Source organism: Pelodiscus sinensis, chromosome 4 (genome assembly GCF_052426305.1).
Source record: "Pelodiscus sinensis isolate ZL-2025 chromosome 4, ASM5242630v1, whole genome shotgun sequence".
In the NCBI taxonomy this organism is placed as follows: domain Eukaryota; kingdom Metazoa; phylum Chordata; order Testudines; family Trionychidae; genus Pelodiscus; species Pelodiscus sinensis.
The window spans coordinates 50,997,558-51,141,736 of record NC_143055.1 but is presented as its reverse complement, the minus strand read 5'-3'; the positions used below and the strand labels follow the sequence as shown (position 1 = coordinate 51,141,736).

At 42.4% G+C, this 144,179-nt stretch overlaps 1 protein-coding gene across 1 annotated transcript; it reads right to left on the bottom strand.

The window, feature by feature from the left end:
- Nucleotides 1–47,599: 47,599 nt before the first annotated feature.
- KIT (KIT proto-oncogene, receptor tyrosine kinase) lies at nt 47,600–123,582 on the bottom strand. The gene is made up of 21 exons (XM_075930410.2): nt 123,341–123,582; nt 98,456–98,704; nt 93,398–93,682; nt 89,344–89,480; nt 86,443–86,602; nt 79,681–79,870; nt 77,417–77,532; nt 69,499–69,613; nt 66,931–67,124; nt 65,585–65,691; nt 65,374–65,500; nt 64,946–65,050; nt 64,747–64,857; nt 62,460–62,610; nt 60,469–60,557; nt 57,218–57,345; nt 55,179–55,301; nt 51,070–51,181; nt 50,873–50,972; nt 50,028–50,133; nt 47,600–48,203 (listed from the first exon to the last, which is right to left on the bottom strand). The coding sequence occupies exons 1-21, from the start codon at nt 123,411–123,413 to the stop codon at nt 48,087–48,089; spliced, it is 2,895 nt and encodes a 964-aa protein (XP_075786525.2). The 5' UTR covers nt 123,414–123,582; the 3' UTR covers nt 47,600–48,086.
- Nucleotides 123,583–144,179: the final 20,597 nt, after the last annotated feature.

The following is a 144,179-nucleotide window of genomic DNA, read 5'->3' as shown; positions in this document are numbered from 1 at the left end:
AAACGGTAGGACATTGATTGGTGGAACTGTGTTTGTCCATGTATCTGTGAGAGAAATTGCAGAAAGACCAGAGAGGCTGAGGGAAAAGGTAGCAAGCAAATACCAGCAGTGCTTAATTTATACAGAAAGAGGCACCAGAGCTCACGCAATTTAGTGCTGGGGCTTAAGCCATTTTTTTAACATTTATACCTGATGCAGCAAGCCCAGAGATAGCGGGGCTATGAACTGCCAAGCCTGCTCAGCCAGGACCCAAATTAAGTGCTGAGCATCAGATACAGTGACAGAAGCACTGGTGGTCTCACCTTGAGGAAAAGCTAAGGTCATGTCCACATTTGAGCTGGGAGGCGTGACATTAGCTCAAGCACAGCCAGCATGGCTACATTTATCTGAGTTGGGACTCACCATTTGCATGGAGAAAGAGTTTTGGGTTGGACAGAGGCTTGGAACCATGAGCAGAGAAAGTATCTTTTGCAGTTTAATTCCCACTGGCTGTGTCGAGACTTGCAAGTTTTTCCGCAAAAGCAGCTGCTTTTGAGGAAAAACTTGCCAGCTGTCTACACTGGCTGCTTGAATTTCCGCAAAAACACTGACGATATCATGTAAGAAATCAGTGCTTCTTGCGGAAATACTATGCTGCTCCCATTCGGGCAAAAGTCCTTCTGTGCAAAAGGGCCAGTGTAGACAGCTCGATTTGTTTTGTGCAAAAGCGCGTCTAGATTGGCCACGGATGCTTTTCCGCAAAAAGTGCTTTTGCGGAAAAGCATCCATGCCAATCTACATAAGAACATAAGAACATAAGAACGGCCGTACTGGGTCAGACCAAAGGTCCATCTAGCCCAGTATTCTGTCTACCAACAGTAGCCAGAACCAGGTGCCCCAGAGAGGGTGGACCGAAGACAATTATCAAGCGATTTGTCTCCTGCCATTCCTCTCCAGCCTCTGACAAACAGAGGACAGGACACCATTTTATCCCCTGGCTAATAGCCTTTTATGGACCCAACCTCCATGAAATTATCTAGCTTCTCTTTAAACTCTATTATAGTCCTAGGCTTCACAGACTCCTCTGGCAAGGAGTTCCACAGGTTGACTACACGCTGTGTGAAGAAGAACTTTCTTTTATTAGTTTTAAACCCGCTACCCATTAATTTAATTTGGTGTCCTCTAGTTCTTCTGTTTAGGGAACTAATAAATAACTTTTCTTTATCGGCCCTCTCCACACCACTCATGATTTTATAGATCTCTATCATATCCCCCCCAGTCTCCTCTTTTCTAAACTGAAAAGTTCCAGTCGCTTTAACCTCTCCTCATATGGGACCCGTTCCAAACCCCTAATCATTTTAATTGCCCTTTTCTGAACCCTTTCCAAGGCCAAAATATCTTTTTTGAGGTGAGACCACATCTGTACACAGTATTCAAGATGTGGGCGTACCATAGTTTTGTACAGGGGCAGTAAGATATTCTGGGTCTTATTTTCTATCCCTTTCTTAATAATTCCTAGCATCCTATTTGCCTTTTTGACTGCCGCTGCACACTGTGTGGAAGTTTTTAGAGAACTGTCCACGATAACTCCAAGATCTCTTTCCTGATTTGTCATAGCCAAATTAGCCCCCATCATACTGTATGTATAGTTGGGGTTATTTTTCCCGATGTGCATTACTTTACACTTATCCACATTACATTTCATTTGCCATTTTGTTGCCCAATCACTCAGTTTGGTGAGATCTTCTTGGAGTCCCTCAGTCTGCTTCTGTCTTGACTATCCTAAAGAGTTTTGTACCATCTGCAAACTTTACTACCTCACTGCTTACCACTTTCTCCAGATCATTTATGAATAAGTTGAAAAGGATTGGTCCCAGGACTGACCCTTGGGGTACACCACTAGTTACCCCTCTCCAATCTGAAAATTTACCATTTATTCCTACCCTTTGTTTTCTGTCTTTTAACCAGTTCTCAATCCAAGAAAGGACCTTCCCTCTTATCCCATGGCCATGTAATTTACACAAGAGCCTTTGGTGAGGGACCTTGTCAAAAGCTTTCTGAAAATCCAAGTATACTATATCTACTGGATCCCCCTTGTCCGCATGTTTGTTAACCCCTTCAAAGAACTCTAACAGATTAGTAAAACAGAATTTCCCTTTACAGAAACTATGTTGACTTTTGTCCAATAAATTATGTTCTTCTACATGCTTCACAATTTTATTCTTTACTATTGTTTCGACTAATTTGCCCGGTACTGAAGTTAGACTTACTGGTCTGTAATTGCCAGGATCGCCTCCAGAGCCCTTTTTAAATATTGGTGTCACGTTGGCTACCTTCCAGTCATTAGGTACGGAAGCCAATTTAAAGGGTAGGTTACAAACCACAGATAATAGCTCAGCAATTTCCCATTTTAGTTCTTTTAGAACCCTTGGATGAATGCCATCCGGTCCTGGAGATTTGTTAACATTAAGTTTTTCTATTTGTTCCAAAACCTCCTCTAATGACACTTCAATCCGGGACAGTTCCTCAGATTCATCACCCACAAAGGACGGTGCAGATTCAGGAATCTCCCCAACGTCCTCAGCCGTGAAGACTGAAGCAAAGAAATCATTTAGTTTCTCCGCAATGGCTTTATCGTCCTTGATTGCTCCTTTTATAGCTCGATCATCTAGGGGACCCACAGGTTTTTTTTTAGTAGGCTTCCTGCTTCTAATGTACTTAAAAAACATTTTGTTATTTCTTTTTGAGTTTTTGGCTAGCTGTTCTTCAAAATCTTTTTTTGCTTTTCTTATTACATTTTTACACTTGATTTGACAGTGTTTAAGTTCCTTTCTATTTATCTCACTAGGATTGGACTTCCACTTCTTAAAAGATACCTTTTTGTCCCTCACTGCTTCTTTTACATGGTGGTTAAGCCACGGTGACTCTTTTTTAGGTCTCTTGCTATGTTTTTTAATTTGGGGTATACATTTAAGTTGGGCCTCTGTTATGGTGTCTTTAAAAAGTTTCCATGCAGCGTTCAGGGATTTGGCTCTAGTCACTGTGCCTTTCAATTTCTGTTTAACTAACCTCCTTATTTTTGTATAATTCCCCTTTTTGAAATTAAATGCCAGGGTGCTGGACTGCTGAGGTGTTCTTCCCACCACAGGAATGTTGAATGTTATTATATTATGGTCACTATTCCCAAGCGGTCCTGTAACGGTTATATCATGGACCTGATCCTGCACTCCACTCAGGACTAAATTGAGAATTGCCTCTCCCCTTGTGGGTTCCTGCACCAGCTGCTCCAAGAAGCAGTCATTTAAGCCATTGAGAAATTTTATCTCCGCTTCTCTTCCTGACGTAACATGTATCCAGTCAATATGGGGGTAATTAAAATCCCCCATTATTATAGAGTTCTTTATTTTGGTAGCCTCTCTAATCTCCCTCAGCATTTCAATGTCAGTATCGCTGTCCTGGTCAGGTGGTCGGTAATATATCCCTACTGCTAATTTCTTATTATTGGAGCATGGCATTACTATCCATAGTGATTCTATTGAACATGTTGATTCACTTACTATTTTTATTTCATTTGATTCTACATTATCTTTCACGTACAGTGCCACTCCGCCACCCACCCGGCCTGCTCTAACCTTTCTATATATTTTATATCCCGGTATGATTATGTCCCACAGATTTTCCTCATTCCACCAGGTTTCAGTGATGCCTATTATGTCAATCTCCTCATTTAATACGAGGTACTCTAGTTCACCCATCTTATTAGTCAGACTCCTAGCATTTGTGTACAAACACTTTAGAAATTTGCCACTGCTTATTTGTCTGCCCTTCCCTGATGCGCGTGGAACTGGAAGCATTTCCGAGAATGCCACCATAGAGGTCCTGGATTTCAGTCTCTTTCCTAGCAGCCTAAATTTGGCCTCCAGGACATCTCTCCTACCCTTCCCTAGACGCTCTTTTCCGCAAATGCTTTTAACGGAAAACTTTTCCATTAAAAGCATTTGCGGAAAATCTTGCCAGTCTAGATGTAGCCACTGTGTTCAGAGAAATAGAACTTTGTGTATATTCTTTAAAAACAAACAGGACTGCATAAAAGAAATACTTGACTGTCACCAATTTCCCCAGGAACAATGGAAACAACTGACAGGGGTGCAAACTTTGTCTAACTACCTAGGTTGAAGGGGTAATGTTATACAACACTAAGATTTCATTTTTGCAGCTGTTTGGTAGCAGGGATTAGTCTTATCTGCATACATTTTATTTCAAAGATTAGCCACTAATTTTTCAGAGACCCTCATGGAAATTGGATACTGGGAATTCATTGCTGCCACACAGATACAAGCATAGCAATACAGAACTGATACCCCTTACTAGATCTTAAGAAATATATGGGTGGGACAGAACTCTTGAACTTCAGTCAGGTTGACGATTGCTTTGCATCCCTGGACCACTGCAATGCAGCCAGTGCATCAGGGAATATGACCCTATATATTCTGAGGGGTAGTTTTAATATATCCAAACTAAAACAAAAATTCCTCTGGATAGGTATCAATTAAATAGCAGGGTATAATTATGAAGCCTGACTAAAACTGACTTGCAGCTAGAGTGAATTGGAAAAATAAGAATGAGAGGTAGTCTTTAAATATCACCTACAAACTAACCCCTCTCTACCTGAGACATCAAAATCAGATGTCACTCACAGCAGATTGAGCAGAATATCACAATACCTTTGCCCCGGACTGATTTACATACTTTTAATTCCCAAGAAAATATTGAAAAATGTCAGCATTTCAGTTAGGATCACTTGATTTTTGAGTTGTTAGCCATGGAAATGAAGAAGGGAGTTCTCATCTTCTGTGGTTTTTTTTTTCACATTATGAAAACATTTATTAATGTCAGAAAGGCTAATATCTTATTCAAAAAACAAAATCTGATTTTTGAGCCACTATAATCCAATCAATCCGATTTGAGACTTACTTGCTCTAATATCATAGGCCATGTCTATACTAGGAATGTATTTTGAAATTACTAAATTTGACTTAACTCCTGGTTTAACAAATTCGAACTAGCGTGTCCACTCTATGGGGAAGCCTAGAAATTAGTCCAATGTGGACTCGCTATGTCGGACTCAGAGCCCTGGGAAGCACTGGGGAGAAATTAGTTCGAATTACTCTGGTGAGCAGTTATTTTGAAATAGAGGCACTGGAACCTCCACACTACCACTATTTCAAAATAACTGTTTCAGAATTAGCATTACTCTGATGAAAAGTGCAGATTTCTAATTCCATGGCTTGTTACTTCAAAATAATGGGCCTGGTAGTGTGGATGCTTCACGTATAAATTCGACCGAGGGAGGGAGTTATTTCAAAATAAAGTCCTAGACCAGGGCATATAATTAAGCTCTACATGCAAAAACATAAAACATGCACCAGAGATAAAAATATACCAAGAAAGTCTCTTGATAAGATCTCAACCTCTTTTTTTCTATAAACTGGGATGAAATTGAGACAACAGTCAGCAATAGGCTCTGCAAGTACTTTTCATTTTGTCCCGTAGGCTCCTGGAGAATTTAAGGTTTCATTTTTAAAAGTTATTTGCCTTTACACTCTAGTTATTTAAGACTCCCACCTTAGTATCTGAGCACCTCACAATCATTAGTATGTTTATCCTCAGAGCATCGAAGGGAAGGAGGGAAGTATTAGTCCCATTTTACAGATGGGGAGCTAAGGCACAGGTTTTAAAATAAATGTAAGTGTTGCTCTGCTCAGCATTGCAAGGAATGCATGACTGAGATACTATATCCTATTTTCAAAGGTGACTTTGGCATGGAGAAGCCAGATTTTTAAAGGGATTGGCTGAGTGGAATAACACCTAACCTGTAGGCAACCCACTACCTTGGTCAAATTTTCAGGTTTGGATTAGGCAGCCCCATGTTGCGTAAGCTACCCATAGCTAGTTAAGAGCCTAAAAAAGGGATTTTTTTGAAGGCAGCCAGCTGAATAGGCAGCCACTTAAACTAGCCCAGTGAAAAGCCAAAGCAAGGACAGGGGCTTAGGCACCTAAGCAGATGACTCAGTGTCCATGAATGGGACAGAGACTGGACTCTCCCTCCTTTTGGGATCCTCAGTCCTCAACCCTCTCCTGGAGGTGGATACTTAAACCAGAGCAGCAGCTTGGCTAGGCCATGTCCTAGCAGCCAAAACCAGTGACCTCTTTTTGGTACCTGCTCACATCCCTACCTCTCTCATGGTCCCCCCTCCCCCCCCCGTTATTTTTCCCTGTGACTCTGCTGTCTTTTGTACCCATCCTGTGGTGCCTTCCACATATCAATGGGCTGCTTCCAGCTCTCCTGCTGCAGGGTCTGACAGAGGCACACTCGGTGCACTCCTGTGAGGTCAGGCTCCACTGGCCTGGTATGCTTTCCCTCACCTAATCTGAAAATCTTGCTTTAGGGCTTCTGGGACTTCTCCAAGCTGCTTTTTAGCTATGGCATGGCAGTGAGGCTTAGGCTGCTTTGAAAATGTAAACTGGTGGGGGGTCATGCGGTGCCAAAAATGGGCTTAGGCGACCAGCTGCTTGTTTAAAAGCCTGTGTTCCTTTCAACATCTGGCTCTTAGAAGACATTTCCCATTCACTTTCAGTCATTTGGGAAATGGGCTTGACCATGCTGAACAAAGCAAGCCCTAAGCATTCAGGCCTCAGTAACACAGGAAGCCTGCAGCAGAGCACAGAACTAACCCCCTTCCCCCCAATCTCTCAATCCCCAGGTCTTACCCCTAACTACTGACCCACCATCCACATATTCATATTTTACTGCATGTAGACTAGAACGATGCAAATCACCAATACGTCTATTTAATGAAAAAATGGTTCTGGTCAAATGAAACATTTCAGTCAGCTTCGGTCATGGCTTAGCCATGAAAAACAGCTACACTGCTATTTATATGCATGCTAGCAGAATAGAGCTAACCCAGGTACGTATATATGAGCAGGGAACTGATACTCCTAGCTCAAAGTGTAGACATTGCCTCAGAGGGAGTTGTGGATTTGCATGCTGTACCTAATTCCTGTATGTTTTCACTCATTTTCATACATATGAATGTATACTATTCCACACAGGAATGGGGGCAAGCTGATGGTGGAGAAGGGGAGAGCCAGAGCGGGGAAGAAATAGTGGGCAACTCAAGGAAAGGAATTAAAGGAAGGCTAACTAGAGAGAAAGGGAGGAAGTCTTTGGAAGAAGGAGAATCCATACAATGGGTCAGATCCTTATCCAATATGCAAATTATACCATAAGAATATATTTGTAAACTCTTCAGATTTGGGGACCAACAACTTTAATGCCATGAATCACATTTTGCCACCCAGGCATATACGCAAAAGCACATCATGAAGCCCGTTCATGACTTATTTCCAAATGCCCCTTGTGAGGCAGCACCCTAGAATTGAAACTGGTTATACAAATCGTTAAAAGGGATTGCTGAGTATTGTGACATATTAGTTTCACGACAGGCATGTTATGTCCTGGTGATTTGACTGAGAATGCTATCTAGTGCTGCGACAGCACCTAACGTGTGACATGCCTTTCGGTTAATTGGTATGCCTGCCATATGCTAGGAAATCTGGTGCTTAGGGACGAACAGTACTACAACTGAAAATGATTTGGCACTTAGTGATTACTTCCCTGACTACAGCATTTGTCACAGTAGCGAGTACATCCGCAGTAAAGATGTCTTTATTTGGTGACAAACCCAAGGTTCATACTTGTAAATGATTAATAGAACCAGAAAAGTTCACAGAAACTTAAGTTGCCACAAAATTAAAAGAATGCAAAGTGAGGAAAATGACGGGGTGAACTATTCATTGGAATAACCAAGCAATTTTCTCTTTGGGTCAGGGAATTATTAGGGGGTACAGGATTTTGTGCTCTGAGGGCATGTCTGTGCCACATCTGGAGCAAGCCTCCCAGCCTGGATCCATAGTGGGCATTACATTATCAGCCCACTAAAAAACACCTGTGTAGAAATTGTAGCATACCCTGCAGCTAGGATCAGGAGCAAACTTCAGAACTCAAGCTCCAGCCCACACAGCAATGTCTAAATGACACTTTTGTGTGTCATGTTTGCACAAGTGTTTACACCATATCTGGGACTGAACCTTCTGTTCTGGGTCCAGCATACGTGGAGTGACATCTCACATCATGCCTTATTCTAAAGTAGAAAAGGGCCATAACAAAAATATCAAATTGATAGACATACACTTACTAATACTGAGAAGCTTAGATAGAAATTCCCAAATGCAAATCTGCCTCCATCACTCTTTTTGCAATTCAGATCTAGAACTGGAACCTGCCTATTTTGTGAATTCCATTTTGGCTACATCTTGTGACAACAGCCGATCTTTCAAGAATCCATCATTCAGGACAGCAGCAACCCGATAAAATTGACTGACCTTGCAAAGTATTTGCCATGTGGAGCTGCGATCTAGGGAAAACAGCTCACAAGATTCCAGCCCTGTCCACATTCTACCTCTGGTTTGCCTTCACACCTAAGTGTGAATCCAAGCCCCCTCAGTAGAATTCATCTTGCAATGTTGTAGTATTTATTTTCAAAAGGTTGCATTGAGATTAACTGGGTGAACAGACACTTCCTGTCTGCATGGCATCTATTTCTCTGTGCAAGCTGCGAGGAAAACACTTTAAGCACAAAGGATTAATCATATTTAAAATAGTGAATCAACGGAACACAGTGGCTTGTACTGATAAACTGTCTTATTAAAGGAAATGTTAAATCTGAGAGTGAAGGGAGGGAAAGGGTCATAATGAACCATAACACTAAGGAGACATTATGATTCTTTAAGAATCTGCCCATATCTTTAAATACATGGGGACTGTGTACTGCGGAAAGGAAGTGTTTTGAAGCCGTTCGAGGCAGAGGATCACAATACTTTATCATGGAGATATTAGTTCTTTCTTTGTTAGGAGTTTCCCGTGGCCTAAAATAAAAGTACAGGCAGTCCTCGGTTTATGTACAAGATAGGGACTGTAGGTTTGTTCTTAAGTTAAATCTGTATGTAAGTCAGAACTGGTGTCCAGATTCACCCGCTGCTGAAACTGACCAGCGGTTGACTACAGGAAGCCCGAGGCAGAGTTGCTCTGCCCCGGGCTTCCAAGAACCAGCCGCTGATCAGTTTCAACAGGCTGAATCTGGATGCCAGTTCAGACTTACATACAGATTCAACTTAAGAACCCCAGGCGTCCCCAAGTCAGCTGCTGCTGAAACTGATCAGCGGCTGATTCCAGGAAGCCCGGGGCAGAGTAACTCTGCCTCCGGCTTCCTGTAGTCAGCCGCTGGTCAGTTTCAGCAGCGGTTGACTTTGGGGACGCCTGGGGCAGAGCAGCTGGGGTGCTGCGGGGTAGCTCCAGTAGCGCCGCTCCTCGGCGCTACTGGACCAACCCAGTGTCGCGAGAATCACAGGTCTGATAATGAATACCCAAGCGGGGAAGGACAGAGCCAGGTGGACAGTTTTATCAAATAAAAAATATTTATTTATGACACAGGTGAATTTATAGTATTTATTCTAAGATTTTTAATAGACCGTGTTAATAATGAATTTACAGTATTTATTATATTTATTCTATGGCTTCTAGTAAAACGTGTCAGAGATATAGGGATGGGAATGGCAAGGGGAATAGTCTCTAATCTTAAAATATCCAGCTACAGTAATTAAATAACAGTGATAACTACAAACTCTTATGTACTACCCAAAAACAACAACAACACTAAGCTTATACAACAGGAAAAAATCAAATCATACATACCAACTTACACAGCACACGGAACATTTCACAGATATCGGTTCGGTTGTGAAGGCCTTGGTTACGCCCGAGAGTCAGGGGAGGTGGCTGGTCAGTTGATCAGGCCGGCAGCGCTTTGAAGTATACGAGAAGGCACACGCACGGTGGTACGTGTGTTGCAAAGACCTCCTAGAGCAAACTGTGCCATGGGTATTTATCCCCAAATCTGCACATCGCTTTCCCACGCTTGCATATTACCATATATGGCCCAATGGTCACCAAGTGGGGGGTCTGTGTCCCAGGGGTTGGGCCGAAACTGTGCAGGTTTCATGCGACCAGGTAAGCCCCGCAGTTCTCACGCCAAGGTGACGGGTGGGAGAGTCTGAGGCTATTTTCCCCTTTTCACACCTTTCCTTTTTCTAAAGGCAATGGTATGCAGGAAGGGTGCGGCCAGTTTCTCTCAAGGAGTACTGCAGAACAAGAGCGGCCTGGCCAAACTTTTTTACTGGGGGGGGGGGCAGTTTCTTTTCTCTGACACCCAGCAGCACCCCAGCTGCTCTGCCCCAGGTGTCCTGATTCAGCCGCCGCTGAAACTGACCAGAGCGGCGCTGTGGGACCAACCGGCAGCACCCCAGCTGCTGTGCCCCAGGCGTCCTGATTCAGCCGCTGCTGAAACTGACCAGAGCGGCGCTGCGGGACCAACCGGCAGCGCCCCAGCTGCTCTACCACAGGCGTCCGGAGAAAAGCCTGGTCTGCTGGGGGGGGGGGGGGAGGAAGGGGAGGGAGACCAGGGAGATAGGGAGCAGCTTTTCTCGCCCCGGAGGACGCGGGCGGTGGGGACCACGGCGCATCTGGGCGTCCCGCCGCTCCCATCCTCCGGGGCGAGAAAAGCCCCGTTTCGTAACTGCGTATCCGACATAAGTCGGATCCACGTAACTCGGGGACTGCCTATATTCTAAACTGAAGGCCTAGTGCTTGTATACTGTAAGGCCTCTTTACACCCCTCTAACCATATAAAGAGGTAGAAAACTGGACATAAATGTAATTCATACACATTTTCCCTTTCCATTACCAGAGCAGTCGAAAAGGGCCAGAAAGTTTCTATGCATGTGGAGTTTTTGGATTTTGCAAAGTGAATGCAAAGTGGTAGCTGAACACCAGGAAACCAGAATGTAACATATTATATCCTCAAGGTGCAGTGAATCAGGTCCTCAGTGTACAGAACATCTAACAAGGGCCACCCCTCCTGGAAGCTGCTGCAAGACCAAATGCCCATCAGGAGAGGTCTTTTCAGAGAAAAAGATTCTTTGTTTTATACATCTGTATATTTGGTTAGTGCTCACATACTGGGATAATGAGGGAGAAGACCATATATTTGGCTAACATTCACATACTGTTACAATGGGGTAGGCGACCATATAAATATCAAAATAGATTTGTTGTTTTATTTTTCAGAACTGCAAAAAAGCTTTCCAATGATCTGTCTTCTTCCTATGGTTGATAGGATGTCCTAATGTGCACTCAGTTTCTGGGGTTAGTAATCCATGACTGGAGCAGGGCATCTCCCCATACAGAGATAAGGTTCAAGTATCAGAGGGGTAGTCGTGTTAGTCTGAATCTGGAAAAGTGACAAGGAGTCCTGTGGCATCTTATAGACTAACAGATTTATTGGAGCATAAGCTTTCATGGGCAAAGACCCACTTTGTCAGAGATAAGGTTTTCATTTACTCTCCTGTTGCAGTTTTTTAAAAAGAAACATTCTTGCACGTGATCTAGGTTTATATACTGGTTACTAAAGGCATCAGAACATGGTTGTGTAGTGAATATAGTATACCTTTCCCACATAAGAAAACTCACTGCTCCATTGCTCTCTTTTACACCTTCTTATATTTTGCAAAAGGGAAGATTTCTATATTTCTTTATTAAACAGATTATTCTATATGACTCTGAAATCTTACACATAAAATATAGTAATTGAAATCTTACAAAAACAGGGTAGATGAACCAAAATAAGGATAAGACTAACATAAACACTTGCTAGTTCAAAAGTACTAGTAATATATGTGAGCAAGGTGTTTCTCTGTTACTTTTCCCTTTATCTTGAGACTTTCACTTGTACAAATTGGATGTAAAATTCGCTTTTTTTCCATTCACTTACATAGGTGACATTAGAGTAAATGTGGAACTGAGCTAAATTGAGCCAAATAAAGTCAGCTCAGTGACAACAGGAGGAATTCCTGATTTTTGTACTGTGCTCAGAGAAGTGGATGTTTAGCTCTCTATAAATCTCTTTACCAAAAAGTCTGCTAACTAGAAAAATTGTGCCTTGAGGCATCAGACATGACATGTCAATTAACAGTAGATATTAGCAATACATAGAAACCTCATATTTTTAAAAACAAATTGTTTTTGACATTGAGCCATGGTTGTGTGTTGGCTTCTAGGGCCTCTAGTGTGTGTCATGCATCTTGTGTGTGCTTGATTTTTAATGATATTCTGAATAATTCATTAGAAAAACCTCGTTATTTTCTCTTCTATAGTTTAATTACCAATAACCTCTTGGTGTTGTTGGTATCTCCCAAGACCCTTCCATAAAAGCTTAATGTACTGTACATTTGCATGCAGCATTCCCTGGAAGATTCTTGTGTCCAGGCACTAAGAAGTTAGTAGCTGTGCTCTGACTTATTGCTATCTATGAAGGAAACCAATAGTAATTGATCAGTCCCTTCCTATAATAGTAAATTACCTTATAGCATTGAGAACTGCCAGCATGCAGTAGTGCACTGCCTTATCACCTGAAAGCAGGGGTAGTGGCATTAGAGCCCATTATGCCAGTGCTACATCAACTGGGGAGTTCCTCACCCTGAGGAGATCTCCAGCTGGACTGATTTCGTTGTTTACTGATGCATATTGCCTTGAGGATCCCAGGAGAACAGCAGCAATATAACCTTGCTCCAGAAACACTTCACTACAATTTGAGGCAATATAATATGATACTTAGTTTAAAATGTCAGACAACAACATTATGCAGAGCAGATGCAATTCCAATATTATTAAGAACCCTATGGGAAAACAAGGAACCAGAAGGCTAGAGCACACAAAGAAGCAAATTTATGACAGAAAAAACACAGATCTGAGCAAAATACAAGCCTTCCTCCTCCCCATTTTACTTGAATTACACATACTTCTGACATGCTGCATTTCTTCATACCTTAAACCAGGGGCGGGGATACTCAAGCCTGGGGGTTGGATGTGACCCCTGGCTTGACTGGATGCCAGTATTAGGAAGCCTGCTCTGGTGCTCCAGCCCCCTGTTCCCCCTGCAAGGCTGGAGCATAGAGAATTTATTAGCATGCCCACCCACCCCCAGGCTCTGATGTGCAAGGGAATATGGGGAATATCATTCTCCTTCTCAATTAGGGGCCATATCAGTGAGGGGTTTTTGGGTTTTGTTGTTGTTTTGTTTTGTTTTGTTTTGTTTCTCACTTGTATGTGGCCCCCGACTGATTTTTCTGTGGGTCAGCAGCCCCTGACCCAAAAAAATGTTTCCCACCCCTGCCTTACACCAGACCTTGTTCATGTTCAACCATGCACCCATGCACTGTGTTATTTCCACTTTGATGCTGACCTTGTGATGGGAGATGCTATGCTTGGCAAGAGAGTTCATTTTGTGAAAATAAAAGCCATGAAGTGTCAAAAATAAAAGGCCCTAAGTGGCCAAAATATGTCCATGGCTGTATATAACTGGATGACCTTTGTGTTTTGTTGCCTAGGCAGCTACAGCTCAGAAAAGTTTGATGGGGTGCATTTTTGACATTCTTAACAAGGGTTCCATCACTGAATTCACTGAAGGGTATAGCGGTGACACATTTGGGACCCAATCCTGCAGTCAGATCTGCGTGGTGGAACCCCTGCACGTACATTGATCTGGTTACATGACCCAAATTCTTAGTGCATACATGCTCAGACCTGACTGTGGCCCTGTCATAACTCCATGCCACCTGGACTATTCCTGTTAGGATCTGGAATAATCTGCAATGCAGAGATGAAATTGTGCATCCATTACACGGGTGCAATATTAACATTGCTTTTCTGTACCTGGTTGTATGTGGGTCAGCAAATGGGGTGAAGGGCTTAAGTCACCTTTTCTTCCACCTCCTCACAGGTGGTAGGCAGAGCCTCAGGCCTTGTGTTTTCTGAGCAAAACCGAGGGTTCTAGTACTGCTGGTGACATTGGAACTCTTTCAAGGAGCACGAGAGAAGTACTTTCAAAGGGTATTGTAGGAATTAGGTGCCAAACAGCTTTGTACCTGTCTGGAACATAGTGCCTGGCCCAAAGTTCCACTTGTGGTTTCCCATCCTTTTGCTTCAGTGCATCTGGAAAAATGGAAATCAGCACAGTGAACAGTTTACTGCCAGAGTTCTTGGCACTGTAATACATATATACAAAATATGAGATTCTTAGCCTAGTTAGTGTTTTCACAGGTGTTTTCCATGTACTGGTTTGGCCTAGCCTGCTATCAACTCTTTGGGTATGTCTACACTACCCCCCTAGTTCGAACTGGGGGGGGGGGGAATGTAGTCATACGGAGTTGCAAATGAAGCCCGGGATTTGAATTTCCCGGGCTTCATTTACATGAAGCCGGCCGGCACCATTTTTAAATGCCGGCTAGTTCGGACTCCGTGCCGTGCTGATAGATATGTCACAGGTTAGGCCAACTGTGCCTGTATTTCCCCTCTGTGGTTTGGCAAGGTCTCCCAGCTTCCAGCTTCCCAGTTTCACTCCCAAAGTGGAGTTCACGAGCAGTTTTTGAGGTAGCCTGGAATTTTTTATTTGAATTATCATTTTTGGATTACAGAATGCAGCAGTGGCCTCTTATCCTGTTTCCCTTACTCTTATGAAACATTTCTCTTCAAGGTAGCATGACTAGGCGTAATATGAATGATATGACTGATTGCCTGACCCATGAAAATAGCGATGGCATTTACAATATTTGTATATTTTCCCCGCTTGTGTGAATTCTTCTTAACCTCTGCCCATCAATTATTTTAGACCATATTGGTCCTCCTCTTTCTCAGAGATTGAGGCACCATCCCATCAGGTGGGTACAGCAGTAGCAGGTTACCATCATCTGCTAAGAATCGCTACTTTTTGGCAATTGAACATGAACAAGGTGCTCCAGAAAACTGGACATGCACTATAGTTACCAGTTTTCTGAACTTGTACATCTCCTATCCTCTGTTTTGAGAATTCTACCAAACACTGGAGAATTCAAACCTTAGCCATAACATTCTCTGCTCTGTGACCAGATTGCCACTGTGAAAATTCCCTGTATAGTCATTGTCTGGCAGGAACCATTCAAACTTTTCATTGACATGCCACAAAAACCTATAAGGCTGCTCTTTCTAATATTTCATCTGATCCCACAACATTTACGATAGACAATGGCTTCTGAGAGAGAGACAAAGAGACAGACAGACAGGCAGAGAGGTGAGAGGTTCAGACAATAACGGCTGTTATTTCAAATTATATTTGATGGGTAGACATACCCTAAGGTACTGCAATAGTAGTATCTTGAGACAGAGGTTAAGAAACTTGCCTACAATTAGTCATATCTGTTGTCAGACAGCTGAAAATAGAACCTGGGTTTCCCTCTCGTGTGCACTCACTGTAAGATAATCTTCCTCATGGAAAAGTGCCCTAGGTTGAGAAATTCTCTTGGCTGCTTGAATGGACAGTATTGCACATTACAAGTGTCTAACCTATTTGAAAGGTAAAAGATCCAATGATCTTCTTCCAAAAGATGACATGATTATCCCATTATCTTTACTAACTTCCTTCTCTCTAATTTGGTACCAAATCAGACATAACTGATCTATTAGATACATTTGGCAGTGGGACACGGGCTGCTCCTAATTGCAATCTGGAACAGTTTGCTGGCCTAGCATCATTCTGCTTCTGCTGTGTAATTATTTTGCCAAAGCACCAAAGGATCCGGAGTGTCATAACCATAAAATACAAGTGAAAATATAAAGCAAGATAAGAATTTACAACATAAGTAGCCATATATTTTATTAGTTCACTGCCAGCCTTCAGAAAATACCATATTATATGTATCAGAGGAGTAGCCGTGTTAGTCTGAATCTGCATAAATAACGAGAAGTCCCGTGGCACCTTATAGACTAACAGACTTATTGGAGCATAAGCTTTCATGGGCAAAGACCTACATGCATCTGATGAAGTGGGTCTTTGCCCACGAAAGCTTATGCTCCAATAAATCTGTTAGTCTATAAGGTGCCACAGGACTTCTCGTTGTTTATGCATCTTTTATGTGTGCAGGAGAAGGGGGAGAGATACTAGTTAGACTGAACACAGATAAATGAATAGGCTTTATCTAGTTTTATTTGGGATAAGTAAGGCCTATTTTTGTTTATGGCAACATTAAAGAGAATTTATGTCAGTCATGCACCATTTAAGGGAACTAATTCTCTCTTGTAGTTTTCCTCTCCTAACTGCAGACAAGGATCAGACTTCTCAAAATGTGCCTCGGGATGAAGCATACAGTGGCAGTTATTCACTGTTAATTATTTTATCCTTTCTTAAGATCCTCTTATGTAACTGTTTTGTTATGCAATTAAACAGATGCAAGTTGCCACATGTCACACAGGGTGCAAGGAAGCTTGGTCATACCTTAGATAAGCTGTGGAATTTCTCTGGGTTGCAGTCGTGGTCAGTTGTACCAGTTAATGGTTATGAGTGAACTGGGACTCAGAGTTGAGGTGCAAGATTTTAGTTCAGAAGTTCCGTATAAGTAACCCACACAAGTGCCCCCATTTCCTGAGCATCTGTAGTTCACGAGATCTGCAACCCCTTCAGCTTTCCCTGAAAAGGCCTCTTGCTTCCTTTCTGCATAGTCAAAATATAACAAGCTATCTGCATTTTGCAACAGTCTAGAGGTGCTAAACTGAAGCTGTGTGGGGGCTCCAGCTGGGTTCTCTCCCTCTGACACACACACTATGCTGCATGCTATCTTAAACCCCAACACATTATTTTTAAGCAGATATCTTTTAGCTGTTAAATTATTTTACAAGGGATTCTTTATTTCAAAATATTTTGGAACATGCTCTAGAAATTTGAAAAGTGCATGTGTGTGTCTCAGTCCACAGATATTAGCAGGATTTGACAAACGGTGGCAAAACCTATTCACCAGCCCCGCACATGCACAAGACCTGCATTGCGCATGTGCACGCCGCCGGTGAATGGGACGACCAGCTGAAATCTACTTGCCATGGGCGAGTATATTCAGTGATTTGTCGAGCCCTGGATATTAGACATTATTTCTTCTTTAAGTACAAATGAAACACTGACAGGCAGAACTGAACATGGGACCTCTGGAGCTTAGCGCATGAGCTGAAAGCCAGCTAGCTCTCAACTAAGGCTGTAGGGCAAACTCATACTCTCAGTAAGGGGTCTCAGTACCGTTAGACGAGACAGTACACTACATACAGAAGGTGCGTGGGTTACACAAAACTCAGCTCAGCATTAGGTATGGAGCAGCAGCTGATGCCTCCATAACACAGGTAATAGCTATAAAATATATTGGTATACTCACTCTATCAGTGGTTGTGGTGTCTTTGGGGTAACCATCTGTGACGTAGTGGGGGTACTTGCTGGGATGTGGTGACCTCTGCTGTCTGGAGCAAGACCCAGCAGGGAAAACCTCACTAGGCAGAGGTAATGCCAAACTTGTTGAACCAGTGGCCAGACACCCCCCATGGAGAGGAACAAAGGAAGGTGGAATGCTGCCCTGGCTGGGGGGCAGGGCTTGGAGAGGGTTTTTTAGTTCCTGTCTGGAAGGGAGAGAATAAGGAGCTGGGGAGGGGTCTGGGACTCCCCTATCTCAAGGGGGGGCACTGAGGCCTCTTAGTCCCAGTTCCTGTAACCAGATTACATCTGTGCTGCGCTGTGCTGGAGGAGCAATAAACCACCCTCAATTCCACTGGCTGGTGCGTCTGTTTGTGCCATTTCGGGGTACAGGAGACGGGGAACCCCCAACGCGCCGTCACACCATCAGAGGGATGTTTAAATGAGTTGTGTTCTGGTTCCTTCTGGAGATGGATGAAAAATGGATGTATTGGGGGTCTTTGGTATTGTTGACCCCCCAGGGGTTCCTGACATGACTGTGGACCCAGGAAGAGATAGATGGAGTTGCTCAGTTCCTTCATCCTTGAGAGGTCACAGAGGGCATAGAGAGACATTGTTCAGCTGTCTAGGGACATTCTTGTGTGCCTACCCCAGAGCTTTATTTTCCTTTCCCATGTGTTCATACCTATATTTGAAGCCATTAGGAGAGATAATAAAGGGATATTGGCTGTGATAATTCACTATACAGATGACAACAAGTTTTCTATCTGACTGAAATAGTCATTAGGTTGAGCTTTGGGAACTCAAGTTTATCTGATAGGGATCCTTGCCTGCTGCTAAATATCCTGAGTGCAGCAGAAGCCAATGGCCTTTCCTGCCATCTGCAACTGGCCAGAAGATTGCCAGCTTGCAGCTGGACTGTTACAATACTGTACATGGAACAGCACCTGCAGACCACTTAGAAAGCTCCAGATGTACTGAATTCCTTCTGTGAAGTGACATCTCTTGCAGACAGCACATTACTCATGTGGTGTGTGATTTGTACTGGCTTTCAGTTTGGCCCTGGTTGTAATTTAAGGTTTCGGGTTTAAAATAAAACCCTTTTTGGGGCCTGGATGTCTCAGAGACTGTGTCCCCTCATGTGATAGCACAGCAGTTGAGATCAGCTAAGGTACTTGAGCTGGTTGGTGTTCAGGGCTGGGTGCTAGAAGATAGCCTTTACATGGAGCTCTGAGCATACTCTCCCCACTAATGTTCCAAACCTAATTTTCTTGACTTCCAATTCACATTGTAAAACTTATTTGTAAAGCTGTCCTGGCCAAGAACTTCCTGCCAAATATTGTTTTGTCAGGAAATGCCAGTGTATTGAAACAAACTTTCCCCAGAAATGGATTGTCTCAGTAAAACTGTCATTGGGAAGGGTTGGCAGGAATTTCTGCTCAAAACCAGAGACATGTACACCCACCTGCCCAGAAAAGCCAATAAGTCTTAGGTTCCCAGATGCATGACTTAATCATGGAGCCATTGGTGATTGAGGAAGAGGCATAGGAGGCAGGGAGTCCTCTTTCTCTCTGGTTTCGACTAGAAATGGCATCCTGGATCTAATGAACCTTCCTGAAGAAAGTTTCATGAAACCGGATGGAGCACTCTTACTAATTTGGAGCAGGGACTTGAACCTTATCTCCCACATCCCTGATGCGTTCGAGAAATACTGAGCTACAGAATCAGTCTCTTTCTAGCTCGGTGACTATTTAATTAGCTATATAAAGTGAACTAGGCCCAACAGGTGAGAGACCAACTAAACTAGGTCATGGGGCAGAACAGGAACTTCCTGTTATCAGCTTAAACATCCTGCGTGCCCTATCTAATTATTGGCTATGATGGGTGTCTGTTCTATTTCTTCATGAACATTTTCTGAAGGTCTTGGGTTCAATCCACATTGGAGCAGAAACAACTTGTGAAACCTCACTTTTCAATGAAATTGACTCCTTGTTTACCAGACATTGCTACTTTTCTCGTCTTCCAAGCTTTTTCTAAAAGGTCAAAGGTGCAAAAATAGAGTGAACAGAGGGAGCTGGAGTGAAAACCTTAGCTTTATAGCAAGGAGAGATTTAAGTCATGGAAACTGGCCCAGATGTGTAGTGACAGGATTTATTTTAATAGATTATGCATACATACCCAGAGCATTTTTTAAAAAGGTTTATTTTATATAAAACAAATATTTTAAATGGTGTTAGATCCTAAGATGTGCCTATAACCTGATCCTTTGTTAATATATACATACAAATTAAATATGAGAGACAGATAGACAAACAGATGAACACAGATGTCAATGCTGTGACAAGATTTTAAAGAGCGGAACACATGCTATTAAGGATGCTTTATAAATGTCCCTGGGCATGCCTGCCTATTACTTTTTTCTAAGACCTTGTTTGTTATGAAAATAAATATAGGAGGCACAGAAGAAAAATGCAATAGCTGTTATTAGCAAAACTCTTATTCATTAAACCACTGGTATCATGTATACTGGACTTCAAAGTCCATTTGCCTTTGAAGTGTTCCCAGAAGCTGCTCTCAGTAGAGAGAATCTGGTGGTTTTTAAGACATAAAAGTCTAGTTACAGTTAGCCTTAGTCTGTTCCTCAATGCCAGGCTGTGAGTAGACTTAAAGGCTATATATTTTTTTAAGTATTTTCCCCCCACTATAAGAGAAGCTACATCTACTTCTGCATGCAGTTCAAGGCCAATACTAATTGCTAAATACTGATTTCAGCTGGCAGTGGAGAGGTTAGTATCTATCATTTGATGTGATTAAAAATAATCAAATACAATTGTGTGCATACACAAAGGCACCTTTTGGGCAAAGTAATCTTGTATTTAACAGATAAATGACAGTCTATGGTGTAGGTTTTTTCACCCAACTTATAAAACTTTAATATAAATTATAGCTCAGTCCTGATCATGTAAACACACGTGTGCTTAACTTTACACATTGACTGCAGTGGGACTACCCACACAGTATACAGTTAAGCCCATGAGTGACTCTCTGCAAGAATGGAACTAGGATGATTAAAATCCAATATAATGAATATCACTCCCTATTAAATTCCTATAGGCTTTTAGTGTAATTAATATAGAATCCTAGTACAATTATTTACAACCCTATTGATTAAATTCCCATTAAATATTATAGGACGTTTTCCATAAAGATAGTATTTCAGCCATGCAGTTTGTTTTACTCATATAAAACTGTTGCCCTGTGCAAACCACACATTAAAAAGCACATTAACCCTAATGGCAATGTAAGGAGACCACTGAAATTTGTCTGAAACCATTTTAAAAAGATAGGGGCCTTGATTTTCAAGCTCTCGAGGCTACATTTAAACAACTAAATTCATATATAAAGGCTAATCCCACACCCACTGCATTCAATGGGAAAACTATTGATTTCAGTGCAGCAGGATTGGGCTTTAGGTGCCAAAACAAATGCTTTTTTTCAGAGTGGTGGAGCAGCCACAGCTCCCATCCTCTGGAAATGAGGCCGCTTGGGTCTAAGTGCCTAAATATGGATTTAGGTACTAAACTTTAGGCATGCAAGATTGAGAATGTTCAGCCCAAAGATTTTAAAACAAATGTCATGTGTTGTAAAACCAGGTCAACTATAGCATTAGCATATAAAATGTGTTTCTGGCAGTAAGGTCTGGATCAGATTCACTGATATGTGCTGTATACGGAACAAGAAAACCCCTCTGCCTTACAAGAATATTTTTAAGGTTGCAAAATTAAACATTCAAAATTTAGGAAATGCCAGAATTAAGGTTGCTTTTGGAGCCATAATTCAACCCCTTGTCTGTATGCACTTCGACATACTTACTGTTACATACTTCATGATCACTTACTTTTTTTTCTATACAACATTCTAACCTCCTAATTTTATATCAAAAATGGAGTCTGAGTTCCATCTCAATAAGATAATTGTCACCTGGTATTGTTTCAGAGGCCTCCTTCTGAGCCAGGGGAAGTTAGACTGTACCTAGAAGTCAAAAATATTTGCATGAATATTGGAAGAAAACATTTAGGAAAGCTAGACTTTGGGGTTATTGCAGAAGAAATTCCATCTTTATACAATCTCTAAGTGGATCAAGCAATATTTTGGGATTTTTGTATGTCTTAATAATGTTGCAGTGCATCTGAATTGAATGCCTCATTTTGCTAACAATTTTGAACAGTTTAGTGGCTCACATTGTGTTCTACATTTTAAAAACCACCAGGAAGATGATACTGTCAGAGAAGAAATATGGAGGTAGCTTTATTGTTTCTTTATAATCAATAATCACAATTATTTGGGGCCCAACTGAGCCCCCTGAGAGGTTTCTTAATTGTTGTTTGTATAAATAGCAAAAAACACCCAGTGGATTATTCATCAGGAAGTAAGGCTGCGTCTAGACTGGCAAGATTTTCCGCAAAAGTGGCTGCTTTTGAGCAAAATCTTGCCGACTGTCTACGCTGGGGGCGAGTATTTGCGCAAGAGCACTGACTTTGTACTGTACAAAATCAGTGATTCTTGTGCAAATATTCCGACGCTCCCACTCAGGGATAAGCCCTCTTGCGCAAGTATTCTTGCACAAGAGGGCCAGTGTAGAAAGCCAAGTTAATTTCTTGCGCAAGAAAGCCCAATGGCTAAAATGGCCATCTGAGCTTTCTTGCGCAAGAGAGCGTCTACACTGGCACAGATGCTTTTGTGCAAAAGCAAATCTTTTGTGCAAAGGCACATGCCAGTATAGACGCTGTCTTGCGCAAATACTTTTAACGGAAAAACTTTTCCATTAAAAGTATTTGTGCAAAATTATGCCAGCCTAGACTCAGCCTAGAAGTCTTTGAATGTGTTATTTCTGCCATAGTCTATAAAATGTGGGTAATAACACTTATTTCACACAGTTGTATTCAGGTTTAGTTACCCCTTGCTTATGACAACCAAGGCAGAATCTTTCCCATAAAATGTAAATTTTACGACCAGTTGTTGTTATACTTTCCTGCCGATGCATTGGCAACACCCACACATTGCAGGAAGATCTTTCTGATTTGCTTTCTTCCTCTAGTAGAAGTTTTGAGTGCCCCTTCACTAGCTCAGCTCTATTCATCTTCGAGAAGAAGAAAAAAATCTCATCTTGAAATCGGTCTTACTAAGGAATGTATTCTGAGCTATTTATCCTTAAAGAAAATATTTCCTGTTGATGTCATAGGATATTTCTTTAAGATAAGACAGTACAACAGAATGGGGACAGATTCTCCTCTTCAAGATGCACTGCAAATCTTATAACATTTGCTGGCATTAGTGGAAGTTCTGCTTGTGGAATATAAAGTATTGAGTACAAATGAGAGAGGAAAATTTTGCCCTCAGATTAGTTTTAGGATATCATTTTCAGACGTGCCAAAGTACCTTAGGAGGTGATGTCCCATTTTCAAAATAGTTGAGATGTCAAAGCCACTTTTCAAAATGGAACTTCAGTTTCTACATCACTTTGGGTGTGTCTAGACTACATGCCTCCTTCGACGGAGGCATGTAGATTAGCCAGATCGGAAGAGGGAAATGAAGCCGCGATTAAAATAATCGCGGCTTCATTTAAATTTAAATGGCTGCCCCGATCTGCCGATCAGCTGTTTGTCGGCAGATCGGGGGAGTCTGGACGCGATGCCCCAACAAAGAAGCCTTTCTTCATCGACACAGGTAAGCCTGGTTTCACGAGGCTTACCTGTGTCGATGAAGAAAGGCTTCTTTGTCGGGGCATCGCGTCCAGACTCCCCCGATCTGCCGACAAACAGCTGATCGGCAGATCGGGGCAGCCATTTAAATTTAAATGAAGCCGCGATTATTTTAATCGCGGCTTCATTTCCCTCTTCCGATCTGGCTAATCTACATGCCTCCGTCGAAGGAGGCATGTAGTCTAGACACACCCTTAGTTGCTTTTGAAAAATTGTATCCTTTGTCTTCTTCTGCCATACAAAGCTGTTATGCACTCTCAAGAACACTGATGTACATCTGCATTGGTGGGCACAATGATGGGAGTAAAATGTACATGTACTGCAGATGACTGTATGCAAACTCAAGCATACTGTTTGCATTTGCCAGGTCCTCTTCCCATTGAAAACATGGCTCTTCAACTTAACACAAGAAGGACACATAAGTGCAAAATTGCTTGTATAATTTCCATGTCTCCTGTTGTTCCCTCCCCTTCCTTGTTCTTTATCATCCCCAATCAACCAAATCTTAAAATGGAACTTGGCAGTCTATAAAATATTTTTGCTCAGTTAGGTTTACACTTGGGTCCAAGTATCATACATGCCAGGAAAAAAAAAGGTTTTAGTAAATGCAGTCTCTCTGAAAATATATTAATAATGTATGACCATAATTGGAAGAGAACGTAATAATTGCTTGCTAGATTATATAGCCAAAATAATCATTTTTAGACATGCTTGATTTTTGTCTGGTGACTGCATTTTGTATAGATTTCAGGGCAGCAGATGCTCATCTGTTTGTCATGGTCCAGAAAACAGTGCTAACTTGAATCAGAATTACTTTTTAACCTTCCACAGCACCTAATTTCATTTTAAAGAGATCACTGCCTAAATGTTTTTATTTTCAAGGTGGAAAAAATCAACATACAAAATCAATCCGTATATGAAGAATGCAATTTACCTCACTTAGGATCACACATCCATATGTCAAAGTGGATAAATCTTGCATGTACACACTCACAATCTTTGAATGTGGTTCTGAACTTTGTCCTCATAGTAGCAACATTTGTATGTTCATAATATTTGTACATTTCAGGTTGTGAGTTTTCCCAAATAGAAACCTATTAGAAATCTGATCATGTAGTCATTCAAAAATTATAGCCCACCAAGAAACTGAAATTGCAGTTAAAAATCCTAAACAGAGGACCTAGTTTAAACATAGCTCTAGGGGAAAAAAAGACACCTAAAACAGGATAAAATATCATAAATCTGAAGAGAAAATACATTCTCTAAACCTAGGAGGGTAAACAAGACCTCATTAGGCTAGCTTACCTGCTCAGCCAGATGATGAATCACTCTATGAGTAGTGAAAAAGAACACCGCTTTGAGTAGAGCCCTGTAAATCTGTGGATATCCACTTTATATCCATGGGTATCCACATCTGTGGATGTGGGTGTGAATGTGGATATCCACAGCTCATTTTTGCTGATGCAGATACAAATTTTGTATCTGCGTATGCCTCTATAGGCATGTCTACACTAGCCCCCTAGTTTGAACTAGGGAGGCTAATGTAGGCATTCGAAGTTGCAAATGAAGCCCGGGATTTAAATATCCTGGGCTTTATTTGCATCTTCCCATCTGGGCACCATTTTTAAATCCCCCTAGTCCGAACTAACTGCCCGCAGCTACACGCGGCAGTCAAACGTTAATTCGAACTAAGTCCTTAGTTCTAATTAACTGTTACTCCTCATGGAATGTCTGTTGTGGAATTAACTGTTACTCCTTTGGGTATGTCTACACTAGCTCGTTAATTTGAGCTAGGTAGGTAAATCAGGCAACCGGAGTTGCAAATGAAGCCCGAGATTTAAATATCCCAGGTTTTATTTGCATGTTCCCATCCAGCCGCCATTTTTAAATCCCTCTTAGTTCGAATTAACTGCCTGTGGCTACACATGGCAGTTTAAAGTTAATCCGAACGAAGTCCTTAGTTTGGATTAACTGTTACTCCTCATGGAATGAGGTGTAACAGTTAATTCAAACTAAGGATTTAGTTTGGATAACTTTAAACTGCCGCATGTAGCTGCAGGCTGTTCGTATGCTGCGTTGTCTGGGAATGGCAAACTGTGGCCAATGGGAACTGCACACACCCATACTTGTGGAGGGAGGCACAGGTAAATACAGTGGAAACAGCCTGCCAGGGGCTAGCCCTAGCAAACCAGATCTGGCCTACGGGCCGGTATTTGCCCACTGCTGGCCTAAGCCATGTTTGTTCCAGACAAAGGAATGTTGTTCCACCTGTATGAAAGTGTCTCTGTTGTAAATTTGTCAAGGTGTGACTAGAGACACAGAGAAGCACAGGAGAAAGAAGTCTGAGCTGGGCTTTTCAAGAATACATTTAAGATTAACTGGACTATGACAAGAAAAGGGAGAGAATCCCATAATTGTCCATCACTTGTGTGATTCAAGGAGCCAGAGTTTTTGAAATTACAGAATGTTGGGTCTATCAGTCAAACAGGTTAAAGTCTATGGGGACTGAATATAGGTAAGAAGCCTGCTTAGGCAAAGATTATAGCTTGCTAAAATTAAGTACTGTATTAATCTTACAATACTATTTTACTTGTTTGCTTGTCGTCCTTTCTATCTTTATTCCTGATACCTGCTATTATTTATCTTGTGTCCTTTGGTTAAATAAACTTCTTGTACATAAACCAACTAGAAGATTTACCTGGCATTGATTGGGTCCTTAAATCAATTAATTTTTTTAAAATCAAATAAAAATGAACATGTCCCATTTGAATCACTGCTCTGGGGTGAGCCTGGGAATGAGGGTTTCAGTATGCAGGCTGCTCTGGGGAAAGAGGACTAACCCAGCCCTTGCTCACCACAGCACCTTGGGGCCACATGAGAAGCACCTCTCCATGTCCACTGCAGCTCCAGCAGGCACAGATGGGGGAGGGACTGGGGCAGGTCCAGGTTCATCTGCCCTCTGTACTCCCCAGTCAGATGAGGAATGCAGCAAACTGTGCACTTTCCCCTCACTCCCTGAAGGAAATAGTGCCCCTGTATGAAGCAGGAGAGGAGTTTTGGGACTGGGGCAGTTCCAGATGGGGAAGGGCGGCACATCCCTGGCCAATTCCTTTCACCTGCCTGATGATTCAGTCTCTTTTCTGTATGTTTTTTTCTGAGACGCAATCCCATTCCAGGCACACCCCTTTTCCCCAGCACAACCAAACCCTTACCTTGCTTTAAGTTATGATATGAGGAAACTGTATAGTGAATTTTGTGGTCCTAGCTATTACCGTCTAGGAGATGTTCTTGAACAAACATACAGACAAACTCTCTCAAATATATAGTAGATTCAGTGCAGGATTGAAGTAAGAGTGTTGTCAAACTGCAGTGAAATGAATGCACCACACTGTATTCTCTCTTTAAAGGAGCCACAAACTTAATAGCTCCTGGGAATGTTCCACAAGAGAAACAGGCATTGAAGAGATCTCTGGAGAACTTGGGATTCACTGTTTGGTCCCTGCAAAGAGCCAAAGGCCAGATTGGCAGAGCCAGGAAGAATTTGCTGGGAAGACAGACAAACTGGGTGTCAGAGGGTGGTCATGCAGCTTGGCAGAATGAGAGATGTCCCTTTGATGAGGCTGAGAGGGGTAGCACAGTCATGCATAATTCTGGGAACCTCAGCAGATTGTCACCCGGGCAGACAATCTGGGGCAGTTTGGGACTGGGGTATAATGGAGTCATGTTGCAAAGAGTAACAGAACAGTGAAAATCCAGGTATGTGCTGCATGCCGGTAGACTGGTTGTTGGTGTCAGGGCTGTGAGCCACAGCAGCACGTCATTGAAGACACCAGGGTGGCAGGGCAGGTGGTGACAATGCCCTACTGGTCTGGGTTGAACCCAAAGTGTCATAGTATGAATAAAGAAGGGAAATATTTATCAAAACATGTCAGTAAAGTAAAACAAGCTAGTTTTGGGAAAGAAAGTGCAAGGAACAAGAAGAAGTGGCTAATTTGGTTAACATGGGGCTGCTTAAAATCTGAGTGTAAAAAGGAACTTGTGCTAAAAATGGAGAAGGTGGGGAGGGAAACATACAAGACATTATTGTCAGCCAAGGCTTGCAGATTAAAGATAAGAGAAGGAAAAATGAGAAGTTGTGTATGTCAGACAAAGGTGTTGAGGTCAATAGAAAGACATTTATGAACGTAAGATGGAGGGCAAAGGAAGAAATTCCTTTTATTTAGCTCCTGCTCTAGTCAGCTCTCATGCAACATCTCAATTACTTCTTCAGCACTTACACAGCCGTCTCCTGCTTCAATCAATTCTTCCTCAGTTGTTCACACACACCATTTAATATCCCCTGCCTCAGTTTATTTTACTCAGATGCTGATGAATTTCATCAAGCTGCTGCTTGAATGGTAAATCCACCTGGGATCTGACCAGAGATTGCATTTAAAAAGAAAAAGAAAGATAAGTGAAGAAAAAGACGATTTAGAGAATTAGCTAATTAAATTTGGGGATTTAGGAAAAAGCTCTGAAGAAATATGGATTTCCATAGTGTGGCCCTTCCAAATCCATCACTCCTTCACCCCATCTTCCTGTCCAGTGCCTCTAGAGCCCAATGCTTTCCCCTACTTAGGTTCCCACTGAGACACTTTTAGGTAGCTCTGTCTGGGCATGTCTACCCTATGAAATTATCTCAAAATAACTTATTTTGAAATAATAACTTCCAAAATATCTTTTTCAAAATATCATGGCCACACAAAGGGGAAGCCTCAACATTAGTCGAAGGCAGGCTCCATTAATGTGGATGTACTACCTCAATTTAGAGCCCCAAGAAGCACGGAGGAGTGATTAGTTTGAATTATTTCAGGGAGTAGTGATTTTGAAATAGCGGCACCGGAATGTCTACACTACCGCTACTTCAAAATAACTATTTCAAAATTAGCGTTATTCCTTGTGGAAAGCAGGAATTTTTATTTTGAAATAATCAGACCATTATTTCGAAATAACGGGCTTAGTAGGGTGGACACTCCACTTGTTACTTTGAAATAAGGGGAGTTATTTTGAAATACCTCACCAGTGTAGATCAGGGCTCTGTTCTCTCTCTTTTTCTCTGTTCCTTACAGCACCAGTAGCAAGTGGATGTCCCATGGCTTCTGCTGTTGGCAGTGATAGCAAAGAAGTAATTTGGCAGGCCATGAGCCCCCTTTCATTCCTGAAGTGGAGTCAACAGCTGGCAGAAGGGAGTGGGTCTCTGTCACCTGCTGGGAGAGAATGGAAGCCAGTCTCTACTGTCTGACGAGTGACGCAACAGGTCTGCACACTCATCCCCCTCTTCAATCTTCAGACTACAGGTTCAAGAAGTGGGCAGCAGTGGCTACTGGATTTTCATTCAGGGCATCAGCAGACATGATGTTATCTCCTCTCTTCATTTTGTAGCAGCTAGGGATGGGGAGAAGAGGATATGCAAGAACAATGTGCACCTGATCCTAAGGCACCGATGGAGACATGAGAGCTGCTTTTGCAGCAACTGTGGTGGTTATAGCAATAGCTGTTGCACTTAAAGAGGGCCGACAATTTTAACAAACCAAATCCCACCTTAGCATTTTTGGGGAATTTGCAAACTCAAAATGTAACTACATTCTCTCCAAATTCATCACACTGTGACAGAAGGTGTTCAGGTACCATGATAACAGGTGTCATACAACTTATAAAGAAGGCTACACATATCTTTTGAAAACTACTTCTTTTTCTTTGTAGTCCTATGGCAAACCCATAACAATTGCTATGTGGCTGAGCACTTGAGTGCATATACAGTCTCACAGCCTGTATTTACAGTAACAATATTATTACTTCTTTCTGAGTCAGGAGTGGTGAAAACATGACATAGCAGAGCCAGAGAGAGAGAGAGAGAACATATGCACCCTTCAGGAATGCTAGTACTGGGGTGAGTGAACAGCTTTAGAGAAGATTAACAAGAACATAAGAATGGCTATACTGGACCAAACCAAAGGTCCATCTAGCCCAGTATCCTGTCTTCTGACAGTGGCCAATGCCAGGTGCTCCAAAGGGAATGAACAGAAAAGGTAATCATCAAGTTATCCCTCCCCTATCACCCATTTCCAGCTTCTGACAAACAGAGGCTAGGGAAACCATTCCTACCCATCCTGGTTAATAGCCATTAATGGACTTATCCTTTATGACTTTACCTAGCTCTTTTTAAAATCCTATTATAGTCTTGGACTTCATAACATCCTTTGACAAGGAGTTCCACAGCTGATTGCACATTGAAGAAATACTTCCTTTTGTTTGTTTTAAGCTTGCTACCTATTAATTTAATTTGAAGGCCTGATCAATGCCCACAAAACAGATATCAGACAGGATCACAAAGAAAAAACAGTTTCTTGCCACTTCAACCAGAAAGGACATTGTCTCAACGACTTGATTACCTGCATCCTACTTCAAAGACCCTTTAAGACTGCACTTCAAAGAGAATCCTCTGAACTGTCATTCATGCTTAAATTCGACACTCTACATACAAATTTGAATAAAAACACTAATTATCTTACCCATTACAAAGATAGTTTCCCCAATTATCACCTCTAATATCATTAGCTCACAGACATTTACCCCCCTCGCTTACCCCACCCCTCTATCCTCCTTCTGTTCTGAAATTTGATTTGTCCTTTTCATATGTGTTCATTTTTTTTAATTGTATCCTTTGGTATATATGGTTGTGACAATTTTCTTCCACTATTTGATCTGAGGAAGTGGGTCTGGCCCACGAAAGCTCATCACCTATTAAATCATCTTGTTAGTCTTTAAAGTGCTGCACAGTCCTGTTTTTTGTTTCAGCTGCACCAGACTAACACGGCTACATTTCTTCCCCTAGTTCTTGTGTAATGGGAAGGGGTAAATCATTATTTTTTCCACTCTTGTCATGATTTTATAGACTTCTATCATATCCCCCCTTAGTCATCTCTTTTCCATGCTGACATGGCCAACTCTTATAAATCCCTCCTCATATGGCAGCTGTTCCAGATCCCTAATAATTTTTGTTGCCCTTTTCTGACATTTTCCAATGCCAAGATGTCTTTGAGATGAGGTGAAGTGACCATATTTGCATGCAGTATTCAAGATGTGGGTGTACCATGGATTTATATAGAGGTAATATGATATTCTCTGTCCTATTCTCTCCCTTTGTAACAGTTCCTAACATTGTTAGGTTTTTTGACTGCCGCTGCGTACTGAGATGTCTTCAGAAAACTATCCACAATGACTTCAAAATCTGCCTCTTGAGTGGTAACAATAATTTAGTTCCCATCATACTATACAAATAATTGAGATTCTGTTTTCTAACATGCATTGCTTTGCATTTATCAGCATTAAAATTCATCTGCCATTTTGGTGTCCATCCACCCAGTTTTCTGAGAGCCTTTGGAAGCTAGTCACAATCTGTTTTGGTCTTAACTATCCTGAGCAGATTAGTATCACCCGCAAGCTCAGCCATGTCACTGTTTACCCCTTTCTCCAGATGATTTCTGAATATATTGAATGGGCTTGATCCTTATTAAGCTTAATTATTAATTATGTTAGCAGATTACCCAGCACCATGACTGGGTAGGGTAACCTGGGTCCATATACTGCTCCAGGTTGCAGCCCAGGGTCCCTATCCTCAGCAGCCAAGTTGTGCTCAGAGTCAGACCTTGCTGTTATCTCTCTGGGCTCCTTTCTACTTTGCTTTCCACAGATTTTCTCCCCTACAACTCCTCTGGACAAACCCTTCTTTCAGGGACATGATACCAGGACTTTTGCTCCTCCAGGAGTCTTCTTAATCACCTTTCTGGGCTCAGAGCACAACTTCATTTTGTCTTCCTTCAGTCCTTGTCTGCAGGAAGCTTTCTGGCTGTATCACAAGCTTAGCCTGCTCCTGTCCAGCCTGCTCCAGCTTCAATTAGTGCTTCTGAATAAAGGCTGACTTTCCCCCATGGTGTGCCCTAGAAGGTTAATTGGCCCCTTCTGAGCCACCTCATCTCTTTCAGGGCTGGTGAGGGGTGAACAATCACAGTAAGGCTTTTGATACTTTCAATTGACAGTCTCTGAAGCAAACTAGGAAAATATAGTTTAGATGAACCTACAAGAAGATGAATGCACAACTATTTTTAAAACTGTATCCATACAGTAGATATCAGTGACTCATAGTCAAACTGGAAGAGCATAGTCCTAGGTCTGGTTTTATTCAATATGTTCAATAGACTGGAATGGCATAGAGATTACACAAGCAAAATGTGTGGATGATGCCAAGATGGGAGGAACTGAAAGCACTTTGGAGGACAGGATTGGAATTCAAAATTACCTTGACAAACGTCAGAAATGTTCTGAAGTAAATAAGATAAAATTCAATAAGTAGGTGCACAAAGCACTACACTTATGAAGGGATAATCAACTGCACAAATACAAAATGGGGAATAACTGCCTAGGAAGTAGTACTACAGAAAAGGATTTGGGGACAATAAAGGATCACAACAGTCAACAGTGTAATACTGTTACCAAAAAAGCACACGTCATTGTGGGATGTTTATGTACAGTGTTGGAAGCAAGACATGAGAGGTAATTCTTCTTCTCAACTCAGCACAGATTAAGCCTCAGCTGTGAGTTCTGTGTCCAGTTTCAGGCACCACACTCTGGGAAAGATGTGGACAAAGTGGAGAAAATCCAGAGAGCATCACAAATGATTAAAGATCTAGAAAACATGACCCCATGAGAGAAGATTGGGAAAAAAACCTGGGTTTGCTTAGTCTATAGAACAGAAGACTGAGGGGAGACATCATAGTCCACAATTACATACAAAGTTGTTATAAAGAGAAGGGTGATTATTTTTTTTTTCTTATCCACTGAGGACAGAATAAGAACTAATGGGCTTAAACTGCAGCAAGGGAAAGATATGTTAGGCATTAGAAAAAACTTCCTCACTGTAAGGATAGTTAAACACTGGAACATATTACCTAGAAACATTGTGTGATCTCCATCACTGGCTGCTTTTCAGAACAAATTAGACAAAGACCCGCAATGGATTATTGAGGTGATACTTAGTCCTGCCTCAGTGCAGGGGATTGGACTAGATATCCTATTAAGGTCCCTTCCAGTCCTACATTTCTATGCTTCTGTAAGGCCAACTAAAATATCATCTGATTGAAGCTAACTTTTTAGACCTTGCACAGTCTGGATTCACACCAGGACATCAGAACTGAAAACTGTTTTATTGACACATACAGATGGTCTCTTGCTGTCAAAGGATAGCTGACAGATATCCATTCTCATCCCCTTGGACATCTTTGCAGTGTTAAATATTCTTGACAATGAGATACTTCTGTCTCATATGAGAAATTAGCAGGAGTCCAAGGTAACGCAATAAAATGTGTTGAGGCCTTCCCGAAAGGAGACACCCAATGAGCAATGATGGGAAACCAAACCTCTACCATGGGGAGATTTTGCAAGAATCAATTCTCTGTTCAGGCCATTTCAGCATCTATATGAACCAATCTAGGTGAACTGATCAGACAACATGGAGTCAAGTGCCAGCAAGACACAGATGACACACCTAGCTTTTACCACATACAACCACAACACTATTACCATGACTGCTCAGTCCTTGGATGAATTCAGCTTGCAGATGAAAAGCAGTTGGTAGAAGCTGAAACCAGGCCAACTGGTGGTCAACACAAAACATTTTGAGGAGTTTGCAGCCTGTGACAGGGACGCAGCTGCACCCCGCACTTCAGCCATGCAGGACCAGGCATTCTGGGTGAAAAGCTGCTTCAGCTTCTGCCCCTGCTGTGCTGAGTGTGCTCCGTGGCCACCGGCAGCATCGGGCGCCCGAGCGGGCCGCAGGGAAAGGAAAGGGAGAGGCCAGAAGTTGCATCATGGGCTCCCCAGCGGCAGTGATGCCAGTGAGGCGGGATGCTTAAAAGAAGCACCACTGCACCACCAAGGGGGAGAGGTGATGGAGAGGAATTGGCACGCAGGAAGGTAGGAAGTGACCCAGGGCAGGGCACTTAGAGGAGCCCGGGGCATTGGTGCATTAAGGGAGACTCCCCACCAACTGGACAGGGCTTCGCCACCCTGTCCTCGGGGCCCTAGGCCGGGACCTGGAATGAGAGTGGGCCCGGGTCCCCCCCTACTGCACTTCGGTGGCAGCGAGAGCAGCGCAGTCGGTGCTTTGTGAGGTGGAATTGTAGCCTATTCTGGACAGGACCAGCCGGAAGGCAAGACTAAACCATAGGACTTGTAAGGATCATGGGTGAAGGGGATCAGATGCAGGTTGTGGTGTGGGTCTCCCGAGTGGGTTGTGACGCAGAAACAGGCAGCTCGGGGATCCAAGGTGTTGACCCTGGGGGGGCATAAAGGGGCAGGTTTCTTGGTGGCCCCAGGGAAGCAACCCACGGCTGGGCCATTGGTTGTCCCGTGCCGGGCGGGGGCCTCTATCTGAGGGCTAGAGGAATACAGATGCTGACCCCAAGGGTGGGGGCTGCCCCAACATGAGGGGGCCCAAAGGGCGGTGGCCTTACACAACCTCAGACAAGTCTCCTTTGACTGAAGGTTGAAGTTTAGTCCATAGTCTAAGTGTCCTGAATTCCTTGCTGATACCAAGCTCTCAAATAAATTGATCAGCTACAAGTAATGTGTTCTACTGCATGGGTTGTCTGGAAGATTCCTTCCAACTCTATCTCATCCTGGTGGACAAAGACCTGGCCTCAGTTACTCATGCCTTTGTCCCCTTTTGTCAGTGTACCTTAATGCACTATACACGGACATTAAACCTTCAGCACTTAGCTAACTCCAGCTAGGACAATATTCTGCAAAATGTATGTCCTCACAACACAGGCTATGTGGGCCAATCACACCTGTTCCTCCATTTTCTACACTGGCTTCCCATAGAATTTCTAATCAGATTCAAGATCTCAGTCCTTATCATAAAAGCATTTCATGTCCCAGGCTCAGAATATCAAAAAGATCATCTACAACTCCAGGCCAAAACCCCTGGTTGAAAATGTCACTCCTCTGACACAATGGAACTCCCAATACTAAGCGCAAACTAATTTGTGCAGCAAATAGAACCTTCTCTGAGGGTGGTGACAGACTGTGGGATGAACCCCACCCCACCCAGGAATGAAGGACCATCACTGACTTCACCACCTTTCACTCCAAGTCCAAGGCACATTTCTCTGACCTTGTCTCCTTCAATATAAACATATAGCAACAGGTAGATTTAGTTAAAAAATAAAATCCTAACAAAACAGGACACTCCACCCGATATGCTTCTCCCTCTGGGGACAGGATGAGGGAACTCACAACACATGACAGCTGTGTTGTCATCCTGCTTAATGCACAACTGGAGGGCGCTCAGGCACTGTGGTGATGAGATGGTATAAAAACCTGTATGCTCAGAAACCCTAGCATTTATGTATCTGGAGAAAGAGTAATGCCGGCAGATGAGTTCTACATTTCAATGAACGACAATTGTTTTTAGACCATTTTGTGAGAACTCTATGATGAGGCTGGTTTTTGCTGAAAATAAAACTTTTTAGATGTAGAGAAAGCTGCTTTTGTTCAATTTCCCACTAAACTAAGGAGCAGAAACATTTTCTTCCTCTTGCTGCATGTTGCTGGTCAGCTTTAATCATATTTGAAGGTGCCACTGTGATTAGACTTATATATCCCCAGAGTCTATAATTTGCAGTGCCATAAACCACAGGCAGCATTCCATCTCACCATAAGGATCACATTGGTTCAATACAATTGGTGACCATGCTAGTTGGTAATATCTTCATTGCTGTTTCACTAGGAAAATTAAAATGTGTAGTTGTGTAAATTTCTGTTTTTATACACACATTGTAAGCAATACAGGAAGGCAAGGCAAGATGTAGATTCAGATTCGCTTCTGGAATCAGGTATGGTGGAATTGGTGCATCTCAAGAGAGTAAGGAAAAAATAAGGGGTCCACCGTAGCCAGAGTTTGGCTGCAGCAAAAAGACTCTTCAGTTGTAGCTGAGGCTAGGTCTACATTATAGATTTGCATAGCTTTTTTCTGATCGCTTTTCCGGAAGAGGCTTTTCCTCCATTTGGTCCAGTCTAGATGGAGCCAAATGGCGAAAAAGCCTCCTCTTTCGGTGGAACCCTTATTCCTTGTAGAATGAAGTATACAGGGTTCCCCCAAAAGAGCACATTTGCTCTTCCGCAAAAAAAAGCAGAAGAGCAAACACGTTCCTTGGACACGGTGGAGTTTTTCTGGGATACCTCTGGTATCCCAGAAAACCCCACAGTGTAGACGTACCTGGAGAGAAAAAAGATGTAGTAACTCTGTGCATACTTTCTGTGTAAGCTGTATGAGCACTATATCCACAGACAGTATTTACACTTATTCAGGAGGTGAAATATTTTACATGATTCTCAGGTGTTGTATTTAATCTTTGACTGATGAAGATATGTGATGTTAAATGTGGCTTTTGCCACTCAACTTTTCTTTCAGACTAATATGACTTTTTCTTCAGAGTTTATAATTACCTCACTAAGGGCCTACTCATTCAAAGTGCAGTGCGCCCTCATCTCCCATTGGGCCCCTCATCTTCTTTTCACAACCTCAAACTAAACAGTGGTGTAATAAAGCAGGTGTAGTGAGTTTAGTTTTAAATCATGCTTGCAGGGTAAGCTTGCCAAACATAGCTCTCCTTCATGCTCTCTTCTCCCTGCCCCCTCCATCCTTTCAGGAAGTGGCATTTTTAAACACTCATGGCTTTGAATGGATAAGAACAGGTCCAAACCACTATCATATGGCTAGACACACATGTATGGCTTAAGGGGAAAACTGACGCCAGTGGTCTAGTCTTGAGGAGGTAAATTGGATTAGTCTTTTATTTCTAAAAAGAAAAGTGCCAAGTGATCAGTGCACATGACTATCATATGCATATGAAGTGTACGCAATGGCTGCAAAAGTTCATAACATGATTAAAGGAAGATTTGTTTCAAAAGCAATTTAGGGCAACACCACAGGGTGCTTGTGAAAATATGTGGCCTATATCAGCAATGTACTTGCCCTGCAGAAACATGCTTACTGACTCTGTAATACAGGAAAAAAATCAGAGCCCGGGCTTCCCAGCTGCTAGGGCAAGGCACTTGTGGGGCTATTATATTATTTAAATTAAATAGAAAAATAAAAATATAAAACACAACTCAGGACCATAGGCTTGTGAAGCAGCTTTACAGAGCAGCAATTAAAAATTGCAGGGTACCAAGAGCCTCTGCCAAGCAAACCTATATGTTTAACTCGTGCTCTCCTAGCTAAGTCCACACAGAATATACAGGGTTAGTGGCTTTTCCTTCTGTTTCCAAAGAATGGCTCATTCCTGAGCTGTCACTGGCCAGTACAACCACCACAGATAAATTCAGGGCTGTATGTGCCATTTTTAGTACACTATTCCCTCTGCAGTTAAGCTGGCTGCATATCTATACAATATGCAGCAGAGCCTTCTTAGCTTCACACTTTGAGGGTAGAAAAAAGCCCTGGCCAACATGTGCTCCCCATGTGTACTATATTGGGCTAGTTTATCTGCAGAACAGGAGCAGCATGAAGGCAAGGAGAAAAGAAAGGAGGGTTATCAGGGAACCAGTTATCATTCCCTGGATATTGCTGCTGGCTCTAGCCCCAATGCTCTCAAAATGTGGGTTAGGATCCCAAATATGGGTTGGGATCCCAAAGGCCTGGTGGGGTTATTCTATAACCTGGTGGTTGGGTCTCTACCCTAGAATCTGGATAATCCCAGTTCAAGTCTCAGTCAGTAAAATTTTTAATGTGGGATCACTCTGAATCAAGCAGGGTAGAGATTTGAACACAGCACTTCCACCTTCTAAGCCAGCACCTAAAACCATCAGGCTTCAGAGTGACCGCTTCTTGTGTTTCTTTCTCTTCTCCTGTCCTGCAAATGAAAATTTAGTTGAAGCTGATGTCACCACAAAATATTTTGGTTTTGATAGTCACATAAAAAACACATTTGTCTGAGCTGACACTGTGAATAATTTATTTGAGTAAATTGCAGTGTACTCCCATATATTTGAAACCCTATTATGTGGACTTCTGTATTATGCAAACTCCTGATTATCCAGATAAAATCCATACTCTTCTCCCCCTCATATTATTTGGGAGTGTACTGTAGTCTTTTTTTCCCCTGCTTTTGCATTCTTTGTAACTAGATCACTTATCTCCACTGACATATTTGTTATTCATATTTATTTTACAAGCATCTTTGCAAGGTTATGTCTACAATGCAAAAATATCCTGTGGCAGCTAGTCTCAGAGCCTGGGTCAACTGATTCAGGCTTGTGTGTATAACCCTCACACCTAGGCTATGTCTACACTGGGATTGTTGAGCCAGATATATGCAAATGAGGCTAAGCGTGGAATATCGCCGAGTCTCATTTTCATACCTAATAAGCCGCCACTTTTGCTCAGAGGGTAGAGGCTCCTATACTCCACTTCCAATGTCCCAGGTTCAAATCTGCCTGGTGGTGGTTACATGTGCTCACATGATGGGGCTAAAAATAACTCACTCTGAGGGGATGGGTTTTAATGCTGGCCTCCAGCATGAGCCCAGATGCCTACACTGCCATTTTGACTGCAAGACCAAATCAGTTGATCTGGTCTCTGAGACTCACTACTAGCATTTGTTTGCTCTTCCCCCCTCCCCCCATCAAGGGGTAACCTATCCTTGGTCTAATCCCCTTTAATGGCATGACTTGGCATTCTCCTAAGCCCGTTTACAAGACCCCAAAACGGTCTCAGTCTGTACCTCCAACCCCTTACTCAGGGTAGAGTGGCCCAGGGGCCCGAGTCTGCATACAAGTCCCCTCCACTAGGAGTAATACGGCCTAGTGGCTGAAGTCCACACACAAATCCCCTCCACTAGGAGTAATGAGGCCTAAAGGCCAGAGTCCACACCCAAATCCCCTCTACTAGGAGTGATATGGTCCAAAGGCACATAGAAAAACGTCTTCCACACAGCTAGCTACGGATGGGATATGAGGACCCAGACCCTCCCACTCCACTGCATCCCAGACCAGGGTCCCATTGGCAGTGGCACAGTCCACTGCCCGCTCGGCGGGGAATCCTGCTGCAGCATGCTAAGTGGCTGGAGAACAATTCCCTGCCCTGTCACTTCTTTCTCCCCACCCCCACACAGAAGTACTCTGAGGGTACATCTACATGCCAGGGCTAAAGTCGAAATAAACTACGCAACTTGAGCTACATCAGTTGCGTAGCTTAAGTTGAAATAGCTTAACTTGGTTTTTGGCGCTGTTTACACAACAGGAAGTCAAAGGAAGAACACATCTTTCCACTTCCCTTACTCCTCATGAAATGAGGGTTACCAGGAGTCAGAGTACGAAGTCCTCCAGCTTGCCATTATTTCAAAATAATGGCTTGCGGTATAGACACACTTATTGTTATTTTGAAATAATGTCAGCGTTATTTCGAAATAATTCTGCTGTGTAGTAATTTTACTGTATGGATTGATTGTAACTATGCAAAACACGAGCTGTGTTAGATAGCATGATATTTCTATTCCATAACTGGCAGACCTAGCATGAAAATCTACATGTGCAAACTTAAAATGTGACTTCTGCCAAAAGTCGTGCATAGAAATCTGAAATTGGCTTTCCATAAACACTTATTCCACATGTCAGTTAAGAGAACACAAAAGAGGTATAAGCAAGGGAAAAATACATTCATTAAAAACATGACTGAATATTCAAAGAAAGTTGTTTGCTTAGCTCTATTATTTATGAATGGCCTATCAGGTAATTAATGAAGATTAATTGTCATCTAAACTTTCATGTACGTGAACAACAAAAGGAACTAAATTGAAGAAGCAGCCATTAATTCTTGCTAGCTGGCAAGTCCCAGGGTTCTTCTAGTGACTATGAATAGTACCATCTGGGGAATTTCCAGCCCTCAGGCTCTGCAGAGGCAGCAGACAAGAACTGGGGCCTCCCTGATCTGTTGCATCTGGCAGCCCACTGCTCTGAAATCTGTCTTATGAACTAGGAATACAGTAGGCCTGGATACCCTCCCTAAAACTGGAACTAGAGGTGGGAGAAGCTTGTTGGCTCCACAAGAGGTCAGTGGAACAGACTCACTAGAACATGTGGAATAGTCCCTCCTGTGGTTTGCTGAAAGTTGCGAGAAAGCAGTTCAGGAAAGTCCGAGGCTGACAGTAGGACTGAATGATAGTTGCATTCACAGTACTGGCTATGCCTAGACTACAAGCCTTTTTCGAAAGGGAGCGTCTAGACTGCAACCACTTCTTTTGAAAAAGCGAGCTGCTTTTGGAAAGAGAGCACCCAGGTAGTCTGGATGCTTTTTTTCGAAAAAGCCCCATTTGCATTCAAGAAAGCCTTTTTTCAAAAGACTACTTTTGAAAAAAGGCATTCTTCCTCATAAAATGAGGTTTACCATGGTCAAAAAAACCGCCGCGTTCTTTCAATTTAATTTCAAAAGAATGCGACGGCAGTCTAGACATAGGGGAAGTTTTTTCGAAAAAAGGCCACTTTTTTTCAAAAAAACCCTGTAGTCTAGACACAGAGCTGAGTAACTGGTGCCCAGCTGGTGTCATGTGACTATTAGGATTTTTGTGAATAAGGATAGTACTTACACCTGACTTTCTACTCAGAAGCCAATCTAGATCTCTACATTGATTCTGTGGCTTATATGGGCCCTTCAGCAGTTCTTCTTAGAGTATGCACAGTGTGCCTTAGGTGCCTAGTGGCCAGGATTCATCGCCAAATTTGATCTGCAGGTTGAATCAGTTGCTCCGCCAGAGTGGGCCATGTACTGACAGAAAGTGTGACACGAACTTTGATCCATACCCCATCCACCCACTTCGGCAGCTAAGATCTGTGTTAAACGCAGGGTGTAATATTAAAGGCATGGTGTCCAACTAGTTCTGAAGCAGTAGTCACTATAGCAAACTAGCCACATTCAATTGGCCAAATACCCACACTGTTCAAGCCAACTACCACATTCAACCAGCCAAATAGCCACATGTGATTAGTGGCTAGCATTTTGGACACCACAGTATTAGAGACAGCTATGCAGACAACACTAAGCCAAGCCAGAGGAACCCCCAACTGAGGATATGCATTTGGCTTCTAGCCCCTGTATACACTTGGGCAGCACAAAGGAAATGAACAAGCTAGAAAGAGGGTTCGTCTCCTTGGCTACGTCTAGACTGCAGGCTTCTTTCGAAAGAAGCTTCTCCAGCAGAGCTCTTCCAAAAACCCTTCTTCTGAAAGAGAGCGTCCACACTGATTGGACGTTATCTCACATAAAAGGCCGCCTGGAACCACTTCAGGGCAGGTCTTTAGGTCAGCAGTTGCTTCCGAGTGCTGGTGCCAAAGCCTCACTGAGACACGTGCATAAAGGGATCCCCCTGGACAGCTGTTTCTCTGCTTCTGTTGCATACTTGTCTACCTCTTTGAGGGACAGCAAAGCTCTTTCAGTGCCTGCTGTGGTTGCCCAGCTTTTTTGGATGCCACAGCATTTTTGTTAGTGCCATTGAACCGGAGCTTCCCTGGGGCATGCCCCACATGGCCATGCTGCAGTTTCTGCAGCAGTTTGTGCAGGCTGCCTTCCTGGCCCTGCATGAGCTCAACTCCGAGCTCATTCTGAAGACCCTCTCCCCGTGTGTGGGAGCAAGACCCATGCAACCACACACCACAGTCGAGAGGTGTTTTTGGAGGCTGGACACCAGTTCCGACTGGTGGAACCGGCTGGTCATGGAGTGGTGGGATGACCATCAGTGGCCCCAAAACTTCCACATGCAGAAGGCCACTTTTTTGGAGCTGTGTGCCTGGCTTACCCCTGCCCGCCAACGATGCAACACCCACCTGCAGACCACCATCCCCTGTGGAGAAGCAGGTCGCAATTGCCGTCTGGAAGCTCACCACCCCCAACAGTTACCGGTCGGTGGGCAACCAGTTCAGCGTGAGGAAGTCCACCAGCAGGGCCCTCCTCATAGAGGTAAGGCACTCTCAGGCTGCAGTCCCAGCAGGGGCATCACTTGGGGGGGAGTCCTGGCCATCATTTGGAAAGGGGTGGGGCAGCTGGCTCGGGTGGCGTGGCTCGCCCCTCAGTCCCAGCTGGTTCGGCTGAGGAGAATACCACAAGGGAGAGGCAGTCAGTCATCCATGCAGATACTGTCCCTGAGGCCGTGCCCTCCTCTGTAAGCAGTGACCACCAGTCCTTGGGCCAGAGGAGGGGGATGTCCCAGGACCAAGGCCATGTATGACTCCAATCCGGAGTCCACAATGGTGGGTGGGGAAAGGGCTTCCCCATCCCCTAGGATTTGGTGGAGCTCGGTGAAGTAGGGACAGGTGTGGGGTCCTGCCCCGGAGCACGAGCTGTGCTCTCTGGCTCTCTCATATCCCTGGCGAAGCTCCTTCACCTTACTCTGGACCTGTTTTAAGGTCTGGGGTGGGTGTCCCTGCTTTGCCAGGGACTTGGCCATATGGCCACAAATGTCTGCATTGCGGCATTTGAAGCGGAGATCCTGTAGTGTTTCCCCCTCCCCCTACAGCTCAAGGAGGAACAGGATCTCTGCTCCAGACCATGAGGGTGCCTGCCACTTGGTTCCCTTTGGGTGATCCTGGGAGCCCTGGTGCTGCTCCCTGCAATGGCCAGGGAGGTCTCGTTGGGCTTGTGGCTGTGCCATGGGTCAGTAGGCCTGTGGCAGGGAGAGCCGTGCAGTTAGGGTGCTGCTTCAGGGCTGGCTTCCTGCCACAAGGCTTGTCCGGGGTGCAACTTAAAAAGGGCCAGGAGACAGGAACTACAGAGTTCTGATTACTTTGGACGGAGAGGCCACCAGGGCACCCGTGTTATTTTCTAGAGGTCTCTTCTTTCAAAAGAAAACCCTCTTTCCTGTCCACACATGCCTTTTTCTGAAAGAGCTCTTCATAGAAAGAGGTTTACCGCTGCTGGAAAAAACCCTGTTCTTTTGAATTTTTTTTTAAATAACATGATTGCTGTGTGGACGTAACTGAAGTTTTTTTGGAAAAACGGCTGTTTTTCTGAAAAAAACTCTTCAGTGTAGACATACCCCTTCCAATGTGAAACTTTCTTTGAGCACAATAGGAGAGCTCTGCTGCAGACAGATGGTATATAGTTTTTGAGTTGTGTATTATTAGAGGTGTCTCTCCTTCAAAAAAGTTTGACATACTTTCAAAAAGATTTAAAGGACATCTACCAAACAAAAGTATCTGGCCTTTGCTAGTGTCATTGCCGTTCAGTTCCTGAGTAACCAATTCAAATCAGTGGAGGCTGATAGTCTGTTTGCCAGTGGTATTGAAGATATAGGTCTTTTAATGCAGTTAAACCTCTATGAAAGGACAAAGTTATTAGGCAACCTCCTTTCTTAGTAGGCCACCTCAAAATACAGGTTGAACCTCCCAAAACCGGGACTCTTTGGCCCGGCAACTATGTTACTGGACCAGGGTGTCTAAGCTGGGACCCCACTGGCAGCAGGGTTGGCAGCTGGGAGCCCTGCTGAGCTCGGAGCCCACCGGGTCTGGTGGCAGCAGGGTTGGGGCTGGGACCGGGGCTGAAGCACCAGTAGCACAGCCAGGGCTGGGGATGCATCAGCTGCATCAGCTCTAGTAGCAAGGCCAGAGCTGGGGACACGGAAGCCCAGGCTGCCAGGACTGCAGCAACACGGCAGCCTTGCAAGAGAGGTGGGTCATGGCAACCTGGCAAGGGTGGGGGGAGGTGGGCTGGGGGTCCAGTAACAGGGAACCTCCCCTGGTCTGGCAAATTCCCTCCTTTGGGAGTGGTCAGGTCCCCAAGAGTGCTGAATCAGAGCACTCTGTATCACCATACGCATTAATTACAATGATTCTCCTTCAGTGGGAAGCTACAAGCCAGCCGATGGAAGGCAAAAGGTACAATTGCTCAGGGATTATTTAAAAGGGCCCGAGGTCTCATGACTGCTGCCAGCAGTGTAGCTGGGTTAAGGAAGGCTTCCTGTCCACTCTTGCTTTGTGACAGTCCCAGAAGCAGCCAGCATATCCCTGTGGTCTCGTGTCTCTGCACACTGCTTGTGTCCCAAGAGCCAAGGCCACAGCTCCCATTGGCTGGGAACTGCAGCCAATGGGAACTTCAGACCCCCTTGGACTTCCCTGCTCCCAGAGGGCTGTGCCAGTTGCTGTAGGGCGCTGTCTGAGGTAAATGCTGCTCACCTGGCCCTCTCCTGCACCCAACCTGCAGTCCCAGTTCAGAGCCCACAACCCACACCCAAACTCCCTCCCAGCACCTGAACCTCACACCCACTCCTGTGCCCAAACTCCCTCCCAGAGACTGCACCCCAGACTCTCTCCTGCACCCAATCCCCCTACCCTAGCCAAGTGAAAGTGAGTGTAGGTCTGAGAGAGAGAGAAACAGGGCGGGGGATGGAGTGAGGGGTCTTGAACAGGACCATTAGCTGCAAAGGTCTACATTGTCTAAGGCCCCATATTTCATAGAGGTGAGGAAAATGAGACTGTAACTAGAAAGCTTGAAAGAATGTAGCAATCATCAGTACAGAGACAGATTTTTCCCTCCCAGTAGTTTAGCCTGTCCCTAGCTACTAGTCCTTGGCTTTCCTGCCTTCTCTCTCCCATTATAGGCCCTAGCTGGCCTTTACCAGTAGCTTTTTAAGGACAGTCTAATTTATTGATTTTTCTGCTTGCCCTAAAATCTACAGTTGGCTGATAGCTCTTACAAGCAGATTGGTCTGGTTTTGTCTGATTGATATAAAATAGTACTCAGCTAATCATAGAATCATAGAATAATAGGACTGGAAGGGACCTCAAGAGGTCATCGAGTCCAGCCCCCCGCCCTCAAGGCAGGACCAAGCTCCACCTACACCATCCCTGACAGATGTCTATCTAACCTGTTCTTAAATATCTCCAGAGAGGGAGATTCCACCACCTCCCTTGGCAATTTATTCCAATATTTGACCACCCTGACAGTTAGGAATTTTTTCCTAATGTCCAATCTAAACCTCCCCTGCTGCACTTTAAGCCCATTACTCCTTGTCCTGTCCTCAGAAACCAAGAGGAACAAATTTTCTCCTTCCTCCTTGTGACACCCTTTTAGATATTTGAAAACCGCTATCATGTCCCCCCTTAATCTTCTTTTTTCCAAACTAAACAAGCCCAGTTCATGAAGCCTGGCTTCATAGGTCATGTTCTCTAGACCTTTAATCATTCTTGTCGCTCTTCTCTGTACCCTTTCCAATTTCTCCACATCTTTCTTGAAATGTGGCGCCCAGAACTGGACACAGTACTCCAGCTGAGGCCTAACTAGTGCAGAGTAGAGCGGCAGAATGACTTCACGAGTTTTGCTTACAACACACCTGTTGATACAACCTAGAATCATATTTGCTTTTTTGGCAACAGCATCACACTGTTGACTCATATTCAACTTGTGGTCCACTATGACCCCTAGATCCCTTTCTGCCATGCTCCTTCCTAGACAGTCGCTTCCCATCTTGTATGTATGGAACTGATTGTTCCTTCCTAAGTGGAGCACTTTGCATTTGGTGCTAGTTAATTGGTGGTTGTTGATTGCATCAGTAGTTGCTTCCGGATACTGGTGCTAGCCCATTTTGGGCATTCAGGATAAATGGACAAGCTAAGCTGGCTTTTCTCCCTGAATTTTGAATATTTCCCCTCCTATCGAGAGCTCTCTATTCAACTCAGAGGTAGCTTAATTTGAATTAACTATTTTGAATTAAGCTAACTCGAATTAATGCTGTAGTGTAGACGTACCCTTACTGAATTAGAGTCTAAAAGGGAGTATTCAGAACAGCATATTTCTAAACTTATTACAACATTTTGACATTTTAGCTCAATTTTAAATTACTTAGATCAATAAAATGTAGATTATTGACTAACTCTGTAGCAGCAAAATACTTCCACTCATGGATCTGCATGCACAGATTCTTAAAGTTTTGCACTTGCTGATCTAATCTATATAAAGAGGTCTCCAGGGAAGCAACAATAGATTTGTACTTTGACACCAATAATTTTCAAAAATACTTCAGAATTTCAAAATTTGCCTCTGAATACAGGTACTGTGGTTTTACATCCTCCCAAGAGTGTATTAAGATTTATAAGTAAAGAATATATTACATCTTAAGATATTACACATCAGTAGCATAGGAATATGTATTTCCATTTTTATTTGAACTCTTCAGAACTGGAATTCTACATCTGGACAATATATCCAAAAGTGTTTCATAAATTTTCAAACACATTATTTATATATATGGTTTTTCATATCTATCAATATATATATAAAAATATTTTTGAGACTCAAAGACTGAGAAAAGTCAAAATGACATTATTGCTACATTTCCATATTTACAAAAAAATGCATAAAACCATTTAAAACATCAAGCCACTACAAAATAAGGTTCAACCAATCCCAAATTATAAAAATATAAATTTCAATAATATTTGAGACAAAAAACCCTTTCAGCTAAGTGCCTGCAAAGTACCGAGACATCTACAATTATAACAACTAGATTGTCTACAATAGCTCTGAAAGCCAGCACACTAAAAAAGAAGTTTCATAGCATTGAAACAAGAATGCTCAGCAACAGATATCATATGCATAAGAGTGCCCCCAAACAACTGGATAACTTTGGAAAGGTGCAACCGCATAGGTAGGTCCAGTGCAAATGGCTATTTTAAGATTGGTTGACAAATTTCTGTAACTACAAACCAAATACATGGTTGTATAGAATAAAGTATGAAAACATGTGGTATTAAAATTATAAAACCAGTGTGTGCATTTATAGTTATCTTGTTTTGGGCAGTTAGTTGCATATAAAAAAAGTAAATGTAAACTCAAACAACGGGACTGCAATGTTAAGTATAAATTACAGAGTGCTTAAGTGCAGGCGCATTGTAAATAAATAGGTACTTAAATAGTACTGCCCCTACATGTTTCCTTCAATGTTTTTGCTGAATTTTACTTGACAGGAACATAAAAAGAGAAGAACTAGCAGTACATGTGAAGCGTGAGCTGGGAGATAAGGAAGGCTAAGGTTATGTCACTTCCAGAGACCTCCATGACAAAATGGGGTGAGCAGGTTTGGAGCTGTTAGTCAGCGAGGGCTCTGGCACTCCAAAACACAGATCTCACCCCAGTCTACACTTGGGGATAAGTTTGAATTAAGATACGTAGCTTACGCAATTAATGTATCTCAACTTTTGGCGCTGTCCACACTGCAAGAAGTCGAAAGGAGCACACTCTCCCTTCAACTTCCCTTACTCCTCGTGGAAGCAGGATTACCAGTATTGACCAGAATGCCGTCTCAGTTTGAATTAGTGTGTCTTTGTTAGACCCACTAATTCGCACCTAAGAAGATCAACAGCAGCAGCTTCGATCTTATCTGTAGTGTAGACATGATGGACTCAGTTACCACAAGCAGTGAGGGACCCTGCAACTCTCAGCAGTTGCTGGTGCAAGGGGTACCCAGCATTCCAAGTCACTTGCCCTGGAGCTTTAAACTGCTGTGGGAAGCAGGAAGACCATGGAGATCTGAGCCATCAGTCACGCCAGGGGCTGTCAGCCAGAATGGTGGGTGCTGGATCCCCTCCCCTTATCCTACAGCAGGGTTTGGGTTCTCATTCCTTCTAAATCTCATTTTGTCAGCGTTATTTTTAGCAAAGGTCAAGTACAGGTCACGGGCATCCATGAATTTTTCTCTGTCACTGACTTTTACTAAAACTACCGATGAAGACTCTTAACCTTAACAGGGAGAAGTTCTACAATGCTCTCCTTTCCTTGGTGTCTGGAAAGCTTTCCCTAACTGCAGAGTCCTCCAGTAGTCTAGTGGCTGCACAGGGACTTTGAGGGGGGGTGGGGTGAAGGATGTGCCATTCTGATCAATCCCATCCCTTTCATTGTTCACCTCGTGGCATCCAGGTCAGAACACCTGCCTGTGATACTTGTAAGGTTTTAGGCTTGGACACTTGCAAGCAGCTATTTGTATGTGGCTGTGTCTACATTGGCACCCCTTTCCAGAAAAGGGATGCTAATGTAGACTTCGGAATAGCAAAATCCGCGGGGGATTTAAATATCCCCCGCGGCATTTGCATTTACATGGCTGCCGCTTTTTTCCGGCTTCGGGATAAGCCGGAGAAAAGCGCCAGTCTAGACTTGAAAGTAGGAATAAGAGATCCTCCGGAAAAGGGCTTATTTTCTGGAGAATCACGTCTAGACTGGCGCTTTTCTCCGGCTTATCCCCAAGCTGGAAAAAAGCGGCAGCCATGTAAATGCAAATGCCGCGGGGGATATTTAAATCCCCCATGGATTTTGCTATTCCGAAGTCTACATTAGCATCCCTTTTCCAGAAAGGGGTGCCAATGTAGACACAGCCTGTATGTATGTATGTATGTATGTATGTATGTATGTATGTATTTTTCAGTAATGTTTCAAAAAGCCCCCCAACAAACAAGAAATCAGAAAATTACTATTAGCTTTCCAGGCACAGATCTAGAGATGGACTATTTAATAGTTGGTTAGATTTGTATTCATCTAGCTCCACACCCACGCTTAAGATTTAGATTTTGTTTATATGACACCCTACTGCAAATACATACAATATAGCAAAACATATACAGCTGCAGTCAACACTGCAAAAATGGCTGCGGTGGATGAACTAAGTTTATGTGTAACAGTGTGTAGTAAAGGACAGTATTATAGCATATTTAGACTACCCTGCTAGTGAGTAAAGTAAGATAAATCATTAAGGTCTATCCTCCCCTGCCCTCTGCAGAATAAGTATCTAATCCATCTGGGCAGCCTGTTTCCAGATGCCCCTCTCCTCTTTCAAGCATCTTCACGAACCAGAAGGGGCTGAGTAGATGAAGCGCTGCTTCCCACAGAATTAATCCTCACTGAGTGATCTGCAGCATTAACTTGATGGGGTGTAAAGTTAGAGTAAGCCTGGGGAAGACAGAGACCATTGTCAATACCTCACCAAATGCCTCCTCCATTTAAGCAGAACACTCTGTTGCTATTCGTTGCCTTGTTATACAGTAAGCCTTGCTAACATCTATGGAGGAAATTTGTTTCCTTGGTAAACTGTAGTACATCTTGAAGCAGAATTTAGAGTGCCTCAAATTAACTGTTTTCTAAAATGGATCAGAAAACTAATCTCAGTTATTAAAAAAGACAGGAAATTTTGTAAGGTAATTTAAACAGAAATATTAGAAATATTTTAATCCAAATCTTTGAAAATTCCTCCAATAATATCACACTTTTCTTCACATTTTTGCTTTTGTTTCAGTAACCATTGTAGCTTGCCAAAAACATTTTAAAGGAATCAACTGAACCTTAGCAGTTTTCAGTTTCCTCATTTCTCAACTTAACGGGGACCACTAATGTTTGTGTCAAAGCGAAACATCTAGAACTTCTAACGAACCTTTGTTTTTAATCCAGAAGAATCAACCTCATATATGGCCACATAATCTTTAGAAGCAACTCTGTAAATCATTCCCCATAGGACAAAATCTGTGTCTCTAAAATGGCATAATTCCTCCCTTAAGTACTTATGTCCACTTATCCACCCACAAATTGTATTACTAGGATATGGCCCAAAGAAACAGAGCACAGCAAGATGCTAGTTTCCAATACTTACACTGCAAGGTGACGGCACCATGGCCAAGATTTTTAAAGGTTTGTAGGCACTGCTTCACTCAACACTGCAATACAGGTTGCACTGCTAAAATCTGGGATTCTCTGGTCCGGCAACATCCATGGTCCGGCATGGCCATGGAGGTTCCAGGATCAGAGAGTCCTGGCGCGATGCAGGGTGGTAGGGGCCCAGGAGCCTGCACGCAGCTCAGTTGGGCTGCGAAAGGGGCTGAAGCTGCGTTGCTCATCTAGACTACGAGGTGGGGCAGGAAGCCAGCACATGGCTCAGCTGAGTTGCCAGGGGAGCCAGGAGCTGGCACGTGGCTCAGTTGGGCTGCAAGGGGGGGCTGGAGCTATGTGGCTCATCTGGGCTGCAGGGGTAGGGGGTGGCGGGAGCCAGCGCACGGCTCAGTTGGGCTGCGGGAGGGGCTGTGAGCTAGCATGCGGCTCAGCTGGCCTAAAGGGGAGCTAGAAAGCTGGAAGAGGGGTGGAGCTGAAATGACCTCCCCCGGTCCGGAAAAATCCTTTATCCGGGACCAGTCAGGTCCCGAAGGTGCCAGACCAGGGAGGTCCAATCTGTGATTTAGAAACCTACATCTCATTTTCGAAAGTGACATAGGCACTTAGGAGCCTAAGTTTCACTGATAAAATAACAGAACAGACTGATCAAAAAGTAAAGAGAGAGGCCAAATCCAGAAAGTGTATCACTTAGCCTTTCAAACAAAAGAAAAGGTGCATTCCTGACTGATACATCCACAATAATGAGATTCCATGTAAACAGATTAGTCTGTGTTTTAAGAAATCAAGAGCTATGACCATATTTTATGAGAAAATCAACAGTACCTTGGCACATACATTTTCAAAAACATACTCTGTAATTTGTGTTTATTTTATTTTATGCAGATACATAATTTTCAAAAATTAGTGTGAGCATACTATTTGTGAGGGTATGATACAGCTAAGGAGAGCTAGCGGTAAATCTGAAAATCATCCTAACAGGAAAAATGTATAGTACAAAAGTACATAAATAAAAAAAGACTTCTCCTCTCTTTTTAGAGTCTTATTCAAAATCACACAGGTTTTTGGAAAATGTAACGCTGAATATTTAAGATCCATATAGAAACTCTTACTTACATGGTTTCCATTATCTGAAAGCTGCTGCTCAATTAGCTGTACAATTTGCTTAAATGTTGGTCTCTGTACAGGATCAGCATCCCAGCAACTCTTCATTATCTCATACCTGCAAATATGTTAAATGAAATATTATTAGTTGAGAATTTCAACTAGAAATATTTTCTGTATTAAAACTTGATTATTATTTGTATGGGTTAAAATAAATTGAAGTTATATGGTATAACAGTAGCAACTTATTTAAACATTTCAAACAGAACTAAGTTAAACCATTTAAGCAAATTTTGTAAGAGTAGAAATAGTGTCACTATTGTCTATGAATACTATGGACCAATTGACTATGAATACGAAGGACCCACTACTGCTGAGATTCTGGGGGGGAGGGAACTTCCTTTGACAGTAATGAAAGTTCTGCATAAAGAGTTGCTATAGCACGATAGCTACCTATTTCCAGATTATGTGTCTGATATTGACATTTAAAAACACACTAAATTGGGAATCGCTAGTAAACAAGATGCTTGGACTATCTTATTCCAATCAGGAAATGGAACACAACTATAAGAATTGCATAAGAAGGTGCATTTTAAACAGTTTATCTCAACTGAAACTGTTTAACATTCTCTGTGAATTAGCTTTATTTGTGTAACTTAGAATTCATGACAGAGCTATTAGATCACAAAAGGTTCACAATATGTGGGTGTTATACAATTAAAGCTACTTCAGCTGTGGAAAATTTGAAGAAAAAAAAAAAGTCAACATTAGAAGGTTCATTTAGCCCATATCTGGAAGCTTTACTTCCTTTGTTTCAAATACGATTGGCTGATTAGTAGCGAAAGCCTATCTCTTACATTTCAACAGGTGCACATTCTGGACTAAACATTCTGTATCCTTCCTTAATCATTTTATAAAACTTGGAGTCCACAGGCATTCCAGGGTAAGGGCTGCTTCCTGTGGATACAACATTTAATTGATCAATGCCATTTTAAAATCAGAAATAAACTCTAGGTGAAATACGGAATACACATTCAGCCAATAAAAATCTTACCTAAAGAAAACAGTTCCCAAAGTAATATTCCGTAAGACCAGACATCGCTCTCAAAGGTATATACACAGTTGAAAATACTTTCAGGAGCCATCCACTTTACAGGAAGCCGAGCCTTTGCAAAGATTGTGGATGAAAAAGAAAATGAGACAATCAGCTAAGAACGTTTCAAAACATCAAATGTACAATGATATAATGGTTACCTTTTTTGTATATTATGAGTGAAGTGGAATTCTATCTGCAAGTCAGAGTGCTGACATCTCATACAACTACTGATCCATCACTGTACAGGCTTTCTACATTTATACAGTGTCGAGTATCAGAGGGGTGGCCGTGTTAGTCTGAATCTGCAAAAGCGGCAAGGAGTCTTGTGGCACCTTATAGACTAACCGAAGTGTTGGAGCATAAGCTTTCATGGGCAAAGACCCACTTTGTCAGATGCATGTAGTGGAAATTTCCAGAGGCAGGTATAAATATGCAAGCCAGAATCAGGCTAGAGATGATGAGGTGGATCCAATCAGGGAGGATGAGGCCCACTTCTAGTAGCTGATCTGGAGGTATGAATACCAAGAGAGGAGAAGCTGCTTTTGTAGTTTGCTAGTTATTCACAGTCTTTGTTTAATCCTGAGTTGTGCCACTGGACTCCTCCCCGCTTTTGCATTTATACAGTTCCTTGAACTCTGATTAGCTTAAGTATCTGATTTGCATACCTGTTATATAGTTGTTTTTTTAAAATAGTGTGTGACTCCATGTATCTGCTTTAAAAAGGATGATAGCCAATTGGAGTGCAAGGATTTGTATCACCATGGTATAGCTGTTTAAAATAATAAGCCCCTGAATATGCATTTCTCTTTATTGGATAGGCTATTATGCTTACACAGTTCTGACACACCCCAGCTTTTCAAGCACACAACAAAGTAGCTGCTTTAGCTTTTAACACACACATACACTCTGTTCCCCCTCAAAAAATGCAAACTGCTGAAAAGGAAATGGTTAAAAAAAAGTGTTCAAAACCTCTTGATTCATTTCCTTTCTTTCCTCTCATTCCTTTGATCTTTCTGCTGTCCCCAGAATGTTTGTATTGCTATAGGAGAATCTCAGCCCTTTCCTTCTAACTTAATTTTGAAACAATGTATACGAAAATATATTACAGCTTCTCAGTTTAGAAGTCCTTGATGTCTGTAGGGAAGTGAAGCAGGAAGTAGGGAAAGGACTTAAGAGGAAGACAAGAAAATGAGAAGGTAGAGAAAAGGGTAATGGCTTTCTATCAGCTGCCTAGTACTACAGGTGATTCTAACGTGACTGGAGTGGTTGACCATTTGAGTTATTGGTTGTTTACTAAATGAAATATATAGCCGCAATCGTTAGATACTGGAATAATTTTTGGCTGAGTTAAAATGATCAGATATTCTTTTTCACCAATCCTGCAGCAACTTGCAGCAGAAGTGGCTGTCCTCATTGTCCAGGGCATCAATGTTCCCATTAAACCAAGCTGGGTTTAAGATCAGACCAGACACAACTCAAGGAATTCCTCTCCTCCTCCCCCCACACACAGAAGCCCCAGCTTCCTTTCTTTCCTGTCAGCTTCTGCCTATTCTTCTCCAACCTTCTCAGATTACAAAAAATCCTATTGTCAAGCAGCCCACTTCAACCTAAACATAGTCTAGACAAAAGAAATGTAATTAATTACTGCCCCTGCTGGCCAGCACTTAAAATCCTTGATGCATAGGAGATCAAGCAGATCTTGACTCAAGGTTGAAAATAAAACCTGGCTTCTTCCATCAGTTTCTTTCTAAATGCCACTGAGCAATATTCAGCAGATATTTTACTAACCCAACCTTGCTGCTTTACTGAACTCTTTCTCTGACATCAGTTGTATCCTATACTGAATTTTGGGAGCAGCACACATGTCTGGGGCAGATCTCTAACTCAGCTGACAAAGTCAGTCTTCTTCACATTACCCTGAAATGATCGCATTCTGATTACCTCAGAGAATGCCTCTCTCGGCCTCATATCATGTGAGATCATCTGAGGCACCTAAGTTGTCACCCATTGGCTACGTCTACACTGGCATGATTTTCCGGAAATGCTTTTAACGGAAAAGTTTTCAGTTAAAAGCATTTTCGGAAAAGCGCATCTAGATTGGCAGGACGCTTTTCTGGAAAAGCACTTTTTCCGGAAAAGCGTCCGTGGCCAATCTAGACGCGCTTTTCCGCAAAAAAGCCCTGATCGTCATTTTCGCGATTGGTGCTTTTTTGTGGAAAACACTACTGTGCTGTCTACACTGGCCCTTTTCCGGAACAGTTTTCCGGAAAAAGACTTTTGCCAGAACGGAAGCTGCATAGTTTTTCTGGAAAAGCACTGATGATTTTACATTAGATCGTCAGTGCTTTTCCGGAAATTCAAGCGGCCAGTGTAGACAGCTGGCAAGGTTTTCCAGAAAAGCAGCTGATTTTCCGGATAACTTTCCAGTGTAGACACAGCCATTGAGTTTATTCAGGAGGAAAAAGCACTTTTGGAGTAGAGAGGGACTGTGGAATTCTCTATCCTTGACAGCTTTTTTGTATCTTCAGCTATTTGGCAATTAAGACAATTTAGGATGCTTCCTAGGCAAGTACTTTCATTTCCTTTGACGAAATATTTTGAGTCATTCTTGATATCTCTAGCAAGGTCAAAGTCACAATTTTCTGTTATTTTGACCATAAGGGTATATCTACACTGCAGCACTATTTCAGGATACTTCCAGTATCCCAAAAAAGCTTATTCAGCATCTTGACAGTGTGCCTGTTATTTCAAAACATCTTTCAAAATAACAGGCGCACTATTCCGACATCCCGGTAAACCTCGTTTTATGAAGATTAAAGGACTAGTCAGAATAGTGGTCTATTTTGAAATTGGCGCTGTCTATCTTGAAATAAGCTTGAAATAAGTTACGCAATTTGGGTAGCTCAAATTGCGTAGCTTATTTCGAGCTAAAGGTGCCGTATAGAAGTACCCTACGTGAGACGAATGCTGCCAGACCCATTTGTTCTCCTGGGCTTTTCCTTGAGAGGAGCAATGAATTCATAGCTAGTGAATAGTGGTAGATTTCTAGTTGTGGAACAGTCAGGGAGAATTTGAGGATTTCATTTTGTTGAACACAGGTCCTATTTTTTTATAAACTGAACAAATATAAATGGGTGGTCTGGGAGATTTCTGGAAAAGTCACATGTATTTGAAGTGACAAAGATTATCTATCTATCTATCTATCATTATGGCTACAAAACATAATGAAACAGCAATATTTGACTTTCTTTGGAAAGTGGTCTTAGTCTAATTAGGAATAGTCTGGAAATGAGTATTCACACTTTTCTCTGTTGGTCCATAATGTCACATCTCTCTCCAAGCCATAGAGAAACTGGATCTGCAACTCCAAGGGTGTGTCTAGACTACAGGGTTTTGTCGACAAAAGTGGACTTTTGTTGACAAAACTATACTTGCGTCCACACTGTCTTTGAGTTATGTCGACATAACGTCGACAAAACTCAGCAGTTTTGTCGACGTAGGTAAACCTCATTCTACGAGGAATAATGCCTTTTGTCGACAGAGTTCTGTCAATAGAAGGCATTATTGCATCTACACTGTCCTTTGCGTCCACACTCTTATGTCGACAAAGCGGCTTGCTTTGTCGACAGAACTGGATGTAGTCTAGATGCTCTATGTCAACGTCAATTTTGTCAACAGATTCTGTCGACAAAACTTATGTCGACGTAAGCCTGTAGTCTAGACATACCCCAAGTGTCAGGTTATGTCTGTTGCATATATAAAGTAAATCAGTTTATTTGCTAACCTAAGAATATGGAATCAAGGAAAAGCAAGCCTACTTCTGCTTTCCCACTTTGCCCTACTCAATAAAATCTCACATTTAGAACACAACTCCTGTTATCTGCATGATATTTATAACAAAGCAAACACCATAAAACCTGATTTTAGATTTTTTTAAGAATACTTATTTTAATAATTAACCAAATACAGCACCATTAAGTTTAAAGGATTGAAAAATAACTAAATCTTAGAAAAGGATTTATTTGGCAATTCAGACAATTTAGGATGCTTCCTAGTCAAGTACTTACATTTCCTTTGACTACATAATTTGAGTCATTCTTGATATCTCTAGCAAGGCCAAAGTCACAAATTTTTGTTATTCGACCATGAGTGAGAAGAATGTTTCTTGCCGCCAAATCCCTATGAATGCACTAAAGCAATAAAACAAACAAAACACAGGAAATTATTTTTGTGGAACTACAGTACTTTTCACTACTGATGCAGAATTGCTGACTGAGTTTGTGTGTGTTTTCTTCAATACACATGTATTTAACTATACATAATATATAGTACAAACTACTACTCAAAGTGTTTGAGTTTAAAAAGCTTACATGGCTATATGGTTTAAAAAGCTTTATAGCACAATAGTTTTACTGAAACATACTGCTGTCTATAATTAAGGTGGCCTCAGCCATTAGGAAGGGCCATTTTCAGTTCCTTATAACTTTCTTAAGAGTTTTACACTTTCAGTTAAAGTTCAGTATGCTTGCTCTGAGCTAGAAAGATAATTTTCATAAAAATTTCAAAAAAATGATTGGGCTATTTTCAAATACAGTCAGAGTGGGAAAATGCTATTTGTTTTTAAGGAAAAAAATACAATTTTTTGTAAAAAAACAATTTTCATAACTGAGGGGAAGGTGACAAACTAGAAAATAGGCAAGACTATAGGGTCAAAAATTCAAAAGCCTTTATACTACTCAGAAACCTAATTCTTATTTTCAAAACAGACTGAGGTTTTCATTAAGACTTACACTCCTAACTACCTGTGTCAATTTAGAAAATTGGTCTTTAGGCACATCAGAAAAGTTTACATTAGGCCGTAGATATGCTCTTCACTGAACCTGATAAATAAGAGAGGATTTTGCCAAATTAAAATTTTGTTTATAATGTACTCTGCGCATGGGTAATGTCTTATGTTAAATAACTAAACTAATTATCTTCCAGCAACAAGTATCTGTGCATAAGTAATGGGCATATATGGAAGGAGACAGGATCTAAAAGTTGTCTCTTCTCCCATGTAATGAAGAAAGGAACGTGTGGAATGATTCAAAGGCTTCTGTCTCATTGGCTGTATATACCATACTGAACAGGGCTTGTTCGGGATTGGATGGCACCAAAGGCCAAATAGAGCTTTTATTACACTGGCTGTGTACTCCAGGAGAGTAAGCAAATGCTATCGTCAAAATCCTCAACCCAAACTGTAGGATATAGGAAGCAACAACAGAAGAGGACCTGTTGCTCCCGCTTTCTCCATATACACAAAGTTAGTGGACTTTGTGAATATGGTGCACACACCCTTCCAACTATTCATCTCTATTCCTCCCTTCATGCTCTGGCCACGTAGCCATAGCATTGTTCTGTCCCATGGTACACGAAAGGAGTTCGCCAATTCCCAGTGCCCTCAGTAGTGGAAATGCAGCAATTCTGCTGCATTTTGAGCCCTGACACCCAGATGTAGCCTTGAGGTTTTTCTTTATGCAAGTACAGGTTGCACCTCTATAAACTGGAACTTACTGCCACGGATGTTCCAGGATCAGAGAGTACTGACACATTGCGGAAGGTGGAGGACTGGGTTCTCGGCATGCTGCGGGAGGGTGGGTGGAGGGGCAATATTCAGGCCAGTTGGGCTCGGAGGAAGTGTCTGTGTGTGTGGGGGGGATGGGGATGGGAATAAGCTGGAAAGCCTGGTATGCGGCTCAACTGGGCTGGGGAGGCAGGTTAGGGGGTCGGCTGGCAGCAAGGAGACCAGAAATGACTATCCCTAGTCCAGCAAAATCCCTCATCCAAGACCAGTCAGGTCCCCAGAGTTCCAGACCAGAAAGCTCCAACCTGTAAAGTCCAGGGAAAAATAATTCTGAGTAGAGTGCAAACCTCTTGGCTAGTGAAAAGCAAGAGTAGTTTTACGGAATAGTCTAGTGAAGTCTTCATGGTAGAGCAGAAACCCCTTAATTTGAAATGTTTGTTAAAAAGATTACTGAGCAGAAGGAACAGTCATGTTTTAAAATGCCAATATGTGAAGAAAATCAAAGTCTTTGGATATTGCCTGTCACTCAAATTCACAACTTACGTTTTTGGAGGCAAGGAAGCTCATGCCCTTAGCCACCTGATAAGAAAAACTCAGTAGATCTTCAACATCCAGAGCTAATTCATCATCTTCTAATATTGCAATGGTAACGTCTCGATCAATATATGATCCTAAGCAACACAAATGTAAACAATTTTAAATGGACTAGTTTTGATTGCATGAACCATATTTGACTTACATTTTTCAAAATATGATGCTGAATAAATATGCAAACTCAAGCCACACAAACACAGAATTGTAGGACTGGAAGGGACCTTGAGATGTTTTTAGACCAGTACCTTGCACTCATTGCAAAACTAAGTATTATCTAAACCATCCGTTACCAGTGTTTGTCTAATCTGCTTTTAAAAATCTTCAGTGATGGAGATTTCACAACCTCCCTAAGCAATTTATTCCAGTGCTTGACCATCCTAACACTCAGAACCTAAACCACCTTTACTGCAATTTAAGACCATTGCCTCTTGTCCTGTTCTCAGAGGTGCAGGACAATTTTCTTCATCATGTAACATCATCTTGTAACAAACTTCTATGTTCTTGAATACTGTTGTGTCCCCTCTCAGTCTTCTCTTCTCCAAGTAAAATAAACCCATTTTTTCCCAATATTGACTCATAGGTCATGTTTTGTAAAACTTTAAATAATTTTTGCTGCTCTTCTCTGGATTTGTTCACATTCTCCAATTTTCTCCAACTTTCCTGAAATATGGCACCCAGAACTGGAACCAATACTCCAGTTGAGGCCTAATCAGCATGGAGCAGAGCAGGAGAATTACTTCTTCTGTCTTGCTTATAACACTCCTGTTAATACATCCCAGAAGAATATTTGCTCTTTTTGCAATAGTTTTACACCGATGACTTCATCTTTAGCTTGTGAATCACTACGATTCCCACATACCTTTCTGCAGTATTCCTTCCTAGGCAATCGCTTCCCATTTTGTATGCATGCGTCTGATTGTTCCCTCCTAAATGGAGTACTTTGGATTTGTCCTTATTGAATTTCATCCTATTTACTTCAGACCACTTCTCTAATTTGTCCAGATCATTTTGAATTGTAATCCTATCTTCCAAAGTACTTGCAATCCCGCCCAACTTAGTATCTTCTCCAAACTTTATGGCTACATCTACACTGGCCTCTAATTCCGGAAAAGTCATGCTTTGCATGACTTTTCCGGAATTAGGGGCCAGTGTAGACGTAGCCTATAAGTGTACTTTCTTAATGTAAGAGGGGGAATGGTCCCGCTATTGTGGGGAACTTTCCTGGCTTCTATACTACCCTGGTGAAATGGACCAGCGAAAGGATCTGAGTCCCCGCTCACACTTCCTTTACCCAAAGGCCTCCCTGACTCTGAGGGCTCCCCTTCCACTCTCCTGAGTAGCAGCATTCTCGAAATCCCAACAAGGCTGAATCCCCAACCTTGTAGTCACTTGGGGCAGGAGATAGGGAGTCCCCACTCCAGGGTGCTCTCTTCACACTGGATGCTTTCCTGACCCACTGATCATTACATACAGTTCAAAGTGAATACAATTTATTAAACAGCAACTGATTAAAAAGAAAAGAATAAGGAAAAAATGAAAACGGTTAAAAGAGAACACATAGCCCCACTCTGTAGCACGGGGACATCACAAACAGCAGTTTACAGAGTATAAGGACAGTTCACAGTCTGTTCTTTATAGGTCCCAGGGCTCTCTCTCAGGCCTTGGCTGTGCTGCAGGGAGGGGGGCTGCAGGTTGGACACGCTTGCTTTGGCAGTGTCCACACGACTTCAGGCTCTAGGTGGCAGGACCCCTCTCCCAGCTGGCCTGCAGGGCCTCTTGGCTGGTGGTGTCTCCCTGCCCAGAACCTCTTTTCCCCCCTTTGCTGGTCTCAGCTGCTCACCACACCCAGCTCCAGAGTATGCTGTTTTGTCAGCCTCCAGCTCCTTGCTTGCTTCTCTGACCCTTTTGGCTCTGGTCATTGTAGGTCTGCTTCTCACCACAGGGTCTGAGCTCTTTGGGCTGGGTGGGCCTCTGTCTGTCACTGTAGGTCTGCTCCTCAGCACAGCTTAGACCCCTTGCTGCTCTTCTTAGCTCTCTCCCCCTTTGACTCAGAGACTCAGAAAATCCCAGCTCACAGGGAGGATGGGACTTGGCCTCCTAATTCCCTCATTGGTCTGTCCAACCTGTCAATCAGGCTGACCTGGAGTGTTGGCTTCTTCCCATTGTCCCTGGGGACTGTCAAGTCTCAGGGGCCTGATTTCTCATGGACTCTTCCCCTTTGGTGTTGGGAGCTGGCCAACAAAAAACTCCCACTGAGTTTTAGTAAGGAGCTAACAGTCCCCTTACATGCGCCATCATCTAAGTCACTGACGAAGTTATTGAACAGATCTGGACCCAGAACTGATCCCTGTGGGACCCCGCTTGATATGTTCATGGATGTGAACCATTGATAACTACAATTATTCATCTATTTTATAAGAGCTCCATCTATGCTGTATTTCCCAAGTTTGTTTATGAGATAGTTATGTGAGACAGTATCAAAAGCCTTACTGAAGTCAAGATATACCACATCTACCACTAATCCTCCTGCACAAGGCTTGTTACTCTGTCAAAGAAAGCTATTAGGTTGGTTTGACATGATTTGTCTTGACAAATCCATACTGAATATTTCTTATCGTCTTATTATCTTATAGGCATTTGCAAATTGATTGCTTAATTATTAACTCTATTATCTCTCCAAGTACTGAAGATAAACTGACAAGTCTATAGTTCCCTAGGTTGTCCTTATTCTTCTTTTTCATAAATTGGCATAATATTTGCCCTTTTCCCTTTTCTTTCCCTATTTTAGCTTCTGATCCTACCTCATTTTCTCTGGCATTTTCAATATTAGATGTCCAATTTCTATTAAAACTTTTTGGTCAAAACAAAAAAATCATTTAGCACTTCTGCTATTGCCACATTTTCTGTTATTGTTCCCCTCCACGCACACATATTGAGTAATGGAGCCACCCCTGTTCTTGGTCTTCCTCTTGCTTCTAATGATAATATCCATGATCAAAATGAAATCAGAAAAAAATATGAAGCCACCGTTTTCGTTAAACTTATTATTTTTCTTTTTAACTCCTGGTTCATTGAACTTGGGTTTTAATTGGGCATTTCTGTCAGCAAAGATTCTTCAAAATTGGAAACCTTCTCCCTCCCCACCAGAAAGCCCTCTTTGTACTGTAGGATGTGGGGTAGATTTTTGGATAAGTACTTACCTGTCCTCCCTGATCTTCTTTTATCTGCTTTTGGTGGAACAACATAAGAGACTCCTGGTTTCATGTCCATGTATTCATTGATGACATCACTGTGTTGATAATTTAATATAACAACAGTAAGAACAAATCTGAATCTAATTTTTTTTTATAAATTAATTAACATTGGAGAAGCATAGGGTTGTGATTGTTAGTTATTTTTAAAAAGAAAACAAATATGCTATACTGAGAGTAATGAGATTTGACAAAATAGGTTGTAAAGATGTGCATTATGGAATAGTAATGGTCTGATATCAAAGTCTGCAGTTTAGCTCAGGTAGGCACCCAAAAGTTTTGTTTGCATTATTTATAATTAAGGTTGAGTGTGTAAAAGAAATGACTAGATGTTTCAGAATACATTCTAATGTTTTCCTTCTATTCAGGTCAGCTTCTATCACTATAGTATCAGTAATTCACGCATCAGTTGAAATTCAGAAGATAAAACTAGGGAGAAAAGTTAACTTAAAATATCAGAATTTCCAAAAGGGTTTAAGTTTGGTTTCAGGAATCAGCATAACTAGAGAGAATCTGTATTTTTAAAAAATCAGTTTCCCATCCCTACACATGTTCTAGTCTATGGACTCTAATTTTATATAGTTCATAAATATGTACCTATTATTTACAATAATAATGATGAATATTTTGCCATTTAATTTCTTTTTGAACTATATGTAGGGATGTAAAATCCCATTTAATCACTTAACTGATTAAATGTTAGGTTTACATGGTTAACTGATTAAGCAGGATCTCATGGGGCTTATTCCTCCTGGCCCCAGCTCACCCCTCCACTGAATGGCAGAGACCTCTAGGCTGTCACACAGCATCGATTCAACAGCACACAGCATGTGAAAATTTGGTAAAGACTCTACAGTCTGACACTCCCATCCAGCCTTCTTCAAAGGAGTGCTGTATGAAACTCAAAACATTCTCAATTTTACATCATATCTGTAAGATGGCACCTCCAGCAGGAGAATCACAAGCTCATGGTGGCACTGAAATGGGAACACCAGAAGCACTTCTTTAAAGACACAACGTTGTCTTCTATGTACTGATCTAGCATGACTATTCTTCTCTTCAAGATATAAAGCACAATGGTGATGGGGCAGACACATCCTTAAAACCAAAGGGACATAACTTCCTACTTTAGCAAAGTGCTTTGATGCCTGCTAAGAGCTCTAATGGGGTCTTTTTAAGTTCAGTTTGCTAAGTAGAGTATTAGGTCAATGCTGCAAAGTATAGATTCAAATATAGAGAAGGTCTGCTGTACAAATGAAGGTTTGGTAAATGACATCTCCAATACTATAAAGAAATGAAGGAATTAAAATAACCTTTGCATGGGGACACGAGTATGTGAAAATATAAGAAGGAACAATTAGGTTGTGTATTAAATGGAATACTTCAATAATATACAAGTGGATGAAAAATAGAAAAAAAAGTATAAGAGCAATGGTTGGTGAAATCTTAGCAGGGTCTTTTGTCACAAGACCTCGTGGGATTTAATGCACTACTGAAAGGCATCATTTTTATTTTAAAGTAATTGCAAATGCAGGAACTGGTAATACAGAGTGCTATAACCCAACTACATTGGCGTACTGTCATTTACATTGCAAACTGATCGATACCAATCATAAGTAGTAATAACAAATATAAATAAAGATGAAAGTTTTTGATCCAAGGAGTGGCACTGGACACAACCACAGAAAAGCCATTGAAGCAATAAAAATAGAAGTGTATGAAATGATTTGATCTATAATCTTTAAAAATAAGACACAGACAACTTGTAAAATTTAAATAATCTTTTTAAATAAGCTGATTTTTAAAAATAACTTGATGCAATCCTTAGAAAACACTATACAAAAGCCTTCTTGTGATTTCTTTTCACTAGATCTCAGCTTTGATTTACCCTCCCTCTGAACTTTCTGCTACGCCTTTATGTATTGGCAGATCATCCTTACCATGCAGACTCTTTTTGATGCAGAAGGTTCTCATAAGCTGCCGTTTCTGCACATTCGTCATGCTTTGGGCAAATAAATGAATCGCGTTTCCTTCTCAGAAAATTCAAAAGATCACCATAGCAGCAATATTCCGTGATGACCAGAGTGGGACCTACAGATGCAGAGGGAGTTTAATGGGGGAGAGCATAAGCTTTGCTTTCAGAGTCAAAAATCTTATACAAAAATATTATTCAACTAAAAACACAACATGTCCTATTTTAAGTCACACTACACAGCACTGTCAAGACATGAAAAGTCATAGTGAAGTTACAGCAGCAGTTCCCTTATTCATGGACTAGTTGCTATTGTGCAATTAAAGCTATGTCATTCCCAATTAATTTTTCCCCATCAATAGTATCACATTGTATACAAATTAAACAAACAAGTCTTTTTCCCCTCTTCAAGTGATAATGCTTCTGGCCAGACACATCTGTATGATTTTGCTCACTTCCTGAAGGAAGTTATTTGTTCCAAACATTAGAATAAGAAGCTTCAAACATTAATCCTTTTGATTCACTTCTGTTTACAGTACAGCTTCAAGTTCTTTCACCAATTATTTTAAATAATGAAGGGTGTTATGCTCTGCAGTATAATGGGAAAAATCATTCACACAGAACAGCTTGCTGAGACAGAAAACTAAGTGACATTAGATCTTAGAGTATTAAAATAAAATTTAAAAGGGGAATTAAAATTCACCTACAGCATAGATGTTTATAAACCATATATATGTTTTTGAATAAATGACTGCAACGATAGCACTTGAATATGTAATAACTCTGCCTATTATTTTATTTGTAGGGTAGTTTTTCAGTTTTTCTTTAGGTTAATAATTGTGACTTTCATAAGATCTACTATAGTTATTATAATTTAGATTATGTCAGGATTATTATAAACCCGATATTTTCTAAGCTTATGCTTTATAAAAATCTCTTTATTGTATGAAATAGTTCGTGAATTGACTTTGGCCAGAGATTTTGCTTTGTGGCTCATCTGACCCCAATGCTGTCAGTTACTTTTTAATTATGCAAAGGTGAAAATGTGGAATGTTTTGCCTAAATCCAGAACTCTGAATTTTCCCAAGTTTTTCCTTTTAAAAGTAAAATGGGGAAGTTAAAAAATACAAATATTTTCAGTAGCATTACATGCAGGTTCCAAATTTAAGTGCACAAAAGTTAAGAAAGGGGTGGGTGAGATTCTGTGGCCTGCACTATGCAGGGGGTCAGACTAGATGATCATAATGGTCCCTTCTGACCTTTAAGTCTATGAGTAAATGACTGTATGCAAGCTTCAATTATTTGTTGCATTTTATTATGTGTGCATGTTAACATTACTATTTGTGTTCTTTTATATATCTATATCTATATAAAATAAAATACTCAGGATGTGCAATGTAAACAAAGTTACTTACTGTGAGAACATTACATTTTTCATTTTTTGACTGATAAATGTTTAGAATTAGTAGCCCTAAACTTACATTAATGTTTTTCAGTTTAAATAGATTATCTGAGGACTATACAGATAATACATTTATCAGCTATACAGTAGACAGTAATGAATTCATCAGACACTAATAACACATAAAAGCATGGAAATGTAGGGCTGAAAAGGACCTCAGGAGGACCAAGAGAGTCTCTAGACCATCTTTGACAGATGGTTTGTCCTACTTGTTCTTAAAAGCCTCTAATCTCCCTTGGAAGCCTATTTCAGAACTTAGGGGCTCTTATACTCAAAGTTTTTTGGAATAGCTAGCCTAAATCTCCCTTGGTGCACATTAAATCCATTACTTTTTATCTTATCTTCAGTGGACATAGAGAACAATTGATCCTCTTTTAGCAGACCTTAGACTATTTGAAAGCTGTTATCAGGTATATACTACCTTTTCTTTGCTCAAAATTAAATATGCCCTTTCAACATCTATTGTCATTTTTAGAAGCTGACATTGATGAAGACAAACATAAACAGCCCATTTTGTGAAAGAGGAAGCTATTTTATGTGCTAACCCAATAGAGTCGAGAAATGGACCATTTACTGGATCATGTCAACAAAAATCTAATCTTCTGTTCTAGTCCAAATTACAGAGGTCTTGGGGGACATGTTTTTTAATATGGTCTGAGGACCTGAAGATCTCACGTGAGAAAGTTAAACATTTCATCATGATCATGACTAAGCAATTGAAGTCTTTTATAGAATACATTTATTTTTCTGACAATAAGGCATTTACAAAAATCCAATAATCTTGTAACTTTACCTCCAATCGTGCAGGCTCCAAGAAGATTCACAATATTAATATGGTTACCAAGGTAACTTAGAACTTTGAGCTCAGACATTAATGCTTCCCTCTCCGTTAAATGGGCACTTGCTAGAATAAGAAACATATCATTCAGCAAATTTAATACATAGGCGAAGAAAGTTAGGAAAAAAGAATATTGTACATAGTAGAAACTTACGTTTGAGCATTTTTACTGCTACTGTCATTGCAGCATCAGATTTAAACAGACCATATGCAGTAGCCTCCACAACTTTCCCAAAAGCTCCAGCACCAAGAGTTTTACCTAAAAATTGCCAGACACCTTTTAATGGGTATAACACAATTCTACTTATCAGTGGTTCTCTTTGCTTTATAATAAAAAGAGATCAGTAGTAGATTATTGAATCAATTTCAGACTATTTATTCTTCTAAAGGGAAATGGAAGTAGTTTAAGACAGGAAACTTTTTTTCTCAAACTGAATGCAGAAGGAGCAGTTGTCATTATTATATACTAATATATAACATAATATACTAATGAGAACACAAATCATGTTTCCATGACAAGTCTCAGATTATAGGGACTGAAAATTTCACATTGAAGATGAAGTTAAATAAACCTAAACTAACCAAAACTCAATCGATTTCTAGGAAACTCCCATTTTTGATCATAAGGAAGTTGTGTTGGGTCTATGTAAACATAGTTGTTTCCATTTATTTCTTCAACGACTTTCCACTGAACTTCATATTTGGGTTTCTGGAAAAAAAAATGAAAAATGGCCATTTCACTGCTAAAACTTCAACAAGAACAGCTACAATAAATGTGCGCATCTAATTTTACCTGTAAATATTTGTACATGAGAATCATTACTATGATGCACATCAGTCCTGCTGCAACTCCAAACCCTATCAGTAAAGGAGTGAAGAGGGTGTGGGTACTGATATGTTCTACAAAGAGACAGAGAAAACTCTGTTTAAATATTGAACAAGAAACGTAACATTTAAGTGACCATTAAATGTCAAATCTTTATCCCCTTAATTGTTTTTCTTGCCCAGGGACTAGTCTCTTTGTTTCTACTGAAGCCCAGATGATTTTCCCTTTCTTCACCCCTCGCTTGCCCCACGAGGCTGAATAGCAGAACCATTCTAATGGGAAGAACTGTAAGAAGGAAAGAACTCAAGACATCTCTTTACCCGTCTCTTTCTTCAACACCCTGCCCCATCAACCTAGGAAGCATGAAACCAAAACCAATAAAACTCAGGCTTTCAGCATGATAGCACAAAGGCTGCATGATAGCCTGCTCTCTTCAATTATTTCTAGCTTTAAAAACAGGGTTTGTTTCATATTAATTTGTTAACTGAACTTTTCTCAAAGTCCAAATTTCTTATCTTATCCAATGATTAATATACTGGGCATAACATAGTGTTTGGCAGACAGAGCATGGAGAGTAACATGACCTTGTAAAGATCAATATGACTAATATTTGACTCACTTTGTATATTATATATGGCATATAATATAGAAAAAAGAACAGCACAAAAACCTTAGTTTTTTCAAAGAAGAAAGCATCAAAGAACAAAATACAGGTTGTAACCGATAAATGTTTTGGCATTTGCACTTTTACTATTCTGCAATTATTTTTTATGCGGCTATAGAAGTCAAAACTCATTAGTAAATGCTAATTGGTGTGTCTGTAATACGTTCATTATTTTCATTTATGGTGGCACTTACATGCTGCAACTAAGCTTGAGGCCCCATTGTATTTGGCTCCATATAAACATGTAACCTAATTTAAGACAGTCCCTGCCTGACACAGCTTACAGTCTAATAAAAAAGGACAGACAAAGGAGGGAGAGGGCACAGAGAGGGAATGTTATGAATAGGTCAGTGGCAGAAAGTTAGTGGCAGACTGGTACTCTGGACATTGCACACAAGATGGAAGAAAATGGAAGCTAACGGATTTCAGTTTTAAACATTTACTAGGCTGTAACAGTCAAACATTTAAGAAGCATGACAGAAAATGCAGCGGAATATATTACTCAGCTACTGTACCAGAGATACAAATACACAGGCAATGTATTTAAAATATGAGTCTCACTGTAATCATTTGTGATGCACAGAGCTAAAACATCCCATCATCTTAATTACATTTTATACCAGTACTATATGTGATTTGGGTCACTAACCTTTAATTGCAAAATTGAAAAAAGCAGAACTTCTGGCAACATCATTGGAAGCCTCACATGAAATGGTGCCATTGTTTCTGAACGTGCTGGCATCAATGGTACTTTCAACTACTATTCTTCCAAATGATGGAACTGATGAATTTCTATAACTGATCTTCACATCCACTGGAGATATAGCTGGTGAATCAAAACATCTGGGAGAAACACTGTTGATAATTACCCCCTTATAGAGAAACATTTGGAGTAAATTCTCCATTATTTCAATGTTATTTCATTATCTCTATTTTTATTTCAATTTAAGATAAAGTTTGATATTTATAACTAGATCCTTAGCTAGTGCGAACTGACACAGCTCCATTGAAGTACTGAGCTGAAGAACTTGCTTTTTATACTCATGGTATCTGAAATATATTTTTTCCTCTGCATGCAGAAATTATACATGCAAATTCTCCATGACAACTTAACTGATATCTACACAGAGTCGGTCTCTGTTCTGCTCTAGTGGCTACTCCACACATACATATTTATGAGTCTGCTGCACACCTTTGAGCTATGGAACTGGGCTTTTCAGCTCAGGCTTTCAGAACTTTTCAGATCCTGGTGTTAGCTTCCACTTCTTAACAATTTATTCAGAGATGCCCTGTTCTAATAAGACAAAATATATCTGTGGCCAACTTACAATAGCACCACGTGTATGAAAGAACAACATAACATCTTATGAGGCACTGTTGGGTGTTTCTAAGAGTTACCCTATGAGCTGGTTAAGAAAAGTATGTTTATTCTTTTTTAGACTAGTCAATTATGTTAAAATTAGGTCTGTCAAGTGATTAAATCATGATGAATCACGTGCACCTCCCTTCTGAAATGCTGCGGCAGCATTTCAACAGGGCAGCGCTGCATGGAGCCCAGGATCAGCTGGGGACTCCAGCTGATCCCCGGCTCCACTGTTGCAAAGCCCCTTTGAAGCGCCGGAGCAGCACTTCAAAGGGGCTTTGCAACGCGGAGCCGGGGATCAGCTGGGCACTCCAGCTGATCCCCAGCTCCACTTGCGTTGCCCCTTTGAAGTGCTGGAGTGTTACTTCAAAGGGGTGGCACAGCATTAACACCTGCGATTAACGCGTTAAGTCTTACGAAGACTTAAAATCAGAATATTTAAAGCTTAAGAAAAATTATTCTGGGGAGAAATATGTAACTTGTTGGTATTATATCTCTGACAGAAGAAGTGAAGAGTATTTTACAATGTGTTTCATAAATACTCTACGTCAGTCTTCCTGGAGATGTGGTAATTTTCATAGTAAGTCCAGACACATTTAACATAAAATTTACTGTGCATACATGGAAATATCATTATCCTGTGTCCTGGAAATGTGTGTTGTTACATGATACAGTAAAACTCCATTAGTCTGGCATCCAATGCTCCGGCACTCCTGATGGCCCGGCACCATCAGGAACCCGGAAGTGCTCGGGGCAGCTGGACAATTGGAGCTGCTCTGCGCCTGGCTTCCCCGATTCAGCCGCTGCTGAAACTGACCAGCAGATGAATCGGGGAAGCCGTGCGCAGAGCAGCTGGGGTGCTGCCGGGTTGGTTCCATAGTGCTGCCCCTCGGGGCTGTGGGACCAACTCGGCAGCACCCTAGCTGCTCTTGTGGACGCTTGGAGCAGAGCAGCCGGAGTGCTGCTGGGTTGGTCCGAGAGCTGCTCTGCCCCAGGCTTCCCAGAATCAGCCGCTGGTCAGTTTCAGCAGCGGCTGAATAGGGGCGCCTGTGGCAGAGCAGCTGGGGTGCTGCAGGGTTGGTCCCATAGCGCCGCCCCTCGGCGTTGCAAATCCTACCTGGCAGCACCCCGGCTGCTCTGTCCCAGGTGTCCCCAAGAGCAGCTGGGGTGCTGCCAGGTTGGTCTTGCAGTGCCGAGGGGCGGTGCTACCGGACCAACCTGGCAGCACCCCAGCTGCTCTGCTGCTGGCGTCCCCGACTCAGCCACTGCTGAAACTGACCAGCAGCGGCTGAATCGGGGACCCCTAGGGCAGAGCCGGACTATCGGAAGGGGGGGGGCTATGAGGAGTCTGGGGTGGCATCCCCCCCTGTCCACCCCAGACCTCTCATAGCCCCCCCTTCTGATAGTCTGGCATATCTGATAATCCGGCACCCCCTGGGTGCTAAAGGTGCCGGATTATCGGAAGTTTACTGTAGATCCAAACAAATAATAGCCATCTATAGAAACTGCTATGTAATTGTCATTCTGAAAAATTACACAATGAAAGCCAAATTCACCCCCAAAGTAAAAAGTACTAAGTCTCTGTAGTCAGTTCATTTACAGCAAAACTCAATTTGGCTTTAATGTCTGTTCAATAAAATACACTGAGTACTCTCCCTTAAAGGAATAAAATGAAACAGAACAAAAAATACTCCACACCAAACAAATAGAGCAGACCTAAAACAATTAAAACTACACTTATGGAAATACTGGAACATTTGAACACGTATCTTCATTCAATATCTTATGGATTTTAAATCAAGTGTGTCGGGTCACTTTTAAGGTACTTTCTGGAAATTACCTTCAGTTACTCACCTTTGCTCAGTTCCTGGACAAAAATACCAATCTATAGTAGGGGCAGGGAAGCCAGCAGCCACACACTGGAGCATGCCATTGCTAAGTCTGTCTGAAGTGAGAATCTCTGGTTTTGCTGCAATAAAATAAGTGAATAATCATGCTTTCCATGAACAAAATAATTTGCATTCTGATTTACTCCTAATTCTGGTTCTAATCTTGCCAGCATTTATGCATTTTGTTTCCATTGGACTACTCACTTCCATAAAGTTGTGCATGTGCATAAGTGTTTGCAGGATTAGGGTCTTTTCTTCATTATCATTTTTAACACTGACTACCTATGATAATAAATTCAATTTAGAATGATTAATTTGACATTTTTGGCTAAATTTTCCAAAGAAGGCAAAAGCAAACCAGTGTTTGGAATTAAATTGCATTCTAATTGCATTAAATTCCTAAAAAGTAAGACATCATTGATTCATTATTTTACAAAAAATTGTATTGAGTATTCCTTTCCTCAAGACAGTATATTTTATTTTAGTATATCAAGAAATAACAAAATTGCTGTGTTTATTTAAAAGATTGTTATCTGAGCACAAGAAGAGAATGTACCAATAAAGCAGAATTTCCATACAGTGATCCAGTTTTTGAGAACTTTTGGAAGAAGAGGCAATAACAGAGTGTAACAATAACAGAGTTTTGACAACTTTTCTAAAACACTCCATGAGGATTCATTTAATACAGATTTTGGACAGTTCTAATAAATGCAGAAGTCACATTTACCACCATATGTACCTTAGCTTCCTTTCAAATAACTGAAAGTGATGCTAATGGAAGATTCAATCTGTAATCTCCAAGGACACTGAGTGATTCATAGATGCCATTAAAATATCTTATTAATGCATTACTTTTCATAGACACATAAGACCAAATTCTCATGTGCTGTAAATTGATGAAGCTGTATTGACTTTAGTCAAGCTATGTACATTTACACCAGCTGAGATCTATATACTGTAACTTGTTTGTGGATACAAATTTCATTGTCTATTATATTTCCTAATTAAACTTGATGCAATAAAACACATTAAAATCCTTAATCGTATCCTCACTTACTAGTGAGCCATGTTAAAAGAACTGAAAGCTTCCTCACCTCTAAATTCACATGTAATTTTTTATTTAAAGCATCAGACAATTAACCTTGTCGCAATATGCTGGGTTCTATTTGCAACATAGTGTAGAACAGTCTGATCATGCACATATTGGACAACTGGGGAGTTTATGGAAGATATCTAACATTTTTTCAAGCCCGACTTTAAAACAGTCACATTCAAAAAAATGTTTTACTTAGTTAAATTTGATACTGACTGATGAGTGCTTTCAAACTCATGATGACCCTTTCGAAATGCATATTGTACACTTGGCAATATACAGTTCAGCACAGATTACTGCCAGAAGAAGCCGGACAAATTAATAGTCAAACTGAATTTAAGAGGAAATTGAACATTAGATGCTTTAAAAATATTATGTAGGGCAAAGCCTGAATCTAGGATTTCTAGCACTGAGTGAAGGAAACCAAAATTAAAAGTACTGCAGGTCCACTGTTCAGTATAAGCCAAGTACAACAACATGGAAAACAGAACTGAAAAGTTGTACACTATGAGATGCTATGCCTGAATCTAAACTTAGTTACATGAGCATCAATCTAGAGTAACTCCATTGAACACTGGAGCAGTGAAAGTGAGATCAGAACTGGGATTTCTGTATTATAATAAACAAGCAAGCAATCAAGCAAACAAACAATCATCTAACTACACGCTTACAACTCACTGGTGTTAACTACGATTTCCCCTCCAGAAAATTCTTATGAGAAGATATAATTGGATCTAAAACCCAGCTATCAAATCCAGACTCTGTAAGCCGTTTGTTTGTTTTCCTGAGATAGCCTCTTCTACTCCTCTCATTTAATGCAGTAAGGTGTCCCATCAGGAATTAAATGAATGAAATCAAGTTTACACTAGTTTTGGCAAGTGTGGTCACAGAATTTCTCATTAAGTCATCCTGTTCCAAGAAATATTTCACTATGATAAGTTTTATGACTTCCAACATTTAATTATCCTCAGTACCAGATAGCATTTTAATGATCATATGTTGCTTACTGATTTGGCTATAACATGTTAATTATTTAACGTTTCATTAAATTGTTCTGTATACTAGCATATTCCCTTTAATACTCAATCATTACATGCTTTAAATCTCTAATTTCATTAAGTTTATTAACTGTTATTCAGCTCTTCTTGATGTTTATTCCAAACATAATAAAGAGGAACTAAAGACACCCTCCTATTTATAGCTTGATGGTCTGATCGTGAACATTGTTGATTTAATTAGTTTTATTACAATTTCTTTTTCCTTTACCATTAGCAGAGGAAAATAAATATTTAAAATTAACACTTATATTGCCATTGTTGATCATTGTAGTCACTGGAAGAAGATTTTCTTGCTATTGCTTCTAGATTTGAATTAGTCTCTTTAAAATATAACGGCAACTTCTACACACTTCCTATATTTACAGAAAGGCTTTCTGATAGCTGGGAAACTGTCAAATTTAGCAGCAGGGGATCTATAAGATCACGATAATAACATGATTAGTTTCCTACCTGTAGCATCATCCTTAATTGCATATATAATTTTTGCTGATTGTCATGAAACCTATATTTAAGTTTGAAAATATCTTCATTAATTCCTAGCTAGACTGTAGTTACCAATCTCAAAATTTCTCCCATTTCTTAATTGTTACTCCCTTCAGCATGCTGTTTGTCAATTTATATATGTATCTTTGGCTCTTTATTTCAAAGCTCCCTCCTCAAGTTAATTTGTGTTGCATTTACTGTGACCCAAAGTCTTTGTTTAGCAATTCTGTATTACTTGAGCTTAACATTTCCTCCTACCAAACTTATTTTAATGCAGTGCAGACAGTTTTACACAAAGATTTCATATCTTCTAAAAAATTATTCAAAATGGAAACTTTCTTAAAAAATAAAATAAACAGATTCTCCTCCTGATAATGAATCCAGTTGTTCATGTTTATTTAGTATCTGCTGCCAAGGTCTGACGCACAAACATTAGAAGCTATATCCTGGCAATTTAAGCAAAACTACAGGTTGTCCCTCCCCTGGTCCAGTACCCTTGGGACCTGAATGATCCCGAACCAGGAATGTGCTGGACCAGGAGAGGTCAATGCAATGGGGGGGGATCTGCTTTTTCCTGGCCTCCCAGGGGTTCCACTTTTTCCTAAGGCAGCTCCACTGCTACCCAGGACTCTGCTTTCCCCACAGTGCCAGGGAAAGGGAACTCCACTTTTCTCCCCTCCCCCCCACTTAGCTGCCACTCAGGGCTCCACTCCCCCACCAGGACTCCTCTCTCCCTGCAGTGGCTGGGGACTCCACTGCCATCCAGAGCGCCACTCTCTCCCCAGTAGCTTTACGGCCAGCTGGACCAGGGAAATCTGGATTACAGAGTTTCAACCTGTACCAACAACTTCAATGAGAGAGATGAAAATACAAAACACCAGAATCTGGTCCGCAGACATTACAAAGCACTGGAATAACAGTTATCTATTTATTAATCAAACCACTGTAAACATGTTGTTTGTCTTTCATATTAAGAAGAAATGAACAATGTATATATTTTAAAAATATAAATCTAAAATTTATAAAAGATATGTCTGAATGAAGAAGCTAAAATGTATGAAACAGTAAGAAAATATTGACAGGCCAAATTACCTGAAAGCTTGTATAAATATGAAAGACCACTACAAATGATTTTATTTTAAATTCCAAAGGAAACTTTTTTTAAGCAGATAAAATTGTCAACATTTCCCTGTGAGGTGCTGCATGCCTCCTTTGAGGTGGCTAAAAACCCTCAACTGCCATTAACAGTTGTAGCAAAAATGAGAGCCATGTGAATACTGGTGTCTGTAAGTAAGCGGGGGAATGTTCCCGCTATTGTGGGGAACTTTCCTGGCTTCTATACCACCCTGGTGAAATGGACCAGCGAAAGGATCTGAGTCCCCGCTCCCACTTCCTTTACCCCACGGCCTCCCTGATCCTTAGGGCTCCCTTTCCACTCTCCTGAGTAACAGAGTCCTCGAAACCCCAACAAGGCTGGGCCCAAGTTTCCTGGGGCTTAATCCCCGACCTTGTAGTCACTTGGGACAGGGGCTAGGGTGTCCCCACTCCGGGGTGCTCTCGTCACACAGCATGCTTTTTTGGCCCAGTGTTCATTTCATAAGGTTCAAAGCAAATACAATTTATTAAACATCAACTGATTAAAGAGAAAAGAATAAGAAAAAATGAGAATGGTTAAATGAGAACACACAGCCCTGCTCTGTAGCACAGGGACATCAAAACAGCAGTCTGCAGAGTGTAAGGACAGTTCACTGTCTCTTCCTTATAGGCCCCTTAGAGGCCCTGGATGTGCTGCAGGGGGGCTGCAGGCTGGACACGCTTGCTCTGGCAGTGACCACACAGCCTCAAGCTCTAAGTGGCCAGACTCCTCTCCCAGTCTGGCCTGCTGGGCATCTTGGCTGGTGATATCTCCCTGCCCAGAGCCTCTCCCCGCACTTTGCTGGTCCCAGCTGCTCACCACACCCAGCTTCAGGCTGTGCTGCTTTGCCAGTCTCCAGCTCCTTGCGTTGCTTCTCTGTCCCTTTTGGCTCTCTGAGCACTGCCAGTCTGCTGCTCAACACGGTCTGTGCTCCTTGGGCTGTGTGTGCCTGGCTCTGCTGCTGCAGGACTGCCTCTCCACACAGCTTGCTCCTCTTAGCTGTCTCTCAGCTCTCCCCTTGCTCAGAGAGACCCAGAAAAATCCCAGCTCACAGGAAGGACGGGGCCTGGCCTCTTACTTTCCTCACTGGCCTGTCCAACCTGTCAATCAGGCCGAGCTGGAGTGTTGGCTGCTTTCCATTGTCTCTGGGGTCTGTCAGTCTCAGGGCCCTGATTTCTCATGGACCCTTCCCCTTTTGATACTGGGAGCTGGCAAACCAAAAACTCCCACAGAGTTTTAGTAAGGGGCTAACAGTCTCCTTACATGTACACACAAGCGGCTCCAGACAAACTCAGTCACAAGACATTTATCTGATGCCCCAGTTGCAGAAGTGGCTGTGAGCAGCCACTAAATAATACACTGCCAAATTGTTCCTAACCTGCTACCTAATACTGAAAGGCTTTGTTAACCTAGAGTGCCTACATTGAATCTCTGAACCCAGAAGCACTTGCTGTGAAGAACTGACAGACAGATATGAAATACCAAACCTGAGAGATCCAGTCAAGTTCACAGGAACTGATGGCCACACATTAGAACTCACAATTCCTTTAGTTCCCTCCCAGAAGTCAGAGTGCTTGTGCAAGAATACAGTCTAGCAGCTCTGCAAGTTGGAAGAGCCATCTCAGGAAGTTCTTCCTGGCTGGCAAAAGACATCTGAGATCTTCTAATTTCAGAAGTCACAACTCAAAAGATAGAAAGGCAAACAATACAGATGGATAGTCTCACAGACCAAAGAGAAAATGTGTGTTCCAAATGAGCCCTTGTCTGGCAACACAGTAGCGGCATAATTGGTAATGTGCTATAATACTGCAAATGGTGATTGTGTGCAAAACACAAATGTCAACCCCCAGCAATACATGGGAGCAATTCAGTAATTGGTGCTGAACATTTAATACAATTATTGTAACCTAAAAAAAAGTCATTCTATAAACTGCAATATATCTCTAGAGAGAAACATTTTGTAATTAAAATAAATCAATAGCATAGTATTTGGTGTAAATTTACATTTCTGTATTATGGATAATGCTGCCACATTTTTCAGTGTCTTAGTTCTACTAATTTATTACTTTTACCATTCAGCTTGCAGTGCACAATGCAGGCTTACCTCTCTTGGTCTCCTTAGCTTCTTCCTTTTTCTTGTAATACTAGATTGCTTTGATTTTTGTTAAATTTGATCTTACTAAATAACATTTTTTTCTTGCTGTGAGCATAACATTCTTACAAGATGGCCTTACTGTTTCATTTCCTATGCTGAGCTTTTATCTGGAAGAATGCTGTTTTGCATCTAAACTAAAGTTTTGGAATTTACACTTCTACAGTTATGTGGGCCATTTTGAAAAAAGACTATATACATTATTTTGCAGATATTATAAGATTGTCAAAATGCTACTATAACCTACACACCTACAGGGTGTGGTTCACTGTCCCATGTAGTGGCACTTAGATCACTTAGGCTACGTCTACACTGCAGTCTTCTTGCACAAGAAGACTTTTGCGCAAGAACGTCTTACACAAGAGCACATCCACACCTGAAAGAGCATCGCAAAAGCCATGTGCTTTTGCACAAGGGAGCATCCACACTGTATAGATGCTCTTGAGCAAGAAAGCTCTGATGGCCATTTACAGAACGGCCATGAGAGCACCTGTGCTTTTTCCCATAGGCGTTTCTTGCACAAGAAACCCCTGCGGAGCGTCCACAAGTGCCTTTTTGCGCAAGAACTCTTGCACCAAAAGGAATTGGGCCTTTTAAAAGGAGGTTTACCTACATCAGAAAAAGCCCTCTGTTCTGCCATTTTACTGATGATTTATTTGCGCAAAAGCGCATTTGAGGTATGGCTGCTCCTCAGGTTTTTGCGCAAAAATGGTTGGTTTTGCGCAAAAACCTTGCAGTGTAGACGTAGTCTTAGGGTACATCTACATAGGAACTTTATTTCAAAATAACTAGCATCATTTCAAAATAACTTAGTCCACGGCTACACAGCAGGCAGTTATTTTGAAATGTCAAAATATTGTCAAGCTAGAGGACTTCTTACTCCAACTCCTGTAACCCTCATTATACAAGGAGTACAGGAAGTCAGAGAAAGAGTGCTCTATTTCGAAATAAATGCTATCTAGACGTTACCAATTTTGAAAGAAGCTATTTCAAAATAAGTTACGCATAGTACTCTCAAATTTATATCTTGATATTTATATAATCTTACAAACTGTATTTCATATAGGGATGCCAGGTGTCCAGTTTTGAACCATAGAGTCTGGTATTTCAGCTTTCTGTCCGGGAAGCAAATTGAGAAAATACTGGACATATAATGTCCGGTATCTTCTAATGAAGTGTTTATTATTATCATGAGTATCAGTACGTAGTTGCATACTGCTTGGCTGGTAGACATGCTCACACTGCGTGAGCATGTCTACCAGTCAGGAAGTATGCAACTACATAGTGGAGAGGAGGGGGGGTGGGGCTTGGGAAGGATAGAAACGCTGGGGCCAGACTCGCCCATGCGCCCTGCCGGGAATGTGCACAGGAGGGGCAGCACCCCATGATCTGTGTGTGCCCGGGCCAGCCCCGCTCCCCACCGGCCGGTTCTCCCCCCTCCTGCTCACTGCACCCCTCTCCGGCCAGCCCTGCTCCCCGGCAGATGGTTTCCCCCCCCCGGCCAGCTCTGCTCCCCTCAACCTCCTCCTGGCCAGCCCTGCTTCCCGTTGGCTGGTTCTTCCCCCACCCCAATATCCTCTGGCCAGCCGTACTCCCCCTGACTCTCTCCAGGTCAGCCTCGTTCCCCGGCAGCTGGTTTCCCCCCGCAGCCAGCTCCTCTACCCCAATCCTCTCCTGGTTAGCCCTGCTTCCTGCCGGTCAGTTCCCCCTTACCTCATATCCCCCGGCCAGTCCCACTCCCCACAACCCTCTCCCGGCCAGCCCCGCTCCGCTCCTGGCCAGTTCCTCCCCTCCCCCCACCCAATCTGAGATCAAGTGTATCTGGTATTTTTTTTAAACCATCCGGTAACCCTTACTTCATATTAAATATTATCTCTTATGCTGAACCATCTTGTACATAAATTGAGCTTTGTAAAATGCAGGTGTGATGTTAAAAGATTTCAGACTGTTCATTTTACTTACTGTTCACATAGACATTAAATGTTATAGAGGACTTGGCATCAGAATTGGATACAAAAAATGTGTAAATGCCTCCTTCTGTTCCTTTTAGTCTGGTAAGGTGAAGCTCACTCCTATATCTGCAAAGACACAGACATTAAATATTACGTTTATTACACATTAAGTACATGGAAGACCAGTTGTTAATGTGATAGAAGTTAATTTAAAGATATTCTGAATGTAAATAAAACAGACTATGTCCCAGTTTATGCTGAAAACCAAATTTCACTATATTTAAAACTCTCTTAGAGCTAAACCTTGCCCATTGCCTATAAAAGTGCACAAAAGGATCCTAAAAGTTTTTGCATATGCATCAATATGAACATTATAGGGGTTTAGTAGGGATCTGGCCATAGTTCACAAGCATGTGCTAGCAAATATAGTCAGCTGGCACATCACAATGACCACGGAGAGGGCATGATTATGCATAAATAAATGAGCATCTATGTCATTATCCACACCAAGAAATCACCAAGAACAGCAAGAATGGTTCTCCTATACCAAAAAGTTGAAAACAAGCACACTCTAAAGCATAATAAGCCAGTATCCTACCTTGTAATGGTATGTCTAAACTGCAAAGTTAATTTGAAATAACAGCTGTTATTTTGAATTAATTTTAATAGCGTCTATACATGCAAACCTCTATTTTGAAATTAATTCGAAATAGCGGAGTGCTTAATTCAAATTTGGTAAACCTCATTCTACGAGGAGTAATGCCAATTTCAAAAATGCTATTTCAAATTAAGTGCTGTGTAGACACTTAATTCGAAATAGGGGGCCTCCAGCCCTTCCCAGGGAGCCCTGGTGGCCACTCTGGGCATAACCAGGAAAACTTACTCTTCTCTCCCCCAGCCCCAGAGCCATTAAAGGGGTAGACTGGCCACAGTGCCTGTGCCAGCTCCAACCCTGCCAGTCCAGAGCCAGTAGTGGCCACCAGGGCCCCTGGCCCAGGGGCCTCAAAACATGAGCCAGCAAGCCACTGGCAGCCAGCCCTCCACCGCTCCTCAGGAGCAGTCTGCCAGCTCCCAGGAGCCTGACAGGGGCTGCAGAAGGCAGGTACCATCCTGGTCCAGGATGGAGATCATGGACCTTATTCAGGTTTGGGGGGATGCCCCAATGTCCATGATCTCCGCACTAGATGGGGGAACATGGCCGTCTATGGCAGGATAGCTGCCAGCCTCACCACCAAAGGCCACATGTGAACCCAGGAGCAGGTTTGCATGAAAATCAAGTTGGTCCAGCGAGACCCCCAATCCTGAGCCCTGAGCTTCCCCTCCCCCTTCTTCCCCTTGCTTTCCCGTTGCTTCCCCTTCCAGCTCCCTCCTCCCAGGTTTCCCCCTCCCCTCTCCCATCCTCTCTCTTCCCCTCTCCCATCTCCTTTCCCCAGTCTCCCCAGAGGTTTGTCCTCCCACCCAATTTTGTTCAATAAACCCAGTTTCTATTTTTGAACATACATACCAGTTTCTATTTTATTTGACATCAGGAAGGGGGGCTAGGGAGGGGTAAATAGAAGGACGTGAGGGAGGAATGGGGCACAAGCCCCCGGTGGGGAGGACCAGAGTGGCTCTGAGGGCTCCTCAGGGTGGACGCACTCCCACAGGACCTCCTGGATCCTGACAGCCTCCCAATGGACCCCCCCAGATGGCAGCCTGCAGCAAGTGCAGCCGATCTGATGGCAACGACCCCACAAGATGCACCGGTGTGCCCCGGGGGCAGCTCTGGCTCCATGTGGCTGAGTGCTGTGGTGTCCTGAGTTCAGGCACTCAGGGCACTCCAAGACAGGATGCTTTGCTGTCCCTCATTGAGATAGACAAGCAAGTGGGGAACTGTCGTCCGGGGTGAGCTATTTAAACACGGAGCTCAGTTAGCCTCAGGCAGCAGCCCCACATACTAAGTCCTAACCTGATGCCCTGCCGGCACTGGTTCTGGTCAGCCTTAACTTCGATTTAGGGTCCACTCAGTGTGGACGCGTTATTTCAAAATAAGATTTTATGTGTAGATGCGTTAATTAGAATTAGCTTAATTCAAATTAACTATTTCAAATTAAGATAATTCGAAATAGCGCTGTAGTATAGACATACCCTAATAGAATTACTTTGGCATTGCTCTTTCCTCAGTTCTTTTGTGGGGTGGTTTCAGGGGATGAATTCTTTTGTATCTCTCCACCCTCACCTTCTGTTGGAAAATTCCTGTCTCAAATCTGTCCTGTTTATAATTACCCATATTACCTGTTATTGCCCACAGTCTTGAATTTGACATAATGATCAGATGAATTGTGTAATGTTTCATTCATATATAACCACACTTCTTCTTCTGGTCTTGGATAAGCCTCATACTCAACTATTAAATTTAAATTTTCTCCAGCATTCACATCTATTGTTGTATTCTTCATAGTAGACACATTGACAAATCCTTTATCTGATTGCCAAAAAAAGAAAAACAAAAACAATGTTAAAGGCAATTCTTTATTCAGTCCTTCAGTATTCTTTTATACAGTCTTCAGTAACAATTCAAAATTATCTGGACAAATTGGAGAAATGGTCTGAGGTAAATAGGATGAAGTTTAATAAAGACAAATGCAAAGTACTCCATTTAGGAAGGAACAATCAGTTTCATATATACAGAATGGGAAGCGACGGTCTGGGAAGGAGTACAGCAGAAAGGGATCTAGGGGTTATAGTGGACCACAAGTTGAATATGAGTCAGCAGTGTGATGCTGTTGCAAAGAAAGCAAACATAATTCTGGGATGCATTAACAGATGTGTTGTGAGCAAGACACGAGAAGTCATTCTTCTGCTTTACTCTGTGCTGGTTAGGCCTCAATTGGAGTATTGTGTTCAGTTTTAGGCACCGCATTTCAAGAAAGATGTGATGAAATTGGAGAGGGTCCAGAGAAGAGCAACAAGAATAATTAAAGGTCTAGAGAACATGACCTATGAGGGAAGGCTGAAGGAATTGGGTTTGTTTAGTTTAGAAAAGAGAAGATTGAGGGGGGACATGATAGCAGTTTTCAGCTATCTAAAAGGGTGTCATAAGGAGGAGGGAGAAAACTTGTTTATCTTGGCCTCTGAGGATAAAACAAGAAGCAATGGGCTTAAACTGCAGCAAGGGAGGTTTAGGTTGGACATTAGGAAAAAGTTCCTAACTGTCAGGGTAGTCAAACACTGGAATAAATTGCCCAGGGAGGTTGTGGAATCTCCATCTCTGGAGATATTTAAGAGTAGATTAGATAAATGTTTATCAGGATGGTCTAGACAGTATTTGGTCCTGCCATGAGGGCAGGGGCCTGGACTCGATGTCCTCTAGAGGTCCTTTCCAGTCCTAGTATTCTATGATTCTATGATTCTCTTACACTATTTACTAATTCCAGGGCAGTGATCCAACATCAAGCTTGTGAGACAGGAAACCTTATCTGGGAATCATATTCTAAACTCTCTCACCTGCTAAAACCAAATCCACTAGCTGTATATAGTAATGAAGCTTTGGTTGCAAAAGAGCATGATAACCAAACAACTTACAGGAGCCAAGGTTGGCAAACTGTCAGTTGCTTTAGCAAAAGTAGTTTAATCTTCTGGTCATAAATTTAAATATCCTGTCCATGCTCCTGGAAAGTTGAGCACATGCTTAAATTTTATACATATACTTAAATATTTCCATAATCGAAGCCCTTGACTGTTTGCTGGGGAAGAAATGTTGACAACAAACACAAGATAAACTGATTGCTCGAGACAATATATCTTGAGTTCAGAAACTGTAATTAATGAAACATGCACAAAGTTCACAGGTCTGGATACTAATTCTTTTAAACAAAGGCATTTCTATTTATCTAATGTTGTGCTTTAAACTTTTATTTGAGATATATTTTCTTTTAGTAATTAAGCTTATCAGCTTTAATACAACCCTCTTTAAAAGACAAATTTTCGATTCCATATTAATTTATATTAATTTATGTGTGCATTGTCAGTTTCAGATCATTTGGTAGTGGTAGAAATGGTTCATTGGTTGTTTCTAATCCACAATAGCTGTAATTGAAGTTAGACCAAAAGTTAGAACTTGGATCCCTGTGCTTTCAAAGAGCTCTGCCTGATTCGACCGATGTTGTAAAGCCATAATAAAGTCAGTGGTGCTATAATGCAGAGCAGGCTGTACAGCTGGGGCTTTGGGCCATGACATTTTCACTATAGGAATCACAGGAAGTGTGGTACCAGATCAAGTCTATGCTCCATCTAGTCTAGTATCATGTCTCTCGCAGTGGGCAGCATGTTTCAAATGAATAAGTAAAAAGCCCCACAGCAAGAAGTATGGTACAACCTGCTCCCTCATAGTTCGAAAAGTCTATAAACCCAGAAATGTGAGATTTTTATCCCACTGCCAATTCTTGTTTTGCATTAACTCTGGATATATTTGCTATTCGTTCAATATGTCTTGAAATCTGACTAAGTTCAAGATTCTATCTGAGACATTTCAGATACAATTCTATGATTAAACTGGCAATATCAAAAACAGACTTTTAGTATTTGATTGTATTTTACAGAAATCAACCTGTTTTGTAAAAAATCAGTAAATTCACCAACATAGCTATTATTTCTTCCAAGCCTTTTGGTTAATATCAACTTTTATCAGTTAATTTAGTGTCTGATACAATCTCAAAATCTCTTACAATCTCAACGATCTGTCAGATTTTTTGCCTATGATCCTTCTATGATCCTAGGAGCTGGAGGAGTAAAGAAAAGTAATTACCTATTTTGTCAATTAGCAGCAAAAAGACTTCAGAACAGATTGCTTATTTTGACACTCAACAAAAAATATTGTTTTGAAAATGAAAAAACACCTTTTAATTAATTAAAAACTTTAATTTGTATTAAGCATAACATCTTTTTACTTGAAAGTGGAAGACAGTATAGGGGACAGTGATCATGAAATAATAGGCAGATTTTGATAAGCTCAGAGAACTTGTAGGTAAGATCCCATGGGAAGCAAGACTGAAGGGAAAAACAACTGAGGAGAGTTGGGAGTATTTCAAAGGGACGTTGTTAAGGGCCCAAAAGCAAACAATTCCGCTGTGTAGGAAAGATAGAAAATATGGCAAAAGACCAGCTTGGCTTAACAAGGAGATCTTGCATGATCTCAAAATAAAAAAGGAGTCTCATAAAAAATGGAAACTAGGACAAATAACAAAGGATGAATATAGGCAAGCAACACGGGAATGCAAGGGCAAGATTAGAAAGGCAAAGGCACAAAATGAGATCAAACTAGCTACAGGCATAAAGGGAAACAAGAAGACCTTTTATAAATACATTAAAAGCAAGAGGAAGACCGAGGACAGGGTAGGTCCACTGCTTAGTGAGGAGGGAGAAGCAGTAACAGGAAACTTGGAAATGGCAGAGATGCTCAATGACTTCTTTGTTTCGGTCTTCACCGAGAAGTCTGGAGGTGTGCCTAATGTAGTGAAGACAAGCAGAGAGAGGGTAAGTTTAGAAGATAGGATACACAAAGAACAAGTTAAAAATCACTTAGGAAAGTTAGATATCAGCAAGTCACCAGGTTCTGATGAAATGCATCCCAGGATACTCAAGGAGCTGATAGAGGAGGTATCTGAGCCTTTAGCTATGATTTTTGAAAAATCATGTGAGACAGAAGAGATTCCAGAAGACTGGGAAAGGGCAAATATTGTGCCCATCTATAAAAAGGAGAATAAGAACAACCCAGGAAACTACAGACTGGTCAGTTTAACGTCTGTCCCAGGGAAGATAATGGAGCAGGTAATTAAGGAAATCATATGCAAACACTTGGAAGGTAATAAAGTGATAGGGAATAGCCAGCATGGGTTTGTGAAGAACAAGTCGTACCAAACTAATCTGATAGCTTTCTTTGATAGGATAACGAGCCTTGTAGATAAGGGAGAAGCGGTGGATGTCATATACCTAGACTTTAGTAAGGCATTTGATACGGTCTCGCATGATATTCTTATTGATAAACTAGGCAAATATAACTTAGATAGGGCCACGATAAGGTGGGTGCATAATTGGCTGGATAACCGTAGTCAGAGAGTTGTTGTTAACGGTGCTAAATCCTGCTGGAAAGGGATAACAAGTGGAGTTCCTCAAGGGTCTGTTTTGGGACCCATACTGTTCAATATCTTCATCAATGATGTAGATATTGGGATAGAGAGTACGCTTATTAAGTTTGCAGATGATACCAAACTGGGTGGGGTTGCAACTTCTTTGGAGGATAGGGACATAATTCAAAATGACCGTAGCAAGTTAGAGAAATGGTCAGAGGTTAACAGGATGAGATTTAATAAAGAGAAATGCAAAGTGCTCCACTTAGGAAGGAACAATCAGTTCCATACATACAAGATGGGAAGCGACTGTCTAGGAAGGAGCATGGCGGAAAGGGATCTAGGGGTCATAGTGGACCACAAGTTGAATATGAGTCAACAGTGTGATGCTGTTGCAAAAAAAGCAAATATGATTCTAGGTTGTATCAACAGGTGTGTTGTAAGCAAAACTCGTGAAGTCATTCTGCCGCTCTACTCTGCACTAGTTGGAGTACTGTGTCAGCTGGAGTACTGTGTCCAGTTCTGGGCGCCACATTTCAAGAAAGATGTGGAGAAATTGGAAAGGGTACAGAGAAGAGCGACAAGAATGATTAAAGGTTTAGAGAACATGACCTATGAAGCCAGGCTTCATGAACTGGGCTTGTTTAGTTTGGAAAAAAGAAGATTAAGGGGGGACATGATAGAGGTTTTCAAATATCTAAAAGGATGTCACAAGGAGGAAGGAGAAAATTTGTTCCTCTTGGTTTCTGAGGACAGGACAAGGAGTAATGGGCTTAAAGTGCAGCAGGGGAGGTTTAGATTGGACATTAGGAAAAAATTCCTAACTGTCAGGGTGGTCAAATATTGGAATAAATTGCCAAGGGAGGTGGTGGAATCTCCCTCTCTGGAGATATTTAAGAACAGGTTAGATAGACATCTGTCAGGGATGGTGTAGATGGAGCTTGGTCCTGCCTTGAGGGCGGGGGGCTGGACTCGATGACCTCTCGAGGTCCCTTCCAGTCCTATTATTCTATGATTCTATTTAATTATTTTCCTGTAAAATATTTATTTGCTTTATAGTGCTAAGCTCATTGCATTTAATAAAACAAGTATGCCAAGAGCAATTGTTTTTCTCCCATATTTCACAAACCTACTGGCTACGTCTACACTGGCCACTTCTCCGGAAAAGGCATGCTAATTTCGAACTTTGGAATAGGGAAATCCACGGGGGATTTAAATATCCCCCGCAGGATTTAAATAAACATGGCCGCCGCTTTTTTTCCAGCTTGGGGAAAAGCTGGAAAAGAGCATCTAGACTGGCGCGATCCTCCGGAATAAAGCCCTTTTCCGGAGGATCTCTTATTCCTACTTTCCTTGAAAAAGCGGCGGCCATGTTTATTTAAATCCCGCAGGGGGTATTTAAATCCCCCGCGGATTTCCCTATTCCAAAGTTCGAAATTAGCATGCCTCTTCCGGAGAAGGGGCCAGTGTAGACGTAGCCACTCTGAGTGAACAAAATCAGCAAGCCATTTGCATTTGGAGTATTTATAATAGGCTCTGTACTGAACAGCCTGCCTTTCCTTATAATAAACTTTCTTATTTTCCCAATCCCTGTCCTTTTAAAAATATTCTGTTTTCTAATACTTACAATTGCTTCAGTTCTTATTATAGAACAATTTAGTTTCATGTGTAGCAATAGAACAAAATATACATTACATTTTGGGCCAGATCATCAACTGGTGTGAATTGGTGTAACTGCATTAAAACCAGTAGAGCTATGCAGATTTATACCAGCCCAGAATCTCATTCAAACACTTACCTGTTTCTACTTTCCTTGAATTACTGGGGAGAATCAAGCAAACAGTTTTGCAATGGTATTTGTGAAAGAAAACTGTTTTACAACAGGGAAAAAGGATGACAGCAGAATAACCACTACATCAAGAAATATTGACGTTTCACAGGTAGAATTTTTTTTAATTTCTACGTTCTCGGAAGCAGAGGAACTGGAAATCTTTGAGCCAGTAACTTGGAACTGTTCAAAATTATCTTACTAACTACATAAATATGCTCCTTCATCTATTTAGCAAATAAGCCCTTATGGTGGTTTGATATATTAAAAGCATGGGTGGTCATACAAATTCAGGTCATTTCAAGTCTAAATAGATTTCTTAGAACAGCCTGTTACTAAAAGGAACAGAGTAAAATTTGTTTGCTCTTAAAAGGTATGACTGAAATCCCTTTGAAGTCAATGGGAGTCTTTCCACTGATATCAGTGGGCTTTGAATCAAGACCAAGTATTTTATGCTATAATGATGTACAGAAAATAAACTGTACTTACAATTTTATAAAAATTCTCCTAATTATTCTTTTAAACAGACTTCAGAGTATGTCTTCTCTAACATAAAATGTATTACCGCAGCAATGGATGTAACAGAAAATGAATTTCCTATATTAGAATGTGAGTATTGAAGACATGTTTTATATTTTCTTGGCCAGCACTAATTACAGCATGGAAATAACGTAAGGCAAATTTTTGTGGGACTAGTAATAACTCTGCACATTATGAAGATAAACTGAAGCAAGACTCTTAGCATGAGGTAAAATTCCAGAAAATGGTTCTATATAAAGATGGGTGAGTAGATGAAGAATTGGAAGTTCTGTGTTTCATTAATACTGAAATAATTTAAAAATTAAACCACTTAAGAGTACACAAACCAGAGAGATGGAAACACTGTTGCTCTTCTATTCAAGATCATATTTGATTGTCACCCAGATTTCAGTCATTAAAGAAGTGATACACATTAAAGCTTTAATCTCTTTTGCAACATATCACCAGTCTTCAATTCCTTTTTAACTATAAGCTCTACTGTGCTATGTTGGTGGGGATGTTTACTTCGCATTTTCTCTTTCCAGCACTTAGAAATGTTGTATTGATTTAAGAACTATTTACCTAGTACATTCAAGGTTATTGTGACATTGGATGTTCCAAAAGGGTTTCTTGCTTGGCATGTGAATGCTCCAGAATCATTAACTCCCACTGAACGGATGCTCAATGATAATTTCTTTTCATATCCATAATCACCCACATTCTTGCTTTTGGTTTTAACAGTCTGTCGGTAAAAAACAATTAACATCTAAAATACTGTGTATGCAGCAGCCATCCTCGATAAATTAAAAATAGAAGTAATTATAACTTCACTGCATTAATATTCATAACTTTAAACCGGAATAATAAGCCTGCATGACAAACCTGTTGCTGGAACCTCTCCATACAAAACAACTATACAATCAATGCTCTGTGAAAAATAATGGTCTTCCCAAAGCTGAATTCCCTTCCTCTTGTTCTTTATTGCCTCTCCTCCTCAAACCGCACTCCTACGCCCTTAGTCTGTTGGGTTTCACTGGCCCAGCTCTCACTAAATGAAGGTCCCATCTTATTGAATGCTGAGTGCCCTCATATCCAAATGGTTTTAATGGAAGCTGCATGCACATAGAACCATGCAATTAGATTTTATAGTCCTTAAGGAGGGGATATAATCTGTTCACGTCTGAAGAATACCAGAGAATTAGAAATGGGACAAGCCCACAACATTCAAATAAAAATCTCTCCAAATATTGGTGTTTGTGTCAGTAGGCCAAGGCCAGTTCACTTGAGGTAAATTTCTAGCAGAAAGTATTCAGATTCTGCAGAAAGGAAATTTCCATTCATATTAAAAGTAACATTTCCCGTCCTTCTGTGTTGAGACCAGACTGAGACATTTGCATTGAATTTCACTTTGACGTTGCCTGGAAGTAGGGTTGCCAGGCGTCCGGTTTTGAACCGGACAGTCCAGTATTTGAGCTTTCTGTTCAGGAAACAAATTGAGCAAATAGAAATGTCCGGTATTTTCTAAATAAGATGTAATGTAGATTGTGATGTAATGTCAAGTGTGTCCGGTATTTTTGTTGAAACCATCTGGCAACCCTACCTGGAAGGTGAAGCTAGAATATGGCTTCTGGGCTGATGGTTGGTGCACCAAACAGCATGTAAATAAAAAAGTACCCCAAGAGTTGCTCTGGCTCTCAATAAAGTTCCAGGTATAATTTAAGGGGCTAGTTTTAAACTGCAAAGTCCTCATATAGCTTGAGAACAGGCACCACTTCACTCTTGGGCCTTTCCGTCACAGCTGAACTCAGCAAAGGTGATCAGCATGGAGCTTTCTCAACACAAACAACAAGGAGTTGCCAGTAGGCCTCCCCAGTTTTGGAACGCATTTCGCTCTGATCTGGATGCATCTGGATGTGTTAATTCTGTTCGTAATGGGAAGCCATTTTTTTCCCTCAAACACTTAATTTTTGGGGGGTTGTCTATAAGGGATAAGGGCTGCGAGCTGAAGAAAGATTTTAAGTGGGATCCTATGGTATGGTTGAGTAGTAAGTGCTTTTAGTTTTCTGTGGCAATATACTATTTAACTGAGATGACTTGTCATTTGCAATTAGATAACAGCATAATGCTGACTTGTTTTTTAGATGTTCTAATGAAAATGTTTTCATTTGTAGAGGTGCTAAAGATTTCCAGAAGTTTCTTCCATTAAACAGTTAAGATACTTTGCCTCTTTATTGTTCATATTTAAGTTTTATATGGAAGTGCTTGTTTGAAACAGATCTTCCACTGATTTTCAAAATCAGCAATAACTACTAACGATCTGGGAAGCAGTGAACATTTTTTACTTTGACTTATTCAAGCCAATATGCAATTCTGCCTCTATTGAAATTAATTAATTGTATGTAAATTAGCTGTTCCAATGCAAAATTTAATTTAACATTCTCTATTTAAATGATTGTTTCTCATGATATTTATCAAACAAGACTGAAAGGTCAAACATATATTTTATTTTTCTTGTGGATTTTTCTTTATAAAAATTTAAAACAATATTGCATGAAAAAATGTATTCAAGAAAAGATCCCAACCTTGCTGCAATCAAACAAGAAAATAAAATTGCTCAAATGCAAGATTTATAGTTAACCTTGGCAAAAAACCAAAAGCCCCATCTGCAAGTACCATACTGCCTACATGTCATTTAGGCTTTCTTAACTCTTGAAGCTGTGAGCTGGGATTTCCCAACAGATATGCACTTAGTGACAGAAACGCTGCCAGCATCAATGGATTATCTAGGAATGGCAAAGAAAGCCCTAGAGAGTCAATATCCAGGCAATATTTGCTTGAGGTTGCATGATTTATCTATCATTACAGTAACATAGAAGCTTTTTTTCTATGCACACATGAACTGCAAATTATGTATTCATTACCATTAACTGTAAAAGGCCTGCTAATTAACATGGGATTGTATGCTGCAGGAGTAGTAGTAGGTCTTATTACCAATAACAACCTGTTTGGAAATTTCAGGTACTTTTATAAACTATGGCCAAACTCTTCAACACTGCTGAAATCTTGCAGCTCCTGTTAAGATGAACAGGATTCTGGGAGCTCAGTAGTTCTGTATTTAGGTACATCAATACAGGCAGGCTGATCTTCAAATTTAAGAACCTAATATCAGATTTGAAAACGCTGGCTATGTGAAAGTTATTCTCTCCTTGGGCTGTGATAAGTGATGGGGGTAGCCCACACAGGAAAGCAGGAGAATGCCTGGTGACCCTACTTTATTCTGCATGGTGTTGCAAGGACAAGTCACAGTCCTCTCCTAAGTAAGAAATGAGGTAAACTGAAATTGGCCAAATGTTACTTACCTGAGATAAATATATACATACCTTCACAGAAGTTTTATTTTAATTAATAACGACATAAATGCTTTTCTAAGTTCCTGTTGTTGTTGGGGTTTTTTAGACAGTCTTAAAACGTAAATGATCTCACCGTGTTATTTTGAGGAATCCAATTAGCTTGCAACGAGCTATCTACATCTGTTATTGTGCATGTAACTTCAAATTCTTCCCCTTCTTTGAGAAGCTGGCTGGGTTTGGATAAGGTGATAACTGGGAGGGTTTTGTGAACTGGAAAACAATTTATAAGTGAATTATTTTTCATTACATTCAGAGCTTCCAAGAAGGATAAAAATAAACAGTCATTATAGTTGGGGTACTAAGCAAGCCACAGGCTTGTGGTTGTGAGGGCTCAGGAATTTGGGTTGGGGTATGTGAGGGGTTCAGGGAAGGGGGTTCCAGTGTATGACAGGCTCAGATGTACGGTATGGGGAAAAGGGGAGCGCAGGAGTGTTATGATGCTGTGGCCAATGTTGGCCAGGCTTCATTTTTAAATAAAATACTATGTAAAACATAAAAAGTTTCTGAGTTGTCTTTATTTATGGGAAGGGCAGGGACCTGTTTTGAGTCAGAGGTCACTGTCCCACAGAAAAGTCAGTTGGGACCACACAAGTGAGATGCAAAAAAAAAAAAAAACCACTCCTCCAAAACACCCCCAAGCCTCACTAATGTGGCCCCAACTGTGCTGGTGGGAGCAGGGGACATGGTACTGAGGAAGAGTGTTGGCGGGAGCAGGGGGGCAGGGGACAGGGTTTTGTGGCAGGAGGAAGGGTGCCAGAGGGGACAGAGAGTCTCCTGTACCAGTCTCCTTCCAGGGTAACCCCCCACAAGAGGAGGGAAGCCCTGTCGCATGCCTCCTCTGGACCTGACTCCTCCCTCCTGCAGAGCAGGGAAGCCTGCGCACGTGCCCCCTTGGGGCTGACTCCCCCCCCCGGCAGAGAAAGAAAGCCGCGTCGCGTGCCTTCCCCCAGGGCTCCTCCCCCATCCCCACAAGAGGAGGGAAGCTCTGGCGCATGCCTCCTCTGGGGACTCCTAACCCTTCTCCTTCCCCACCCCAAGAAGGAAGCCCCAGCGTGCACCTCCCACCAGGACTCCTTCCCCCTCCCACACAGAGGATGGAAGCCCCAGCACGCGTCTTTCCCTGGGACTCCTACCTCCTCCCCCCGCAAAGCAAGTCCCCCGTGCACCACAGACCTGGAGGAGGAGAGCAGGCAGTGCACTTCAGGAAATCCTGGAAGTGGTGCACAGCTGCCAGACTTCCGTCCACCCCGCGGGAAGCCAACACTACCTCCATTGTCGCTGGAGGTAGGTAGTGGGGCTTCCTGGGTGTGGAAGGAATTTGGGGGAGGCCCCGAATGCCTCATGATCGACTGGTCGAGCCCTCCCGATCGACCAGTCAATTGCGATCGATGGGTTGGTGACCACGGGTTTACACTATCTGAGGATCTAGTAACTATGGAGAACAATTGATCCTCTTTATAACAGTCCTTTACATATTTGAAGGCTATTATCAAATCCCAGCTCAGTCCTCTTTTCTCAAGACTAAATATGTCCAGATTTTAAACCTTTCCTCCTAGGTCATACATTGTTGATCATTATTATTGTCCTCTCAACTCTCTAATTTGTCCACATCTTTCTTAAAGTGTGGCACTCTGGACTGGACACTGTATAAGTGCTGAGGCCACACCAATGGCAAGTAGAGCAGGATGATTAAAGCCTCTGACTTACATAGGATACACCTGCTTCTATCCCCCAGAATATTAGCCTTTTTTGCAAAGACATCATATTTTTGGCTCATATTCAATTTGAGATTCACCATAAACCCTAGATAATTTTCAGTAGTACTATCACCTATAGCCATTTAAGACCCATTTTGCAGCTGTGCATTTGATTTTTCCTCCCTAAAGGGAGTAATTTGTGCTTGTTTCTATTGAATTTCATCTTGATAATTTCAGACCAATTTGCTGATCTGTCAGGTGGTTCTGAGTTCTAATTCTGACCCCCAAAATGCTTATAGTACCTCCCCTTTATTACCCAAGACATTAATGAAAATACAAAATTTGTATCTGAGCAGTATCTCTGTCAAAAAGGGAAATTAGGTTGGTTTGCCATGATTTTTTTCTTGACAAATTCATGTTGGCTATTCTACGAATTTCTATTCCTTTATGGATCCTGATTGTTTAATAATTTGTTCCAGTATGTTACCAGTTATCAAGCTCTATAATTCCCAGATACTCTGTTCTTCTTTTTAAAAGAAGATAGTATTATTTGACTTTCTCCAGTCCTCTGGGACCTTACTAACTTACATTAGTTCTCACAGATAATCACTAATGATTCCAAGATTCCTCCAGCTAGTTCTTTAAGAATGCTAGGGTGAATTTCACCAGACCCTGCCAACTTGAATACATCAAAATATTCATTCACTTATTCTTTCCCAATTTTAGCTTGTGTTCCTTTCAACTTGTTGTAAATATAATACTTAGTTCTTAAACAGAACTTTTCATATTTGACTCCTGTATCAGTGGAATTGAACTGTCCACTCCTGTACTGTATTTAGATAATGTAAATGATGGTATAAAAAAGGAATAAGTGTTTTCCAGTGGTGAAAGCAGCAGTCTGAAATGAACAGCTCTGGAGTCTATTCCTGATTCTACCACACATTTGGAGAGCAAATTTGGGCAAGCTATTTAAATCTTAAAAGGTGCTGTGCTTCAATCAGTAATATATTTTTAGTGGTTTCATTAATTAGGCTTAGAATTCCTTCTCGCCAAACTGATTTACATTTTGCTAACATACAGTGTCACTAGAAGGTCAAATAAAAGATTTGTCTCAAAGGGTATGTCTAGACTACATGGCTCTGTCGACGGAGCCATGTAAACTAGTTTACTCGACATAGACAATGAAGCGGGGATTTAAATAAGTCCTGGTTCATTAAAATAAACATGGCCGCCGCGCTGTGCAGACGATCAGCTGATCCGACACAGCACGGCAGTCTAGACGTCGATCTGTCAGCTGGGGAAGCCTGTGCCGACCGATCCCTTATGCCTTATGAAACGAGGTTTACAGGATCGGTCGGCAAAGGCTTCCCCAGCTGACAGATCTGCGTCTAGACTGCCACGCTGTGCTGGATCAGCTGATTGTCTGCACAGCGCGGCGGCCATGTTAATTTTAACGAAGAGAGGATTATTTAAATCCCCACTTCATTGACTATGTCAGGTAAACTAGTTTACATGGCTCCATCGACAGAGCCACATAATCTAGACATATCCAAAGAACTTAAAATTTAAGAGACAGATAAGAGGTAAACAGTCACAAATGTCATCTTTACCACTGAAATCCCTATCAAACTTAAACAAGATTTCTATGCTGATCTTTTTCACCCATGAAGAAAATTATTGTTCTATTGCCTCTTTCCCCCACCAGAGCCTCTCTCTCTCTCTCTCATACACACAAACACACATCCCTTCCTTGCTTCTACTGTGAGAAACTATTTGTTAGATACATTTTGTCAAACAAAATGTATTATCAGTTATTCCAATTTCAGTTACACAGATAACAGTAGGATGCTGAGGTGTCCTAGTTATCTGGTTTAGCAGGTCAGTCCTTTCCAAATTTATTGAATTCTAGATGTGTTATTAGAGCAAAGGAATTGGAAAGCCAGCACCTAAGAGGAATGTCAGCCCTGGAACTGGACCCAGAAAAGCCTAGGTCCCCAAATTTCCTTTAGAGTCCACAGAACTACCCAAAATCTTCAAGAATTTTGCCAGAATCTTTCTAAGATCTCCACAGTCGATACTTATACCCTTGTCACTTTAAACACACACCCACACCTCTACCAAATTCTAGATCTGGAACAATCTCCAAAGTCCCTGCAACCCATCCACCTAGCTGTCAAAACCTCAAACAAGCGCCAGTTTATATGCCTATATTTTATAAATTATCCTGTTTTATTACATGACAAAAATCTAATCCTAGAAATCTGGGATTGTTTAATCAATTTTGGTTTGACTCAATGCCAAGGTGTGGGTTCGTTTTGGTGAAAAAGAGATCCTTGGTGAGTCTTTGGAGAGTATTTACAGCAGTATTTATCATCTGTTTTATTCAGATAATGTCCATATACAGTGGGAGGAAGGGGAGAGTGCATTTACCTGGCCTTACAATCAAGTATTTATTTTCTGAAGTTTTCTCAACTCCATTTTGTTTTCCTGAGCATTGATAGCACCCTTTAAATGATCTCTGTACATTTTTAATAATTATTCCTTTTTGGGGATTGGAAATAAATGTCAAATTTTCGGGGAATGGTTTGCCACCACATAATTTCAAGGTGAAATCTGAAACATCCGGATCTGTCACTGGACATGCCACAAGAATATCACTGTCTTCTTTGACATAGAAGAAAGACTCAGATTCAGCAAGGAAAAGCTTATGTTGATCTGTAAAGAAGACAAACGTGAAAAATCAGGAATTACACAAGTTAATGTTCCAAAAAATAAATTCTCTGCCACACTGCACAGAGTACATTAAATTATACATTTTATTAACATTCTGATTTCTGTGTTAATTTAAGTTTACTATATTACCATTGCTAATAGAATTTTAGAAACTTCTATATTTTCTGACTGTGCACTATGCGGAGGTATAGAATTTTAAGATTCAGTCACTTTTGAGAATTTTGTGCAGGAAAAAATCATATTTTTTCTTTTACATTTAAAGAGAAGAAAATATTATTTCCTTCTTGTCTAGCTCAAAAAAAATGCCACAATAGATTTTGCTCAGACTATTAGAAAAACCCACCTGAGCTGAGACCAGGTCTATTCAATTTCATGACCAGAAGGAGAACTTCTGAGAAATTTATGATAAAGTGAAAGTTGAGCTAATTAATTTTCGATTCTAAAAAAAAAACAATCTAAATGAACACATACCAAAGTTAAAACTTTTCTTGTTTTCAAAATATTGAAGGGTTTACATAATCATCTGGTTAATACATAACATTGAAAAAATATGATGCAGTTATTTGGCTTCACTGCTTACAATTTTTCATGTTGAAATGCTATACAGCTATATCTGATCTTTGAAGCATTTTCTTAACCAAAGTTGAAGTCCATGCGATCTGCTAATTTCAAAATACTATATTTTTTCAACAATATTAAACCCCCCAAATTAAGAGATTTCACAATGAATGTCAAATTTTATTTATGCCTCCATTTCTATACCATTGCCCAAGGATACAGTTACACTGAAGGAGTAGAATATTAACAAAGTTTTTTTAGTCCTTTTATTCAAGTTGGTCTTCATGTAACTTTTATATCCATTATCCTGAAATTAGTAAAGGGATATAAGAACCAAAATGAGAAAATACACCCACAATGAGGATGGGAAAACAAGAGTATAGCATATTGTTTAACCAAAACAAGAATGAATTGTACATTTTAAGCTTGTTTTACTTGTACTATATAGAATATATGTAGCCCAGAGAACTTTGAAGTCAGAGATGGAAGACAAAACATCTAATCTGTGTCAGGATAAAGTGATATTGAGTTCACAATCCTAGCTGCAATATGATGACATAGCATTAACTATGTTTCCTTACAAGTGGTAGAAATCTGGCCCCCACAAAAAATGCAAAAGCAGCTCAGGCCAACCCTTACTGCAGGCTTATTGTCTTTCACAAAGAGTTAAATGGCTTCCAAATAGGATGGAATCTTACACATAAACATTGAATCCCTACCAAGCCAAAAGAAAATCTGAATGAATTTGTGAATAATCCATGCTGGCAATAGTTTAAGATGCCAGTTTTCCTCCTAATCAACTTCCTCCTTCATGGGTTCAGGTGCAAGAGAGTTTCCAAGGAAAAAGAGGTCCTTGTGATAAGCTGGTTCACAGATAGCTGAAATAGGGTGGAGATGAGCTGAAATTACCAAGGGTTGATCCTGTATAATCTTCCTAGATCATTTTGGAAAGGAGGAGGGCAAGATGGGATGGCCTAAATCAATTGGTCTAAGGGAATGAAGACACCTGGAATGTTTACACATATACTCCCCTGCTTCACTCCACCAACAGCTTGGGGCAGTACTTCTGCTTCTCTGAAACAAATAAGTTACTTATGAGCATACCCACACAATTTTCCTTTTATATAAAAGCATTTCAGATGATTTTCCTCCATTTTAGTTATGGATAATAATTGCCTCCATCCAAACAATGAGGTGCAAGCTCCCTCACAATATATGTTTAAATAGGTTTTCTTTGTCTTCAAAGATGGCATGATTTCTGATCAAGGAATTAAAAATGTGCGTCATGAATGACCCAAACCTGAAAGACTGATGAATAGTCTATATTACTCTCTGCCTTTGAAGGCTGGCATCACAGCTATAGAAATCCTGAGGGTGTAATTCTGATGTCAATATCCACCATTGTAGCACACAAAGAACATTTTTGGCAAGATTACCACATTATTCAAGTTCTCCTGGGCATCCTAGCTGTGTAAAAGGAAAGCCTGATTGTATTTTATTTAGAGTTGAATGCTCAATACTGTCCTTATGTCTTCATAAGACATCATTAAGCCCAGGATTTAAAGGACATGCCACACGATGCTGCAGGAACAAGGCACAGCTTGAAAAAATACTTGCTTTACCTGCAGAAGACTGACAATAGGGACTATTTGTCCCACATTAGTTAGGAATTTGACAAAGTGGTTAACCAAGTCTTGAGTGAGGATCAGAAAGCCAAAACATGTTCACTTGATAGCTAACACTGGTCCACTATCTTCCACTCGGAGATGAAGAATAGAACGCCATTAGGTGATTTTTCCAAAGAAAAATATGAATGCCTTCCTCTTCAAAGTTGGCTATGATAGTTACCGTGGTTTAAGAACATTTGTGTGACAGATAAAGCCCCAAGGTGCCTGTCAAATATATAATGGCATTTCTGACTTAATTTGTCATGGTCCCTGAGAAACAAAAGTATGGCTTGCTCTAAGGAAGAAACAAGAGAAATGTCCCTAATACCAGAGAACATCTAAAAGGCCTCCAAGGATTTTAGGTTACTGGATGAAGAAGATGATAGAGATAAAGCTGGTCGTGAACTGGAGAGATAGCAAAGTCCAGCATTATCACTAAATTCTTAGTCTCAGGCAGCTGATATGGGGGATGAAGGCAGATTATGAATCGGAGGTATGGGGGATGAAGAATAGATTTGTGCATACACAGGTCATAAGTTCTAAAGGAACCCAACACAGTAAGTTCTCAATGAAAGTCTACATGCATTTCACGGGAGTGAGGGTTCCAGAGTTTTAGGTTAGTTTTTTGGTCAGGTCACCTGGACGATTAGACCTCTCGTCGTGACATTTTGAAAAAGAGAAAGAAAATTGTCCATGAAAGAATTATGGTTGTTTTGAGAAAGTGGTAGCTTTCATTTCTTCAGAATCGCCACAGGGCCATATGCAACATTCTCAAAGGTCATCTCTCTGGAGAAAATCCCCTGTTAATGGCTCCTCTAATCAGCAGGACCCTAAGCAACTTCCCTCACCTCTTCCAGTGACTGCTGGCTGGAGGTGGAAAATGAAAAACACTAGTTGCAACAGGAAAAGCCAGGCAAAAAATCCTTACCAACAAGAAAAAAGGGCAACCTGAGCTACATGGGTACAGGCAAGCAAATGGGTTATCCTGAAAATCAGCTGAGCCCAGCCCACATGAGGTACATAATTAGGCAAGACAGGGCTGACTGAAAGCCAATGAAGCCATGTGTCAGAATGCAATAGGTCACAGAAGGGAGGTGAACCAGAGGAAAAGACAGAAGTAATTAAGGGCATCATAAGTATCATAAGACAGGTACCCATTACTGAAAGGTGTACATATTACAAAGGCAATTTCTCTTCTCTGCATATTCACATCTTCACACCAAATGCAGTGAATGGCCCACTTCTACCCTGTCTTGATCAGGTTCATTAGCAAAAGCAACTTCGTCCTTACATATACTCCTGCTTTTGTAACTTCAATTCCAATTCATCTGATTATGTGGATTTTACCCACAAGAAGCTTATGTTGTAATAAATCTGTTAGTCTCATAAAGCGCCACAGGACTCCTAGAGGTACAAGAGTTAGTCAGAGCTGCCTGTACTAGAATGGAGGCTCCTTTCAAGGTTCTTTGTTATCCTCTGACTTATACAAAGGAGTGTTTAGGTACTACCATTTGTAGTAAATTTGGCTCGCTAAGCCAGAAGGTGGGGTCAAACTAGGAGATGTAAATAATAATTTTTAAAATTCTACACATAATAAAATTAAGGAAGAAATAAGCTTTTTGCTCTCTGCAGGGAACAAATCACTCAAATTATTTTAACTCATTTTTAAAATTCTATCTAAATTCTCCATCCAAAAGCTAAGTTTTTGTACATAACAATGAAAATGTATATAGAAATGTATATAGAAACCCTACCAAAACCTTTCCGTGACTACAATTACCCCAGTAAGTATCATCTAATTTAAAATTTTTCCTACTGGATTTATTGTGTTAAATTCATAAATACCTAATTTCTCCCTGTATGTGTTACACCATTTCTTATCCTCTGGCATTACTGACCATTCCTGAAATATGCTGTACTATTTAAAATATATTAAGTTCCTTCTAGGACTATTTCTATTATTATTGTTATTAATTTTGGCTCTCATTTTTTCTTTACCTGAGCTTACCAGACAATCCAGTTATAAATAACTGTGATTCTTAATGTGCTAACACACTAGTCATTGATGTTAAGATCAGAAAGGACTACCTTCCTACTTCCTGAACTTGCTAGGTCACAGAAGCTCAGCCACTCACTCCTGTAGTAGATCCATAACCTCCTGTTGAGTTACTGCAGTCTCAAATGATGATTTACAGACTGTAGTAATTCAGAGTCCTACCCATTTGCATCCCATCTTTGGCCATTGATTCCAAACGAATTTAGAATCCAATTTAAACAGCTTTACTATAGTTTTTGAATAGTCATATACAAAGGGAAACACCAATTACCTGACTCATAGACTCATAGACTTTAAGGCCAGAAGGGACCATTATGATCATCTAGTCTGACCCCCTGCACAGTGCAGGCCACAGAATCTTACCCCTCTTAGAATAATCCTCTCACCTATGTCTCAGATATTGAAGCCTTCAAATACTGACTCCAATTATATGCTTTGAAAGGGAAAAGGGGGAAAATACTCATAAAAATTTACCTTTAACGAAAACATATATAGAAGTGTTCAAACTCTCTTTGTTTTTGCATATGTATCTGCCTGTGTCTTTGGCTGATGCATTTTTTAAGTACCATTCTTTATTATTGAAATGTCTTGGTTTTGCCAAAGGTTCTGAATTTTGAAAATCCCAAGTCACTGGACCATCATCGTTGCAAATCAGTCTTACTTCTTGTCCACTATTCACAACTAAGGAAGATTTTCCTGGAGTAATGGAAGGTATTGTACCACCTGGCAGAAAAACAAAATACATTATACATTGTTGTATTGATTTTTCTTGTTTGAGCAAATGAAAATGTTTACTTGATCACATAAACATAATTTTAGATTTTGTTCCTTAAAAATATATTCTACAAGCATCTGTAGATGGCTCGTATGCTCAGAGCATAAAGGCACTTCAAATGGAAACTGGGCTAAATAACTAGTTTGGAAACTTGTTTAAGCTAACAGTTTCTATCATGGCATGGCTTGTCAATAGGGACAAAGCAAGCAATTTTAACACGAAACTCCATTTATAGACTTGATTCTACCATGACTTGATTTCAAGAGCCAACAGATGACTACTGATTATACTTTTAACTAAGTGTGTTGTCGAAATCTCAACTCTCTTTGCCCAATATTTATAATTATTGTAACTGTTTTGCAATAGGAACTCTACAACCATGTCTATTCTGTAAGTGGATTAATCCCGTGAATATGTTTGGCTCCAGTATAAAGTTTACAATAAATTGATGAAATACCAATTTACCAATACCAATACCAATTTATAACCTCTTACAGAAACCTACTATATATTTAAGGGTATGTCTACACTACCCCGCTAGTTCGAACTAGCGGGGTAATGTAGGCATACTGCACTTGCAAATGAAGCCCGGGATTTGAATTTCCCGGGCTTCATTTGCATAAGTGGGGAGCCGCCATTTTTAAAACCCCACTGGTTCGAACCCCGTGCAGCGCGGCTACACAGGGCACGAACTAGGAAGCCTAGTTCGAACTACCTAGTTCGTGCCCCGTGTAGCCGCGCTGCACGGGGTTCGAACCAGCGGGGTTTTAAAAATGGCGGCTCCCGGCTTATGCAAATGAAGCCCAGGAAATTCAAATCCCGGGCTTCATTTGCAAGTGCGGTATGCCTACATTACCCTCCTAGTTTGATACCCTAAGAGAGTTTGTCTGTGTGATTCTCTGGTTGTTCAAGAACTCCTCCTAAATGGTAAGAGCTAGGACTACCAAATTCAGTATTATATGATAACTTCCCCTTATCATAATTTAAAGCAACATAAGGGTTTGGTTGTGCCAGGAAAATGGGATGTGACTAGAATGGGATTGCTTCTCATAAAACTATACAGAAAAGAGTCGGAATCACCAAGCAGGTAAAAGGGGTTGCTGGGGACATGCTCCCCCATATCCAGGACTGCCTCTGCCCCAAGCCTCCCACCTTCTAGGTGCCCTTTAAGGAGGACAGGGAAAGGCTGAAGTCCTCCCCAGATTCATGCAGAGACATTGCTGGCTGTTCTCCTTAGTCAGGGAGCGAAGGGAAAGTCCACAGTTTGCTACATTCCTTACTCTGGTTGGGCAGTGCAGTGGGCAGATGAGCTGTGCACTTTGCTCTCACTTATTCCTTCTCCCTGATAGGGACAGGAAAGGGAAGAGCAAACAGCCCTGGTATGAGTCTTCCCTGCCCCTTCCCCCCAATTCCTGCCCCCCCCCCACACACACACTCCTGCCCACAGCCTCTTTTCACCCCCAACCCTGACTCCTGCACCTCCTAGACCCAAGACTAAGGTTGCCAGATGGTTTAAACAAAAATACCGCACACACTTAACATTACATCACAATCTATATTACATCTTATTTAGAAAATACTAGACATTTCTATTTTCTCATTTTTATTTTCTGAATTTGTTTCCCATCAGAAAGCTCAAATACTGGACTGTCCGGATCAAAACCAGACACCTGACAATCCTACCCGAGACCCTTGCCCTGAGTCTCTCTTTAAGGACCTGGAGCAACACCAAGTAAATGTGCTAGCACTCAATATAATTCAAGTATTCCTAGAATGAAAGTCAGAACTCATTCAGACTTCAACAATTTAGTTTTCAGGCTGGATTTCTGAAGTGAGATCTCATAATGGGGATTAAAAGCTTTATTGCTTCTCATTTAGAAATAGAAACATTTCCCCAACGTTACTGGTAATAATTCATATGAAGTTCTTCAATTCATACGTACATAAGCAGCAAAATTTATATGAAGTATCCTAAAATATAATAACCGTGTCCAGCAAAGAGGTAGACAACATCAATGCATGTCAACACTTTCACATTTATGCTTTTAGCATATTTTACATCTGCTTTGACCTGCATGACTTCAAGTCAGGAGTTTAAAATTTACTATAATTACAGTAGGCCCCATCTTTCAAGCCATCTAGAACCTCCAACACACTGCCAAACACACTCAACTTCAGCTGCTGAAACACAGGACTTGTCCCAATGTTTACAGCAAAAACTGTCTGTCCAATGTAGCTATGTAAGTTTCACAGCTGGGGGTTGGGAAAGGAAAGGAGAAGTGGAAACAAACATACAACAGAATTTAGAAAGCAAAATCCATGACTTACAAACACTATAGGGAAAAGCTATATTTCAGGGCATTGTTACAAAAAACAAAGGATAATTATTTCTAAGAAACACAGAATGATAGGATTCTGCCTCAGATCGTTTACAGCCTAAATTAAATTCAAAGGACCTCAACAAATTAAAAGCATGTCTAGACTACCTGCTTTTCTCACAGTTATGTTACCTTTGGTCATTCCCCCCTTACCTTGCAAATACCCACATTGGGAGGAAAATGACATGTTATCAAAGCCATTGCTAACTCTTCCTCTGTTTGCTCCCGTGTGAGGGTCCTCCACCAGCCAAGCATATTGACCATGGAGGATTCCACGTAGGCCTGGTCTTGATTTGCTGGGAATGTGTTCTATAAATCCCCACCGACAAAAGCCATGCAAAGAAATCACACTAGTAAAAGAGGTGTCTGTTGGTGGATTCCCTCCAGACGCAGGCAGGAGAGCTGCAAAAGGAGGTGACTTGTCTTTGAATCCTCTAGAAGCATAATGATTTCATCAACAGGATGCACAGATGATGCTAGCCACTATGGCTGCGTCTAGACTGGCAAGTTTTTACGAGCTAATGTAAGATTGTCAGTGTTCTTGCAGAAGTGCTATGCTGCTCCTGTTCAGGCAAAAGCCCTCTTGCGCAAATGCTTTTGTGCAAGAGGGCCAGTGTAGACAACGCGGTATTGTTTTGCGCAAAAAAGCCCCGATCGCGAAAATGGCGATCGGGGCTTTCTTGTACAAAAGCGTGTCTAGATTGGCACGGACGCTTTTCCGCAAAAAGTGCTTTTGCAGAAAAGCGTCCATGCCAATCTAGACGCTCTTTTCTGCAAATGCTTTTAACGGAAAAACTTTTCCGTTAAAAGCATTTGCGGAAAATCATGCCAGTCTAGACATAGCCTATAGGTATAAGCGAGAAAGTTGTGACCCAACACCAGTTATGTTTGTATTAAATGAAGGGATAGTTAAAATCTGGTCACAAATGTTTATAATTTTGTAGGAATGCAGAAAAGCAGGACTGTGCTAAACTGTTGCAAAAGAAAGTTAGCAGAAAGAACCTTGCTAAACAGGGGCTTGACTTTCAGAGCTCTACAAGAGTAGAGGACCAGAAGCTCATTCTGGTCAAGAGGCTGCATACCCTCCTTTGCCTGGACCTTCCCTCCCCCCCCCCCCCCCCCCCCCCACCATTCAAAAAACAGAGCTAGGTAGGAATCCTTAAGATTCTCTTTCTTGTGTTAACTGAGTTGGAGTTGGTTTTTTTCTGTCCTGCTTGCTAAGAATTGAAATCACGGGGAGCTGAAATTACCTGAGACTCGGCCAAAGTGACACCCAAGAGTGGATGGTGACTGGCAGCCAGCAGGGCAGCGGTAAATCAATGGAACAAGCAGCCAGCAGGGCGGCAGAGGCAACATGACAAGTTGCAAGCAAGGTGGCTGGAGAGATGCAGTGAAGAGGTATGATGAGCAGCCAGCAGGGTGACAGCGGAGAGATGTGACAAGCAGCCAGTGGAGTGGCAGCAGAGAGCAGCAAACAGGCAGATGGCGAGGGACCAGCAGAGTGAGAATGCCTCTTTACCTCCCCCAACCTAGGGTGAAAGGCAAACTCTAAGGATTCACCTCTGAACTCTGGATTTGCACTGACCAATGGAAGCAACCATGAGTGGGGTGCAGAGAAGGTTTGGGCATGTAAAGGGGACATTTGCATTGCTGGAATTAAGAACCAGAGAGGAAAAAGACACTGCCCAGCCTACTAGGGGTGGGACTTTTATTCATAGTTACTCATAGATAGTAAACTATCCTTTAAATCATCTTCTGTACCTAATGACTGGAAGATAGCTAATGTGATGCCAATATTTAAAAAGGGCTCTAGAGGTGATCCTGGCAATTACAGACCAGTAAGTCTAATGTCAGTACTGGGCAAATTAGTTGAAACTATAGTAAAGAATAAAATTGTCAGACACACAGATGAAGATAATTTGTTGGGGGAAAGTCAACATGGTTTCTGTAAAGGGAAATCATGCCTTACTAATCTACTAGAACTCTTTTAAGGGGGTCATCAAACATGTGGACAAGGGGAATCCAGTAGATATAGTGTACTTATATTTCCGGGAAGCCTTTGACAAGGTCCTTCACCAAAGTCTCTTAAGTAAAGTAAGTTGTCATGGGATAAGAGAAAAGGGCCTTTCATGGGTTGATAACTGGTTAAAAGACAGGAAACAAAGGGTAGGAATCAATGGTCAGTTTTCAGAAAGGAGAGCAGTAACGAGTCATGTTCCCCAAAGGTCCATACTGGGACCAAACCTATTCAACCTATTTGTATATGATCTGAAGAAAGAGACACTGGGCTCTTACTTTACTACATTTAAAATGCAGAGGCGCAGCAGTCAGCGCAAACAGGGACTGCTCAGTACCGGCTCGCGCTGAGTCCAGCAGCCCCTGTTCATGGCAGTCAGGGCTGGCTGTGAACAGGGGTTGGTTGGTAGCAACAGCTCCTGTCTGAGGGGGGTAGCTCTCCACTGGACCCCTGCAGACAGGGGCTGCTTCACAGCATTCCTTATCATAGAAGCAGCAAGGGGGAGGGCACTTCAGAGAGCTTGGGGCAAGCAGGAGAGGGAGAGGCACAGTGGGAAACGGTACGCACAAGGACTACTTCAGTCCCTGCTCGCCCTGTGCTCCCTGTGGCACTTCTGCTTTTGAAACATTTCAAAAATAGAAGCACCCACAGTGGGAACCGGCATAATTGGGGACTGAAGCAGTCCTGCACACGCCATTTCCCACTGTGCCTCTGCCTCCCCTTCTCCCTCAGAGACGGTGCTGGGAGGAACTAGCTTTACTGGTTCCCTTCAGCACCAGCTCCTGCTCCCCCCTCCTGCCTTTACTGCCTCTCTCTGATAGCAGTAGCAAATGGGGGGAGGGAAAGCGACTAGGTGAGTCAACTAGTCACTTACATCCCTAACTGGCATTGGAAAAGATTCAGAAAAAGGCAACAAAAATGATTAGGTTTTTGGAATTGGTTCTATATGAAGAGAGATTTAAAAAGACTGGGACTCTTAAGCTTAGAAAAGAGGAGACTAAGGGGGGATATGATAGAGGTCTATAAAATCATGACTGGTGTGGGAAAAGTGAATAAGAAAAAGTTATTTACGTGTTCCCATAACATAAGAACTAGGGGTCACCAAATGAAATTAATAGGTAGCAGGTTTAAAACAAACAAAAGGAAGTTTTTCTTCATGTAGCACACAGTCATCCCGTGGAACTTCTTGCCAGAGGATGTTGTGAAGACCAGGATTTTAATAAGGTTAAAAAAAAAAGCTAGATACATTCCTGGAGGTTAGGTCCATCAATGGCTATGAATGGTAACCTCAGCCTCTGTTTGTCAGAGGTTGGAAATGGATGACAGGAGAGGAATCATGCGATGATTACCTGTTCTGTTCATTCCCTTTGGGACACCTGGCATTGGCCATTGTTGAAAGAGAGCATACTGGGCTAGACGGACCATTGGTCTGACCCAGTGTAGCTGTTCTTATGTTTACCCCGTTTGTGATGTTTTCCCAAATTAATACCAAGTTATTTCCCTCCCTTTTATTAAAAGTTTCTTCTCTACACTCACACTCTGTGCTTGTGAGAGGGGAACTATTGCCTCTCAAAAGTGCTCATGGTGTTTGAATTTCCCAGGTTACTGGGTGGGGTCTTGAGCCACTTAGATCGATGTATTGGATCTATGGAGAGGAACCCCTAGACATTGAATCCAGCTCTGGCTGCTGCTGGTTTTACCTGGTAGAAGATGTAACTACAGCAGCACAAGAAGAAGGAAAACCAACTGCTCTACAAGAAGGAAAATGGCTGTTGGCCACTTTGGGGAGTAAATAGTGCTCCATCCTGAACCCAGGTTCCCAATCCATCACAGACAAGAACAGTACAATGTACTGGCAACAGGCAGGGAGGGACAAACCCCAATATCTGAAAAGGAAGCCACTAGCCCCAAGACAGGGACACTAACAGCCACTGCACCAAGAGGAAGAAGCATAGGAAACTGATGGTCAGGGATTCCCTTCTGAGTGCAATGGAGGCATCCATTTGTCAACCTGAGGGAAAGGAAGACAGAAACTTACCAGAAGACCACATCTGAGACATGACAGAAATGTCTTAGAGGGATAACTGTGTTAGTCTGCAACTTTAAAAACAACTGGTCCTGTGGCACCTTAGAGCTAATTAAAATATATAGTGTCATGAGCTTTCATGGGTAAAACCCACTTCCTCAGATGATTTCTACTCTAGCTCATCATCTGATTAAGGGAATTTTACCCATGATACTATACATATTTGTGTTAGTTTCTCAGGTGCCACAAGACTACTCATTGTTATTACAGAAATGGACAGGTCTCATCTGTCCCTCTGACTACTACCTCATGCTGCTCATCCCACTGGGCACTAATGATACAGGTATGACCCTGAGCCAGTCAACAGTGACTAAAGGGTTCTGGGAGCAAGACTGATGGAGTTAGGGTTTCAGGTGGTGTTCTTGTCCATCCTCCAAGTTGAGGGCAAAGGCCCAGTTAGGGACACATGCATTCTGTGCAGATGATGTTACTAGAAGGACTTTGACTTCTTAGACCAGTGTTTCCCAATTTTATTTGGCCAAGGAACCTTTTTCAGAATTTCAAGGAACCCCTAGGTTTGTCAAGCAAAAAAAAGGGGAGAGGGGAGGAGAGAGGGACCCACCAATTCATGAAAATCACATTCCTTCTCAGAGACACCCCACTACCTCCCTTCCATGAGGCCTCATCCACTCTGTTCCCCTCCTCCCCCTCCTCTCCATTACTTGCTATCCCCAGCCCTTATATCTGTCTCAACCTAGTGAGAGTGAAGTGTGGGGTGGGAATGAGGGATTTGGGTGTGGCAAGGGGTGAGAAGTACAAGCTCTGGGAGGGAATTTGAATGCAGGAGAAGGGGCTGTTGGCTCGGAGAGGGGGCTCTAGGCTGGGGAGTGTTGGGCTCAGGTGGAAGGTTGGGGTGCTGAGCAAGCCAGGGCTTGTGGATGTGAGAGTGCAGGATTTTGGGCTGGATATGTGATGGACTCAGGGCAAGAAGGTTGTGAGTATGATGGGCTCAGGACACAGATTTGTGATGTGTGGATGGTGGTGGAATGTTGTGGCAGAAGACTGAGGATGTGAGGATGCAGGAGTTTGGGGATGTAAGAGGCTCAGGACAGGGGATTCCAGAGTATGATAGGCTCAGATTTGGGGTCAGGTGGTGCAGAAGTGTTATGATGCTGCAGTGAAATGGGGGTTTGGTCCTAATTGGGGGCTTGTTGGCCAGGCTTCATTTTTAAATAAAATATTATGTCAAACTCAAAGGCTGTGTCTACACTGCACCCATTTTCCGGAAAAGGGATGCAGATTAGACCACTCGGAATTGCAAATCCACGGGGGATTTAAATATCCCCCGCGGCATTTGCATTTACATGGCTGCCGCTTTTTTCCGGCTTGGGGATAAGCTGGAGAAAAGTGCTAGTCTAGACGCGATTCTCTGGAAAATAAGCCCTTTTCCAGAGGATTTCTTATTCCTACTTTCCTACTTCTTATTCCCCCATTCTCCTCATGCCCCTGTGCCCTCTCACATGACTTGCTCCATCCCTGCCTTCCTCATGCCCTCCCCTTCTTGCAAGCCTTCTCCCCTCCGCACCTCCACTCGTCCCTCTAGCCCCCAATGCCCTTACCCTCTCCCCTCCCAGCATCACCCTGTCCCCCTCCCACTGACACCTCCCCTCCTGCCTTTTTCCTCATTGTCTGCACTTGGCTCCCTGGCATCTGTCTCTCCTCCACCCCTGTCCCTTTGGTGCCTTCCCCTTCCCCTCCGCCTCCGCACAAGCACCTTCCTCTCTCAGCCCTTCCCCTTTCCCTTTGCACAAGCCCCTTCCCTTCCCTCCCTCTCCCTCTCCCATACCTTCTGCCTTCCACTTTGCGGGGCCGGAGTCTGCTCTGTCCCCGGACTCCGAACCCGCAACTCAGCCATGCGGCGCAACACAGCACCCAGCAGGTTTAAAATCCCGGGCCGTGACATTATGTCACGTCCGGGCGTCTCCCCACCCACTGGTTTGAGCACGCTGCGCAGGGCAGCAGCAGCCAGCAAGGGGGAGTTCACAGAAGGTTGCGCATGGCAGGGCCGGGACCGGGCTGGGGCCGGGGGAGAGACGCTCTGGGGCCCATGCCTCTGCTGGCTAGCCGTCTCTCTCTCTCTTTTTCAGAGGCGGCGGGGGAGTGCCGGCTGCTCATGGAACCCCTAGTTTTGCTCCGCAGAACCCCAGGGAAGAGATGCATGGATGCCATTTAGCTGGAGCATTCAAGGAGGGGGAGGGTTTCTTACATGTCCTAGTCCCTGATTTCTCCAGAGTACAGCTCCCAGCTTATGCCCCTGGGGCAGGAATCAGTGTTTTGTTTACAAACAGAGGCAAGGTGATCAAGATAAGGACTGGAAATTAAAGTTAAATGAGCCTGTAAAACAGGAATCCTCCTGGAGGGGAGGATAGGGGTGATAAAAAGAGAACACAGAGGACTCTGACAAAATACAGTCAAGGTTACATTCAGACAAGAGAGCGATGTGAATGGGATAGGTGAAAAGAAGGGGCCACTGGAGCCAACAGACTCACTGGGCCCCTGGGAAAGATGGGGTGGGGGACTCCAGGTCCCCAAAAGGTGAAGGGCCTAATGCAGAAGAGGCAAAGTGAAGGAGCTAGCTCCCCCCAGGCAGCCCTCAGCACAACACACAGTGCACCACATGGGGCTCCACGGGGCCCCAGGGCAGTTGTTCCCTTCACCACCACCAAGGGAAGAGATAGCATGTGGCATCACTATAGTATCTGAGCACCTCACAGAGTCTATGAATTTGGATGCAGAGGAAAAAAAAACAGGAATAGTATTCAGAACTTCATGCACAGAATAGGCTGTGGCTGCCAGACGCTACAGTGGAGTGCAAGTTTGTGTAAGACTTATGAGGGAGCAGCAGAAACTGGGTAGGGAGCCAATGCTTAGGGTTCCCAATGAGAGACACTAAATGAGCCTGACCTGGAAACTTGCAAACTCTGGTTTGCTTGTAGAGACACATCAGCCCTTGAGAGTCTTAACTCTCAATAAGACTGACTACAATGCCTAGCTGCTGAAGTATCTGCATAGCCTCTTTTGAGTTGTGATACACCTAGCATGCTACTAGTGATACTTTAGGGGTATGGTACACTCCAGCACTGAACAGTGTCAATAATTACAATAGCAACAGAGCATTGTAGGTACATACATTAGTCTTATACAACAATGAATGGAGATTTTCTTGTAGCTATCGTTCAGCGATGCTGTGTTGAAATCTGAATTAAACCAGGCAGACAACTTGACTAAATCTGAGTAGAAACAAGGCCTAAACTTAAAACAATGTAAATGGTTAAATCTTACTAAAAGGACAACCACAGAATATAGCTCTGTGGTGAGTATAAACACAGCATTCACCCAAATAAAATAGTTGCTTAGGGTAACACTTGTAAAATTTGGTATTTCACATGTCCTCTAGAATGACATTGCCTTCTAAAGTATTGTTTTCTTTTTATTCTAGTTTTCTAAATTGCTAATCAACTAATTGCTCCAATAGTTAAATTTTTGCAGTCATTATACGTTTAAATAAAAAAAATAATTAAGACAGAACAATTAAAATGGATTGAAAAGAATGCTAATGGACAAAATTAGTTTATTCAAATTCTGTTTTTCATTTATCACAACATTTACTGGTCAATTTGCTTAATGGATTTTCATTCTCCTCATACTCTTCTTTGGTGACATTTACTTTAAAGAGTACATTATATTTCCATTCTATTTCCATTTTAAAATAATGTTTCTTGTAATGAGTAGCACGAGCTTGAGATGTCGCTTTCTAGATTTTTGTGAAAAGGTAATTTCAACAAAGACAAGTGAGAAAACTTGGAGCACATACAGTTTTGTCCCCTTGGATTGCAATTTGAATCAATGGTTATTTGGAAAAAGCTCAATTTAGGAAGGAAATGTACGACTTTTGGCAATGTGAATGATAATTATGTCAAGTCCTGGCAGCAACTTTATCAAATGATAGCAATTTCATTAAAGGTGCACCAGTAGTCATCTACAGAGCGCCTTCAGAGGAGGAAAAGATACAAATAACTATATAATTCTGTTACCATTACTCCTATATTGGACAACATTAAATATCACATAAGAGGACCAATGCGTTTTACTATCTCTACATATTTTATTTTGAATTCTTGTTTTTTCAAGAAAATTACAGAAATGATTAAGCCATACTTTGTATTATATGCTTTTAGGTTCAGTTTTCATTTAGTGAAAAAACTGACACAAGGCCCAACTGCAGAATCAACAGATTACAAAATGTTATTTTCGTCATGACTTTTCTAAGATTCTTAAATGGCTCCATTACCACATTATGAAAGACATCAAATTGCATCTAAAGCTAAGTTTTTGTATTTCTGCATTTAATTGTCCATGTAAACTAATTTTCTTCATTGTATATTTGACAATTCTTATACATCATTCTGAATTGTCTAAAAGGATGCTATATTTCCATTTTCTAGACATTTCATAAGCATTGTTAATAATTGGAATGTTGCTGCCCATTTCTTGGTATTCTCTCTAAGGCCTGGTCTGCACTAGGAAATAAGTTCAAATTAAGATATGCAACTTCGGCTATGTTAATTGCGTAGCTTAAGTCTAAATGTCTTCACTAGAATTTTGGCGCCGTCCACATTGTGGGAAGCCAAAGGGAGCACTCTCTCCCTTAAGACTTCCCTTCCTCCTTGTAAATGCAGGACTACCAGCATTGATGGGAGTACCCTCTTAGTTCGAATTAGCATGTCTTCACTAGACCCACTAAGTCGAACCCCCGGAAAATAGACTGTGGATGCTCTGATTTTATCTGTAGTATAGACAAGGCCTAAGACTGAACTCTTCCATCAATTCCTGTATTTTTAAAAGGGACATTTCTTTGTATTTAAGTCTATAGAAATAACTTTGTATACATTGCTCCAGTATGTATTTTTGTGATTTGTGGCAGGAAACATTATGTAGGGCAAATAAGCTGCTAGTTGGCAGCATCTCCAGAATTTACCATAGTTAGCAAAACCTGATTCATGTTATTGTTCTAATATCCAATAAAATCTGTGTAAATTTTGGTTTTGGAAGTGTCATACAGATAGTGATTCAGATGCATTTCTGCCAATGTCTTAATTCTTCCCAGTTTACTTTTGACAAGGAAATACATAATAACTCAACCTAATATTTAATTTTAATCTTGGATATTGGCACGTATTACAAACAATTCATTTTTATATACAGGCAGTTCCCGAGTTACGCGGATCCGACTTATGTCGGATCCGCAGTTACGAACGGGGCTTTTCTCGCCCCAGAGGATGGGAGCGGCGGGACGCCCAGATGCGCCGCGGTCTGCCGCCCCCATCCTCTGGGGCGAGAAAAGCTGCTCCCCGTCTCCCTGGTCTGCAGGGAGATGGGGAGCAAAGCCTTGGAGCACGCCCGCAGCGGGACAGCCCAGGCGCGCTTGGGCTGTCCCGCTGCGGGTGTGCTCCGCGGCTTTGCTCCCCGTCTCCCTGGTCTGACCAGCAGACCAGGGAGATGGGGAGCAAAGCCTCGGAGCACGCCAGCAGTGGGACAGCCGTGGCGCGCCTGGACTGTCCCGCTGCCCGCGTGCTCTGCGGCTTTACTCCGCGTCTCCCAGGTTAGCAGACCAGGGAGACGGAGCAAAGCCGTGGAGGACTTGGGCGGTCCCGCCACCCCCATCTCCCTGGTCTGCTGGGGGGGTGCAGCTAGTGCCCCCCCCGCAGACCAGGCTTTTCTTGCCTACCCCTGGGGTAGAGCAGCTGGGGGCTGCCGGGTTGGTCCCGCAGCGCCGCTCCGGACCAACCCGACAGCACCCCAGCTGCTCTGCCCCAGGCATCCCCAAGTCAGCCGCTGCTGAAACTGACTAGCGGCTGACTACAGGAAGCCCGAGGCAGAGTTGCTCTGTCCCAGGCTTCCTGGAATCAGCCGCTGATCAGTTTCAGCAGCAGCTGACTTGGGGACGCCTGGGTTTCTTAAGTTGAATCTGTATATAAGTCAGAACTGGCGTCCAGATTCAGCCGCGGTTGAAACTGATCAGTTTTAGCAGCGGCTGACGCCAGTTCCGACTTACATACAGATTCAACTTCAGAACAAACCTACAGTCCCTATCTTGTACGTAACCCGGGGACTGCCTGTATTGCCTGCAAGATTCTGTTTACTTTCCTAAAATACTAACACAATCCTCTAATGAAGATATTTATTTTTCTGTGCACAGTTTAATTGCTTAAGCAGAGTTGATTTTAGGTAGTAGCCCAGAGAAAATATCAAGTGATAGGAACCGGTAATATGTTTTGCGTAAGAAATGGCAGGAATCCAAATAGTCAGTATTTATTATTTATTTTTGCATCTACTTGCCCATCCACTTACAAACACACTGAATTTTGCGCTGTATAGCTACAGTTATTTTCATCTTTGGCAAAACTGAAGAGACAGTGAAACAGATTTTCTGGTCTCTACTTACTTTAGTGTAGCTTCATTTACTCAAAGGCTTACTGTGGATGTATACTGATGTAAACAATTCCAAATCTGGCCCTTGTATTCAAAAAGCAAATGACTGCAACGTAGCCAAACACGAATGCAAATAAATTTTAGACAGTCTTTGAAGACATCTCTTTGTGGGAGTCACCATTTACATTTGCTTCATATCACATAGTCAAAGGCTGTGCTTTTAGTAACCAGCAATTTGTTTCATTAGCTCATGGCTCAATCCCAATTCAATCACACATCTGCAAAGCCCCTGGAGCTGGTTCTCTACATAATGTACATATTGTGTACACACTGCCCTAGTCCAGCTCTCAACTCAATCTGGGATCCTACTCATATCCCATACAGGCCATCCCAACATGATTGAGCTGCTGCTTGGAATGGTGGTAGCAGAAGAGGCCATGAGATCTGTCTGTTGTGAAGGTGGCAGCAGAGGACCCAGTGTTATTCCTCTTCCTAGATGCTGAGACCTGATAATCATGGTTCTGAAATAGTGGCAGTCCATTTTACGTCTGGGCTACCTGGGACACCACTCTTACTCAGGCTAGTGTTCCTTGTCTTCAAGCAGGAGGGACTGGTTCCAATCTAGGAGGAGGGAAACTTCAAGATTCCCACTATCTCATAAGAGAGTCACGAGTATGCACAAAGAGAGCTTCCTGACACTTGCAACTGAACACCAACTAATGCAACTGGTCAACTGTATGTGGCATCCCATTTTGGTATCTTGCGTAGATGGAATGTACTTTATGAGTGGCACTTGGAAGTATAAACCTATTTTTATTCCCTCAATTTGTCCTCTTTTTTACTGCACTGTAACATTCTCTCAATATATTATTAGCCCCAAATGCGACTTAGCTGTGAAGATGGTAGAATTAAAAAAAATTGTAATGTATAATACCTGGAAGTTAGAAGTGTTATAGAATAGGAAGCCTTAACGGTCTGTGAGACACACACCCACCACATTTACCACCCTACAGGGAGGAAACATTAATTTTGCTAAGGATATGACATTTCTAAGTTTAAAAAATATGCTTTTCCAACCAGCAAAAGAACACTTCTATTCCATGTCAGTGTTGCCTTTCTAGACAGTTTTCTGGGCTTCAGTTTTGACAACAGTTTTGTCCTTCCTATTCAACTTCCTTTAAGAAAAGAGTCATACTGGAAGCAGTCAAAACACAGTGTTGCCTACTCTCTGAATTTTTATGTGAGCCTTTGAAAAGCCCCAGCTCCTGGAGTCATGTGAATGTGAGTTTTGGCTTTTATTAAGAAAAATTACAAGTGTCTAGCCTTCAGAGGAAAACTTGAAAATGTTACCAATGGCACCCTAGAAACTCAGAAACCAGAAAGCAAATACAAAATCTAAAATGCATTGTTTTAAAAAAAACTTGTGATTCATAAGGCAATGTCATTATTTGGGAGACAGTCATGATTTTTGAATGTTTTATGTTTGGCAATGTGCAAAACAACATTTGTTTCTAACAGTGCATCTACACAGCACCTTACCTCGAGGTAATTTCGAAATAGCTTCTTTTGAAATTTGGCGCTGTCTACGCAGCACCAAATTTCAAAATGAAGCGCTATTCTGACAAGTCCCTTAACTCTCATTCCATGAGGGTTACAGGGATGCTGGAATAGTGTGCCCATTGAAATAATGGGCATGTTTAAAGACGCAGATTTGCTATTTTGGGATATTGCCGGTATCCCTAAATAGCCACGCTGTCTAGACATGGCCTAAGTGTTTTACAGTCAATGTGAGCTTTTCGCCTTATAACTCCTAGTTTTCAGAATGATAGGCGATTATTTCTGAAGTTCCTCTGTAGAGCCGTCCAGCTCAAGTTTCTTCAATTCAGCATTTGTATCAGACCATTCACTTGTTAACAGTCCACTATATGCCACAAGAAACACACCAGTTCACCATATTTGGAACATTACTATTATGTTGGACATAAAAACCTTTGTCATCTCTCTACCCAAACACTGTAACTCATTTCTCATGCTTCCAATGAGCATTAATGTGGAATATTACAACTTATTTGATTCAAATCTAAATTCTCAAATTTCATTTATTAAGCTCTCACAAACAAGTCAGCTTTATCTTCCTAAGCTTGTGAATCAGCATCTTATGTTCTCTGCACCACTCAGATCTATCACAGCAGTTATCCAATTTGTCTGCTTAATTCTTCCCAATATCAAGTACTGTATTTAGTAGTTCTGGTTCATGGTTCTGTACTCAGCTGTTGGCTGAGATTTCAAGTGCTAATCATTTGATGTTTTCAAATGCAAAACTACAGAAATGTGTGGTTGATTATGTTATTAAATAGTGCTTAATTTTAGTTAAGTTGCCCTCAGGTGATTTGTAAAGAGCACTATGGCGCTATTTATTGTGTATCTTCATTGGAAAAAATGAAAAGGAGAAAACATTTATTGGGTAACCTACTTTTTGAAGTAATATGTCAAAACATCAAAGAATAAATCCACTAGGAGATTAACATTTACTGTACTTTGTAATTATTGTGATCATGATATTGCAAGTCAGATTCATTCTTCAAACACAGATGTTTACACTACTTTCTGCTTTTATCACTAGTTGCAAGCAGTCTTAGCCAATGAGCAAACAATACATTTCAGTTTCCAGTGCTGATCTCAAGCCAATAAAACTATTGATGTGTGAGTTAAATACTTAAAATGACTGATTGTAGGATTGGCCTTTCATGGCAGGTAGGTGCCTATATGCCCTTTTGAATACCTTTACGGTCTATTAACATTAATAAATAAAAAGAATACCCCAACAGTAAAAATAGCAGGCATGAAAGAGTTATTTTAATCAGCTTTCTAATTAGTTGTGTGCATTCTCATCAGAGTTTGATTTTAATAAATGAGGGAAAGCTTTTGAATAAGAGAAAGGTTTAAACAGAAGACTGGGTTTTCACCTTCAGCTGCAATTAGAGCTTTTGCCTTAAACCTCATTCTTCGCAGAGTTTCACAAGTTCATAAATTGAACAACAATCTGAACACAGACAAAAATTGATTATATTTTGGGACAAGAGGAAAACGGGTAGAAAACTAGTGGACAAAAACAAAGCAAAGACCTATGAATAAAATGAAAAATTATGCCAAACTGAAGACTACTTAAAGTAAAAACAACCAGGAGTCCTGTTACACCTTAAACTTAAAGATTAACACATTTATTAGGGCATAAGCTTTCATGGGTTGCAGCTCACTTCGTCAGATGCATGAAGCAGAAACTTCAGTATGGCAAGGATTTATACAAACCTACAAAGATGAGACTGCTACATCATTATAACAGACTGAAGTTTCCGCTTCCACTTCATGCATCTGACGAAGTGAGTTGCAGCCCCTGAAAGCTTATCCCTAATATATGCCTTTAAGGTGCCACAGGACTCCTCATTGTTTTTGCTGATACAAACTAACATGGCTATGATACTTAAAGTAAAAATTTATTTCAGGATATTAGAACTCATTTCCTCTTGTCCTTTTTTAAACAGCTAAAGAGACTTGAGGAAGTGAGTCAAAATCCTGGAAGCTATTTGTACTACACCAAAAAGAAATCTATAAAATAATGTGTGCATAGATACATTGAAAAATATAATGTGCAATGGCTTCATGGCACATGCATTTACCTTTGTCAGTGAAGAGTGAAGCTTAGAAAGTGTCTTAACCTTGAGCAACTTCTGTCTCTCCTTACCAGACCAATATCATAATAGATCTACTGTCATGTATTGTAAATAAATATTTTGTTAAGCCTCTTTGATGCTTTGAAGTTCTTGTTTTTTTCCAGATTTTGTTACTCCTTACATTAAGATGTTTTTCAGATTGTTTACTGAAAATTCAGGGTGCAAAGAAACTTTTATTCAAGATATAAATATATCAAATGTTATGATTCATCTAATTGAATAACGGATTTGTTACAAAATATTTAAAATATTCTGAATCACAAAGAATTGTACAGTAATTACAAATTTACACATTATATTAAACAGACTGACTGTACAGAATACAGAGCAGCATTAGGCCAGAGAAGAGAACTGGAAGCCAAGGTAGGTTGATATTCTCCCTTTTACTTTGATGGAGCAGGATTTTATTCCTAGAATTTATTCTAAATTATTTTCTTGATCAAGTCACAAACTATCTGTAAAACTGGGTAATGGTTACCATTCTCTGTAAAGGTGTAACTACTAGGGTTGCCAGATGATTGAAACAAAAATACCGAACACCCCCTCCCCCCCCCAAAAAAAACAACCCAAGAAAAAATTCTGTTGAAGGGGATAAAAAAGGGAAGGGGAACCAAAGTTGTTGTTGAGCCCCAAAAAATTATTTTTAAATAAAACAGCATTAAAACAGCACGTCCCCTTTAAGTGCAGGAACAGGGGAGCGGTTGAGCACTAAGACCTAGGTCTTTTGGTCCGCAGCCATTTTGTTTACTGGTAAGCATAGGGGCTGGGGTCGGGAGGCTGGGAGCATTGGGAGCCGGGTGCTGAGTGTTTGTAGGGTTGCCAGGTGCCCAGCATTTTCGCCTCCTGGCCAGGGAAAAATTCAGAAAATATCGGACATTTTAGGTGTCCGGTATTCTCTGATTGTTTTTTACCAGACAGGAGTCGAAAATACCGGACTGTCCAGGTGAATGCAGGACACCTGGCAACTCTAGTAACTACTCTGATCTACATATTCAAAAGGAAATACAGTAAACTTCCGATAATCCGGCACCTTTAGGACCCAGGGGGTGCCGGATTATCAAATATACCGGACTATTGGAAGGGGGAGGCTATGAGGGGTTTGCGGTGGAGTGGGGGGGGATGCGCCCCTCGGAGCTGCAGGACCAACCCGGCAGCACCCAAGCTGCTCTGCCCCAGGCTTCCCGGAGTCAGCCGCTGGTCAGTTTCAGCAGCGGCTGACTTGGGGACGCCCTGGGCAGAGCAGCTGGGTTGCTGCCGGGTTGGTCCCCTAATGCCGCCCCTTGGCCAGTTTCAGCAGCGGCTGAATCGGGGAAGCCGGGGGCAGAGCAGCTCCAGTTGTCCAGCACTTCCGGGTTCCAGATGGTGCCGGACCATCAGGAGTGCCGGACCACTGGATGCTAGAGTTTTACTGGACTGTTGAAACTACACAATTTATAAAATGTTTGAAGTAAAATAAAAAGTACATGAAGATTCACTATAACCTAATAGTGATATTGGTGTGATTTATGTCAATAATAGTGGCATAAAATAGCACATGAAAATGTCTCCACTGTAAATTGGATATGAATATTAATATATTTCTTCCCAAACCCTCCACATTCTGTTACACAGTAGAGAGCAAATCCTAGAGGAATCAAGTTGAGGCACAGCATTTTCCCAGTGACTGTGGCAGGAAGAGTATTGCACAGTTCTTGACATTTACATTCTGCTGTTGGCAGTGCTTCAGGCAACATTTATATGCAGGACACTCATACCTATACTCAATTCTTTAGGGAAAGGAAGAAAACGCAAACAGAAGATCCAGGAGATGGAGGTAAAACAAATACAAAAATGGAGCAGTGAGGAATCAAATAGGTGGAAGAGCAAAACCAATGGCTTAGCAACAGCACATCTGAATTTTTAGCAATCTTCGCTCAGTCTCTTTCCCACCTAAGCTGGGAGGTGTTGGGAACCTAATGGAAACAAATATGCATCCTTTTGAGCAGAGAGCACACCTTTTATTACTGTTTAGTTGCCTCAATAAGAGTGTTGGTAGACTCTGAGAAGAACTATGTCCAATCATAGTGGCAGGGTGAATGGGATAAGATTTCTGAAGAGCATGTGTGTGTGTGTGGGGGGGGGGGGGGGGGGGAGGGGGGAGAAATAGGGCTAGATCCACAAATGGATTTGGCCACATTTGCTGCCAAAATATAGATCCTCAACCCCCCTGCTCATGGCCGCCAAGGGCTGAAGGGATCTAAAGTTCATAGATACCTACTTTTCCCCAGAAAAGTCCCCTATACACCTACAAATCTAGTGACAATGTGCCTAATCACCTCAAACTAACTCATACCTAAGCCCCATTACTATCCTGAACTAGGGTACTGCTCTGCCCATCTTAGCTGTGGGAAGAACCAGTGGACACTGTCAGAAGCTGCTTACAAGATCAGGCCTGACCCAAAACAGTGGAGTGATAGTTCCAGGCCCCTTTAAAACTTTTAGCCCAGTGGTCAGGCACTCATCTAGGATGTGGGAGACTTGGTTCGATTTGCCCCGCCCCGACCTGATGCTGGGAAAGGACTAGAATTGGAGTTGTCCCTTCATCACTAGGCTGTGGGGTATTCTGGAGCTGGTTTCTCTCATTCTCGCCTGATGTGCTGTGTATAAATAATTAAATATGCACAGAAAACAGAAGGCCCAGAGCTTTAGCCTCAAGCAGGTGATTGAATCTGTACCCAGTGGTTATGGCATTCTCACTCTTTTCGAAAGCCCTGTGATTTGGGCACTCTCTTGTGAGGCAGGCGGAGCCTAGAATTAAGCCTTGGTCTTCCACATTCTGGGTGAGTGCCCTAACCACAGGGCTACAAGTTATAAGGCAAGGTGCTACTACCTCCAGCATATTTTTAAACAGAAAGTTTAGGTTCCTATTTTCAGGAGAAGGTTCATGGTAAATTCTTAGCCAAAGGAGGCACCTCCCACCTGCCAAGACATAAGCACTTGCAAGATAGGGCCTATGAACCCCTTTCTCCTTGGTATTTCCTGTTGGCGAGAGTAGGGAGTCTCCCTGTTAAGCTTGCTAGCTTTTATGGATCCTGTTCCTAGATATTCACTCTCTCCTATGTATTGTAGTGGATGCCTGGGTGCCCAAATCTGGGCCAACTATAAGGCGCCTAAAGAGAAGGCATTCCAATGCTGAGCCAGTCCCCTTTGAGGATCTAGCTGAAGATTCTAAAAGAACAACCCACAAAAAAATGAACTAAAAAAAAAGTGAAAGAGGAGACGAGGGCAATAAACTGAGGCTATATCTATACTACGGAATTTTAAAAACGCTGCTGCATCCAGGAAACGTGTTTGCTCTTCCAAAATTTTTTTCGGAAGAGAAGACACATAAACCTTGTTTTACAAAGAAAAAGGGATGTTCCAGAAAAGGCAGGTTTTCCGACATTTGACCCAGTGTAGATAGGCCTAATGTCGGAAAACCCTCTTCCGAAAAAAGAAGCGGAAAAAGCTACACAAAGTCCGAATTGCAAAATTAAATGTAAAACAAAGACATACTTAAACACCCACAAACAGACACTTAACCAAAAAGACAAACATTTATGCTATAAACTTAAAAAACAACAAATAGTCTGGTAGTACTTTAAAGACTAACAAAACATGTAGATGGTATCATGAGCTTTCGTGGGCACAGCCCACTTCTTCAGATGACTAGAGTGTTGTATGTCCAGAACCAAAATAAATAGTGGAGAAGGAAGGAGGGGAGAGGGAAAAAATAGGAAGGGAGGACAAAAGGAGGCAGTGGGTATATAAATATCAAAGGGAAAACCAACCTGGTATGTAACAGGCAAAACTGATAGTCTATAAGCACCTAAAAACTGGATAGTTAAAAGAAGCAGATACGGGCAATTAGTTATTCACTTCTCTCATTCTAATTCACTAATTCTCATTAACTATTCACCTCTTACCAATATTAGCAAATTCATCTAAGGTGCGATTCAAAACAAAACTCCTGAAAATGTTTGAATCAAAGCATGTAGGTAATCAAGAGAAAGAAATAATCTCCTCTCCTCCTTCTACTCCTTGACAACACAGCCTGGACTTGGTGACCTTCAGGACATACTGCAATGCTGACCTGTTTTCCCAGGCTTTTCCTGAGGAAAGGGAGGGCTGACTTGAAGGTCAGGGACAACCAGAAGACTACTTAAGGGGTTGGAGTCAGAAATGGTATCTGGAGGTTAGCAGACATTATGGGAGGTTAAACATAAAAATATTGTATGTGTTTACAAGAAGTTTGGGGGAGTAACCTCTTGTAGGAGGGGTTTTTTGTTGTTTGGTTTTGTGATCCTTATGACCCATGTAATTTCTGTACAGAACTAAACCACTGAAATGGTATTTTATATATGTAATTACGGACTAGAAACTTAGGCGAGGCTATGCTCAGCTTTACCACACCTAACTTTTAGGGCTCTAGGAAATCACTGGGACTCATAAAGCCTGAGTTTGCCCCCCATGCTCTCTCAACAATAAACAGGGAGAAACAGGTGCCTTAGAATGAGATTCACAAAAGCTAGCATGCTAGGGGATGCCTTGCCTAAACTAGCCAATGGGAGATATCGAGCCAATGGGTTAATGCTAAGCCTTGCCCCTCTCAGGCTACGTCTATACTGCAGCCTTTTGCCGGCAGAGTATGCTAATGAAGAACTCATTAGCATTTGTCATGCTGTCATTTGCATATTCTCTGTCGATGCTTTTTGCACAAGAGGTTTCTGCGCAAAAACAAGCCTTGTAGTTGGATTTATTTTGTGCAAAAAAAACAAACCTTTTGCGCAAGATCCTTATGCCTCAAAAAAGGAGGTATAAGGATCTTGTGCAAAAGGATTTATTTTGCGCAAAACAGATCTGTCTACACTGCTTATTTTTGCTCGAGAACCTCTTGCGCAAAAAGCATCGGCAGAGATTATGCAAATGACAGTGTGACAAATGCTAATGAGCGCTTCATTAGCATACTTTCTTTCGGCAAAAGCCTGCAGTGTAGACGTAACCTCAGAGACAGGCACCAATCTGAGCTTGGGGTTCTCAGGCTTGGTCTACATTACAAACTTATGTCGATAAAACTAACTTGCTCAGGGTTGTGGCTTCTCCCATCAACATAGCTACATATCTCTAGGCTGATGGGAGAAGCTTCCTAAGTGCTTCAGCAGCATAGCAGCCTGCACAAGTGCAGCGACAGCACTGTAAGTGTAGACTAGGGATATGATTGTGTACATTAACCAATGAGCCTAGGCTCATCAGTTAACCTTCAGGGTTACACATAAGCTCCCTCCCGTGCTGCTGCCATGCCCTCCGCCCCCCCACACACACTGCTGCCTCTGATACAAAGACAGCAACATTGATTGGTAGGGGGAGCAGGCAGGAGCCAGCGCTCGCAGGGAGCCAACACTGACAGCCAGAGAGATGCCTACCTGCCTTCCACATTGCTGCCTCTGATACAGAGGCAGCAGTGTAGGGGGCAGGCAGGAGTCAGCATGCATAGGGAGCTGATTTTTAAGCTGGCTCCCATGAAACTGTCTCTCCCGCCCCACATGTGTTATTGTGTAGCCACTGAACATTTCAGAAGTTACATGTTTACCAAAACACACACACATATTTTAACATTCCTAGTGTAGACAAGCCCTCAGCTACTACCCCTCTCTTGGTGTCAGGCACCTATGCCATTTTTTTAAGTAGCCTGAGGGTAAAAGGGCAGCAAGAGGACAACCCTCTCATAATTTTTAGCCCAGTGGTTAGAGTACTCACTTGGGATATGGCAGACTCATGGTTCAAGTTTTCCAGGGGAAGCAGTCTGCTACTAAGTGCCCTAACCACTGAGCTATAGGAAAATCTCTCTTACTCGGTCCTGCTGAAGCTTTTCCATTGTGGCTAAATAACTGTAAAATTCAGTGAACGGCATGAGAGAGACTGCCACTCCTAGTGCACTATCCATGTCTACAGAGTCAGTCTGTCTGTCTCTCTATCTCATTCCATTGTGGACAAATTAAAGAATCGCTGGGCCAGAGAGGGTTATTTGCAAGACCACTTCTTTAAAAAATTGTTAGAACTGAGTTCCATCACCACTCATGTTTTGTCACCATCCACTGCTTTCCTCCACCATTAGCTTTTTTATATTGTCAGGTTTCCAGTGCTCATACAAATGGTGAACTGTATTCATCCCTGGTGCAACTCCTATAAACCATTAGTTATCCTAGGGATGAATTTGTGTCTCTGAGAATATTTGATAGCTTCTCTCCTACATGTTTTTGATTAAATATTTTGATGGGGAAATCTCATCTCTGTCAGCCTGACATATTGCAGTTACTGCACTGACAGATGACATCGGTAATTTGACTTGGGTTTGACACTGTCTGACCTTCTATACAATTTAAATCCAGATGATGGCAACTGCTCAGGTTTCACACATATGCTAGCTGAGACTGATTTTGCAACCTTTTCGGAATTGACTACATTCCTTCCGCTACAAATTACCCCCGTGTACTTCAGCTGGACTACCTGCAGAATAGGGTAAAATTTAGCATGAATGAAGGTGACAGGAATTGCTAAATGCCAAGTTGGAGTGATTTGTCCAAATAAAAGGGCAATATATTAGCATGACAATGGCATGATAAACATGCATTGGTACTGCCCCATTGGTTCAATTACCATCAATTCAGTTCTTTAGGACAGTCCTGTATGGCATGGGTGAAAGGACCTAAAAATCCACAAGCCCGGTACAAGAACAACCTCCTTCAAAAGAGGGTTTGGTAGGTTTTCTTACTGGGAAAGAACAGATGAAAAACTTGCCTCGCACAAGACTAACAAAACGCAAAACCACTTTGACTAGGAGATGCGCTACTAAATTCAGCCATGAAACGGTTCATTCCGGAGAGCAGTTAAATGGGAGAAAAAAGATGGAAATCAGCGACCGCACGAAAAGGTCTGCTATACTTTACTTACAACTTCGCCACTGGGGCTACACCGGACTGCGGCTCTTGGAAGCATTTCTCGTTACTATTTCGGTTAACAGCAATCTAACCACAGGGACGTTTTGTACTGATGGAGAGATAGTTTTACTGACAAAACAGTAATCAGATGCAAAACCCCTCTCCCCGGCAGATAACAGTTCTCGGAACAAATCTGGATTAACTACCGCCCCTTTTCCCTGACTATGGGCAGCACCTCTACCGGGGCGCGCAGCCAGACCTCGAATGGGGAATATGAACAAAAATGCGGATTCCACTGGCTCAAGAGCAATGATTATTTTGACTCCCCGGTCAGTCCCCCAATGAGACACTTCGGTAGCTCTCAGGCTACCCTGCTGCCCCTCCAAAACCAATGCACCTCTGCCAGCAGAAAGCACTGCTCACGCGTCTCCAAAACTCGCGCTCAAGCGACTCATTGGCGGGCCAAACTAAGCAAAGCTTCGCAAAGTTCCTGCAACTGAAACGCAGGGCAGCAGCACTCACCGCAGCGCAACAAAGCCAAAGCCCCAGCCCCCGGGAGCGGGAGGGACTTCGGAATAGCGGGAGGAACCTGCCCCTCCGTGCGACCCGCTGTTCCGACTGTTTGCAGCCAGAGTTTTCACACTAAACACAGCTGGGGTGTCTTTACCGGGGGGGGGGGGGGGGGGATAGGCAAGGCCGCCACTCTCCTCTGCCTCGGCAGAGAGGCGCACAGGTGCTGGAAGGAGGGAGCCGGCTTGACGTGTTTTCCGCCGGCTACTGGCTGTTCAGTTCGGCCCAGGCGGAGGTGCATTAGGAGTTGCCTTTATCCCCAAACTCCTCCACACCGGCCGCGCTGCCAGCCCCGCGCAGGAAGCGGAGAAGCCGGTGCGTGCTGCCCCTTCCCTCCCCGGTTCCTGGATGCACCGTCCCCCCGCGCACGAAGCAGGCGGAGGAGCGCGGAGCCCCCGCGCGGCACAGCCCCACCTGTTGGAAAGCCCAGCAGCAGCGGCAGCAGCACGGCGCCCGCCAGCTCCCAGGCCAGGCAGGAGCCTTCCATGCTGCTCCTCGCGCCCGGCGCTGCCACGAGCCTCCGGAGCGCTCAGACACCGCGGCAGCGGCAGCCTCGGCAGTGGTGGAGGGAGCGCAGCGCCACCGCCAACCTGCTCCTCCTCCAGCCACGCCCCCCCGGCCCGGGCCGCTGCTCGCTCGGGCGTCTCGGCTGGGCTCCCCCAGTCAGGCTCATCCAGTTCCCGCCGGGCCCCTCCCTTTGAGCCACTGCCCGAGGGGGCTGGGGGGGGGGGGGGCGGGTCGGACACTCGGTGTCGCGTGACGCCGGGTGTCAGCCAGAGGGGCCTCACACGTTATCAGGACGAGCTCTCGGACGCTGCGGAGCGCGGGGAGCAGCCCGGGAGCCCGCCTAAAGCCAGCGGCGGGGCGCTGCGCTGCACTGAGAAGCGACCAGCCGGCAGCTTGGTCACAGCTTCCAGCCCCGACACTCGCTAAACGGAGGGCCACTGGGATATGGTTATGGAATCGGCATCAGTCCTGCGTGTAGCCTCTGTGTAGGTAATGGGGCTTCTCCACACCAGGGTTAGCCTGCACCCTGCAGGGAGCGCTGGGCAGGACTGGGCTCTGGAGGGGGAACTCATTCCTTAACAAGCAGAGCTACAGCTAAACAAAGCCTCTTTCCCTTCAGAAAGAACCTGAGCCATACAATGGGATCAAATATCTCTACAGCCGTGAAAAAAAAGGGGAGGGGAGAATCCTTGCCCAAAGGTATAGACACACGTACACACACACGCTGGCGAACAGATCATGTGTATACATAAACAGACACGTTTAACAGCACTGAAATTCCACTCAGCACCAGATAACCCAGACAACATCCTACTCATTTCTATAAGGCACTCCCATGCGGAAATAACTTTTTTTATGTTGTTAGACATCCAGAGAGAGAAAAGACACAATTGGGCCGTGTGAAGGAAAACTGTCAAAAAGCTAAAGAGAATTAAAACCCCTAAAATATTGTTTATTATGCATCAGCATGTATTGAGGGAGACAGGTTAAGTTTTTAGAATCAATGTGAGCTTACTTTCAAGTGTGTCAGTAAAGATCAGAAGAGTTATTGAAAATAAGTTATTCATTTTCTTTTCTTTTTTTTCCTTCTAAAACTGTCATTCCTTCTAACCTCCCATCTGGGCAGGACAGTCTTTAGATCAAAGTCTTGTCTTTGTCTTGTATGTATAAAATGGCTGTCTCAATTTCTCTACTTTCATCTTAGAACACTGGTCTCTATTGGTAGATAGCTGGAAACTGAATAATATATTTAAAAAATCAAATAGCATTCTTTAAAATCACATTTTTCACCAGGAGTCAACCTCAAAACTAATTTTGGAGGGGATTTTAATAGCAAAATATTTTCAATTTATGTCTATTCACTCCAACTGAGGAAGAGGGTGTCTCAGACTCCTTATATATCTAATCTATAAAATGCATATTTAAATTCATTTGTCCCTATAATCTTAAAGAGATATTGCCATTTTAGTCCTTAAAGAGTTTCCCAGCATCAGATGTCAAGTGCATAGATACAGTCTTTACTGGATCTATAAAAACTATATCCTATTCTTAAAGATATGTCTTGTGTTATTACATACATGATACTCTATTATAAAAATTGTCTTTTCAGTGGACTCTTAAGCAGAAAATAAAGGTTCTAAACTTCTTGATAAAACCTTTGTGAGTTTATAGTCTGAAATCTATATTAAGAAAATAGATTAGTTCTTACAAACTGCAGGGTACTGTAACTTTCCCCTTTGTTACCTCTGAGCATGGAAATCCTCTTCAAGGTTGTAGTAAGACATTTCAGTTAGTAACCCAGTGCAGTGAATTTGAAAATATTTGCAAAAAAGTTATTCTTCCCCAAGGTTTTTTCATTCCTGAGGATACTGTGTATAAAGACCAATATAGCTTAGCATAACAAGAAAATATAGAGAAACAACCCATCTTATTTACAGCTCAGTCTTGTGAACAGTGATTGTGGAACTCTGCCTTCAAAAAGCATTCTGCCTCTTCTAGGTATATTTTTGTATCATTTCCTCCGTGACTGATTGGGGCCTTCAAACACTAGCCCTGACACTTCCTTCCATTCTGTGTCAGGTCTGAGTAAAGAATTAACTTCTTGCTGGAGATCAAGTCAGACCTTTACATCCTGTAACAGGTTCTGTTACAGGTCATGAAAAATCCTACTGGGATTTCTTCCAGACCAAATGTTTTGCATGTCTACAAATCTAAATAAGTAATTACAAAGATGATTAAATATATGTGGGTATGTCTACACTACAGCACTAATACAAACTTAGTTCGAACTAAGCTAATTCAAACTAACGCATCCAGACTAAAAAACTAGTTCGAATTAGCGTTTTACTAATTTGAACTAGCATGTCCACACAGAGTGGACCCTGAACCGGGGTTAAGGATGGCCGGAAGCAGTGCCGGCAGGGCATCAGATGAGGACTTAGCGCGTGGAGCTGCTGTCTCAGGCTAGCCAAGGGCTGTGATTAAAGGGACCCGACCCCACCCCGGACAGACAGTTCTCAGGGGTGCCCCGCTTGCAAAGCAGTCCTGGCTTGGATTGCCCGGAGTACCCACACTGGGCACATCACAGCACTCGGCCATCAGACAGGCTGCACTTGCCGCAGGCTGCCATCTGGGGAAAGAGGGCAATTGGGGGGCTGCAGGAGAGGTTCCACCCCCAGAAGCCCGCAGAGCCAGCCCAGTCCTCCCCATCGGGGGCTCGTACCACATTCCTCCCTTACCTCCTTCCACTTATTCCTACCTATCCCCCCTTCCTGATGTACAAAATAAAGGACAATTGTGTTCAAAAATAGAATCTTTCTTTATTGAACAAACCTGGGGGAGACTGGGAAAAGGAGATGGGAGAGGGGAGGAGAGAGGGTGGGAGAGGGGAGGGCAACTACAATGATGAGGGGTTTGGAACAGGTCTCATATGAAGAGAGGTTAAAGAGACTGGGACTTTTCAGCTTAGAAAAGAGGAGATGGAGGGGGGATATGATAGAGGTCTATAAAAGCATGAGTGGGGTGGAGAGGGTGCATACAGAAAAGTTCTTCATTAGTTCCCATAATAGAAGGACTAGGGGACACCAAATGAAATGAATGGGTAGCAGGCTTCAAACTAGTAACAGAAAGTTGTTCTTCACAAAGCAAATAGTCAACCTGTGGAACTCCTTGCTGCAGGAGGCTGTGAAGGATAGAACTAGAACAGAGTTTAAAGAGAAGTTAGATCAAGTCATGGAGGTTGGGTCCATGGAGTGGTATTAGCCAGGGGGTAGGAGTGGTGTTCCTGCCCGAAGTTTGTGGAAGGCTGGAGATGGATGGCACGAGACAAATGGCTTGGTCACTGTCTTTGGTCCATCCCCTCCAGGATCCCTAGGGTTGGCTGCTGTCAGCAGACAGGCTACTGGGCTAGATGGACCTTTGATTTGACCCAGTACGGCCATTCTAAGCTCAAGGCTCAGGGTCGGGGAGTCTCAGTGGACCACCTTGATTTTCATGCAAACCTGCTCCTGGGTGGCCAGGCTGGCAGCAGTCCTGCCCTAGACGGCCGCTTTCCTGTGCCTAGTGCGGAGGTCATGGACGAGGTCCACAATGTCTGCACTGGACCAGGCGAGTGCCCGCCTCTTGCGGTCCTGGGGAAGGTCCCGGGAGCCGCCAGCCTGGTCCCGGGAAGAGGGGGAGGCCTGGGGGGCATCGGGTGGCTGGCTCAAGCCGTGCCAGGTGCAGGGACTGCTGGCTGGGTGCTGGCAGGCTTGCACCTGGCACGGACACCGTAGCCAGCCCGTGCCCCTTTAAGGGTTCCGGGGCTGGGAGGGGGGCAATAGAGTTTCCCCGGTATTGTCCAGAGTGGCCACCAGGGAAAGCTGGGGAGGGCTAACCTCCCACTAGTTCGAATTAAGGGGCTACCCACCCCTTAATTCGAACTAGGCTTAATCTTCGTACAATGAGGTTTACCTAGTTCGAACTAAGCGCTCCGCTAGTTCGAATTAAGTTTGAACTAGCGGAGCGCTAGTGTAGCGCCTATCAAAGTTAATTCGCACTAACGTCCGTTAGTTCGAATTAACTTTGTAGTGTAGACATACCCAGGGAGACTAAGTCAATTCCTCCAGTATTTTCTTTAAATTACATTTTTGGGAGAGGACATTTCTATCTGCATATAAACTTCAATAAAATAATAAAACTTTTGATTGATCTGACGTACATCACAAGAATAAGGGTACGTCTACACTACAGCGCTAATTCGAACTAACTTAGTTCGAATTAGCATTTTGCTAATTCGAACTAGCATGTCCACATTAAGTGGACCCTGAACAGGGCTTAAGGATGTCCGTAAGCAGTGCCGGCAGGGCATCAGAGGAGGACTTAGAGCGTGGAGATGCTGTCTCAGGCTAGCCAAGGGCTGTGCTTAAAGGGACCCGACCCCCACCCCGGACAGACAGTTCTCAGGGGTGCCCCGCTTGAAAACCAGTCCTGGCTTGGAGTGCCCGGAGTGCCCACACTGGGCACATCACACCATTCGGCCATCAGCCCGGCTGCACTTGCCGCAGGGGAGAGGGGATAACCGGGGGGCTGCAGGAGAGCTTCCACCCCCAGAAGCCCACAGAGCCAGCCCAGTCCTCCCCATCGGGGGCTCATACCCCATTCCTCCCTCACCTCCTTCCACTTACCCTTCCCTAGCCCCTTTTCTTGATGTACAAAATAAAGGACAATTGTGTTCAAAAATGGAATCTGTCTTTATTGAACAAAACTGGGGGAGACTGGGAAAAGGAGGTGGGAGAGGGGAAGAGAGAGGCTGGGAGAGGGGAGGGCAACTACAATGATCAGGGGTTGGGAACAGGTCCCATATGAAGAGAGGCTAAAGAGACTGGGACTTCTCAGCTTAGAATAGAGGAGACGGAGGGGGGACAGGATAGAGCTCTCTAAAAGCAGGAGTTGGGTGGAGAGGGTGCATACAGAAAAGTTCTTCATTAGTTCCCATAAAAAAGGACTAGAGGACACCAAAGGAAAGGAATGGGTAGCAGGCTTTAAACTAGTAACAGAAAGTTGTTCTTCACAAAGCAAAGAGTCAACCTGTGGAACTCCTTGCTGCAGGAGGCTGTGAAGGATAGAACTGGAACAGAGTTTAAAGGGAAGTGAGATCAAGTCATGGAGGTTGGGTCCATGGAGTGGTATTAGCCAGGGGGTAGGAGTGGTGTCCCTGCCCAAGGTTTGTGGAAGGCTGGAGATGGATGGCACGAGACTAATGGCTTGGTCACTGTCTTCGGTCCATGCCCTCCAGGGTCCCTAGGGTTGGCCGCTGTCGGCAGACAGGCTACTGGGCTAGATGGACCTTTGGTCTGACCCAGTACGGCCATTGTAAGCTCAGGGCTCAGGGTCGGGGGTCTCAGTGGACCACCTTGATTTTCATGCACACCTGCTCCTGGGTGGCCAGGCTGGCAGCTCTCCTGCCCAAGCCGGACACTTTCCTGTGCCTAGTGCGGAGATCGTGGACGAGGTCCACGATGCCCGCACTAGCCCAGGCGGGTGCCCGCCTCTTGCGGTCCCGGGCAAGCTCCCGGGAGCCGCCAGCCTGGTCCCGGGAAGAGGGGGAGGGCTGGGGGGTATCGGGTGGCTGGCTCGATCCGTGCCAGGTGCAGGGTCTGCTGGCTGGGTGCTGGCAGGCTTGCACCTGGCACGGGCACTGTAGCCAGCCCGTGCCCCTTTAAGGGTTCCGGGGCCGGGAGGGGGGCATAGAGTTTCCCTGGTGTTGGCCAGAGTGGCCACCAGGGAAAGCTGGGGAGGGCTAATCTCCCACTAGTTCGAATTAAGGGTCTACACAGCCCTTAATTCGAACTAGCTAGTTCGAACTAGGCTTAATCCTCGTAAAATGAGGTTTACCTAGTTCGAACTAAGCGCTCCGCTAGTTCGAATTAAATTCGAACTAGCGGAGCACTATTGTAGCACCTATTAAAGTTAGTTCGAACTAACATCCGTTAGTTCGAACTAACTTTGTAGTGTAGACATACCCTGAGAGAGTACACTGTTTGTTTCTTGGCTATACTCTTCCTGAGCTGAAAAGCTAAAAGCCTGCATTTGCTTAATACATTTTAATTTAGTAAAGCTAAAGTTGTGCCAAATAAAGAGCCCTCATTGTCTAGTGAGTCCGATTTTATTTTATGGAGATTTGTCATTTCCTCTAATCTGTCAAAAAAGGGGTCTCACCCAGCACATCCCGTTTAGGTTTCAGGCTGTCAGGTGACTTCCATTTTTGGATTGCTGTGTGTTTATTTAATTCCTATGTACCAACTGTGATTATTTCTGCAGATCTAATTTATGTTCTAATCCTGCAACTCTATGCCCTCTGGAACCAATGATAGTGGTTACCATTGACTAGACAGACTTCTTACATCAAAATATTGTTTATTACAAAGTTAGCATTTCAGGAGAAAAAAAACCAGTTCCAACAGCACATAAGTCTGGCTTACCAGATGTCTAAATGTCTTTTATAGGGGGGGACTCTGATTAAGGCAAATTCAATCTGCCTGTATGGACAAAGCACAATTAAAGGAGTGGAGGAAAATGCTGCTACAGGAGATGTTAGTGTGACATGAGGACAAAAAAGCAAGCAGAGAATGGGAATACAAAGGTCTTGATGGTCAGGAAGGAGCTGATGATGTGCATGGTGGATTCACAGGTCAGCCAGGTGCACAGGTACCTCCTCTGGTCTGTGCTGACCCACATTCCCTCCTTGCCAAGTTCCATAGCCTCCTCTCCCAGCAGCTCTAGAATGTGGAGGGGGAGGGGAGTGAAGGGCAGCCTCAAACTCAACCCCCAGCGATATGTCCCAGAACAAAAGCCTGTCCTCGCACCTGTCTGATTGCTGCACAGGGAGAATGTAATACACTGCTTTCCCTTCTCTCCTCCACCCCTCCCCGGAAGCTCTCACCCAGAATTACATTTCTGTGCTTCCCACATTCAATCTGCCTGTATGCCTTGTGTTCCCTAAAAATGCATGATTTCTCAACAACAGTATCTTTATTGCTTGTGTTGAATGGGGCATGCGGGGCTTACAAGTTTTACAGGCAAGAACACTCAATGCAGGAGGCACCTCATTAAGAGCAACATACATGACTGTCATCGCTGGCTGGCCATTCACAAAGCTGATTTTCAAAGTCTCTGATTTGCAGTGCCCCTCAGTATGTTTTCCTTATTGCCCTGGTGTCTGGCTACTCATAATCAGTGGGTAAATGCTGTCCCTCCCTGGCATAAAACTTTCCCCTTTACTTTCATAGGGTATGTCTACACTACAGTGTTATTTCGAAATATCTTATTTCAAAATAGTTAATTCGAAATAGCTTAATTCAAAATAACACATCTACACACAAAATGCATTTTGAAATAGCGTTTTGCTATTTCGAAATAGCGCATCCACACTGAGTGGACACTGAATTGTATTGAAGGCCCCCCACCCTGGACAGCCAGTTCTCAGGTGTCCCTGCTTGCTTGTCTACCTCGCTGAAGGACAGCAAAGCATTTGTGTCTCTGTGTGCTCTGGTTTCCCTTACTCGGGACACCACAGCACTCTGCAACATGGAGCTGGAGTGGCCCCTGGGCACTCTGGTGCTTCTCGTGAATGCGTAGCTTCGAGCCTGGCTGTACTTTCTGCAGGCTGCCATCGAGGAGGTCCATCGGGGGGCTGTCAGTATCCAGGAGGCCCTGTGGGAGAGCTTCCACCCTCAGGAGCACTAAGAGCCACCCCGGTCTGCCCCACTGGGGGCTTGTGCCTCATTCCTCCCCCACATCGTTCCACTTACCCTCCCAGCCCCCCTTCCTGATGTCAAATAAAATACACATATTTTCATGAACACAAACTCTCTTTATTTAACAAAATAAAGAAGTCTGATCTAGTCAATTATCTAGTTAATTAACTGCAAAACCTTCCCTTTGAATGTTGGTTTCATGAGGAATGGGAGCAAAGGGTAGGCTGGGTCTCCAAATATCACTATTGGCATTTCAGTGCCTCCAATGGTAATTTTCTAGTCTGGAAAGAAAGTTCCATCTGGCAGCTTTCTGAGGGAACTGGAGTTCCTAAAGATATGTACATCATACACCTTTCCCAGCCATCCCATGTTGATGTTGGTGAAACGGCCCTTGTGATCCACCAGTACCTTCAAAACTCCTTGACGAGGTGGTCAGAGAAGGGTGGCATCTGTAGCCCTACCACAAATAGGAAACCCCATCTCTACAAAGCCCTCTACTATGTTCTGCACGCTTCCCAAAGTCACTACCCTTCATAGCAGAAGTGTATTGATTGCCTTGGCTACTTGGATGATAGCAGCCCTCAGTGTAGATTTCCCCACTTCAAAATGATTCCTAACTGACCGGTAGCTGGCTGTCATTGCAAGCTCCAAGGGGCTTGCTTCTCAACTGTCAGAGCAGGACTCAATCTGGTATTGCTGTGTTATAGCTGAGAAGCAATTCACAAATTTCCATGAAAGTGGCCTTATGCATGTAAAAGTTTGCAGCCACTGCTGATCATCTCATAGCTGCATAACTATGCAGTCCCACCAGTATGTGCTTGTCTCATGGCACCAGAACCAGCTTTTGAATGCTGCCGTCATCTGCCAATTGCTTATCTCAAGTGCTTCACAGAAGAGTCTGTTTGTGGCCTCTTCAGATTCTTCCTCATTCTGGCAGGGCTTGGATAGGCTTGGGGAATACTGCATCATAAGGTGCAAGATGTTTGCTATGATTGCCATAGTACTTTGATGCTGAACGAGTTTCATGATGGGCTCCATATGTATGCTGCACAGATAGCCAGGGGAAAAAGGGCCCCAAACGATTGTTTGCCATTGCTTTCAAGTGGGGAAGAGGAGAGGGAGAGAGGAGATGAGTGCAATATGGGAGGCTGACAACAGGTACCCAGAACCTCCTGCTGCACTTTTTTTGTCCCATTGGGCACTGAGAACAAAACCCAGAATGCAAAGTGGTGGCAGGAACTTTAGGATAGCTCTCAAAGTTCATCCCCCTACTGGGGATGCACTATGTCAAACTGTTGTGCACATTGAGAACACGCACCTTTGACTTGACAAAGTTGGGTGCTAAAAATCAACCTTAATAAATGTGACCTTATCTCTCAGTGTAGACAAGACATAACTTCCTACAGTTTCATCTGCAGGACCTCTCTCTGTATCAACCTGTCTCCCTCTCAAAGCTCACTAACAACTTCCTGGTCAGTGTCTGGCAATTGGTCCCTTTCACAGGAATCAAGTAAGATTTAACTGATTACAGCCCTAGAAGCAGTGTTCCCTCTAATTTTTCCCACCCATGTGGGATCTGATATGGGGCTGGGGATGATGGGTTCAGGGTTAGGGCAGTGGATTGGAGTGTGTGTGGTGGGGGTTAGGGCTCCAACTGAGGATACAGACTCTGGGGTGGACCAGAGAGGTTTGAGGTGCAGGCTTCCATAGGATTGCGATGGGGAGAGAGGACTCCTCGAAGCTCTTACTACCTGCACAAGCATGTGAGCTGGAGTGAGGAGGCACCTCTTCCTGCCATGCTGCAGGACTGGGGCTGCCAGATAAGTGCCTTTCCCACAGCTGCATCAGGACCAGGCTGGGGCTGGGTTGGGACGAGGAGAGGGGTGTTTCTCCTCTGGCCATGACAGAGCCAGTCCAGGGCTGGGTTAGGGCTGAGGAAGGGATGCCTCTCTTCTAGCCACAGCAGGTCCATGCCAGGACTGAGTTTGGGCCAGGTAAGTGGTGCCAGGGGGGGCTACGGCAGATCCAGACAAGGGATGTTAAAATGCATTTATTAAGGTAAACATGTAACTGCTGAAAACTTCTCTTTGAAGAGTCAGGCAGCCTGTGACACTAGATTGTGTTTCAATATTCTTGTATTACATAGCAGTTCTATATCTGTCACAACCACTTTTGACAATTCATGATGATAAAAAGTCCAAGAGGTTATTTTGTTCTTGAAAATAACTTACATAAAAATCCCATCCCTGGTCTACACTGGGGAGTTATTTCAAAATAACACCCTTATTTTAAAATAAAAAGCGGAGCGCCCACGCTACCAAACCCTTTATTTCAAAATGAGAGGCTGGTTATTTTGAACTATTAACTCCTACTTTGCACGAGGAATAATGCTTATTTCAAAATAAGTTATTTCAAAATAACTTCCTAGTGTAGCCATGTCTCCAGTGTCTATAGAAATCCTTCTGGGCTTTTATTCATCACTGCATATCCCTAATTTTATGTGTGATGAAATTCTGGAAACTCCTATTCCCAATGTGCCCCAGATGTGATTTTCACAAGTGCTGTGCACCCACAAACTTTACTGATATCAAAAGGAACTGCTGGCTCACTAACTGAGGCTTATTATTTTTAATGTCCAACTCCTTATAATCATACATCAAAGGAATATCAGTCACATTAATAAACATGAAAAATTGTAGCTTAGCAAACTGATGTTCTGGTGCCTTTATATCTGGATTGGCTATGAGAAAAAGCAATTCACGATTATAGAGAGTTAGTTAAGGAATAAAAATAATGACCTTTTTCATTAGGATGGGTCTCCAGCCATCTACTGAGACTAATGGGTTTTCAATGCTTGAGAGGTCTGGTGAGTTTTGAATGTATCACACTGTATTTAGATTTACTATTCTAGTATTAAGATTCCAGTCCTACTGTAGGACTCATATGCAGGGTCAGGGCTGTCCCCATTTAGTCAATTGTAGCACTGGGCCCTGATGTCTCTGACCCAGATTAGATAAATAGCTTTTTCTGAGATATTTTGGGCACTTTCCCAATCCTTCCCACATATCCTTGGTATATGTTGAGTATCTGGGACTCTTCTTGGATGCTTCCAGGGGGAAGGGGGTTCTTCTGTGAGGGGGGATTTGATGCCAGTGGAAGGTGTGGTCCTGGGAGTCCTGCTGGCTTCTCATGGTCACTCAGAAAGAGAGGGAGGTGATGTACCTCAGCAACACCTAGCAGCAGCCAGGGGAGAAGGAAATGGTGGCAGTTCAGAGAGAGGAACAGTAGCTGTGAGGCCAGGCAGTCCCTGAAATCATCCAGCCATCTGTTTTATTAGAGAATGCTCTTCTTCTCTGGGTCATGCCTCCCACTCTATGATCAATGAATCAGTGCCTCATCCTCCTGTGCCCTGACAAGCTCAAACTGCTCCTGGGGTTCCCTGTCCATATCAATGAGCAGCTCCTCCAAGGTCTTTCTTTGTCTGCCTCTTGTCTTTAAATGCTGTTTCTGCCCTCCTTGTGGAATGGTTTCCCTCTCACAAGTGGAAGATCCTATCCTGCCAATTCAAAGACAAGCATTTTATTATGTGGGTTTTTTTTTCCTTTGGAAGAAGACAAGAAATTCCCCTACATAATATATCTTTTCTGTGGAAGACCATAATATTGTTCCTTTTCAGCATTCCAGGAATGAAACTGTTAGTCTATCTTTGGTTTTCAAACAACTTTTGCAGCCCATCAGGAAGAAGCAGAGGCTACTAATCATAAGATAGAAATAATAGTTAGGGCTGTCAAGCGATTAAAAAAATTAATTGTGATTAATTGCCCTGTTAAAAAGTAATAGAATACCATTTGAATATTTTGGATGTTTTCTATATATTCAAATACATTTATTTCAATTACAACACAGAATACAAAGTGTACAGTGCTAATTTTATATTTATTTTTATTACTATATTTGCATTGTAAAAAACAAAGCAAATAGTATTTTTCAGTTTCCCCTCTTACAAATACTGTGATACAATCTTTCTATCATGAAAATTGTTCTTTTAAATATAGAATTATGTATATAAAAAACTGCATTCAAAAATAAAACAGTGTAAAACTTTAGAGCCTTCAGGTCCACTCAGTCCTATTTCTTGATCAGCCAATTGCTCAAAGTGGCTGAACACGTTTGTTTACATTTACAGGCAATAATACTGCCTGCTTTTTGTTTTCAATGTCACTTGAAAATGAGAACAGGCATTCACATGGTACTGTTGTGGCCAGCATCACAAGTTGTGCTAAAGATTCATATATCCCTTCATGCTTCAGCCACCATCCCAGATGACATGCTGATGACAGGTTTTGCTCAATAATGATCCAAAGCAGTGTAGACCAACCCATGTTCGTTTTCATTATCTAAGTCAGATGCCACCACCAGAAAGTTGATTTTTTTTTTTTTTGGTGATTTGGATTTTGTAGTTTCGACATCTGAGTCTAAGAATTCTGAAAGCATGGTCCACATCTTGACCCTCTCAGATTTGGGAAGGCACTTCAGATTTTTAAATCTTGGGTCTAGCATTATAGCTATCTTTAAAAATCTCATACTGTTATCTTCTTTGCATTTTTTCAAATTTGCAATGAAAGTGTTCTTAAAACCAGGAGTGAAAACAGCTTACGTACTGTTGTATCCCCTGGGGGGAACACAGGGTAGGGGTTTGGGATAGAGATATAAGCGACTAGTTGACTATCCGATAAGCAAAAGCTTGACTAGTTGCTTCTCCACCCCCTTTGCTGCCTCAATCAGAGGCAGCAAGTATGGAAGAGCAGGAGCAGGAGCAGGAGCAGGAGCTGGTGCTGGGGGGAACTGGCTTAAAAGCCGGTTCCCTTAGCACCATCTCCGCAAGAGGGCAGGGGAGGCAGCAGGGACCAGGCATGAGACAGGAATCATCTGATTACTGGCTTGCGCCCAGTCCCAGATGTTGCGCCTTTGCTTTTTAAATGTATTAAGAGTCTGCTAGCTCTTAAAACATTTCAGAATCAGAAGCACAGCTGGGGGGACCTGGCATGACCCGGGATAGCTGATTCCCAGCTCACACTGGGTTCCCTGCTGCACTCCAGCCTTTTTACATTTAAATAGCAGGGAGACTTGGCATGAGTTGGGAATCATCTGGCCCAGCCTGCGCTGGGTCCCCCCTGCTGCACTTGAGCCTTTTAAATGTATTAAGAGCCAGTAGGCAAGGTTAGCTCCCAGGGCCAGGAGCTAATCCAGTTGCAGCTCCCACACTAATCAACTAGTCAATGGAAAATCCATTCACCCAGGGGAATGGTGTTTTTAAAACTCCTGAATGACAGAAGTTATACCAACAAAAGTGCTAATGTAGACACAATCTAAGATATGCTGTGCTTCCTCATCTGTAGGCAGACTAGAGTGGAAAGGGGCTTTCTTGCGCAAGAAATTAACTTGTCTATCTACACTGGCCCTCTTGTGCAAGAATACTTGAGCAAGAGGGCTTATCCCTGAGTGGGAGCGTCGGAGTATTTGCACAAGAACCACTAATTTTGTACAGTACAAAGTCAGTGTTTTTGCGCAAATACTCGCGGCCAGTCTAGACAGGCGGTGCTAAGTACAATGCAGTCCACCAATGCCCTCAAAACTTCCCCTATACATCTTCTATCCCTGGAGCCAGGAGCAAGGCACTGGAAAAAATATAGTGTAAGAAATAGAAAACAAGGATACTAATTTCATTCAGAAAACCTGAAACAAACACCTACTAAAGAATTAGGGCTCTTCTACACTGCGGGGAATGTCCAGGGAATGTGTTTGCTCTTCCACTTTTTTTTTTTGCAGAAGTGAAAAAGCACTCTTTTGGAAGCCCTGTCTTCCATGAAGAAGAAGAGATCTTCCCAAAGAGGGGGATTTTCTAAAATTTGGCCCCGAGTAGATAGGCCACATTTCAGAAAAGCCTCTTTTAAAAAAAAAAAAATGGAAAAAGCTGTAGTGTAGACCTAACCTGAGTTGCATAGGGGATATTTCTGGAGAGCTGATATTCCTATCTCCTGTCTTTTTTTTTTTTTTTCTGTTGAAGTGATGTAAACAGGCATTATATGTAATAAAAAATTATGCCCAATGAGTGAACTAGAAAGACTGTACAAGTTATCTGTATTTATTAATACGTTCTCAATTTAAAAGAGTTCTGAAAAGGCTGCTACGCACATTTTATCTTTTGCAAGAATTCACTTGCTAGTCAGTCTTGGTCCTTTTTGCACTATGTTAATCACTTTCCTAATACCTGTAGTACCTAATGAAAAGGAAACAGGATTTTATCTCCTGTTTTAATGAAGATCTGACAGACATAGTGAGACACGCTTCAATTGTAAAATGAAATGTTTTTATGGGATGACTTCTTGTTAATCAACTCACTTCTAATAATTTACTGATAACCTATAAATATTTACAGTACAAGAGAAGAGTTAGATGTTCTAAATAAAGTTATTTTTTTGGGGGACCATGACATCAGTTTTTATGGCATTTCAGTCTATTTTAAGCTATAATTAAAAGTGCTTTTTAAAAGAACTATGTCTAATTTCTATGCTAAATCAAACCAGACAGCAGTGGATATTTTTACTTTAAACTGGAATATCATTGGAGTGACAACACCAGTACAATGCAGAATTGTAAGACACAACTCTGCAAACAAACAAACAAATCACTACAAAGTTATGGTGAGAATGTAATCACACAGAAGCCAAGAAATTCAAAGTTATACATCCCTCAGTAACTACTGTTTGGCCTACTTCCAACTAAGTACTACAAATTATGTTGTTATACTGCAGAGATGCTTTTAAATGTTTTTTTTATATAAAATATGCAAGGCAAATAATTTTCAACACACATTTTTTGTAGAGTTTTAATCATTAAAAAAAGAAGCGGGTGCATGTCTGACTCACAAAAGACACTCTCCCTCCAACTTATGCTTGAACCAAAGTGGATCAGAAGACCTACAAAAAGCAATGAAAAGGCAGGGGAAGATACATCTAAACCTCTCTGGAAACTTCCAAAGCCTTTTTTGCCTCAAAGATGGGATAGAAAGGCATCTCCATTAGCATACAGAATGGAGAACAGAAAGTCTAGGGGTGCATCTAGACTACAGAGCTTTTCCGGGATATTGGAAGTATCCCAGAAAAGCTCTGCAGCATCCAAGGAACGTGTCTGCTTTTCTGAAAAAAAATTCTGAAAAGCAGACACGTTTTATCGGCATCCCTGTAAACCTCGTTTTATGAGGAAGAAGGGATGTTCCAAAAAAGGGTTTTTTGTACACGGGCCATATGTCAGAAAAGCCCCTTTCAGAAGAAAAGTGGAAAAAGAAATGCAAATTGTGGTTGCAATTTGCGTATCTTTTTCCAACTTTTCTTTGTAGTATAGACTCAGCCCAAGGCAAGAACTTCACTGAACGCTGGGACCTGAAAAGCAGAGAAACATTCATTGCCTGGTGGGAAATCTCTGCTCCAGATACTGAGGAACCCATGCCTGCACACACCCACTTCACCAAAAAACAGACCAATTCTAGTGATATTGGTTTCCAAAATACTGAAGCTGCCTAACTGCTTTATAAGTTCCCTTAAAGGAACACTACCCATAGCCAAGAATGAGCAGATCTTATTGTCTAACGTGAATAAAACAACTTTGGTACGTTCCCTTAAATCACCAGTTTACCCTTAAATGAATCTAATGTTCTCCCATAAAGCACTGTTCTTTCCTCTACAAAATCCCCGATACATGCTCAGGTAAAGAGTTCTAATGCTTGGGTCCAAATTCTGCATCAGTTCCAATGGGGATTTCTGCTGCTGACTGATGGTGCTGGGGGCTCAGTTTGTCTCCAGCCCTCCAGATCCTCTGCCACAAACAACACCTGGAAACTTTGATTGAGTCAAGCTTCACAGAGTGGTAAGATCCAATTTTCTCTCTATGTATAGCCTCCTGACCTTGCTTTATGTGATCATTTATGGGTTGCTAGCCCTAACTTTCATAATCAAATTTAAGTTAGATTTAATGTTTTGTCTGTTTGGCTCCCCTTGTATGGATACCTAGTAACAGAATCATAGAATCAAAAAGCTGGAAGAGACCTCAGGAGGTCATCAAGTCCAGCCCCCTGCCCAAGGCAGGACCAATCCCAACTAAACCAACCCAACTACGGTATGTCTACACTACAACGTTAATTCGAACTAACTTAGTTCGAATTACTTAATTCGAACTAAGCTAATTCGAACTAACGCATCCAGACTAAAAAACTAGTTCGAATTAGCGTTTTGCTAATTTGAACTAGCATGTCCACATTAAGTGGACCCTGAACCGGGGTTAAGGATGGCCGGAAGCAGTGCCGGCAGGACATCAGAGGAGGACTTAGAGCATGGAGATGCTACCTCAGGCTAGCCGAGGGCTGTGCTTAAAGGGTCCCGACCCCCACCCCGGACAGACAGTTCTCAGGGGTGCCCCGCTTGCAAAGCAGTCCTGGCTTGAAGTGCCTTGAGTGCCCACACTGGGCACATCACGCCACTCGGCCATCAGCCTGGCTGCACTTGCCACAGGCTGCCATCTGGGGAGAGGGCAATTGGGGGGCTGCAGGAGAGCTTTCACCCCCAGAAGCCCACAGAGCCAGCCCAGTCCTCCCCATCGGGGGCTCGTACCCCATTCCTCCCTCACCTCCTTCCACTTACCCTTCCCTAGTCCCTCTTCTTGATGTACAAAATAAAGATAACATGTCTTCCAAAATGGAATCTGTCTTTATTGAACAAAACTGGGGGAGACTGGGAAAAGGAGGTGGGAGAGGGGAAGAGAGAGGCTGGGAGAGGGGAGGGCAACTAAAATGATCAGGGGTTGGGAACAGGTCCCATGTGAAGAGAGGCTAAAGCCACTGGGACTTTTCAGCTTAGAAAAGAGGAGACGGAGGGGGGACAGGATAGAGGTCTCTAAAAGCAGGAGTTGGGTGGAGAGGGTGCATACAGAAAAGTTCTTCATTAGTTCCCATAAAGAAGGACTAGAGGACACCAAAGGAAAGGAATGGGTAGCAGGCTTTAAACTAGTAACAGAAAGTTGTTCTTCACAAAGCAAAGAGTCAACCTGTGGAACTCCTTGCTGCAGGAGGCTGTGAAGGATAGAACTGGAACAGAGTTTAAAGGGAAGTGAGATCAAGTCATGGAGGTTGGGTCCATGGAGTGGTATTAGCCAGGGGGTAGGAGTGGTATCCATGCCCAAGATTTGTGGAAGGCTGGAGAGGGATGGCACGAGACAAATGGCTTGGTCACTGTCTTCGGTCCATCCCCTCCAGGGTCCCTAGGGTTGGCCGCTGTCGGCAGAAAGGCTACTGGGCTAGATGGACCTTTGGTCTGACCCAGGACGGCCACTGTAAGCTCAGGGCTCAGGGTCGGGGATCTCGGTGGACCCCCTTGATTCTCTTGCACACCTGCTCCTGGGTGGCCAGGCTGGCAGCTCTCCTGCCCAAGCCGGCCACTTTCCTGTGCCTAGTGTGGAGGTCGTGGACGAGTCCATGATGTCCTCACTAGCCCAGGCGGGTGCCCGCCTCTTGCGGTCCCAGGCAAGCTCCCGGGCGCTGCTAGCCTGGTCCCGGGAAGAGGGGGAGGGCTGGGGAGCATCGGGTGGCTCTATCCGTGCCAGGTGCAGGGTCTGCTGTCTGGGTGCTGGCAGGCTTGCACCTGGCACGGGCACCGTAACCTTTAAGGGTTCCGGGGCTGGGAGGGGGACATAGAGTTTCCCTGGTGTTGGCCAGAGTGGCCGCCAGGGAAACCTGGGGAGGGCTAGCCTCCCACTAGTTCGAACTAAGGGGCTACACACCCCTTAATTCGAACTAGCTAGTTCGAACTAGGCTTAATCCTCGTGGAATGAGGTTTACCTAGTTCGAACTAAGCGCTCCGTTAGTTCGAATTAAATTCGAACTAACGGAGCGCTAGTGTAGTGCCTATGAAAGTTAGTTCGAACTAACTTTGTAGTGTAGACATACCCCTAGGGCTTTGTCAAGCCGAGACTTATAAACCTCTAGGGATGGAGATTCCAGCACCTCCCTAGGTAACCCATTCCAGTGCTTCCCCACCCTCCTAATGAAATAGTTTTTCCTAATATCCAACTTAGACCTCTCCCACTGTAACTTGAGACCATTGCTCCTTGATCTACCATCCGTCACTACTGAGAACAGCCTCTCTCCATCCTCTTTGGAACCTCCCTTCAGGAAGGCTGCTATCAAATTCCCCCTCACTCTTCTCTTCTGCAGACTAAACAGACCCAAATCCCTCAGTCTCTCCTCATGGGTCATGTGCTCCAGCCCCCTTATCATTTTGGTCACCCTCCGCTGGACCCTCTCCAATGCATCCACATCCTTTCTATAGTGGGGGGCCCAGAACTGGACACAATATTCCAGATGTGACCTCACCAGAGCTGAATAAAGGGGAATAATCACTTCTTTTAAATAACTAACTTTCATAGTTAAGCTGGATGCTTCTCTCACTCTTGCTTTCACTTTTGTTCTCTCTCTTCCCCCACTCCCTTCAGCGGTGCTTTGGAATTGGGGATTTTAATTTAATTTAATTTATTTATTTATTGGCTTCTTCATTTGCGTGGCAGCAATGCTCCTTGTATGTAAGCTACAGGATCCCTGCAGCACCCATATATCCTATCGGGTTTGCTCATCAAGTGGGGTACCAGCAGAACAGTTGTAATGTGAAAGTTGGGATAGGGATGTGTTGAACCTGGGGACATATGAGTGTGGTGGCTCAGTCTGCTCAGTCCAGGAGCACATGGAGGTCACAGCTTGGCATTGCTGTGCAATCCATGCTACTGAATCCAGGGACATATAAGGGGTCAGTGCTGACTGTGAGTGCTGATTAACCGGTCCTCTCAGGCATGCTCTGCTAGTGTGGTTTTGTGCACGTGTGTTTATCAGATTCTAGCATGGGAAGAACCCAGCCCTGGGGAACTTAGGTCCTTTAGGATAGCTCCATTGGGAAGGAACTGGCAGAGAGGAGAAATTGAGCTCCATATGGAAACACAAGTGACACCAGCAGCACATTGATAGAAGTATCAGCCCCCCCCCCCCCCTGCCTTAAAAGAGCAACCCTAATAAATGAGCATGTCCCAAAGTAATGGGCAAATCTGCTAACAGGAGGCACTTGTCACCTTGCATGGTTGGGCTCCAGGAATACTTAGTTCTCTTCATCTTAAATTTACAGCATAGAGACTGCACTCATAATTTGGATTGATAATATCTGGAGATGAATAATGATCCGATGCCCATATCGATTCCTTAGAGCTATCAGCTGTTTTTGATACCATCAAGCCTGACTAATTTGCACAGGGTAGATGCAGCCACTCTTGCATTACGCCATCCTCCTTCTGCAGCAGGTCTCTTTGGGGTAAGCTGTTAGCAAACCATTGTTGTCCTGGAGCTCTCCTCATAACGGCTGCAGTAACAACACCATCAGGGCAGCAAAGAGGTTGAAAGACTTTGTAGTACTACTTCCCTGACTCCACTGGAATACTACTTATGTGTCTGGTAACTCTGAGACCCGGTAGGTTCATCATCCTTCTGGGGCTCTCCACTTCCAAGAGCAGCCAGTGTTTCTTAGTCTAGGCGCTGATTAGTCCTTTTTCTCACAGATAAGTCCCTAGCAGAAGAAAAGCCACTCCTTGCTTCCAAACTCCCCCCCTTCTCCCCCCGTGATTTCATCAACTTTCTCTCACTCAGTTTACCTGATCTCAGACCCTTATCTCACATTTGGTGTGGACGAATCAATTGGCCTAACAGCCGTGATACCTCTGTTTATTTTGATTTTCCTCACCCTTTTCTCCCCTTTTCTCCATTCCATCTCTCCATTTATTCTCCCTTCCATCTGCATGCCTCATAACCCGTCACATTCCTCTACTGAACTGAGTTCTGTTCCTCCCATCTGGAGATGTCATGTAAGCTATAAGTTTAACCAATTATGGGTATTGAGTTGAATTTGATGAGGCAAAGATGTGGATAAATATATACTGCGGTCCTGCAAACATAGCCAAACTTACAGTTACCCTGCGCCAACCAAGACAAAACATCTTCCCCTTCATCCATATAAACCTCAAAAGCTAAAAGAGTTACTTATGTCTTCTTCAATCATTTTAACGTTTGGTAAATATAGGGCATTCAGCAGATACACATGATTCCCTATTTTTGTTTAACATTTTTCTGTTCATTGAGTTAAGATGAATAGTCTCAATTTCTATTTGCTATCTTTGGTTTCTTTCTTCTTTTGGGGGGTTGGAGCTGGCTTCAGGGGAGGAGCTGGCTTCTATACTTCAGTATAAATAATGAATTCATAATTATTTCTGATGTAACCCTTTCAAGATTTCATGTGATTTTGTCACATTGAGGAAGTGAAAGAACAGGAATAAGTTTGTGAATAGATTTGGATACCCCCAGGCCTCAAAGTGGAGAAAATCTAGGTCTACACAGTCATTTTCTGAGATGAAGATTTCAGGCACATAAGTGTCTGGAGCACTCTTTAATAACAGGGAGCATTCTTTCATAGGATTTATCTCTGGAAAAGATACTTTGTGTTCTGTTCTGGGAAGAAGACAGTAGCAAACATTAATGGTGACTATTAAACCATGGGGATTAGGAGCACCAGCAATAATGTGTTTAACATGGTAAATCTGGATGAGTGTAAAACAAAGGATTTTATTTTATTGATATCTGCAAGACAAATAAACAAGCTAAGAGGTCTAAACATAAATACTTTTCTCTGCACTACCAGATGTATAATTCCATGGAATCAAATAATTCCTAAAGGACTCCTCATGGAACGAGGTGTACCGGTAGTTCGGAATAGGAAGCCTAATCTGAACTACCTACTCCGTGCCGCGTGTAGCCACGGGCACGGAATCCAAACTAGCGGGGCTTTAAAAATGGCGGCGCCCGGCAAGATGCAAATGAAGCCTGGGAAATTCAAATCCCGGGCTTCATTTGCAACTTCGGTTGCCTACAT

Coding starts and splice junctions, on each gene's coding strand:
- KIT (XM_075930410.2), bottom strand. CDS start 123,413: ATGGAAGGCTCCTGCCTGGCCTGGGAGCTGGCGGGCGCCGTGCTGCTG. Junction 77,533..79,680: donor AAGACTGTGGGCAATAACAG/GTAATATGGGTA, acceptor GTGTCTTTGCAG/ATATAGGAGTGAGCTTCACC. Junction 57,346..60,468: donor AAGAAGATCAGGGAGGACAG/GTAAGTACTTAT, acceptor TGTGTTGCTTAG/GATCATATATTGATCGAGAC.